This window comes from Petromyzon marinus, unplaced genomic scaffold (assembly GCF_048934315.1).
Source record: "Petromyzon marinus isolate PM22_M1 ecotype Great Lakes invasive population unplaced genomic scaffold, UKy_Petmar_22M1.pri1.0 PM_Scaffold_1, whole genome shotgun sequence".
Lineage (NCBI taxonomy): Eukaryota > Metazoa > Chordata > Hyperoartia > Petromyzontiformes > Petromyzontidae > Petromyzon > Petromyzon marinus.
This window is the reverse complement of record NW_027423057.1, coordinates 1,883,648-2,027,826: the sequence shown is the minus strand read 5'-3', so window position 1 is coordinate 2,027,826 and position 144,179 is coordinate 1,883,648. Positions and strand designations below refer to the sequence as shown.

General features: G+C 45.2%; 1 protein-coding gene across 1 annotated transcript; it reads right to left on the bottom strand.

The window, feature by feature from the left end:
- Positions 1 to 43,925: 43,925 nt before the first annotated feature.
- On the bottom strand, positions 43,926 to 107,706 carry LOC142922536 (fructosamine-3-kinase-like). Its single transcript, XM_076063330.1, has 7 exons — positions 107,698 to 107,706; positions 67,659 to 67,806; positions 55,711 to 55,802; positions 52,481 to 52,603; positions 51,466 to 51,623; positions 47,648 to 50,725; positions 43,926 to 45,329 (listed from the first exon to the last, which is right to left on the bottom strand). Exons 1-6 carry the CDS (start codon positions 107,704 to 107,706, stop codon positions 50,707 to 50,709), a joined length of 549 nt encoding a protein of 182 aa, XP_075919445.1. The 3' UTR covers positions 43,926 to 45,329; positions 47,648 to 50,706.
- Between the last annotated feature and the right edge of the window lie 36,473 nt (positions 107,707 to 144,179).

Below are 144,179 nucleotides of genomic sequence, written 5' to 3'. Positions count from 1 at the left end.
TTCATCCTTTGTGATATCGTAAGACTAATGCCCATTCTGTAACCAGACCCACGATGGGCAAAGGTATGCTGCATTATTGCAGCATCGTTATTAGCCTGGTTAATCTATCTCTGCACACAGTTAGTCCGTACGCGGACGATGGTGGGGGGGCTGTGATCTCTGCTGTAGCAGGAAGTTGGAACGGTGTCGTGCGCATCTCTTTACAGAGCGGAGCCGGCGCTGCCCCCATCCTCCGCGCTTGCCCTGGCCTCTAAATGGATGCTGACGTTTGTGGTGGAAGAGGAGACCCTGGTGGAGGAGCTGGTGGTGCAGGAGGAGGAGGAGACCCTAGTGGAGGAGCTGGTGGTGCAGGAGGAGGAGACCCTTGTGGAGGAGCTGGTGGTGCAGGAGGAGGAGACCCTTGTGGAGGAGCTGGTGGTGCAGGAGGAGGAGGACACCCTGGTGGAGGAGCTGGTGGTGCAGGAGGAGACACTGGTGGAGGAGCTGGTGGTGCAGGAGGGGGAGGAGACCCTGGTGGAGGAGCTGGTGGTGCAGGAGGAGAGTCTGGTGGAGGAGCTGGTGGTGCAGGAGGAGGAGACCTTGATGGAGGAGCTGGTGGTGCAGGACGAAGAGGAGATGGAGGGGGAGACAGAGGAGGTGGAGATGAAGAAGGAGCAGGAGGAGGAGATGGTGGTGCAGGAGATAGTGGTGGAGGAGAAGGAGATGACAAGGAAAGAGGATCAGGCGATGGTGATGCAGGAGGAGAAGAGGAAGCGAGGGGGCCTGGCCCGCATAGGGAGAACCATCCGTTCACTCCTCCGACGCGCGCTGCTGTGTGGTGGCCGGTCCACCACACAGTAGAGGTGGTGGTCATGGATCGTTGTGAACCACGACCACTATCACCACACCCACCACATGCACACTCCACACATACACCCCCCTGTGATACCCACCACCCACCACACACACCCTGCACCCACCAACCCCGTGACACCCACCACACACTACACAAAGGGCTAGGGGTTTAGAGGGTTAGGGGTTTATAAAGTTATGGGTTTAGAGGTTTTGGGGTATTTTGGGGATAAGGGGTTTATATGTTTAGGTATTTCGAGGGTTATAGGGTTTAGGGGTTGAGAGTGTTAGGGGTTTAGGGGATTCTAGAGTTAGGGGTTTAGAGGGTTAGGGTTTTAAGGGTAAAGGGGTTTAAAGGGTTAGGTGTTTAGAGGATTAGGCTATTAGGGGTATAGGGGTTTAAAGAGTTAGGGGTTCAGAGGGTTATGGTTTTAAGGGTAGAGGGGTTAAGAGGGTTAGGATTTAGAGGGTTTTGGGTTTAAAGATTTTGTGTTTAAGGGTTTAGGTTAGGGGTTCAGTAGGTTAGAGGTTTGGGGGTTTATGGGTTAGGATTTTAGAGCGTGATGGGTTTAGACCGTTATGGTTTTAAGGGTAAAGAGGTTTTGAGGGTTGAGTTTTAGAGGGTTACAGTTTAGAAGGTTATGGTTTTAAAGGGTTCTCGGTTTAGAGAATTAGGTGTTTAGAGGGTTTATGGGGTTTGATTGTTAAAGGGTTAGTGGTTTAGAGGGTTAGGAGTTTATAAGGTTATGGGCTTAGGGGTTTAGAGGTTTTGGGGTTGTTAGGGGGTAAGCAGTTTAGAGGTTTGGGGGGTTTTAAGGGTTATGATGTTTAGGGTTTGAGCGTATTAGGGGTTTTGAGGGTTAGGGTTTTAGTGGGTTAAGGGTGTAGAGGGTTAGGGGATTAGAGGGTGAGGGGTTTAGAGGGTTGGGGTTTTCGGGGTATTTGGGTTAGGATTTCAAAGGGTGAGGAGTTTAGACAGATAGGGTTTTAAGGGTGAAGGGGTTGAGGTCTTTATTTGGTAGAGTTTAGAAGGTTATGGGTTTAGAGGGTTAAGGGTTTAGAGTTACTGTCGGTGTTTAGAGGTTTATGGGGTTTATGGGTTTTGATTGCTCGGTGTTTTGGTTTACAAGGTTACGAGTTTGAGAAGGTTATGGGTTTAGAGGTTTCGGTGTTTCGGGGATTAGAGGCTTATAAGGTGAGGGGTTTAAAGGGTTATGGTTTTACAGGTTTATGGGTTTAGACAATTTGGGGTTTAAGGGTTTAGAACAGGGGTGGGCAAATTTTTTGACTCGCGGGCCACAATGGGTTCTAAAATTTGACAGAGGGGCCGGGCCAGGAACAGATGGATGGAGTGTTTGTGTGAACTAATATAAATGTCATGTAAAAATAATAACATGAAAGGATTTGGCCTTTAACAGGTAGCAAAGCATTTATTTGCAAGGCAATTTAACAAATTGCACCAACATGAAAAATACAAAAACATGTCGTAACTCCCGGTCAAAGTGCACCATCTAATGGGGAAATGGGGGCATTACAGGAGAAAGGTAAAATTTAATTTAATAATAATATTTGTACACGTTCGGCGGGCCGGATTAAAAAGCCCAACGGGCCGTACTTTGCCCATGTCTGGTTTAGAAGGTTAAGGGTTTAGACAGTTAAGAGTTTTTGGGGTTTATGGGTTAGGGTTCTAAAGGGTGAGGTGTTTAGATGGTTGGAGTCTTCAGGGTAAAGTCCTTTAGAGAATTTGGTGTTTAGAGGGTTAGAGTTTAGAACGTTTTGAGTTTAGAGGGTTTAGAGAGTTACGTGTTTAGAGGTTTATGGGTTTCGATTGTTAGAGGTTGAATGGTTTAGATGGTTAGGAGTTGAGGAGGTTATAAGGGTATGTGTGTAGGGATTTAGAGGTATAGGGGTTTCAAGGGTTAGGGATTTAGAGTGTTAGGGGTTTAGTGGTTTGAGAGTTGAGGGTTTAACACCTAGACTTTCACAACTAATATTGGGTTAGTCTCCAATACTAAATGGCACTTTTTGTTGATGTGACAAATTTTCCTAATTGGCTGTGTCGGGTGGTGGCTGGTTTAACGACACATTTATAGTTACACAAGCTAACCCCCAAAAAACATTTATGGGTTTAGAGGGTTAGGGGTTTAGTGGGTTATGTGTTTAGAGGGTTAGCATTTTAGGGGTATAGGTGTTTTAAGGGTTAGGCATCTAGAGGGTTAGTTCTTTAGAGGGTTGGGGTTTAAATGTGTTGGGATTAGATTAGGGATTTAGGGTTTTAGAACGTTAGGGTTTTGAGGGTTAGGGTTTTAGAAGTTGAGGATTTAGAAGGTTGTGAGTTCAGAGGGTTAGGGGTCTAGAGGGTTAGTTCATTAGAGGGTTGTGGTTTAGATTGGTTGGTATTTTGAATATTAGGGATTTAGGGTTTTAGAAGGATAGAGTTTCAAGGTTTAGAGGGTTAGGGATTCAGAGGGTTGAGGGTTTGGTTTTTAATGGCTTTGAAGGTTAGGGTTAAAAGACTAAGGGGTTTGGAGAGTGAGGGGTTTTTGGAGGGTTAGGGTTAAGGGTAAAGGGTTTGAGAGGATTAGCGGTTTAGATGGTTATGGGTTTAAATGGTTAGGGATTTAGATAGTTACGGGGTTTAGAGGTTTAGAGGGTTTTATTTGTTCGAGGTTTAGTGGTTAAGGTCTCTGTGCGAGTCCAACAGGTTTATTTTAGTCTATGGTAAGATAAAAACAGTTCAGTTTAATTTGTATATATTTAAACAATTTGTTTACCTTTCCTGTCGTGTTTTTGTATTGTATTTTTGTTATGTTCTGACCCGCCCGATTGGACGTCTGTGAAAACAGATCGTTATAGCTCATCAGATTCATCCAGTATAAATAAATATTCAGATTAAAATTCTATTGACCTCTGTGCGAATCTATGGATTTCTGTGTGAGTTTTTGGGTCTCTTGAGTGTATGGATCTCTGTGTGAGGCTATTGGTCTCTGTGCATGTCAAAATGACTCTGTGTGAGTCTATGGGGTTGCCGTGTGAGTCTGAGTGTCTGTAGGAATGTGTGGGTCTCTGTTGGAGTCTATGGGTTTCTGGGTATGGTTGTTTGTGCGAGTTTTACATGCACAAATGGAACTTAAAAAGGCCATTGAGGGTTGCAGAATCCAAGTTGAATATTAAGTTCCCCGCAGTGCAAGCCAGCTCCCTAGTCGTGTCATCAAACAGCCCCTGTAATTCTTTATAATAATAGAAGACTTACTCCAAGAAATCCACACTGAGTCACAGTAGGGTCCTGAATTGGGGTTTTATTTTATAATCTTTGGTTTTATTCTGTTAAGACACGTAGGTAAAAAATAAATTAAAATTAAATAAAAAAATTAAACACGACGTTTCGAAGGCAACACAAGCTTCCGTCTTCAGGTGGAAACAGTCACAGCAAAAAATCGCTGCACCAAGTGGCGAGGCTCTGCAAACCTCTGGCTTAAATAAAGGTTAAGGGAGGGGGGGGGGAGGAGCCATGTAGGGGGACCTTGGTGGGGTGCGGGGCTGAGTTAATCCGTCTTTTGTTGTGTAGAGGGTGCGGGGGATGGGTCACTGTGTGTGTGCAATAGAAACGGAAAAAAATAGAAAAATTTAAGATCGGCAAGAATGTGCTGTCAGGGGGAAGTAGAAAAAAGGGAAATTGAAAGTTCAGAAGGAATATGCTTGGTACACCACTACTTGAAATTGCTGTTAGAAATTAGTTGACGTTTGGTATGATTTTAAACGTCCTTCCAGTGGTTGCTTAATTTGAAACTATCCTCTCGGTTGAAGGTATGCCTGTATTTGTATATCTGAATGGCTTGGTGAACACATCTCTGGTGATAACCTAGAGGTTTACAGAGAACCTTGGTATCGGAGAAGACAATCTCATGATCACCCATAGCGTTGTAACAATGATCTGCCACAGCAGATGAATTCGTTCTGCCGTGTTTCAGATCCGATTTGTGCTCGCGAATTCGGTCAGAGATATGTCGTTTCGCCTCCCCGATATAGCAATCACCGCAGGTACAACTCGATTTGTAAACTCCGGGGTACTGTAAGTCAGGGATGACATCCTTTACACATGGGATCAGATCACGAATTTTGTGTACTGTATTGAACCCGACTTGGATCTTGTGTTTGTTTAGAATTTTGGAAATCTTTTTGTAACGCCTGCTATGTATGGTAGTGTGATGGTTTTGATCAGAGTATCAAGTGGTTGTTTCTGTGTGGTAGGAGAAACAGCTTGGCGGATGGTACGGTCAGAGTATCCGTTCCTCTTGAGGGCCAGCCGTACCAATTTTAATTCACTGGTCAAGTGGTGTTGGTCCGAGATGCAATGAGCCCTATGGTGTAACGTTTTGATGAGAGCATTCTTTTGAGCCGGGTGGTGGTGGTGGGAATCCGGTTTCAAGTAGGAATCTGTGTGGGTGGGCTTTCTGTAAACAGAATGTCCCAACGAGCCATCAAACCTCCTCTCAAACAGAACATCCAAGAATGGCAGTTTGCCATTTTTCTCTACTTCCATGGTGAATTTGATGGAAGGGTGTCTGGAATTGATGTGGTCCAGGAAAAGGTTCAAAGCTGGGAGGCCATGTTGCCAATGACGAAAGTGTCATCCACATATCTCTTCCACAGGGAAGGACTGAGGGTGGATGTCTGGATGGCGTCCGATTCAAATTTCTCCATGAAAACATTGGCTATCACTTGTGACAAGGGGGAACCCATGGGAGTACCCTGATTTTGCTTGTATAAGGTACCATTCCAAGTAAAGTAGGTGTTGGTGAGGCAGTGCCTAACCAACGTGGGTACCTCGGGGTTTAGTCCGTGTTGGACCAGATCCACAATTATTTTAATGGTGTCAGGTATTGGGACCTTGATGAACAGAGAAACCACATCAAAGCTGACGAGGATATCGTCAGGGGCCAGTGCAATGTCTTTGACCATAGAGACCAATTGGGATGAGTTAAGTACTGCTGAGGAGGTCTTGCCAGTAAAAGGAAGCAGAGTATCTGACAGAAAACGGGCCAGTTTGTGGGTAGGGGAGTTGATCGTGGACACGATGGGTCGTAGTGGGGTACCTTCTTTATGGATCTTGGGAAGACCATAGAATCTAGGAGGTCTCGCAGCGGAGGGTTCTAGGGAGGGAATTTTGGCTGATTCAATTAGGGAGGTCGAATTTGTGATGATCTTGTTGGTTTTAATCGTTAGGCTGTTAGTAGGGACATTTTTAATTTTTGAATAACTCCCATCATTGAGTAGGTCCTGAATTTTATTGTTGTATGAGTCTTCATCCATAATTACAGTGGCATTGCCCTTATCGGCTGAGAGGATGACTATATCATCTCTCTCTTTTAATTTAGCGAGTTCAGAGCGTTCATGTTTGCTGATGTTGCTAACGGGTTTCTTAGCACTCTTAAGAATAGTGGCTATTTAAGCTCTCGTGACGTCTGCTTGGATGTGTCCTATACCTTTGAGAGCTACATCGACCTGACAAATGATATCATCTATTGGTATATATTTTGGGGTGACAGCAAAATTTAGCCCTTTAGCCAATACAGTTTTCAGATTGTCCGAAATCGGGGTGCAACTCTAATTGATAACAATTTTGTTCACGTCTAGTTTTGTGATCTGTGGAACTGGGTTTTTCTTTGATAGGTGGTTGAATTTAGCAATTAGGTTAGCCTTGCATTTGACTGATAGTGAATCAGCAGAAGAAACAGTCATATTATCAAAGTGGTTCCAATCATAAAGTGTTATTTTTTGTGTTAGCATTAAATGAGATTGTAGGAAAGTCCTGTCTAAACTACCGAGTTCAAATCAGAGTAACCTAATCCATTGGTTCTATTCGGTAACATCACGTAGGTAAAAAATAAAAAAACAAAAATCACGACGCTTCGGCCACAACACAAGCGGCCTTCATCAGGTGAAGGAACCAGGCTGTCTCGAGGACAGCGCTGGAGTGAAACACAGCCACGCTCAGACCCCGACCTTTAAGCTGTGTGCGAGGAAACAAGGTGCCTTGACAAAGGAAGTAGCATAAAAATTAGCATTTGATTGGCCGACTTAGCATGATGAACGGTGTAGAGGTGGTGTACATGCGGGTGCACATGCCGGTTGGCGCGGGGGGGGGGGAGGGGGAGTTTACCTATTGATGGTGTGAAAAGGGAATTTTTAAGAGCTGCGAAAGTTGGGGTACCACTACTTAAAAAATATTCTATACCATTGAAAATTTGTTTAATGTTTGGTTCGATTTAGAACATCTTTCCAATGGTTGCTTAATTTGAAACCATCTTCTCGGTTGAAATTGTGTCTGTGTTTGTAGATCTGAATTGCCTCGTGAACAAATCTCTGATAAAAACCCGTGGGTTTGCAAAGAACTTTGGTATCGGAGAAAATTATATCGTGATCACCCAGAGCGTTGTAACAGTGATCAGCTACGGCAGAATAATTCGTTCTGCCGTGTTTCAAATCTGATTTGTGCTCGCGAATTCGGCCAGAGACATGTCGCTTTGTCTCCCCGATATAGCAATCACCGCAGGTACAACTCAATTTGTAAACCCCGGGGTACTGTAAGTCAGGAATGACATCAGATCACGAATTTTGTGTACTGTATTGAACTGGACCTAGATCTTGTGTTTGTTTAGAATATTGGAAGTCTTTTTAGTAACGCCTGCTATATATGGTAGTGTGATGGTTTTGACCGGAGTATCAAGTGGTTGTTTCTGTATGGAGGGAGAAACAGCTTGGCGGATGGTACGGTCAGAGAATCCATTCCTTTTGAGGGCCAGGTGTACATGTTTTAATTCACTGGTCAGGTGATGTTGGTCCGAAGTGCAATGAACCCTATGGTATAAAGTTATGATGAGAGAATTCTTTTGGGCTGGGTGGTGGTGGGAATCAGGTTTCAAGTAGGAATCTGTGTGGGTGCGTTTCCTGTAGACAGAATGCCCCAATGAGCCATCAGGTCTCCTCTCAAACAGAACATCTAAGAATGGTAGCTTGCCATCTTTCTCCACTTCCATGGTGAATTTGATGGCGGGATGTCTGGAATTTATGTAGTGTAGAAAAAGGTTCAGAGGTGGGAGGCCATGTGGCCAAATGACGAAAGTGTCATCCACATATCTCTTCCACAGGGAAGGTCTGAGGGTGGAAGTCTGGATGGCGTCTGATTCAAATTTCTCCATGAAAATATTGGCTATCACTGGTGACAAGGGGGATCGCATGGGGGTACCCTCATATCTTTTGTAGAAGGAGCCATTCCAAGTAAAGTAGGTATTGTTGAGGCAGTGCCTAACCGGTACAGGTGTATCGGCGTCTAGTCCATGTTGGACCAAATTTTCAATTGTTTCAATGGTATCAGGTACTGGGACCTTGGTGAACAAAGAGACCACATCGAAGCTGACAAGAATATCATCAGGGGACAGTACAACGTCTTTGACCATAGAGACCAATTGGGCTGAGTTAAGTACTGCTGAGGCGGTCTTGCCAGTGAAAGGCAGCAAGGTATCTGACAGAAAACGGGCTAGTCTATAGGTAGGGGAGTTGATCGTGGATACGATGGGTCGTAGTGGGGTGCCTTCTTTATGAATCTTGGAAAGACCATAGAATCTAGGAATTTTTGCAGCAGAAGGATTTAGGGAGGGACGTTTAGTTGGGTCGATTAGGGAGGTCGAACTTGTGATGATCTTGTTGGTTTTCATCGCTAGGCTATTGGTAGGGTCATTTTTAATTTTTGAGTAACTTCCATCGTTGAGCAGATTCTGGATTTTGTTGTTGTATGAATCTTTATCCATAATAACAGTAGCGTTGCCTTTATCGGCTGAGAGGATGACTATATCACTTCTGTTTTTTTTTAATTCGCGAGTTCAGAGCGTTCATTTTTGCTGATGTTACTAATGGGTTTCTTAGCATTCTTAAGAATAGTGGCTATTTCAGCTCTCGCAACGTCTGCTTGGATGTGTCCCACGCCTTTGAAGGCTACATCGACCTGAGAGATGATATCATCTACTGGTATGTTTTTTGGGGTGACAGCAAAATTCAGTCCCCTAGCCAGTACTTTTTCAGATTGTCCGAAATCGGGGTGCTACTCTGATTAATGACGATTTTGTTGATGTCGAGTTTTGTTATATGTGGAACTGGGTTCTTCTTTGATAGGTGGTTGAATTTGGAAATCAGGTTAGCTTTACATTTGACTGACAGTGAATCAGCAGAAGAAGCAGTCATGTTGTCTATGTGATTCCAATCAGAAGGTGACATTTTTTGTGTTAACATTAAATGAGCTTGTAGGAGAGTCCTGTCTAAAGTATCGAGTTCAAATCGGAGTAGCCTTATCCTCTCTGAGATTAAAGATAGGCTGGCCTTAAACAGAATCTGTTTAGAATTCGGAGAAGATACAGCAGAAGAAATGAGTGTGAAAGCGATAGGTATTACCTTGTGATTGCGGCATCTTTTGAGGAAGGTCAGCGTCTCGATGAGCTGTGACTTCTTGTCCCGTAGTCTGTTAAAAGCTCTAACAGATAGGTGAAAGCCCTCCCCGTAGAGGTTATCAATTCTAGATTTAAAGCTTTCGTGACTGCAAGGATCCATACTCTTTGGTTCTATTCGGTAAAGTCACGTAGGTAAATAATAAAACAACAAAAATCACGACGTTTCGGCCACAACACAAGCGGCCTTCATCAGGTGAAGGAACCAGGCTGTCTCGAAGACAGCGCTGGAGTGAAACACAGCCACGCTCAGACCGCGACCTTTAAGCTGTGTGCGAGGAAACAAGGTGCCTTGACAAAGGAATTAGCATAAAAAATAGCATTTGATTGGCCGACTTAGCATGATGAACGGTGTAGAGGTGGTGTACATGCCTGTGCACATGCCGGTTGGTGCGGATTGGAATCACGTAGACAACATGACTGCTTCTTCTGCTGATTCACTGTCAGTCAAATGTAAAGCTAACCTGATTTCTAAATTCAACCACCTATCAAAGAAGAACCCAGTTCCACATATAACAAAACTAGACGTCAACAAAATCGTCATTAATCAGAGTAGCACCCCAATTTCGGATAATCTGGAAACAGTACTGGCTAGAAGACTGAATTTTGCTGTCACCTCAAAACACATACCAGTAGATGATATCATCTCTCAGGTCAATGTAGCCTTCAAAGGCGTAGGACACATCCAAGCAGACGTTGCGAGAGCTGAAATAGCCACTTTTCTTAAGAATGCTAAGAAACCCATTAGTAACATCAGCAAAACTGAATGTCATGAACTTGCGAATTTAAAAAACAGAAGTGATATAGTCATCCTCTCAGCCTATAAAGGCAACGCTACTGTAATTATGGATAAAGATTCATACAACAACAAAATTCAGAATCTGCTCAACGATGGAAGTTACTCAAAAATAAAAAATGACCCTACCAATAGCCTAGCGATGAAAACCAACAAGATCATCACAAGTTCGACTTCCCTAATCGACCCAACTAAACGTCCCTCCCTAAAACCTTCTACTGCAAGAACTCCTAGATTCTATGGTCTTCCCAAGATTCATAAAGAAGGCACCACACTACGACCCATCGTATCCACGATCAACTGCCCTACCTATAGACTAGCCCATTTTCTGTCAGATACCTTGCTGCCTTTCACTGGCAAGACCGCCTCAGCAGTACTTAACTCAGCCCAATTGGTCTCTATGGTCAAAGACGTTGTACTGTCCCCTGATGACATTCTTGTCAGCTTCGATGTGGTCTCTTTGTTCACCAAGGTCCCAGTACCTGATACCATTGAAATAATTGAAAATTTGGTCCAACATGGACTAGACCCCGATACACCTGCACTGGTTAGGCACTGCCTCACCAATACCTACTTTACTTGGAATGGCTCCTTCTACAAACAAAATAAGGGTACCCCCATGGGATCCCCCTTGTCACCAGTGATAGCCAATATTTTCATGGAGAAATTTGAATCAGATGCCATCCAGACTTCCACCCTCAGACCTTCCCTTTGGAAGAGATATGTGGATGACACTTTCGTCATTTGGCCACATGGCCTCCCAGCTCTGAACCTTTTCCTACACCACATCAATTCCAGACATCCCGTCATCAAATTCACCATGGAAGTGGAGAAAGATGGCAAGCTACCATTCTTAGATGTTCTGTTTGAGAGGAGACCTGATGGCTCATTGGGGCATTTTGTCTACAGGAAACCCACCCACACAGATTCCTACTTGAAACCTGATTCCCACCACCACCCAGCCCAAAAGAATTATCTCAACAAAACTTTATACCATAGGGTTCATTGCATTTCGGACCAACACCACCTGACCAGTGAATGAAAAACATGAACAACTGGCCCTCAAAAGGAATGGATACCCTGACCGTACCATCCGCCAAGCTGTTTCTCCCTCCATACAGAAACAACCACTTGATACTCCGGTCAAAACCATCACATTACCATATATAGCAGGCGTTACAAAAAGATTTCCAAAATTCTAAACAAACACAAGATCCAGGTCCGGTTCAATGCAGTAGACAAAATTCGTGATCTGATCACATCCATGAAGGATGTCATTCCTGACTTACAGTACCCCGGGGTTTACAAATTGAGTTGTACCTGCGGTGATTGCTATATCGGGGAGACAAAGCGACATGTCTCTGGCCGAATTCGCGAGCACAAATCAGATTTGAAACACGGCAGAACGAATTCTTCTGCCGTAGCTGATCACTGTTACAACGCTGTGATTGATCATGATATAATTTTCTCCGATACCAAGGTTCTTTGCAAACCCACGGGTTTTTATCAGAGATTTGTTCACGAGGCAATTCAGATCTACAAACACAGACACAATTTCAACCGAGAAGATGGTTTCAAATTAAGCAACCATTGGAAAGATGTTCTAAATCGAACCAAACATTAAACTAATTTTCAATGGTACAGTATATTTTTCAAGTAGTGGTACCCCAAACTTTCGCAGCTCTTAAAAATTCCCTTTTCACACCATCAATAGGTAAACTCCCCCTCCCCCCCCGCGCCAACCGGCATGTGCACCCGCATGTACACCGTTCATCATGCTAAGTCGGCCAATCAAATGCTATTTTTATGCTAATTCCTTTGTCAAGGCATCTTGTTTCCTCGCACACAGCTTAAATGTCGCGGTCTGAGCGTGGCTGTGTTTCACTCCAGCGCTGTCCTCGAGACAACCTGGTTCCTTCACCTGATGAAGGCCGCTTGTGTTGTGTCCGAAACGTCGTGATTTTTGCTGTTTTATTTTTTACCTACGTGACTTTACCGAATAGAACCAAAGAGTATGGATCCTTGCAGTCACGAAAGCTTTAAATCTAGAATTAACCTAATCCTCTCTGAGATTAATGATAGACTTGCCTTAAATAGAATCTGTTTAGAGTTCGGTGAAGATACAGCTGCAGATGTGAGAGTGAAAGTGATGGGTATTACCTTCTGGTCGCGGCATTTTTTGAGGAAGGTCAGCGTCTCGATGAGCTGTGACTTCTTGTCTCGTTGTCTGTTAAAAGCTCTGACAGATAGGTGAAAATCTTCCCCGTAGAAGTTGTTAATTCTAGATTTGAAGCTTTCGTGACTGCAAGAATTCATACTCTTTGGTTTTATTCGGTTAAGTCACGTAGGTAAAAAACAAATTAAAATTAAATAAAAGAAAAAATTAAAACGACGTTTCGGAGGCAACACAAGCTTCCGTCTTCAGGTGGAAACAGTCACAGCAAAAAATTGCTGCACCAAGTGGCGAGGCTCTGGGAACCTCTGGCTTAAATACAGGTTAAGGGAGGGGGGGGGGGAGCCATGTAGGGGGACCTTGGTGGGGTGAGGGGCTGAGTTAATCCGTCTTTTGCTGTGTAGAGGGTGAGGGGGTGGGTCACTGTGTGTGTGCAATAGAAAAGGAACAATAGAAAAAATTAAAGATCGGCAAGAATGTGCTGTAAGGTGCGGAGTAGAAAACCGTGGAAATAGAACAGCTTAAATGCAGGTTAAGGGGCGGGGGAGGAGCCATGTAGGGGGACCTTGGTGGGGTGCGGGGCTGAGTTAATCCGTCTTTTGTTGTGTAGAGGGTGCGTGGGATGGGTCACTGTGTGTGTGCAATAGAAACGGAAAAAATATATAAAAATTAAAGATCGGAAAGAAAGTGATGTAAGGGGGAAGTATAAAAAAGGGAAATAGAAAGTTCGGAAGGAATATGCTTGGTATACCACTACTTGAAATTGCTGTTAGAAATTAGTTGACTTTTGGTATGATTTAAAACGTCCTTCCAGTGGTTGCTTAATTTTAAACCATCCTCTCGGTTGAAGCTATAATGAATGATGAGTGCTTACACAAGTGGGTGAAACCAGAGCACCTGGAGAAAACCCACGCATACGAGGGGGCAGCACTTTAAACCGTACAGGCAAAGATGGCGATTATCCCAATTTCTGTACCGTCTTCTCCTGGCCAGCCAGCCAGGAGAAGGCACCTCGACGCCCACGGGAAGGGGGTTTCACAACATTCACTGTGTGGTCCACTAACCTTTGCTGCCTTCCACTGCTGGATTACAGGCTTGCAACACGACCGCCTGGTGAATAATAGTAATTATTTAAAGTTTATTAGCGCGCACAAGAACGACTCAGAGGCATGAGGAACCACACACGTGCAGGAAGGAAGCCACGTGGTGAGCCAGTACCAACGATTGTCCAAGCTCTGCAGTCCTCTATGGAGGCATTATGCGCCAATTAATTACAAGTGTTTATACACGTGGGGGAAACCGGAGTACCCATAGAAAACCCATGCGTGCGAGGGTGAAACACTCTATCCCTGTACAGATATACAACAAGGTGAAGATGGTGATTAGTCCACTTGCTCTACTGCGTTCTCCTGGCGAGTCAGGTTATAGCACCTTGACGCCCACGGGAAGGGGATTTGACAATATCATTGTGCGGTGATTCGCCAACCCTCGCTACCTTCCACAGTGCTGGATTAGAGACGTGCGCTACCAACACCAGGCGAATGATAACAATAATAACTTTCTACTTATGACTTGATAACAACAGGCGAATGAGAACAACAGGCGAATGAGAACAGACGAATGGTAAGAACAGGCGAATGATACCAATAATATTATTTCCACTTACAACTTGATAACAATATTTATTTCTTCTTTTAACGAAATAATCACAATTTTTTCTCCTTATAACGTGATTACAACAATAATAACAACTATTTCTACTTTTAAATTGATAACAGGCAAATGATAAAGACGGGCACGACATCTACGTCTCTATATAAGGAACAAAACAGGGTGAACGCCTCCACAAATCTGGCAGTCGCCTGCTGAAGCTAGTTGTAATTACTGGCGAAACGTCGTACTCAGATTGTAAATGTTGTGGCTTGACTCTCCAACACACCGGTGTGCTGTACTAGTTACAAATTGGAATGTTCTGTTTACGTGACAACCCTTACTAGTTGGCTGTGTCGGGTGGTGGTGGGTTTTAACGACACATTTATAGATTTACGCGATCTAACCCCCAAAGAAACCTCTTATGGATGATATTGGTCATGAAAGTCTACGTGTTAAACAAACCCGAAGGAATCAGAGAAAAATCGACGCAACCACGGGAGAAGATGCAAACTCCAAATATACAGGCTCAGGGTTGGGATTGATGACTTCCTGTATACTGGGCGAGGTAGTTAACATCTCAACACCGTAGTGACCCATTTTCTGACTCAACCACCCACTCACACACTAACTCACCCACTCAACCTCCCACACTAAATTACCCACCCACCAGTCACCCAACCATTTATCCAAACACCCACTCACTCAACCACCCACATATTCACCTACTCACCACTCACATATTAACCTATCCACTCACACAATGACTCACTCACTCAAACACCCACAAACCCACCCACCCAACCACCCAGGAACCCACTCACTCACTCAATAAACAAAAACTACAAGTTAGTTATATAGATCTTTTTCAGCAGCGACGTGGCCACAAATGATGGCTCAACCAAGTGGGTTAGCACATATAAATGTATAGCAGCTAATTTCCTATAGAGGCATGTTTGTAAATGTGGAGGGAAAACCCAGAGAACCCAGAGAAAAATGCCCACGACCACAGGGAGAACATGCAAACTCCAAATATACAGCCATCAGGGTTGGGGTCAAACCTATGAATTCCAATATACCAGTTTAACACGTCAGCTTTCGCGACCAATATCATCCATAAGAGGGGTTTTATTTTATTTCTTACAATGTCCAATATACCAAGCGAGGGAGTTAACATCTCGCCACTGTGGCGCCTCATTATCTAACTCACCACCCAGTCAACTACTAAAGCCACCCACACACTTACTCACAAACTCACTCACAAATCCAGTCACCCTGCCACCCACTCAGCCGCCAACCCACTCGCTCATGGACACAGCCAGCCACTCAAAAACTTACCTGTGCACCCACCTACACACCCACTCATTAACTCTACGACCCACCCACCAACCGACTCACTCAATCACTGACCCACTCACTCAAGACTCCACTCACCCACCCACTCACCTATTCACTCCCCCACTCACAAACCCACCCATCCACCCACCCACTCTCTAACTCACACACTCACACGCCCGCTCACCCAGCCACTTACCTACTCACCCACCTACCCAACCACCCATGATTCAATCACACACCTACCCACTCAATAAACTAAAACTGAACTATTTTTCATCGTACTAGCTAAGGCCCACAGAGATATATAGATCTTTTTCAAAAGCGACCTTGTTACAAATGACAGGAAAAAAGTGGTTTATCACATATAAAGTGAGGGAAAAAAGTATTTGATCCCCTGCTGATTTTGTACGTTTGCCCACTGACAAAAAAAATGATCAGTCTATAATTTTAATGGTAGGTTTATTTGAACAGTGAGAGACAGAATAACAACAGTGGGTGGCATGGTGAGTGGGTGCGTGTGTGAATGGCTCGGTGGTTGAGTTTGTGGGTGGTTGAGTAAGTGGCTGGTTGAGTTAGTGAGTGGTTAAGTTAGTGGGTAGGTGTTTGAGTGGGTGAGAGAGTCCAAGAGCGAAGCGCCATGGTGACGAGATACTATCTTGCCTGGTATCCAGGAGCTTCTAGGTTCAATCCCTACCTTGTTGCGTCTCTATTTCCCTAAACATTTAGAAACATGCATTTAGAGGAGTTGTCTGCTATAAATGTATCCGTGATACGCCAAATTGTTGAGCTATCATTTGTGGTGAAGGTTTTTTTGAAAACGAGCTATATAGCTCAGTGTGCCTTACCTGGTAAAATAAACATAATTTAGATTTAGTTTAGTGTGTAGGTGAGTGGGAGGTGGGTGAGTGAGTGCATAAGTGGATAGGTGAGTGAGTCGGTGTGTGAGTGAAATAGTGGGTTAGAGATATAGTAGTGGGTGGCTTGCTGAGTGGGTGAGTGGATCGGTGGTTGAGTTAGTGGGTGGTCGAGTTAGTGGGTGGTTGAGTTAGTGGGTGGTTTAATTAATAGGTGATTTAGCTTGTGAGTGGTTGAATTATTGGGTGGTTCACTGATGGGTGAGTGGGTGAATAATTCCGTGGTAATGGGTAAGCAGATGAGTGGGCGGGTGGTTGGGTGAGTGGGTGGGTTAGAAATTGAGTGGGTTGCATGGTAAGTGGATGTGTAAGTGGGTGGGTAAGTAGGTGAGTGGCTGAGGGAGTGGGCAGCTGGTTGAGTGAGTGAGTGGGTTAGAAATTGAGTGGGTGGGTTATAAATTGAGTGGGTGGCAGGGTCAGTTAATGTGTAAGTACTGGGTGAGAAGGTGAGCAGCTCATTGAGTAAGTGAGTGCATGGGTGAGTAGGTGAGTGGATGGATGAGGGAGTGAATGGGTGGGTGGGTGAAGCAGGGCCCATATATCTACTGAGAATTTCATCATCGCCTGCGGCTGGGGTTGGCATCGTCCCCCACTCCTCCTGATGTCGAGGGTAAATGGGCGAGGTTTAGGACTGTGACTCATGCAGCTGCAATGGCTGCTTTTGGGTACGCGGTCCAGACCTCCCCAGAGACCCTGGTTGACAGAGGAGGCGTTCAAGATGGTTGAGAAAAAGCGACAGGCCCACTGTCATTGGCTACAGAATCCCACGTCAGAGAATGAGGAGGCTTACCGCAGCCTTCGCTCGGAGGTTCGGAGAGCCGTGAGGCGCTGCAAGGATGGGTGGTGGTCGCGGGTTGCTGAGGAGATGGAGTCTGCCTCAGTGGCCCACGATCACAAATCTCTATTTAACTCCATCAAAAAAGTAACCTGCAGCGCCACACCTATTACCATCATTAGGGGAAAAAACGGTGATCCAATCTCTGACCCCCCGGTGAAACAGGTTTGCAGATCTGCTGAGCATTTCTGTGAGGTCCTGGGGGAGGGAAAATCCCTCAGCCAGGAAAAAATCGTGGCACAAAGTGAGGATGACTCTGCTGAGGCTGCGGTGCCTCAAATATTGGAAGAAGTCACCGCCTGTGAGTGGCTGGCTGAAGTGCCATCTGTTGAGGAAGTACTGAAGGCAATCCGGAGTCTGAGACCAGGAAAGGCAGCGGGCAAAGATGATCTCCCAAGCGAAATGCTGAGGGAGGGTGGCGTTGGTGCACAGACTGCCCTATATGACATCATAACAACAGTCAGGACCACTTGACAGGTTACGCAGGATTGGAAGGATGCCCTGGTGGTCCCCCTCTTTAAGAAGGGAGACCGCACAGACTGTAACAACTACAGGGGCATCTCACTCCTCAGTGTGCCGGGAAAGGTCCTGGCAAGGATTATTCAACATCGCCTTTCCAGGCACGCTGAGGAGAGGCTTGCGGAGCCCCAATGCGGTTTCAGGAAAGGGCGGTCCTGCACAGATGCCATATTTTCTGTCCGTCTGCTACAGCAGAGGTGTAGGGAATTCCAGCAAGACCTACATCTCTGCTTTATTGACCTGGTCAAGGCCTATGATACCATCAGTAGGCCTGGGCTCTGGTTTGTTCTTCGTGCTTTTGGAGTACCTGACCCTTTGCTCACGATCATTAAGGACCTTCATGAGGGTGAGCGGGCCCGGGTAAAACTACGTGGCCGGGAGTCCGAGCCATTCCCTGTATACCTTGGGGTACGACAGGGATGTCCTCTAGCTCCCACATTATTTAACATCTATTTTGACCACGTAGTTCGTGAAGCTTTCAATAGCTGTACCGGGGGAATCTCCATATGGTACAGATATAATGGGAGGCTGATCGATGCCCGGGTGCGGTCAAGGAATGGCTCCCTATTGCTCAACCATGTTATGTATCTTCTTTGGTTCTTTCGGTAAAGTCACGTAGAATGATAATAAAATAATAATTTGATAAAATAAAATAACACAATAATATTCTCACGACGTTTCGGCCACAACACAAGCGGCCTTCATCAGGTGAAGGGGGCGAGACTGTCTGGTAGGACAGCGCTGGAGTGAAAGAGCCACGTTCAGATACGGCCTTTAAGCTGTGTGAGAGGAACTAAGCACCCTCAAATTTCAGCACCACGGATAGCTACGGGCCCCGTTCAGACGGACGAGTTCGTCCATGGTCGGAACAGAGGAGGGGGAGAGAGACAGCTGCGAGGCCCTAGTATGCTCCATGTTGTAAAACTATACCATTAACCGTGGTGTGAGAGGTATTAAGAGGCAATGCTGGCGAAAGAGCTGCGGTCTGAAGGTCATCGTAAAAATACAATTAATTAAGAACAGAAATGATTTAAAACATCTTTCCAGTGGTTACTAAGCCTGAATCCATCTTCTCGGTTGAAATTGTCTCTGTGCTTGTATATGTGAATGGCCTCATGAACGAATCTCTCATGGTAGTCGGTTGGTTTGCAAAGAACCTCCGTCTTGGAGAAGTCAATGTCATGTGAGCCCACTGAATTATAACAGTGATCTGCCACGGCAGAAGAGTGCGTCCTACCCTTTTTGGATGTCTTAATTAAAAGAAGACATGATGGTTCAATGAGCCACTCTGTCTACAGGAAAGCTACCCATACAGATGCTTACTTGAAACCGGATTCCCACCACCATCCATCCCAGAAGAACTCCCTCATCAAGACTCTATACCATAGAGCCCAATGCATTTCCGACCAGGAACACATTACCAGTGAACTCAAGCACGTACACCAGGCTCTCAGGGCTAATGGCTACTCCGACTACACAATCCGCAAAGCCATCACTCCAGTCATGAAGAAGGATCCTCTTGTGGAGCCACTCAAAACCATCACCTTACCCTACATTGCAGGGGTCACTAAAAAGATCTCCAAAATCCTGAACAAACACAAGATCCAGGTCCGATTCAACACAGTACATAAAATCCGTGATTTTGTTCCATCTGTAAAAGATGCTGTTCCAGACATACAGTACCCGGGCGTTTACAAACTAAAGTGCCTCTGTGGTAGTAGCTACATTGGAGAAACCAAAAGACATATCTCAGACCGCATGCGCGAACACAAAGCAGACTTGAAACACGGTAGGACGAACTCCTCTGCCGTGGCAGATCACTGTTATAATTCAGTGGGCTCACATGACATTGACTTCTCCAAGACAGAGGTTCTTTGCAAACCAACCGGCTACCATGAGAGATTCGTTCATGAGGCCATTCACATATACAAGCACAGAGACAATTTCAACCGCGAAGATGGATTCAGGCTTAGTAACCACTGGAAAGATGTTTTAAATCATTTCTGTTCTTAATTAATTGTATTTTTACGATGACCTTCAGACCGCAGCTCTTTCGCCAGCATTGCCTCTTAATACCTCTCACACCACGGTTAACGGTATAGTTTTACAACATGGAGCTTACTAGGGCCTCGCAGCTGTTTCTCTCCCCCTCCTCTGTTCCGACCATGGACGAACTCGTCCGTCTGAACGGGGCCCGTAGCTCTCCGTGGTGCTGAAATTTGAGGGCGCTTTGTTCCTCTCACACAGCTTAAAGGCCGTATCTGAACGTGGCTCTTTCACTCCAGCGCTGTCCTACCAGACAGTCTCGCCCCCTTCACCTGATGAAGGCCGCTTGTGTTGTGGCCGAAACGTCGTGAGAATATTATTGTGTTATTTTATTTTATCAATTTATTATTTTATTATCATTCTACGTGACTTTACCGAAAGAACCAAAGAAGATGAATCATTGCAGTCACGAAAGCTTTAAATCGTCATGTTATGTATGCCGATGATTTGGTAATAGCTGCTCATTCAGAGGAGGAGTTGGAGATGCTGCTGCTGAGACTGGAGCGTGCTACTAATAGATGGGGCCTTACCATCAGCAACACCAAAACGAAGCACCTGCCTGGGTATTTTGTACCATCGGACACTCCACCCCCACAACTCCCAATCGGTGATGGGGCAGTTGTGGAGAGAGTAGAGAGTTTCCCATACCTGGGTAGTGTGCTTATGACCGGCTCCAGTTTAACAGCAGAGGTCTCACTCTGAATAAGTCGAGTGGCAATATCTTTTCATCGGTTGCGTAACGTTGTGTGGAAGCTGCCTGGTCTGTCGCGCCACACGAAGCTTCGGGTCTTCTCGGTCACGGTCATTTCCTCACTTCTCTATGCTTGCGAAACGTGGACCCCCCTAATGGAACATCTTCGCCGGTTAGAAACATTTAGACAGGCCTGCCTACGATCCATCCTGGGTTTAACCAGACTGGATTGTGTGAGGAGCTCACAAATCCTTGAAAGATCTGGGCAAGGTCCCATCGGTGAGCTCCTCCGGCGGGCAAGGCTGCGATGGCTGGGTCATGTAACCCGCATGCCCAGCCACCGCATGCCGAAACAGCTTTTGTTCGGCCGGATCGAGGGGGCTAAACGGGCGCGGCACGGGCTAGAGAAGAGATGGAGTGATGTGGTACAGGAGGACGTGGAGCTGAGTGGAGTTGCCGATGACTGGTACCAGCAGTGTCAAAATCGGCCTCTGTGGAGGAGGCTCATGAAGGACGCTACTGGGCATTTGGAGGTAGTCGCCCTCCAACAACAATGGAGGGCAGAGGAGCGACGCTCACAACAACGAGGGGAGCGCCGGGTGGCTAGGGCACAGCAGGTTGGCACAATAGGGGGCACAGGTGGTGCATCAGCCAGTCATCTCAGTCATCTCAGTCAGTCAACCCGTGGCGCCTGGGTCTGCCCCGTTACCTCCTGCCAGCGGGCGTTCGACACTTCACGTGGCCTCAAGGTGCACATGGCCTGGCACAAGCGTCGTGGTGACGTCACCGCCACTTAGTGGCGAATGGCGGTTGTTGTTATATATCTACTGTAATCACCCAGGAATGTATGTCCTTAACGTTCGTGACGTCACTCCACATCGACCAGCCCCCCTCATTAATATTCATGAGAAGGTGACGTCCTCCAAATGGACACACCCCCACCCCTCATTCATAATCATAAGCGGGTGACGTCACTCAAGATGCAGTACTCCCCCCCTCACTAATAATCATGAACAAGTGACGTCACTCCACATCGAACAGCCGCCCTCAATAATCATGAACAGGTTACGTCCTCCACATGGAACCCCCCCCCCCCATCTCAGTAACATCTGGCAGTTCACCAGTTCAAGCGAGCCTGACTGCTGATGAGACACTGAGAGACGAAGCCTGTTTCAGGGTGCTGCTTGTGTTGAGTTAATGTTGATGATGAGATGCACTCTTAGAAGCGTGTGCGGCTGAGTAGCACCACTCGCATTGTGTGCGTGGAGAAGTGGCGATGTGGAGGCTGTACAGCTCGGATATCTTGTTCCTTGAGCTGCAGCAGCAGCAGCAGCTGTAGTTATGCATTTGTCCACTAGAGAGCATCACGTGCCTTGTGGAGAACCTGCAGTGCCCCTACATCCTGTAGCCCTAACCCTATAGCCCTGACCCTATAGCCCTGACCCTATAGCCCTGACCCTATAGCCCTGACCCTATAGCCCTGACCCTATAGCCCTGACCCTATAGCCCTGACCCTATAGCCCTGACCCTAACCTAATGCTTTTGGTGTCCTTCCCCGGCACCTCCGATTAGCACGGTTGGCTATATACGGTGCGAAAGAAATTCAGCCTTCAATAGCTGCCCCCAGACATGAGTGATCATTTGTGGTCAAGTGGCTTCTGAAAAATAAGCTAATACCTCATTGGACTTTACCTGATAATATTTTTAAAAATTGCTTAGTTTATTCTTTGTTTAGTGATTTGTTTACTTTTCCTATACGTTGCACTCCGATCGTTTTTTTGTATTGTTTGTTGCTGTAACGTACAAAGCCGTCCCTACTGGACATCTCTGAAAAAAGCTTTATAGCTCATCGGATTCCTCCAGTATGATTACATATTCAGATTTTGATTCTTATATACATATCTGGGGCAGCTCGTGTTGGTAGTGAGCCCCGATGAAGGCCAGCAAGGCGCTCGAAGGGGACGGAATGGTCAGAACAGTGTCTGGTCCTCAGACTCACCAGAGACACTCACCAGGGACAGACTCACCACATATCGACACACTCACTCACCCACCCACTAATCCACTCACTCAATCTCCCACCCACCCACTCACCCTCACCCACCCATCCACCCACCTACTCACCCATCCACTCTGACTCACCCACCCACCCACTCTCACTCACCCACTCACTCACTCATACACACACTCACCAACTCACCCAATCACTCAATCATTCAAATACCACTTACCCACGTACTTATTCACCCACTCACTCAATTACCCACTCACCCACCCACTCAACTACTCACCCACCCACTCACCCACTCACTCGCCCACCCACTCACCCACCCACCCATTCAACCACCCACTCACCCAGCCACCCACTCACTCACTCACTCACCCGCTCACTCACTCACCCACCTACTAACTCACCCACCCGCTCTCCCACCCACCCACGCACCCACTTGCCCACCAGCTAACTCACCCACTCACTCAATCACCTCCCCACTCACCCACCACTCATTCACCCACTAATTTACCCACTCACACATCCAACCACTCCATTACCCTCTCACACACAGACTCACGAACTCACCCATTCACCCAATCACTCATTCAAAAATCCACTCACCCCTATACTCATTCACCCACTCGCTCAATTACCCACTGACCCACCCAAGCACCAAATCATGTATCCAGCTCCCCATTCATTTAATTAGCCACTCAACCACTGATTCATTCAAACTAACTCACTGACCCACCCACTCACTCATCCACCCACCTAATCATTCACCAACTCAACCATCCACTTACTCATTAACACATTCACACATCCACCAATTTACACACTAACCCACTCATTCAATTACCCATCCACCCATTCAACCACCAACCATCCACTCACCCAGGCACCAACTGATCCAATTACCCATCCACTCACCCACATATCCACACACCGATGCACTCATTCATCCACCACCTACCCACCCACTTACTCAATTTCCCACTCACCCAAGCAGTAATGTGATGGTTTATAATGTGCAGTCAATGGCAACCGCGCTGAGACCATTAATTCACCAGACTTGAGAACCTGCTTTAATCGTAGGTGAATGCCTGGATTCAACCCCATTTTAGTGCTCTGACCTCTGAGCCACTGGACCATTTCTAAACAATCAACACCCCCCCCCCCCCATGTTAAATACATAAGCAGCCTGTTTAGTAAGAAGCATTATTGAAATACTTTGCCAAGACAATTGGTATTGTGGAGCAGTCCTGCAATTGCTTTCTCATGCCTCTGCTGCCAAGAATAATTTACACAATAGAGACCTCTAGAAAGGCGTTTGAACGATATTTTGGTCTATTCTTCCATACTCGTCAGATGATTTTGAAGAGGAAGGAGTACCCACACTTTTACCCACCACACGCAACTTGCCACTCGATTTTGGTGTACCCAGTTGTACTGTTTGGCGGACAGAGGCAGGGGAACTTCAGATACTCGACCATTTGTTTCAACTGCTGTGCCAGAAGGTGGAACCAGCAATCTCTCCATTGCCAGTGAAGTTTACGAGCCATTGCATCACAGCAGCCCCCTCCAGTATGCAATGCTAAACGAGGGTCTCTCTCTCTGCGTGCACATCAGGGTAATATTGAATGAGGTGGTATGGACGTCTCGCTGCTTCGTGATGGATGTGATGGCAGTGGGAAAGTGGAGCAATGGAACAGCGGGGCATTAGGGCAGAGTGGCATCAAAGCAGTGGGGCAGCGGAGCAGAGGGGCAGTGAGGCAATGGGGCAGTGGGCAGAGGGGCAGCAGGACAGCGGAAGCAGCTTGGCAGAGGGGCAGTGGGGCAGTGAAGGGGTGGATGTGTCAGACGAATCGCCTGATGATCTTTTCCCACCACTGCTTGTACACGTTCTGAAGAAGGGCCATTGCCTGAAACTTCTCTCATGACATAGTTGTCATTGTACCGCCGCACACACAGCCGGGACACTGCACACGAGCCAAGGCACATTGAACCAACCCAGGCAGCGCTCACAAGCAATGCAAAGTTACATTGTTTCCTCATAGGTTTATGTCATAAAGTTTATAATAAAAACAACAATGATAATTATTACATAATGCATTGGATTGATGCTAACTCTTAACAGAGTTAGTCTGTTGGCAGCAGTCAGTGTCCAGTACAGTCCTGGCATCTGCTGCTCAGTTTCCTTCCCCGGCTGCGGTCCCAGTGGCACCTCCATCACCCCAACTGTGCGGTCGACCGGCCGCAACCAAACAGCATCATGCTGCGGAAGAGCGCACGGATCGCGTTCGCCACACGAGCCAGGCCCTTTCGTTCCTGCACTACCACCGCCTCCTGCCACTCTGTCTCCTCCTCTGTCTCCTCCTCTGTCTCCTTCCCCGTCGCCTCCTCTGTCTCCTCCGTCTTCTCTTTCTCCGTCTTTTCGACCTCCTGCATCACCATCTCTTCCATCACCACCACCACCATCACCACCACCACCATCTTCTCCTTTTCCTCCTCCACAGCCATCTTCTCCTCCATCTCCTTGTCGTCCTCTTCGTCCTCCACCGCTATCTCCTCATTTGTCTTCTCCAACTCCCTCTCCACCTTCTCCATTTCCTCTTTCACCTCCTCCTTCACTTCCTCTTTCATCTTCTTCTCCACAACCTCTCTCTTCTCTTCAACGGCCTGCGAGGATTGCTGCGCTGACTCCGCTCTGTGAAGAGACGCGCATGACACCGTTCAACCTTCCTGCTATGGCAGACATCGCAGTCGTCTCCTTACAATCTGTAGGTGGACTGTGTGGCGGATTAATTCGAATTTAATAACCACACAAAACATCACAATCAGTGAGTACGCTTGGCATTGCAGCTGTCATTCTCTCAATGCAAGGCTAGCACGAAGAAAGGTGCTGCTGAATCTAACACAGACTGCTGTACTTTCACAGTAGCGGCTGGCATTGCTGTGTAAATCCAATCGAATTACTTGCAGTGACATTTGTATATGTGTACTATAATTGATCCCTGGCACACAATGGCATACTCATTTCCAATGACATCAGGGGAGATTTTTAACGTGTGCTATGAAGGAGAGAGTGTGCGTGTCTTTGTGGTTTACGCAGCAGCAGTAATACCCAGGGCAGGACGCCAGAGCTGAACTGTAAGCAGTGAGTGATGAACCCGCTATCGCTGGCCCGCTTCACCCATGCACGATTGTGGAAAAATATCTATGGTGATTCGTGGTCGACTAAGTTGCCCCCTTTGACTTTGATGGCATCTCAGAGCACTTTACACGTGATGAGCCACTCACATCTTGCATTTCTCGTCTCAATGCATTTGAAAGGGGGCACCCCCCTCCTCCCAATGGCAGCTATCCTTGTGCAGTAAAAATACACTTGGTAGTTGGCCAGGAAACGGGCATTAGTCTGGCAACAATATAGTGGATGTAGGGTTACATGGTGAATATATTACCGCATTGTTACGTGGTCTCACCCAGAAAGCAATTATGGAGAACATTTCTATCGCCGAATGTACATGTGGGGTTTGCATTGTCTGTGTGTTTGTGCGGGTGGCAGAGCTGGAACATCTTTGCCTCATAACTAGAGGGATCTGGGTTCGATTCCCAACTGGGCCACTTTCTCTGTGTGGAGTTTGTTCTCTCCCCCTGTTCTGGGTGGGCTCTGCAGCTTTCTCCCCATAACTGAACCCACATAAGCAATGCAAATCACTCAATTAGGATCGCAAACAACAGTCATTTTGTTCCCGATTACTAACAAAACTTGGCAGGACCCTGCTGAAAAAAGGTCTTGAGACTCACTGATGCTTATCCTGCGTAAAGAATAATAATAAATACACACAGGACACACGCAGAGTTGCTTACCCTGGCTCAGCGGCTCCTTCTCTAAAGACATCTTCTCCAATGTGCAGTGTGATTGGGCCCTGCACAGGAGTGGTAGTGGTGGTTGCAGCGGTAGCGGAGGAGGTGGCAGCGGTGCTGGCGGCGGTGCTGGTGGTGGTGCTGGTGGTGGTGCTGGTGGTGGTGCTGGTGCTGGCGGTGGTGCTGGTGATGGTGCTGGCGGTGGTGCTGGTGGTGGTGCTGGTGGTGGTGCTGGTGGTGGTGCTGGTGGTGGTGCTGGTGGCCGTGGTCCGGAGGCAGTGGTGCTTCAATTTTGTGAAGCGCTTCTCCTCCTCGAGAGGCTTCACCTCGCCGAGGTTATTCACCTCCCGAATGCTCCTCTGGTTCTTGGGGCGCCTACACTTGAGCTGCTTCTATTCGTGCATATGCGCAACGATAAGCACAGGAACATTCAAACATGCACACACATGCACAAAATAATACCCACACGCACGCAAACATGCATTTCCACCCATACACAAATGCATACTCACACACCTATGCATGGACGCAAACATGTATATTGACTCATGAAAATATGCTGAGCACACACATACATATACACAATCACCCGATGTTAAAACAAACCTTTACCAATCAGTACTTTTGAACACAGCATTAATGTAGCCCTAACCACTAAATCACCTAAACCCTGCAAACTAATGATACATGTTACACCCTCATATATTCCCACAGACACCTATCGACCCCACAGACCTCATGAACCCCATTGAGGCCTTGATCAACTGCGATAATTTAATGGCGATTGTTATTAACATTCATCACGGGCAATAGGTGCCACAGGATGTTCCATTGTAAGGATCTAGCTGCCCATAATCTGGAAAAATCTAACAGCAGCGCTCATCGTGGGCAACTGGAATAGCACCTTCCAATGAGCTCACAGACAGAGGTCGCGTCACTGCCTGAAAAAAAGGCCAATTGATGTGCATGCACGAGTGGGATATGGCGTGACATGGTGGCAAGATGGGGTGATGTCGGGAGATGATGTGGTGGTATTTAGATGTGATGTGTTGGAATGTTATGGAGAGATCGTGTCATGTGATGGTGTAGACACATGGTGAGGTTCTGTGATGGGTTATTGACTGGATGGTGGGGTGGTATGATGGGAAAGGTGGTGTGGAGAGATGGTTTGGTGATGTGATGTGTAGTCATGTTGTAGTTTTATCGTGTGGTGGCATCGTGTGCTATAGTGTACAGATGGTGTCCTTGACCCTCACCGACCACATACACACCTTTTGGTCGCAATTCTTGTCACCTTGGTTCGGGAAAGGGTCAACTCTGTCCATAATGTCCCCCCACGTGGTCGTTTGGAGCTGCGACGTCCGGACTACGGAGCACAGACATTTCATTCAAAGGATGAGTGATGGGTTAGAGAACGAAACACATGGAGATTTCACAGAACTCATTCTGAGATCCCTCTAGTTACCTCTTATCACACTACAGGCCCTGCTATTGAGAAATATTCATCACATGGCATTAACACTTTACATGTCATATTTTTGTGAGCATGTTGAGATCATTCATTCCATAAACTTGAGACCCTAGTTTAATTATAGGTTGCTGAAACCCAGAGCTTAATAAACGTTCTCTGCCATGCTGGATCAGTGTCTAATCCCTTACCCACCAAGCCAGTTCTGCTGAATGCCATTATTATGGAGTTCTCCTCTGCATTTCCTAGTAATTTGTGAAAAGTAAGTTTATAGCTCATCAGAATTCTCCAGAATATATAAATATTCTGATTCTAACAAACTATTTTATGTAGGTATATGTAACTTACTCTCATAGTGCTCCAAGATATCAGCCCACTTAAGTTGTCTGTCCATGTTGTAGGTGTCGTGTCTGTTTGATGGTGGTGGCCTGGAGGGGTTAGAACAAGGATCAAATTTATCAACTCAATTAATCACTCATCCTCTCAATTATTACCATTTTCCACTCACAGTACCAGTTCACTCACTCTTGTGCATGTTGATTTACAAGCCCCTTCATTTACTTGCTTACTGCCAACTCACTCACTTGTGCACCCGCTCACTCACTCATTCACTCACCCACTCACACATGTTTATTCCAATCCACTATTCCATTGAACATAATCGTCAGACTTAACCATGTTCATGTAGAACCCATTTGTATTAATCCACTGGTTGATAAAGGCCTCTTAATGCCTCATGGATGATGAGGGTTATGTAACCATACTTAAAAACGCTGGTCACTGTGGGTTGGTGAAGGTCGGGGAGACTGCAAAAGAAAATATATTTCTGCACTGCCCTCCAATGCTCACAATGGCTATTACACCATTTATAGCACGTGGTGGCCACCCAATGCTAGGACATCCAATCACTCCCCAAGCTAGACCCTGCTTAGCTTCTGAGACCTGATGAAATCAGGAACATAACAGGTAATCTATTCAGAGGTCAACCAATCGAATTACCTGAGCAATATCCCTCGCCCAAACATCAAAATACTATTACTCAAGCATAACCCGAACACCTGATAGGCAACCCTAACCCCTCATACCGAACACTAACCCTTAATACACAAACCCTAACACACAACCGTAACTCTAACTCCTAAACCGTAACTGTATCACACCTACCCCTTTGGCAAACTCCAACCTCTAATTATAACTGTGAACTCTAACCCTTCACTCTATCCCCAAACACTAAAACTCAGCCTGTAGCCCATAACCACAACTTTTCACCCCTAATTATTAACAACGATCCCTGATCATTTTTAAAACGCCCGTGTCGGGCTCACTTTTCAGATGTGATGAAGACCAGGCTCACAACTGACGAGATTAACTTTACTTTTATCACCGGTTGTGCATCTTTTAAAAACTAGAATGCGAAATTATCGCGTCCAGTTGCACATTATTTAATTGTAAATGCATTTACATAATTTTGCTTTACAAACAATGTTTTCCATCAATTAAATAATTGTTGAATAACAAGACAAAATGCAGGAGTATCTGCATTATTATGAAAAAACTATTGTAACATTTACAATATTATAGAAATAAGAGAGAAAATAATAAATTGTGTCAAGCAGACGATCATACACTGCAACACGTAAATTAACAATTGGGAATTGTTTAATGATTAATGTTCACCTCTTTTGCATGCCGTTTCTATTTGAAACTAATTTTTACATCAATAATCAGTCACAAAAAACGACAATGTCAGAAATATCCACATCAATATTATTTCTACCGTCAAGAATCCAAGAATCACAATATCCACGACATTGCAGTTTGATTTTCTGATAACATATGCTAAAATTGTATATTCAAAAGTATTTGTTACAACACGTTACCTTAAGCTAAGCTAAACCCCCAAACCCCTCATGCTCATGTAGTGAGTGAGACTCCCACACCCTTGAAAGCCTCAATAATAAACCCCATTAACACGCAAACAATCCTTAAACCACCCCTTTCAGGCTCACCGGTTAAATGATGTGCAGGCTTACAACTGCTGAGATTCATTTCAGTTTCATCAACAATAGTGGAGGCTTTAATAACCACGAGGCTAAATAATCTCACGCTTATTTTAGCTGAGACAAGAAACACAGCGACCAATAAACACAGCTCTTCCAATATGAATGACACGTGGTGCATGACGTCATAGATATCATGATGTCAAAGGTACCACCCACATGACTGTGACATCCCTAACTGGAGACAACTACGTCATCAGCCAGGATCTGACCTGAACAGCAGACCCCTTCCTAATGTTAAATGTAATGTAACTCAGATTATTTCGGGCACAATTGTCCCAGTAATAAGAAAATGATGATTGTGTACATTTTATTCGTAATCTAGATGACTTAAACAGGCTCGTTTTCAACGTTTTGAATGGTTACACGGTTACGGTCTAAACAATGTTAGAAACAGCAATATATGAAGTGATATTCCAAGTTACGAATCTAATTGTCTTAATTTGATGGCAGACAATCCAATTACCACAATATTTCGGTTTAAAGCTTTCGTGACTGCAATGATTCATCTTCTTTGGTTCTTTCGGTAAAGTCACGTAGAATGATAATAAAATAATAAATTGATAAAATAAAATAACACAATAATATTCTCACGACGTTTCGGCCACAACACAAGCGGCCTTCATCACCTGATGAAGGCCGTGACTTTACCGAAAGAACCAAAGAAGATACCACAATATTATGAATATTTGAGTCTAGTTTGAGGTGACAATGTAAAATTATATTTTTAAAATGGCATCTTATGAAAAAAACTATTGTAACATTTACAATATTATAGAAATAAAAGAGAAAATCATAAATTGTGTCAAGCAGATGATCATACACTGCAATACAAATTAACAATTGGGAATTGTTTAATGATTAATGTTCACCTTTTGCATGCCGTTTCTATTTGAAACTAATTTTTACATCAATAATCAGTCACATAAAACGACAATGTCAGAAATATCCACATCAATAATATTTCTACCGTCAAGAATCCAAGAATCACAATATCCACGACATTGCAGTTTGATTTTCTGATAACGTATGCTAAAATTGTATATTCAAAAGTATTTGTTACAACACGTTACCTTAAGCTAAGCTAAACCCCCAAACCCCTCATGCTCATGTAGTGAGTGAGACCCCCACACCCTTGAAAGCTTCAATAATAAACCCGATTAACACGCAAACAATCCTTAAACCACCCCTTTCAGTTTGATTTTATAATAACATTTGCTAAAATTATATATTTAAACGTATTTGTTACAACACGTTACCATAAGCTGAGCGAAACCCCCAAACCCCTCATGCTCATGTAGTGAGTGAGACCCCCACACCCTTGAAAGCCTCTCGGTCACGGTCATTTCCTCACTTCTCTACGCTTGCGAAACGTGGACCCCCCTAATGGAACATCTTCGCCGGTTAGAAACATTTAGACAGGCCTGCCTACGATCCATCCTGGGTTTCACCAGACTGTATTGTGTGAGGAGCTCACAAATCCTTGAAAGATCTGGGCAAGGTCTCAACGGTGAGCTCCTCCGGCGGGCAAGGCTGCGATGGCTGGGTCATGTAGCCCGCATGCCCAGCCACCGCATGCCGAAACAGCTTTTGTTCGGCCGGATCGAGGGGGCTAAACGGGCGCGGCTCGGGCTAGAGAAGAGATGGAGTGATGTGGTACAGGAGGACGTGGAGCTGAGTGGAGTTGCCGATGACTGGTACCAGCAGTGTCAAAATCGGCCTCTGTGGAGGAGGCTCATGAAGGACGCTACTGGGCATTTGGAGGTAGTCGCCCTCCAACAACAATGGAGGGCAGAGGAGCGACGCTCACAACAACGAGCGGAGCGCCGGGTGGCTAGGGCACAGCAGGTTGGCACAATAGGGGGCACAGGTGGTGCATCAGCCAGTCATCTCAGTCATCTCAGTCAGTCGACCCGTGGCACCTGGGTCTGCCCCGTGACCTCCTGCCAGCGGGCGTTCGACACTTCACGTGGCCTCAAGGTGCACATGGCCTGGCACAAGCGTCGTGGTGACGTCACCGCCACTTAGTGGCGAATGGCGGTTGTTGTTATATATCTACTGTAATCACCCAGGAATGTATGTCCTTAACGTTCGTGACGTCACTCCACATCGACCAGCCCCCCTCATTAATATTCATGAGAAGGTGACGTCCTCCAAATGGACACACCCCCACCCCTCATTCATAATCATAAGCGGGTGACGTCACTCAAGATGCAGTACTCCCCCCCTCACTAATAATCATGAACAAGTGACGTCACTCCACATCGAACAGCCGCCCTCAATAATCATGAACAGGTTACGTCCTCCACATGGAACCCCCCCCCCCATCTCAGTAACATCTGGCAGTTCACCAGTTCAAGCGAGCCTGACTGCTGATGAGACACTGAGAGACGAAGCCTGTTTCAGGGTGCTGCTTGTGTTGAGTTAATGTTGATGATGAGATGCACTCTTAGAAGCTTGTGCGGCTGAGTAGCACCACTCGCATTGTGTGCGTGGAGAAGTGGCGATGTGGAGGCTGTACAGCTCGGATATCTTGTTCCTTGAGCTGCAGCAGCAGCTGTAGTTATGCGTTTGTCCACTAGAGGGCAGCACGTGCCTTGTGGAGAACCTGCAGTGCCCCTACATCCTGTAGCCCTAACCCTATAGCCCTGACCCTATAGCCCTGACCCTATAGCCCTGACCCTATAGCCCTGACCCTATAGCCCTGACCCTATAGCCCTGACCCTATAGCCCTGACCCTATAGCCCTGACCCTAACCTAATACTTTTGGTGTCCTTCCCCGGCACCTCCGATTAGCACGGTTGGCTATGTACGGTGCGAAAGAAATTCAGCCTTCAATAGCTGCCCCCAGACATGAGTTATCATTTGTGGTCAAGTGGCTTCTGAAAAATAAGCTAATACCTCATTGGACTTTACCTGATAATATTTTAAAAAATTGCTTAGTTTATTCTTTTTTTAGTGATTTGTTTACTTTTCCTATACCTTGCACTCCGATCGTTTTTTTTTTTGTATTGTTTGTTGCTGTAACATACAAAGCCGTCCCTACTGGACATCTCTGAAAAAAGCTTTATAGCTCATCGGATTCCTCCAGTATGATTACATATTCAGATTTTGATTCTTATATACATATCTGGGGCAGCTCCTGTTGGTAGTGAGCCCCGATGAAGGCCAGCAAGGCGCTCGAAGGGGACGGAATGGTCAGAACAGTGTCTGGTCCTCAGACTCACCAGAGACACTCACCAGGGACAGACTCACCACATATCGACACACTCACTCACCCACCCACTCATCCACTCACTCAATCTCCCACCCACCCACTCACCCTCACCCACCCATCCACCCACCTACTCACCCATCCACTCTGACTCACCCACCCACCCACTCTCACTCACCCACACACTCACCCACCCACCCATTCAACCACCCACTCACCCAGCCACCCACTCACTCACTCACTCACCCGCTCACTCACTCACCCACCTACTAACTCACCCACCCGCTCTCCCACCCACCCACGCACCCACTTGCCCACCAGCTAACTCACCCACTCACTCAATCACCTCCCCACTCACCCACCACTCATTCACCCACTAATTTACCCATTCACACATCCAACCACTCCATTACCCTCTCACACACAGACTCACGAACTCACCCATTCACCCAATCACTCATTCAAAAATCCACTCACCCCTATACTCATTCACCCACTCGCTCAATTACCCACTGACCCACCCAAGCACCAAATCATGTATCCAGCTCCCCATTCATTTAATTAGCCACTCAACCACTGATTCATTCAAACTAACTCACTGACCCACCCACTCACTCATCCACCCACCTAATAATTCACCAACTCAACCATCCACTTACTCATTAACACATTCACACATCCACCAATTTACACACTAACCCACTCATTCAATTACCCATCCACCCATTCAACCACCAACCATCCACTCACCCAGGCACCAACTGATCCAATTACCCATCCACTCACCCACATATCCACACACCGATGCACTCATTCATCCACCACCTACCCACCCACTTACTCAATTTCCCACTCACCCAAGCAGTAATGTGATGGTTTATAATGTGCAGTTAATGGCAACCGCGCTGAGACCATTAATTCACCAGACTTGAGAACCTGCTTTAATCGTAGGTGAATTCCTGGATTCAACCCCATTTTAGTGCTCTGACCTCTGAGCCACTGGACCATCTCTAGACAATCAACACCCCCCCCCCCATGTTAAATACATAAGCAGCCTGTTTAGTAAGAAGCATTATTGGAATACTTTACCAAGACAATTGGTATTGTGGAGCAGTCCTGCAATTGCTTTCTCATGCCTCTGCTGGCAAGAAGAATTTACACAATAGAGACCTCTAGAAAGGCGTTTGAACGATATTTTGGTCTATTCTTCCATACTCGTCAGATGATTTTGAAGAGGAAGGAGTACCCACACTGTTACCCACCACACGCAACTTGCCACTCGATTTTGGTGTACCCAGTTGTACTGTTTGGCGGACAGAGGCAGGGGAACTTCAGATACTCGACCATTTGTTTCAACTGCTGTGCCAGAAGGTGGAACCAGCAATCTCTCTATTGCCAGTGAAGTTTACGAGCCATTGCATCACAGCAGCCCCCTCCAGTATGCAATGCTAAACGAGGGTCTCTCTCTCTGCGTGCACATCAGGGTAATATTGAATGAGGTGGTATGGACGTCTCGCTGCTTCGTGATGGATGTGATGGCAGTGGGAAAGTGGAGCAATGGAACAGCGGGGCATTAGGGCAGAGTGGCATCAAAGCAGTGGGGCAGCGGAGCAGAGGGGCAGTGAGGCAATGGGGCAGTGGGCAGAGGGGCAGCAGGACAGCGGAAGCAGCTTGGCAGAGGGGCAGTGGGGCAGTGAAGGGGTGGATGTGTCAGACGAATCGCCTGATGATCTTTTCCCACCACTGCTTGTACACGTTCTGAAGAAGGGCCATTGCCTGAAACTTCTCTCATGACATAGTTGTCATTGTACCGCCGCACACACAGCCGGGACACTGCACACGAGCCAAGGCACATTGAACCAACCCAGGCAGCGCTCACAAGCAATGCAAAGTTACATTGTTTCCTCATAGGTTTATGTCATAAAGTTTATAATAAAAACAACAATGATAATTATTACATAATGCATTGGATTGATGCTAACTCTTAACAGAGTTAGTCTGTTGGCAGCAGTCAGTGTCCAGTACAGTCCTGGCATCTGCTGCTCAGTTTCCTTCCCCGGCTGCGGTCCCAGTGGCACCTCCATCACCCCAACTGTGCGGTCGACCGGCCGCAACCAAACAGCATCATGCTGCGGAAGAGCGCACGGATCGCGTTCGCCACACGAGCCAGGCCCTTTCGTTCCTGCACTACCACCGCCTCCTGCCACTCTGTCTCCTCCTCTGTCTCCTCCTCTGTCTCCTTCCCCGTCGCCTCCTCTGTCTCCTCCGTCTTCTCTTTCTCCGTCTTTTCGACCTCCTGCATCACCATCTCTTCCACCACCACCACCACCACCATCTTCTCCTTTTCCTCCTCCACAGCCATCTTCTCCTCCATCTCCTTGTCGTCCTCTTCGTCCTCCACCGCTATCTCCTCATTTGTCTTCTCCAACTCCCTCTCCACCTTCTTCATTTCCTCTTTCACCTCCTCCTTCACTTCCTCTTTCATCTTCTTCTCCACAACCTCTCTCTTCTCTTCAACGGCCTGCGAGGATTGCTGCGCTGACTCCGCTCTGTGAAGAGACGCGCATGACACCGTTCAACCTTCTTGCTATGGCAGACATCGCAGTCGTCTCCTTACAATCTGTAGGTGGACTGTGTGGCGGATTAATTCGAATTTAATAACCACAGAAAACATCACAATCAGTGAGTACGCTTGGCATTGCAGCTGTCATTCTCTCAATGCAAGGCTAGCACGAAGAAAGGTGCTGCTGAATCTAACACAGACTGCTGTAGTTTCACAGTAGTGGCTGGAATTGCTGTGTAAATCCAATGGAATAACTTGCAGTGACATTTGTATATGTGTACTATAATTGATCCCTGGCACACAATGGCATACTCATTTCCAATGACATCAGGGGAGATTTTTAACGTGTGCTATGAAGGAGAGGGTGTGCGTGTCTTTGTGGTTTACGCAGCAGCACTAATACCCAGGGCAGGACGCCAGAGCTGAACTGTAAGCAGTGAGTGATGAACCCGCTATCGCTGGCCCGCTTCACCCATGCACGATTGTGGAAAAATATCTATGGTGATTCGTGGTCGACTAAGTTGCCCCCTTTGACTTTGATGGCATCTCAGAGCGCTTTACACGTGATGAGCCACTCACATCTTGCATTTCTCGTCTCAATGCATTTGAAAGGGGGCACCCCCCTCCTCCCAATGGCAGCTATCCTTGTGCAGTAAAAATACACTTGGTAGTTGGCCAGGAAACGGGCATTAGTCTGGCAACAATATAGTGGATGTAGGGTTACATGGTGAATATATTACCGAATTGTTACGTGGTCTCACCCAGAAAGCAATTATGGAGAACATTTCTATCGCCGAATGTACATGTGGGGTTTGCATTGTCTGTGTGTTTGTGCGGGTGGCAGAGCTGGAACATCTTTGCCTCATAACTAGAGGGATCTAGGTTCGATTCCCAACTGGGCCACTTTCTCTGTGTGGAGTTTGTTCTCTCCCCCTGTTCTGGGTGGGCTCTGCAGCTTTCTCCCCATAACTGAACCCACATAAGCAATGCAAATCACTCAATTAGGATCGCAAACAACAGTCATTTTGTTCCCAATTACTAACAAAACTTGGCAGGACCCTGCTGAAAAAAGGTCTTGAGACTCACTGATGCTTATCCTGCGTAAACAATCATAATAAATACACACAGGACACACGCAGAGTTGCTTACCCTGGCTCAGCGGCTCCTTCTCTAAAGACATCTTCTCCAATGTGCAGTGTGATTGGGCCCTGTACAGGAGTGGTAGTGGTGGTTGTAGCGGTAGCGGAGGAGGTGGCGGTGGTGCTGGTGGTGGTGCTGGTGGTGGTGTTGGTGGTGGTGCTGGCGGTGGTGCTGGTGGTGGTGGTGCTGGCGGTGGTTCTGGTGGTGGTGCTGGTGGTGGTGCTGGTGGTGGTGCTGGTGGCCTTGGTCCGGAGGCAGTGGTGCTTCAATTTGGTGAAGCGCTTCTCCTCCTCGAGAGGCTTCACCTCGCCGAGGTTATTCACCTCCCGAATGCTCCTCTGGTTCTTGGGGCGCCTACACTTGAGCTGCTTCTATTCGTGCATATGCACAACGATAAGCACAGGAACATTCAAACATGCACACACATGCACAAAATAATACCCACACGCACGCAAACATGCATTTCCACCCATACACAAATGCATACTCACACACCTATGCATGGAGGCAAACATGTATATTGACTCATCCAAATATGCTGAGCACACACATACATATACACAATCACCCGATGTTAAAACAAAACTTTACCAATCAGTACTTTGGACACAACATTAATGTATCCCTAACCACTAATTCGCCTAAACCCTACAAACTAATGATACATGTTACACCCTCATATATTCCCACAGACACCTATCGACCCCACAGACCTCATGAACCCCATTGAGGCCTTGATCAACTGCGATAATTTAATGGCGATTGTTATTAACATTCATCACGGGCAATAGGTGCCACAGAATGTTCCATTGAAAGGATCTAGCTGCCCATAATCTGGAAAAATCTAACAGCAGCGCTCATCGTGGGCAACTGGAATAGCACCTTCCAATGAGCTCACAGACAGAGGTCGCGTCACTGCCTTAAAAAAAGGCCAATTTATGTGCATGCACGAGTGGGATATGGCGTGACATGGTGGCAAGATGGGGTGATGTCGGGAGATGATGTGGTGGTATTTAGATGTGATGTGTTGGAATGTTATGGAGAGATCGTGTCGTGTGATGGTGTAGACACATGGTGAGGTTCTGTGATGGGTTATTGACTGGATGATGGGGTGGTATGATGGGAAAGGTGGTGTGGAGAGATGGTTTGGTGATGTGATGTGTAGTCATGTTGTAGTTTTATCGTGTGGTGGCATGGTGTGCTTTCGTGTACAGACGGTGTCCTTGACCCTCACCGACCACATACACACCTTTTGGTCGCAATTCTTGTCACCTTGGTTCGGGAAAGGGTCAACTCTGTCCATAATGTCCCCCCACGTGGTCGTTTGGAGCTGCGACTTCCGGACTACGGAGCACAGACATTTCATTCAAAGGATGAGTGATGGGTTAGAGAATGAAGCACATGGAGATTTCACAGAACTCATTCTGAGATCCCTCTAGTTACCTCTTATCACACTACAGGCCCTGCTATTGAGAAATATTCATCACATGGCATTAACACTTTACATGTCATATTTTTGTGAGCATGTTGAGATCATTCATTCCATAAACTTGAGACCCTAGTTTAATTATAGGTTGCTGAAACCCAGAGCTTAATAAACGTTCTCTGCCATGCTGGATCAGTGTCTAATCCCTTACCCACCAAGCCAGTTCTGCTGAATGCCATTATTATGGAGTTCTCCTCTGCATTTCCTAGTAATTTGTGAAAAGTAAGTTTATAGCTCATCAGAATTCTCCAGAATATATAAATATTCTGATTCTAACAAACTATTTTATGTAGGTATATGTAACTTACTCTCATAGTGCTCCAAGATATCAGCCCACTTAAGTTGTCTGTCCATGTTGTAGGTGTTGTGTCTGTTTGATGGTGGTGGCCTGGAGGGGTTAGAACAAGGATCAAATTTATCAACTCAATTAATCACTCATCCTCTCAATAATTACCATTTTCCACTCACAGTACCAGTTCACTCACTCTTGTGCATGTTGATTTACAAGCCCCTTCATTTACTTGCTTACCACCAACTCACTCACTTGTGCACCCGCTCACTCACTCATTCACTCACCCACTCACACATGTTTATTCCAATCCACTATTCCATTGAACATAATCGTCAGACTTAACCCTGTTCATGTAGAACCCATTTGTATTAATCCACTGGTTGATAAACGCCTCTCAATGCCTCATGGATGATGAGGGTTATGTAACCATACTTAAAAACGCTGGTCAGTGTGGGTTGGTGAAGGTCGGGGAGACTGCAAAAGAAAATATATTTCTGCACTGCCCTCCAATGCTCACAATGGCTATTACACCATTTATAGCACGTGGTGGCCACCCAATGCTAGGACATCCAATCACTCCCCAAGCTAGACCCTGCTTAGCTTCTGAGACCTGATGAAATTAGGAACATAACGGGTAATCTAATCAGAGGTCAACCAATCGAATTACCTGAGCAATATCCCTCGCCCAAACATCAAAATACTATTACTCAAGCATAACCCGAACACCTGATAGGCAACCCTAACCCGTCATACCGAACACTAACCCTTAATACACAAACCCTAATACACAACCGTAACTCTAAGTTCTAAACCGTAACTGTATCACACTTTTGATTTAAAGCTTTCGTGACTGCAGTAATTCATATTCTTAGTTTTTTCGGTAAAGTCACGTTGAAGGGAAACAACTAAATAACAAAATATATATAAAACAATAAAAAATTCTCACGACGTTTCGACCATAACTGATGATGACCGTTTGAGTTATGGTCGAAACGTCGTGAGAATTTTTTATTGTTTTATATATATTTTGTTATTTAGTTGTTTCCCTTCAACGTGACTTTACCGAAAAAACTAAGAATATGTATCACACTTGCCCGTATGGCAAACTCCAACCTCTAATTATAACTGTGAACTCTAACCCTTAACTCTATCCCCAAACACTAAAACTCAGCCTGTAGCCCATAACCACAACTTTTCACCCCTAATTATTAACAACGATCCCTGATCATTTTTCAAACGCCCGTGTCGGGCTCACTTTTCAGATGTGATGAAGACCAGGCTCACAACTGACGAGATTAACTTTACTTTTATCACCGGTTGTGCATCTTTTAAAAACTAGAATGCGAAATAATCGCGTCCAGTTGCACATTATTTAATTGTAAATGCATTTACATAATTTTGCTTTACAAACAATGTTTTCCATCAATTAAATAATTGTTGAATAACAAGACAAAATGCAGGAGTATCTGCATTATTATGAAAAAACTATTGTAACATTTACAATATTATAGAAATAAGAGAGAAAATAATAAATTGTGTCAAGCAGACGATCATACACTGCAACACGTAAATTAACAATTGGGAATTGTTTAATGATGAATGTTCACCTCTTTTGCATGCCGTTTCTATTTGAAACTAATTCTCACAACAATGTAAGAAATATCTACATCAATATTAATTCTACCGTCAAGAATCCAAAAATCACAATATCCACGACATTGTAGTTTGATTTTATAATAACATTTGCTAAAATTATATATTTAAACGTATTTGTTACAGCACGTTACCATAAGCTGAGCTAAACCCCCAAACCCCTCATGCTCATGTAGTGAGTGAGACCCCCACACCCTTGAAAGCCTCAATGAAAACCCCATTAACACGCAAACAATCCTTAAACCACCCCTTTCAGGCTCACCGGTTAAATGAAGTGCAGGCTGACAACTGCTGAGATTAATTTCAGTTTCATCAACAATAGTGGAGGCTTTAATAACCACGAGGCAAAATAATCTCACGCTTATTTTAGCTGAGACAAGAAACACAGCGACCAATTAACACAGCTCTTCCAATATGAATGACACGTGGTGCATGACGTCATAGATATCATGATGTCAAAGGTACCACCCACATGACTGTGACATCACAGACTGGAGACAACTACGTCATCAGCCAGGATCTGACCTGAACAGCAGACCCCTTCGCAATGTTAAATGTAATGTAACTCAGATTATTTCGGGCACAATTGTCCCAGTAATAAGAAAATGATGATTGTGTACATTTTATTCGTAATCTAGATGACTTAAACAGGCTCGTTATCAACGTTTTGAAAGGTTACACGGTTACGGTCTCAACAATGTTAGAAACAGCAATATATGAAGTGATATTCCAAGTTACGAATCTAATTGTCTTAATTTGATGGCAGACAATCCAATTACCACAATATTATGAATATTTGAGTCTAGTTTGAGGTGACAATGTAAAATTATATTTTTAAAATGGCATCTTATGAAAAAAAACTATTGTAACATTTACAATATTATAGAAATAAAAGAGAAAATCATAAATTGTGTCAAGCAGATGATCATACACTGCAACACAAATTAACAATTGGGAATTGTTTAATGATTAATGTTCACCTTTTTTGCATGCCGTTTCTATTTGAAACTAATTTTTACATCAATAATCAGTCACATAAAACGACAATGTCAGAAATATCCACATCAATATTAATTCTACCGTCAAGAATCCAAGAATGACAATATCCACGACATTGCAGTTTGATTTTCTGATAACATATGCTAAAATTGTATATTCAAAAGTATTTGTTACAACACGTTACCTTAAGCTAAGCTAAACCCCCAAACCCCTCATGCTCATGTAGTGAGTGAGACCCCCACACCCTTGAAAGCTTCAATAATAAACCCGATTAACACGCAAACAATCCTTAAACCACCCCTTTCAGTTTGATTTTCTAATAACATTTGCTAAAATTATATATTTAAACGTATTTGTTACAACACGTTACCATAAGCTGAGCGAAACCCCCAAACCCCTCATGCTCATGTAGTGAGTGAGACCCCCACACCCTTGAAAGCCTCAATAATAAACCCCATTAACACGCAAACAATCCTTAAACCACCCCTTTCAGGCTCACCGGTTAAATGATGTGCAGGCTGACAACTGCTGAGATTAATTTCAGTTTCATCAACAGTAGTGGAGGCTTTAATAACCACGAGGCTAAATAATATCACGCTTATTTTAGCTGAGACAAGAAACACAGCCACCAATAAACGCAGTTCTTCCAATATGAATGACACGTGGTGCATGACGTCATAGACATCATGATGTCAAAGGTACCTCCCACATGACTGTGACATCACAGACTGGATTCATCTACGTCATCAGCCAAGATCTGAATGTAATGCAACTCCTATTATTTAGGGCACAATTGTCCCAGAAATAAGAAAACGATGATGGTGAAAATTGTATTCATATTCTAGATGACATAAACAAGCTAGTTAGCAAAAGTTTAAATGGATACACGCTTGCGGTCTAAACAAAATATCAGGGAATATGCGAAGCAACGAATCTAATTGTAAATTGGTGGCAGAAAATCAAATTATCACAATATCATAACCATTGTAGCCTAGTTTGTGGTGAAAATCAAATTATCACAATATCATAACCATTATAGCCTAGTTTGTGGTGAAAATCAAATTATCACAATATCATAACCATTGTAGCCTTGTTTGTGATGAAAATCTAATTATCACAATATCATAAGCATTGTAGCCTTGTTTGTGGTGAAAATCAAATTATCACAATATCATAACCATTTTAGCCTAGTTTGTGGTGAAAATCTAATTATCACTATCATAACCATTGTAGCCTAGTTTGTGGTGAAAATCTAATTATCACTATCATAACCATTGTAGCCTAGTTTGTGGTGAAAATTTAATTATCACAATATCATAACCATTGTAGCCTAGTTTGTGGTGAAAATCTAATTATCACAATATCATAACCATTGTAGCCTTGTTTGTGGTGAAAATCAAATTATCACATCATAACCATTGTAGCCTAGTTTGTGGTGAAAATCTAATTATCACAATATCATAACCATTGTAGCCTTGTTTGTGGTGAAAAGCTAACATTTTTTTCATTTCATTTTTATAGCACTACTGTAAAATGTACAATAATATAGAAATAAACGTGAGATCCTCAGAAATTGAGTCGAGCAGACAATCATACACTACAACACATAAATCAACAGTTGCGAATTGTTTCATAATTAACTGAAACCTTCTTTGCATGCCGTTTAAATTTGAACCTATTTTTTACATCAATAATCAGTGGCATAAAACGAGAATATAAGAAATATTCGCAATAATATTAATTCTACCGTCAATAATCCAAACATCACAATATCCACGACGTTGGAATTCGATTTTTTAAAAATAAAATATGCCAAAAAATAACCCGTACCCATGACCCAAGCCGAAACCTACAACCCCTCACTCTTATGTACTGAGAGAGGCCTCCACTTCTTTGAAACCCTCAGCAACAGACCTCATAAACATCCATGAAATCATATTCTTTGGGTCTTTCGGTAGTCACGTAGATAAGTTGAGAGAAAATAATTTTTAAAAATAACAAAAAACTACGACGTTTCGATCATCATCAGGAGAAAAGAGGAAAGCTGCTGAGGCAAAACAGTCTGTGACAATTCTGTAAGCAGCCAGGGCCTTAAATGAAGGGCAGACCCCTCCCCAATGTTGAATGAAATGCAACTCGTATTATTTCGGAAATCAGAAAACGATGACTGTGGACATTTAATTCATATTCTAGCTGTGAGTGGGGACCGGTGGCGCAGCGGTGAGCGCACTGTGAGAATGTGGAGATTGGTGGCGTAGTGGTTTGCACATTGTGAGGGGGGAGTGGTGGCACCGCGGTGAGCACACCGAGTGATTGGGGAGCTGTGGGCAGTGGTTAGCTATAAATGCTCCGATACGTGTGGCATTGCCTTTGCACTGTTCCCCTTTTGGCGATCTCTGATCTGACACTGGTGGTGAGACTAGGTCATAAAGGTCATAAAGAAGGCTGTCTCTGGTGTAGGCCAATCAGTTTCAAAGACAATTCAAATATTATCAGAGCATGTTTGTTTGCATATTGACCACAAGTCACGTGTGTGGTTAATGCAGTAACTTGATTCCTTGCAACAGGTTTCTAATTGGTTGTTTGAACATTTTAACACCACTTCCTGCTTTACTGCCAGAAAGGATAAAACCTTTTATTATTTTTCACACTTTGATTCTGGAAAAAGGTCCCATGATACAGCTTGTTTGGCTGGATGGGGCTAAATGGATGTGTCATAGGCTAGAAGAGAGATGGAATTATGCGGTTCAGAAGGATGTGGATGGAGCTAATTGGACTTTCTGATGACTTGTACCAACAGTGTCAAAATCGGCCTCTGTGGAGGTTTTCATATAAAGTCTTATAACTTTTTTCACAAGATCCCTAATCTCAAGCAAAAGCCACCCAGACACGAACATGTGACACATTGCAATGTTTATTCACCCGATCGCTACTAAGCATGCATCAATTTTCAATTGCAGTCGACAGACACGTTATGGTTTGATGTGGAAAATAGACTGTTGCAGAGTGTGAATACGATCTTCAAAAAATATATATTTTTGAAAGCAGCTTACAGTCTTTTACATGATGAAGGATCATTGCCATTTATCATCCCAACGAGTAAACCATCTTAACCAATCAAATGTCTAAATTTTTGGAATACCATGAAACACTATTAAAGTGTTCATTTTTGTACATATTTTCATGAAATGTTTCCAATAGATGTTTATATAGTTTTCTTACACACGTCATGTAGTTCACTATGATAATAATGGTCTTGATATCACGCCATTTACACAGGGGCGTCTCAGATAAGGGGCGTCTCAGATAAGTGCCATGCATCACGTTTCATGAGGTTTTCTAAATAAAAATTTTGCAGGCTCCTTGTGCAAACCAGTCTTGTTTTCATGTCGTTAGTAAAGCAAAACTCACAAACTCATGGACTGTGTTGACCGGGGGAGGTGAAGGTAATCACCAATAACCTTGCCATGGACACTCAAAGGCAATGAAGAACGTTCTCCCTGTGGAACTCATCATCCCTTCTGGATGCCCCGATCATTGCAGTGGTCCCCTAGAAGGCCAATAGACCCCCTCTGAGTACCCCTACTGCTCAACATCCATGGCAATTAATGTATGGGAGATGCGAGTTGATGACCCAGGTCAAAATATAACAAGAATATAAATGTATCATACGTAGTTTGGACAACACTCACTTTGCTAGCATGTATAATCAGGTTGGGCCAAATATTTAGACAGTGCATTCATTGTCCATTGTGTCAGTTTTGAAAGAATTAAGCAACATTGAAAAATAGCAAGCTCTGTCTTCATCTCCTGCCAATGCCAACATCATGCTCATGTTTGCTTTGCCAGGCCCGTTGACATGTGTGGCAAGCCCAAAAGATAAAAACGCTATTGACAACGCATGTAAAAAAAATACTTTTCTGATTTGACCCAAAATCTGTGTTCACTTGGAATTTTTTTTTGCATTATGGTGCAGTTAAAATATAGCATTCAGCTCATTAAATTAACCTTTTAACATTAACTTTAAATCAGTTTTAGAAAAATATATTTATTGCCTTAATTAATTATTTTGATGTTTAGTTCCCATAATATTTATATCCCTGATCTATAGTATTCTGCTTGTGCAGAAATGTATAAGAGACTACTGCATGTTCTGGTGAATCCAGTCCATGAACTTGGCGACTGTGCGCTAGACACCTGGCTGGTATGCCCGTGCACAGCCAACACCCCAGCTGGTGATTCCAGAAAGCAACCAGCGGCCGTTTGAGTCCTGGCAAAGAAAGGGCCCCCCAGAGTATCCCTGCAACAGACACACACGACACCAATGTTAGAAGTTTACTGACTGACAAGGAGGCATGATGGAGCGATGATTACAATGATCCAGTATAGGAAATGGCATGTCATGATACCAAAGAGGGCATATCAGAAGGCCCAATAAGTAGGTTTAAATGTTCAGTGCAAAGAGCAGTAGAACTGAGAGGGAGGCTTGAAATGTTGTGGGACTGGGATCCTGAATGAGGACTTTGTAATGGAAGGCCCATTCAGGACATGGCATTAAAACTCCACTCTCCTCTTGCTTAAAACAAACACCTACAAAATCACCCGAAGACAAATTGGAAATATATTTTAATTACATGCTGCGTCAAATCTCACAAAGGGTGATTAATGCACTCAGCAGTGACTTATCTGTGTGCTCCAGTTTCCTTCCACATATATACACACTCACTAATTGGCTGGCAACATCTGAACATATATAGAAATGCAGGGCAATTGTTGGTGCAGGCTCACCTCCCTTGCAATATTCCAGCTTGGTCTTTGGCTCCTCAGAAATTCTGAGATGCAATAATCATGAACGACGCTATATAAAATGAATCGCTAGATATTTTTTAAATAGCATAGCAAATGTGCTAAATTATCAGTGACAATTTGCTTGATTCGGAAAAGCCACATAGATCAGAAGGCTGGGAATGCGTTCACGTCGTGCTGAACAGGGAGCTGTGCGAGTGACTCGAAGCATGGCTGCCCTTGTGGCGCCCAGCTGATGCCCGCATCGCTCGTGCCACTCTCCTGGACCACCGAGTCATGGAACTACCCGCGGGACCCTGAGTCAATGCGACTCGTGTCGTTGAGGGAGTGGCCGCAGGGCAAGTGAATGTCGGGTGCCCACAACTTAATCGGCATTATTTTCTATTGGCAAGCTTTAGGCAACCCTGTGATGAATTTGTATGTTTGTCTAGAGGATACATTCATCATAGTAACAGGACCTTTCTACCAAAATCTGTTCTTAATTATCATGGTAACTCAACACGTTCGTCAATAACAATGACCTTAAAATTAAATAAAAATGAAAAAATGTAGACTTTTGGGCAATGGCCCTTTTTCATTGTACAAATGGGAGAAGGACCATGGCCCGAAACGTTGCATATAATGTTGTGTCTATTGAGGCCACAACATTACTGACTAATGTGTTGAGTTTTTTAGTTAATTGTTCTTGGGCACCACTGCCAACGCAGCAGCAGCATTGCCAAATAATAATGTATCATCCGGTTAACTTATTAGCACTCCATACTGCTCAGTCTGGGTCAGCAAAGCATTGAACCAGTTCAGATTTTGCTTTCCACTGATACTAGCCATGACTGGTTATCAAACTCATGTGGCTGGCTTCCACAGCAGGGCACGCTGAACAACACTGCCATTGCCGTGAATATTGCATGTTTATATTATTCTTATAACATATGATACTTGTTTCGTACCACGTGTGTTGATTTTCGATTTAAAGCTTTCGTGACTGCAGGGATTCATCTTCTTGGTTTTTTCGGTAAAGTCAAGTAGAAGGGAAATAATAAAATAATAAAATAAAAACTATTAAATAAAATTATCACGACGTTTCGGCCACAACACAAGCAGCCGTCCTCAGGTGAAGAAACAGAGCTGTCGGAAAGACAGCGCTCCAATGAACACTGCTAAGCTTGGCAGCGTATTTTAAGCTGGGTGGGAGGAGCGGAGCACCTTGACAAAGGAGTTTACATATCAACAGAACGATTTAGCATTGAAGTAGCTATGCTAATGTGATATATTAGCAGGATGTTAAAGTCAGAAATTAGCATGTAAATGGGAGATTAACATAATGTTAATGTGAGGAATTAGCATGTAACTGGTCATGGAAGTGGCTATGTTAAAGTCAGAGTTTACATATCAACAAAATAATTTAGCATATATATAAATAAATAGTGCATATTTAGTGTATCATTGAGTGCATGTTTACGTGCTCTAACCCAAAAATCTCGATTATGGACTCAAAAAACCGCTGGGAGACTTCTCACTCAGACCCGTAGCAAGACAATATCGCCCCAATATTCAAATTGTTCAAATATCCCCCGAACGAGTCCAGGATCAATTTAAAGATCATACTCGGCATTCTGAAGGTTCTCCGTGGTCTGACAATGATCACGTTGCCATGTTTACGCTTCTTACAAATATTTTTGCCCCGTTGAATCGATCACCAAACCCAAGTGACGGTAATGTTACGGTAAAAAAAATCTCAGTGGGTGACCTCTGGGCAGAGCATGACCTTGCAAACAGACGACCAATCGAGTGAAATAAACATGGGAAACGCACCTCGATGAACAGGCTGACTTCCCTGTGTGTTCGGACAAACTCATTCATCACAGGCAAAACGAACATGTCCCGAATGCCCAGGTCCTTCAGGAACTGCATCTGGAGGTGTTGGCACACCAATTGCATCACCTAGCAAAAGAGGAAAACAGCAGGAACGACGTGAATACATCATCGCCATACAGCAGTCTACGCCCGTCAATTTCTCACAGCGGTAGTAAGGTCCTTAGGTGTCTGGGAGCACAAGGCAGGTGCAGGTGGGTGAGTCATAATTTCCCTCCCTTACGCCAAAACTTATTTCAGGCAGTGCAAGAGATAATGACACAGGTGAATTGTCACACAAGCCAATTAGAAAGCTGCCATGCTGTTAATGGTTAGTAAACTGAACTCACAGACCAGAGGTCGCTAAATGGGCACACCACAGCTGATCGGCAAGTCGTGTGTGATGCAGCAAAGTGTGGCTTTCAGCCGGCTCTTCCAACACATCTGGTCAACGTGGAAAAGTAGAATATGGGACCTTCCTGGTGTGGACTAATCAGTTTCAAAGAATGTTCACCACAAGTACGTGTGGTTAATGCAGACAGGATTCCTTGAATGAGGATTCTGTTTGGTGTTTTAACATCTTGACACCTGTTGTATTGCCAGAAAGGGTAAAACCTATTGTTATATGGAAAAGTAGACCAAATACTCGTAAAGAGTTTGCTCTCATGAAGGTCTTTTCACCAGCGGTGGTGTGACCAAGCAATTGCAGAGCTGCACTTTTATATAAGTCAGGTCAGAGCCAGATACACATTGGAGGATAAACATCCCACGGTGGCTGGGCAATTGTTGTGCAATAATGTCAGGTCAAACTTACTTAGGATATTTACAGGTGCGTTTTATTCATGCCGTATATATTAATGCACACATTGTGTAGTAGTATTATTAAACTCACCTTTAATGACGATGACCATAAACATGATTAAGAGTGTGACTATTAATGAATGTGCGACTGTACGATGTGGACGTAGCGGAGGGGCCCCCACGGTGAGCGGTGACGCAACGCGCGCAGTGGCCCGCGTCACGTGGTTGACACCTCACGTGCACAGAGCGAGGCAGGCAGAGCCAGAGGGGGGCGGCGTTGCCTAGGCGACGTTGGCGTCCTCGCGGTCTACTCCACGGTCAAGCTGCGTGTCACTTGGTGACCCCCCCACCGCCTCTTACTGCGCAGTCAGAATTGGGTTACAAACAACTTGAGGGGACGCCGCCGCGTTACCGTCTCGTCTCGCTCAACCGCGCAGCTCAAGAAAGTAGTTCGGCGTCGACCGCTCACAAGTCGCCTTATGGCGGTGCGCGTTCCCTAAATGAAGGCAACCGCGTTATAGCGTGAACACGCGGGACAGACCCAGTTGTCGTGTGCGGGTCAACTCCCTGAGATAAACTTGCTGCCGACTTCATGCGTTGTATACGCCCAGTGCTCAGCCAATTGTTGTGAGTGTCGCTCCTCTGCCCTCTGTTGTTAATGGAGGGAGACTGCACCCAACTGCCAAGTATCATCCTTCGCGAGCCTCTTCAAAACGCTCATCTTGACACCGCTGCAAGCAGACATCGGCCTTGACCTCACCCCACAACAGTGCAAGTTTAACTGCTCAACATTAAAACACAACGATGGGGTCGCTTGCACCAATCGCACAACATCACAGCATTGACTCTCAACTGTTACTTGTGTAGAGGGGGTCACATGTGTCACCATAATTGTCCTAATCGTGCTGCGAAATATTTTCCTTGCCATATTACCTGTGACAAACAGAATGAGTACAACTGGTAAGTTAAATAAAACCAGAGGTGGGCAACCTGTACTTTAAAATATTATTCATAGCAGGCAATTTGAATACGACTTATAGAAACACCGATGCAGCTATACACAGGCCAGATTGTCTGGATATTCGGTTGACACTAATAGGGTTTATTTGCCAGTATTGTAGATTATTAGAATTACATTTGTTTGGGCGTCAGGGTGGTGCAGTGGTCACGCCCGTGCATGGCATCTTCTGAAGGAGTGCCTGGTTTCGCTTTCCTAATTCTGGTCCCTTTCTCTGCATGGGTTTACTCCCATAGCAAAACAACAACAAAAACATACACTGTAACTGGTACTAGCCAAACATCTGGGATTGTTTTTGTTATACTGCATTGCCCAAAATGGCATTTGGTGATAAAAAAATTTGGCAGGAATTGATGCACTAATGCAATTTGAACTCTTACATATTTTTATTTCATGACTTGCTTAGCGTTCATATTCTTGGTAAAGTCACGTAAATAAAGTCACGTAAATAGAAAACAAGAAATCAAATTCAAATTAAATAATTAAATACATAAAACAAATAAAAAATAAATTGAAAATAATAAAAGCAAAAAACCCAGGACGTTTCAATCGCAACACAAGCGGTCTTTATTTTATTGTTTTTTGTTTTCTATTTACGTGACTTTACCGAAAGAACCAAGAATATGAATTCCTGCAGTCACGAAAGTTTTAAGTCAAAATTTGCTTCGCGTTCCTTTACTTTGCCCTCCTATCTGTTTGTACTGTTGTTTGTTGTTGTAACTTTCTGACTCGCCCCGACTGGACATCTGTGAAAAAAAGAGCTTCATAGCTCATCAGATTCGTCCAGCCTAATTAAAGATTCTGATTCGGACATTAACTGACCCAGTTTTCGCGTGGAGATCACGGCCAGGATGTGGAACAAAGGGACCCCCGGTCACACTCACGTGGAATGCCTAGGGCATTGCACAGCATTTAAATGGACTAGTTTTGTGAGATTGAGTGGTGGCTTAGGGAAGGCCTTTATTCAACAATGTATATCATGGCCGATAATAATTTTTATAGTCATACACCATAGCCCACGATTTCCTGCACCGTTCATTCACTTGAGGAGACTGCGCTGGTGGAGATGGATGACCCTCGGTATCCTGTCCCAAAGTGATTCCAGTGGTTCAGGTAGTGGAAGAGTTGCTAGAGCTTCTGGCTCTTGCCGAAGCCTTGTGACTTTGGGATGAGAGCGTGGTAGGATGAGTGAAGCGTGGAGCTAAAGCTCCTGGAACATCCTGTACCCAAACAACACCAAACATTCAAAATCTTACAATGCTGCTGTTCCAGTATGAACAACATAACAATGAACAACATTTTCACAAATTCAACGTAATGCAGGAAATTGAGTGGCTCGAGGTTAATTTCAATGTCAGAGCACCGAGCCAATGCCATTGAGGTCCTCCGTTCAAAATTCAGTGAGCCATCTATCAACAAACGTTCCTGCGAATTGAGGGCAGGAATGCTGTGGTCTCAACTTAGTCACCAATGGCTGCACAGTAAACATCATGTCAAATGTGTTTTTGTTCACTGAAGCATATCCCAGCTCTGAGGGTTTGAATTCCATTTGACGTGTAATGAATTATCTTCAGCTTGGATTTCTGGTAAAGCACATCAGTGGCAACTTGTCTTCCTTGTTCGACAAACTGTGCTTCTGGAACATTCAAGCATCCTCAAGTGCCGTGGATAAGTAAGAGTTTTATCGTTCCACTAGTGTTTTGTGCACCGTATCAGCTTTAACAGGATTTGCCAAAAAAGCCTTAGCAAGGAAGGATGAGTCTTTGTAAGTTAGCAAATAGAGAGGGTGGAGACCTAAGCATGTAGACATCTCAACCACAACTCTACCTGGTCTCTGTTATTTATTTAATGAGCCAGCCCTTGCCACACTGAGGTTATACGAATGAACCTTGCATGCCATAGACAGGGCAGTGAACGGCAGTTGCTGCAATTGTTTTGGTTGTTTGTAGTTTTTTCTTACCCAGCGATGGCAAGCTCGTACTCCGAGTGCCTATAGAAGGAGGCTGGGTCAAAGATGACGGGCCCTTCATTAATCCCTGCAGCGTTCCCAGTCCATAGGTCACCGTGGAGCAGTGCCGGAACCACCTCTACGTCCCGGAAAAATTCCCCCAACCGAAGCTGCACACCACGCAAAAAACAACACCACTTTATTCATGATAACGTTTTTTTAGAGTTAGATCGCATAAATTTACATGCGTCGTACACCCACTCCAATTGCCATTAGGCAATTGCCAGAAGCCAGAACGCTTCTGGCAATTGCTTGATGATGCTGGGTGTAATCACCAGCGAAAGGTCGTACTCGTTTGAAAATGTTCTGCGTTTCCTCTCTAACACACCAGAGTGCCGAGCAATAACATAAATGGCACGTTCTGTTCATGTCAGAAACATTACTAATGGGCTGTGTTGGGTGGATGTGGGTGTACGACGCATTTACACTTACGCTATCTAAGCCAAAAAAAACTTTATCATGAATAATATTGGTCGCGAAAGCCTGCGTGTGAAACACCACTTTACCTTTAAAGTCACCTCGAAAACCCACTGCGATCAAATGGGTTTCCCATATGGCTGTGCACATGATGAGCTACACTGCTGCATGTATTAACTCTTTCCTGCTCCGAGATGACTGCAAGTTGCGGGGTGCATCCCGTTCACCGCTGAATCTCGTGTACGTCATCGGAACGTAATAGGAAGTAAATATTAAATAACTTTATCGGTACCGAGGATCCCACAAGGCCGTGCGGGAAGGTGTGTAGCACAGTTTGGTACCAGCTATAATAGAGTGCTGTCCTGTCGCTACGGTGCTCTGCGGCGAGTACAATGTCTTTAAAAACAACGGTGCTATGCCTCTCTAAAAAAAATTACCGCTGAACCACTTGCGCGTTCCGAGATTCGGTGGTGAACGAGACCCATCCTGAAATGAGCAGTCGTCTCGGAACAGGAAAGGGTTAAGGGCGAGAGTGAAACGGCTTACGAACCTGAAGCCGAGACCAGAGCTCGCGGGTTTCCCGTTCACCGTAGTCCTTCTCTATCATGTCCAGCTGAAGCTGCAGTCGCTGCCGTGAGAAGAACGTCACCCAGTCCTCCTGCCACTCATTCAGCTGGTGGCATAAATATAGTTTTATTACAGACATTTAAAAACATAAGCAAATAATACCTACTTTATTTGGCCAATCCTTGACCTAAAACAGTGATATTCACTCATTTTCGGAGGCGGGCCACTTTCGCGAATAAGACATTATCAGTGAAAGAGCCATCTCACATTTGAAACCATTGGGGGGTTTGACAGCATGATGGGGTGTTTTCACTTGTGTGTATTGTCGGGGACTGCACGTCAGGGGTCGCAGTAAAAAGGACACCAGGGACTGCCACCGGCCCGCGGGCCTTGCAATGAAGAACACGGTCACCCAGAAACGTTGAATTTTATGTACAAATGGCTGGGTAATTCTTAAGACATAATTCGACACTCATGTTATGTACCGATTATCATGCTGTAGTCTTTGAACATCTCATTCTAGCCACCAATTGATATCCTCATAAAAAATTACAACAGCATTGATCCTAACGATAGGTTCTGCGCTTAATTCCCGCACCTCCGTTTAGCACGGTTGGCTATGTACGGTGGAAAGGAAGTGCAACATACATTCATACAAGTCTGTCAAACCCGGCTGAGTGTAATTGGTAATTAGCGAAAACATAACTGATTACGTGAACACTGGTTATGCAAGATCGATCTCTGAGGGAACTTGAGTGACATCTGGTGATGTCAGTTGTAACTGTGTGCCCTGTTATCAAAGGTACAACTCTGTGCAATTGAAGAAAATATATGCATTTTTTCATCAAATATACTGTTTTATAAATTTGTGTACTTATGCAAGAAAAAATGTACGTCAATCTAGTTCTTAAAATGTAACCTTAAACCAATGTTACCATCATCAGTGGTTAATAGACTATTACACAAAGGACTCTCATATTTCTACGATGTAATACTAATTAGACTGACATCTGAACAACAGCTGATTTTACCGCTCCATGATAAAACTAATTTAATCAAGTAAACATTATTGCCACTCCTATAAAACTTTGGTCACCCAGGCTGTCCTTCAACAAAAGGGTATATTAAATCTATAATATGCTTTTTTCTGGGTTAGATCGCATAAAAATAAATGAGCCGTTAAACCTACCACCACCTAACAGCCAATTTGTAAGGTTGTCACGTAAACGGAACATGCCAATCCGCTACTAGTACAGCAAACCGAAGTGTTGGAGAGAAAATCCACAACATTTACAATCTGAGTATGACGTTTCGCCAGTATTTACAACTATCATCATTAGGTGGACAGCCAAATTCGTAGAGAAATCCTCCTGTTTCATTCCTTGGAGGGATAGATGTGATGACGTCACTTGTGAGCCCTTCACGAATTGGAATGTTCTGTTTATGTGACAAACCTTACGAATTGGCTGTGTCGGTGGCGGGTATAACGACAAATTTATATTTCAACGATCCAACCCAAAAAAAACGATATTATGGATATTGGCCGCGAAAGCCTACGTGTTAAACGGGTATATTAAAATTTAAATGGGCTACAACCAGTTTCATGACTTTAAAGCGGAGATCACATGTGGGATGTAACCACAGCATATAGCCGTATGAAACCCACATACTCTACATCCTCCTGCCCAGGGTCCATACCTGTTGGGAGAAATTCAAGACTGAAATTTGTATCAAAATCTGTAAAGCACATGAGAACCTTAATTTAGCAGTCTCAAACTGACTGGGACCCCTGTCGTGACGGAGCAGCTGAACATTGCACAAAATCATCAACGCATATACCAAGGGTGACCAACTTTCCTGACCCTACCAGCAGCATACCATAATCTTTAGATGGCCACGGGAGCCACAAGAGATAAAGATTAGCCATACAGAAGTTGACTCGTGTTGACTGGCTGTGGAATTTTGAGTTTAGAAATCTCAGTGCCCTGGGAGTACTCATGGCCTGCCTCCGATACCAGATTGTTCTCACTTCATATAAAGTTAAATTGAAGAGTTACAAATTAGCAGCGCCTCTGCAGAGCCACACTTGAACTGCCCAGGAGCCACATGCAGATGCCGAGCGATGGTCTGGCCAACCATGGTATTTTCTGTACATTATAGACTTGTAAATCTAGCGTATATAAAAAAATTAGCTGGAAACATTTATTTTAGCATTTACTCTATTGCCCTTTAATGAATGAATAGCAAAACTACATGAACTCTCTCCTAAAGCCTTCTTTTGGCTAGCAGACCTTGACATTTATCTCCTGAACATATTGCGATTATATTCTTGGTTCTTTCGGCAAAGTCACGTAGAAGGGAAATAATACAAATAAAACATAATATAATAAAATTCTCACGACATTTCGGCCACAACGCAAGCAGCCGTCCTCAGGTGAAGAAACAGAGCTGTCGGAAAGACAGCGTCTTAATGAACACTGCCCAGTGTGCACTGCCCAGTGTTCATTAAGACGCTGTCTTTCCGACAGCTCTGTTTCTTCATCTGAGGACGTCTGCTTGCGTTGTGGTCGAAACTTCGTGAAAATTTTATTATATAATGTTTTATTTGTATTATTTTATTATTTCCCTTCCACGTGACTTTACCGAAAGAACCAAGCATATGAATCCCTGCAGTCACGAAAGCTTTAAATCGAAAAATATTGCGATTAGCAAAAATATAAAGGGACGCAATGTTGAATGCTCTAAGTCTCCTTTGCAGAAGAGTTTGCCCTGATGGACTTAAATACAGATACTTTTAATAGCCATAATTCATATATTACCCAACATAATTCATATTCTGAAAAGTACATTGCACACACATGAACAATACAGTTCCCTTCATCACAAAGATGGCTAAAACAAAGAGATGAATGTGATTAGGTGTGGAAAAGCATGACTGCTGGCTGGCTAGTTGTGTTCATGTATGAAATAATGACAGCATGTGTCTATCTCATTCACTAGCTCAATCGCTTGATTTTTACGATTAATAAACAGCTGTATGAAATGTGTGTTTGTTTACACACAAATCGCCTGTTTACACATATTCATTAGATCCGATTAGCATGCCTACTCTCAGTGCGAAGGAATGTCAACATAATACATAGTTGACATGATGCTAGGGTTGGATTGGTGGGCCTAGTTTTCCACATGTTTTACATTTTCATGATTCAATACCGATAGTTTTCTCTTCCTTGTGAAGCCTCTCTCCAATCTTCCTGTTGTGAAGGTGCATTTCAGCCAGATGCTGCCCCAACAAGCCTGAGCCCCTGTCAGAGTGTACAACACAATAGACATGTCAAAGAAAACATTAACTTTATCATGTCAACAAACCCCAAGTAATAATTCATATGCAAACTAAACTACATCATATTTGTCCAGGTGGTCTGTGGCCGAGAACCTCGCTTGAAAATACGAATATATCAGTTCACATTCTGGTTTGGGTGACTCAAAACAATATTCTTCTGGGGTTTATACAATGAGTGTTACTTCCTGGGAAGTCAATCCTATGTAGACTATAAATGAAACCATTTTTTATTTTACCAGAGCTATTTTTCAGAACCGACCTGGCCACAAATGATAGCCTAACGAAGTGGCTTATCACATGGAAATTTATAGCAGCCAAATGCTCAAAATACTCATGTTTCTAAATGTGCAGGGAAAAACTGGAGAAACTGGAGAAAAACCTGCACGACCACGGGGAAAACATGCAAACTTCAAATATACAGCAGGCGTCAAGGTCGGGATCGAACCTACGAAGTTCAATATACCAGGCGAGGTAGTTAACATCTCCTAGCCACCATGGCGCCCCATTCTCTGACTTATCCACCCACCCACCCACTCGTAAAGCCACCCACCCACTGACTCACCCTGCCACGTACTGAATCTCTAAACCAACAACTCAACCACCCACCCACGCACTCACCCTGCCACATACTAAATTTCTAAACCAACAACTCAACCACCCACCCACTCATCCAACCTCTCACTTACTAAACCAGCCACTCACCAACCCACCGACCCACTCATCCACCTATTCACTTAAAATAGTTCAACTACAATTGAATTATTTAAAAATCACCAGGGAAGGCCCACTGAGCTATACAGATCCTTGTCGGAAACGACGTGGCAAACAAATGATAGCTCAAAGAAGTGGCTTATCACGTGGACATTTATAGCAGCCAAAGCCTCTAAATGTATATTTCTAAATATGCATGAAAAACTCGGAGGTCCCAGAGAAAAATCCATGCAACCACAGGGAGAACATGCAAACTCCAAATATACAGGCGTCACGATCGGGATCGAACCCACGATGTCCTATACAAATGGCGAGGGAGTTAACATTCCGCTACCCTGGCGCTCCACTCTGACTCAGCCTCCCACCCACCCACTCAAACACCCAGCCAAGCACTCATGAACCCAATCACCCTGGCACCCACTCAATCGCGAAACCCACTCACTCATCAACACACCCAGCCACTCACTTAACCACTTACCTACGAACCCACCTGCATACCCCCCACTCACTACCTCAACGACCCACTCACTCAACACTCCACTAACCCACCCACTCACCTATTCATGCCCCAAATCACACACTGACCCATCCACCCACTTAATCTATAACTCATGCACTCACTCACCCACCTGCTCACCAGCCACTTATCTACTCACCCACCCACTCATCCTGCCACCTTCTCAACCTCTAACCCACCCACGCACCGAACTACCCACCTACCCAATCACCCATCCAATAAACTACAACTAAACTATTTTGTATTTTACCAGGTAAGCCCCACAGAGCTATATAAAACATTTTAGAAGTGATCTGGTTACAACTGATACGTGAACGAAGTGGCTGATCACGCTGACATTTAGTGCAGCCAAATCTTCTAAACAAATCTTGACTCTAAATGCGGAGGGATAAATCTGGAGGACCCGGAGAAAAAACCAGAAGGCCACAGGCAAAACATTAAACCTCATAATATACAGGCAGCAGGGTCAGAATCGAATACACGATTTCCTGTATACTCAGTGAGGTAGTTAATCTCTCACCATAGTGGCACCCCTCTCTCTGACCCACTCACCCAATTACACACTAACTCACCCACTCAACCTCCCACATTAACTTACCCACCCACCAGTCACTCCCCCATTCACCCAACCACCCCCTCACTCACCCAACCACGCACCAACTCACCTACCCACTAACTCACCCACCCATCTTCTCCCGCACTCAGCCAGCCACCCGCTCAATCACGTGCCGACTAACTTACTCACACACTCACCGACCAATACACCCATTCACCCACTCACTTACCCACCCACAATCTCACTACCCAAGCCAACCACCCAGCCCCTCACTCACCCACTTATTCAATCACCCACTACCCCACACACTCACCCAACCACTTGCTCACTTACCCATATGCTAACCCAACCACTCACTCACCGACTCACCCACCCACTAACTCATCAAAATTAATTATCAACCACTCACCCAGCCACCCACGCAATCTCATACCCACTAACTCACTCACCTACCCATTTATGCACTCACGCACCCACAAACCAACCCACCTACCCATCTCTTCACTCACTCACCCACCCACACAGTCAATCACTCACCTACATACCTACCCACTAATACTCACCCACTCATCCAACAACGAACTCACCAACCCACCCGCCGAATCACTCACTCAGGTACTAACCCACTCAACTTCTAACCCACACGCTAACCACCTAACCACCTACCCACACACTCACTCACTCACCCACACACTCACTCACTCATCCACCCACCCAAACATCCACTCACCCACCCACTAATTCACTCACTCCCTCATCCATCCACTCACCTACTCGCCCATCCACTCACTTACTCAATGAGCCACTCACCTTCTCACCCAGTACTTACACATCAACTGACCCTGCCACCCACTCAATTTCTAACCCACCCACTCACCCAACCAGCTGCCCACTCCCTCAGCCACTCACCTACTTACCCACCCCGCTTACACATCCACTTACCCTGCAATCCACTCAATTTCTAATCCCCCACTCACCCAACCACCCGCCCACTCATCTACTCACCCATTACCACGGAATTATTCACCCACCCATCAGTAAACCACCCAATAATCCAACCACTCACAAACTAAATCACCTATTAATTAAACCACCCACTACCTCAACCACCCACTAACTTAACCACCGAGCCACTCACCCACTCAGCAAGCCACCCACTACTATATATCTAACCCAATATCTCACTCACCCACCGCCCACTCACCTACACACGTATGCACTCACTCACACACCGCTCACTCACCTACACACTAAATTATGTTTATTTTACCAGGTGAGGCCCAATGAGCTACATAGCTCGTTTTCAAAACAACCTTCACCACAAATAAACCGACCATTAAAATTATATTTCGATTTAAAGCTTTCGTGACTGCAATGATTCATCTTCTTTGGTTCTTTCGGTAAAGTCACGTAGAATGATAATAAAATAATAAATTGATATTATTGATATTATTGTGTTATTTTATTTTATCAATTTATTATTTTATTATCATTCTACGTGACTTTACCGAAAGAACCAAAGAACATTAAAATTATAGACTGATCATTTCTTTGTCAGTGGGCAAACGTACAAAATCAGCAGAGGATCAAATACTTTTTTTCCCTCACTGTACATTGCGGGGGTCACAAAAATATCTCCAAAATCCTGAATGAACACAAGATCCAGGTCCGATTCAACACAGTACAAAAAAAATCCGTGATCTGGTTATATCTGTAAAGGATGTGGTTCCAGACATACAGTACCCGGGCGTTTACAAACTAAAGTGCAACTGTGGTAGCAGCTACATTGGAGAAACCATACGACATATATCGGACCCCATCCGCGAACATAAAGCAGACTTGAAACACGGTAGGAGGAACTCCTCTGCCGTGGCAGATCACTGTTATAATTCAGTGGGCTAACATGACATTGACTTTTCCAAGACGGAGGTTCTTTGCAAGCCAACCGGCTACAATGAGAGATTCGTTCATGAGGCCATCCACATATACAAGCACAGAGACAATTTCAACCTAGAAAATGGATTCTGGCTTAGTAACCATTGGAAAGATGTTTTAAACCATTTCGGTTCTTAATTGATTGTATTTTATGGTGATTTTCAGACCGCAGCCCTTTCACTGGCACTGCCTCTTAATACTTCTCACACCACGGTCAATGGTATGGTTTACAACATGTAGTATAATAATCAATAGTATAACATTGTAATGTTTAACATAACTCATAAGGCAATATATAGCATCGTAATTGCATAATGAATATACATCAGTGTGGTATATAGTTGGGTTCATAGAATAAGACATAGTGTAATATCACAAGTCTAATAGTTTATAATCTAAAGTATAGGGTAGTGTAAAGTAACGCATTGTATAATTCAAAAGTGGAATCTGTCTATGATATGATGTTATACCATGTAGTTTAGATTGGAAGGTATAATATTGTATTATATAGTAGTCCAGTTTACAGCATAGTCGTAAGGCAACTCAGGACACAACAGCGCACCTTGGCTGTTGCACTTGCCCCTTTTCTTGTTTCCTCTCTGCCTGTGTTCCCAGCCCCCTCCCTCCTCCTCTCCGGAGGTGATGCTGGTAACATGCAAATTCATATTTTAACTCCGCCCACACAGCTTAATAGACGCGGTCCTTGCATGTCAGCGTTCATTCAAGCTCTGTCTTCCGGACAGACCTGTCTCTTCACTTGAAGAAGGCCACTTGTGTTGTGGCCAAAACGTCGTGAGAATTTTATTGTCTTATTTTATTTTATTATTTTATTCCCATTCTACGTGACTTTACCGAAAGCACCAAGAAGATGAATCCTTGCAGTCATGAAAGCTTTAAACCGAAATTCACTTTTTATTTCACCAGGCAAGGCCCATTGAGCTATATAGATCCTTTTCAGAACAGACCTGGCTACAAATGATAGATATACGAGTGGCTTATCACAGATACATTTATTGCAGCCAAATCCTCTAAACGCATGTTGCTTCTAAATGCAGAGGGAAAACCCTGAGGATCTAGAACAAAATCCAGGCGACCACGGGTGAGAACTTACAAACTCCAAATATACAGGCGACAGGGTCGGGATCGAATCCACCACCTCCTGTATACTAGGCAAAATAGTGAACATCTCACCACCTTGGCGCCTCACTCTCTGACTCAACCATCCACTCACTTACACGCTAACTTACCCACTCAACTTCCAATGTTAAATTACCCACCCAGCCATCACTCACCCATTCACTCACTCACCCAACCCGTCACTCAACCCTCCGCTCACCCACCCACTCACTCATTAACTTGCCCACCTATCTTCTCAACCACTCACCCAGCATCCCACTCAATCTCATACCAAACTAATCTACACACACCCACACACCCACTCACTGACCCACTCACTTATGCACTCGCCCAACCACCCACTTACTCCCTCATGGACTCACCAACCCACCCACCCATCTCCTCACTCACACACCCACCCCATCAATCACCCACCCACTAACTAACACCCACACACTCACCTACTCACCCACTCACCGACCCAGCACTCACTCACCGAGCCACTCAATCGCTAACCCACCCACTCACCCACCTACCTGCCCACTCACTCACCCAGTCACTAACGCACTCACTCAATGTATAGCCCACCCACTACCCACCTAACCTCCTTCCCACACACTCATTCACCCAACCACATACCCACCCACACTCACCCATACACTCACCTACTCGCCCAGCTGCTCAATTATTTACCGAGCCACTCACCTAATTACCCAGCCACTCACCTACTCACTCACCCTGCCACCCACTCCATTTCTTTCCCACACACTCACCCAACCACCTCCCACTCCCTCAGCCACTCACCGACTCATCAAATCACCCACTACCCAAATAACTAATCATCCACCCACCCATCACTCAACCAAACAATAATAAAGCCACCCAATAATTAAACTACTCATTAACTCAACCACCCACTAACTCAACCAGGTTTATTTTACCAGGTAAGGCCCACTGAGCTATAAATATTGTTTTCAGAAGCACCATCGCCAAAAATTATAGCTCAAAAAAGTGGCTTATCATGTATACATTTATAGCAACCAACTCCTCTAAATACATGTTTCTAAATGTGGAGGGAAATATACAGGCATTAGGGTCAGGATCGAACCCACAACCTTCTGTATACGAGGCGAGGTAGTTAACATATCGCCACTGTGGCCCCCCACTATATGACTCTCCCACCCACTAACCCACACAGTCACCCACTCACTTAAACACCCACCGTCACATGCATCCAGGCACTGACTCACCCAGCCACTCAGTACCCATAAAACCACCCAGGCACTCACCCATGCACTTGCCCACTCACCCACCCACCCAATTATCCACACACTAAACTAAATTTTAAATATTTTTTTTTATTTTACCAGGTCAGGCCCACAGCAAAATAGATATTTTTCAGAAGCCACGTGACCACAAATAACAGTTCAATGAAGTGGCTTTTCACGTAGAAGCTAAATTATATAAATGCATGTGTCTAAATGCAGCAGGACAACCCGGAGAACTCTGATTAAATGTCACGCGACCACAGGAACAACATGCACACTCCAAATTTCCAGGCGTCAGGGTCGGGATTGAACTCACAACCTCCTGCATAAAATACGAGGAAGTTAACATCTCGCCACAATGGCACTCCACTATCTGACGTAGCCACCCACTCACCCACCCACTCATAACAAACCCACTCAACCCTGACAACTACTCAATCTCTAACCCACCAACCCAAGCACACAACAACCCACCTACCCATTCACCAACCCAGCCAATAAACTAAACTAATTTTATTTTACCAGGTAAGGGTCACAGAGCTATATACTGTACATCGCTTTCAGTAGTGACCTGGTTACAAATGATAGGCCAACGAAGTGGCTTATCACGCGGACATTTATTGCAGCCAAATCCTATAAATGCATGTTGATTTTATATGCAGAGGGAAAACCCGGAGGACATGGAGAAAAATCCATGCGACCAAGGGGAGAACGTGCAAACTCCAAATATACAGGCAGAAGGGTCGAGATCGAAACCACAACCTCCTGTTTTCCAGGTGAAGTGGTTCGCATCTCACCACAATGGCGCTCCATTCTCCGACTCTCCCATCCATGAACCCACACACCCACCCACTCAAATACCCACCCATTAACTCAACAACACATGAACTCAACCACCTACTAACTCAACCAGCCACTTACTCAACCAGCTTACTCAACCACCCACAAACTCAACCACCGAGCCACTCACACACTCACCAAGCCACTCTCTCAATCTCTAACTCACGCTCATGCATCCAGCTACTCACCCATCCACTCATCCACCCACCCACACACCAACCCACTCACCCACGCACCCAGCCAATCATAAAAAAAACACTGAACTAAAACGAGTTTTTTTCCAGGTAAGGCCCACAGCTATATAAATCTTTATCAGAAGCAATCTGCCCACAAATAACAGCTCAATGAAGTGGCTTTTCACGTAGAACGTTATAGCAGCCAAGTTCTATAAATGCATGTTTCTAAATACGGAGGGGCAACCCGGAGAAAATTCCAACCGACCATGGGGAGAAGATACAAACTCCAAATGTATACAGGCTTTAGGGTTGGGGGGAACCTACGAACTCCAATATACCAGGCGAGGGAGTTAACATCTCGCCACTGTGGCGCCTCATTATCTGACTCACCCACCAACTCAACTACTAAAGCCACCCACACACTCACTCACCCACTCACAAACCCACTCACTCACTAACCCACTGACTCATCAACACACCAAGCCACTCACTCAAGAACTTACCTATGCACCCACCTACACACCCACTCACTCTAAATATACAGACGTCAGGGTCGGGATCGAACCCATGACCTCGTTTATAAAAGACGAGGCAGTTAACATCTCGCCACTATGGCACTCCACTCTCCGACTCAGCCACCTACTCACCCACCCACTCACAAAACCACCCACTGGATCTCAAACACACTCACTCACTCACCAATTTACCCACCCACTCACCCTGACACCCACTCAATCTCCAACTGACCCACCCACGCACTCAAAATCCCACCTACCCACTCAACCATCCAATAAACTGAAACTAAACAAAAACATTTTATTTTACCAGGTAAGGTCCACAGAGGTATATCAAGTGACCTGGTTACAAATAATAGGTCGACGAAGTGGCTTATCATGTAAACATTTATTGCATTCAAATCCTTTAAACGCATGTTGATTTGAAATGCGGAGGGAAAACCCGGCTAACTTAATGCACACAATGGACCAGAAGGACAAGCGCAAAGGGTTCACATAATGCGCATGCATAATGTATGTTGACTCATTAATCTCTCCCCCCCTCCCCACTTTGCATCAAGAGCGCCAAAGTGTGGTCACCACATCTATGCCTCTTTATAAGGAACGAAACAGACTAACTTCTCCACAAATCTGGCAGTCGCCTGATGAAGCTAGTTGTAATTACTGGCGAAAAGTTGTACTCAGATTGTAAATGTTGTGGCTTGACTCTCCAACACACCGGTGTGCTGTACTAGTTACAAATTGGAATGTTCTGATTACGTGACAACCCTTACTAGTTGGCTGTGTCGGGTGGTGGTGGGTTTTTTAACGACACATTTATATATTTACGCGATCTAACCCAAAAAAAACCCTCTATTATGGATATTGGTCGCGAAAGCCTACGTGTAAAACAAACCCCAAGGAATCAAAAAAATCGACGCGACCACGGAAGAAGATGAAAACTCCAAATATACAGGCTTCAGGGTCGGGATCGAATTGATTACATCCTGTATTCTGGGCGAGGGAGTTAACATCTCGCCACTGCGGCGCCTCATTATCTGACTCACCCACCCGCTCAACTACTAAAGCCACCCACACACTCACTCACCCACTCACAAACCCACTCACCCTGCCACCCACCCACTCATACAAATCGGGCATCAATACCGTTGCTTTGTATGATCTGTGAAACGCAGAAAATTGCAGATAAAATCGGACATTTTGAGCTTACTGCCGGATCGATTGAGAGGAATCAATACAATTAGTCTCGATTCACGATCAACAAAGACAATATATAGGAAAATCTCTGATCGGTGATTTTGATTGCATCATATTGCAGCGCCCCTTTGATGATGTTATAAAGCACTTGCCCCAACAGTCTGTTAAAGGCTACACGGGGGATCTTTGTGTGCGAGTAGCTCACAGATGCTTGAGAGATCTGGACACTGTCCGATCATCAGTGAGCTCCTCCGGCAGGCGAGGCTGAGTTGGCTGTTGTCTGTGCATTAAGAGGTGTTAAATATCCCACGCAGAGGAGTCTGCTTACAGGACAGTTAAAAGGTTCTTCACGTACCGTGTCCCGTGTCACCTGAACGTTAAATGGGGCCCCAGTAATTCAGTGTCCACCGCTGATCATCTTTCACCATCACCACTCGTCCATGAAGGCCAATGCGACGAGGCCATAGATAGACGGCGTGTTATAACGGAGGAGGGGGGGACCAGGAGAAACGTTGTACTACGTGACATCACAACACCCTGCACACAACCGTAGTGGCAGATTAGGGTGCGCATCATTCACGAATATGTGGTTTAAGTGGTTGAGAGTAGATTTTGGTGTAAACTGATCACGATGCTTTGCGTGGCCTGCATTTAAAATGTAATGTGTGGGTGCGTGAGCAGATATGAGTGGGTGAGTGCGTCAGTAAGCCAGTAGGTGAGTATGTGGGTGGATGGAGGGGGATGGGCGGGCACGCCATGGGCTGGAGTGGAGGTGGACTGATGCGTTATGGGAGGATGTGGAGCTGAGTGGGCTTTGCCGACGACTGGTACCAGCGGTGTCGGGATCGGCCTCTGCGGGAGAGGCTCGTGAAGGACGCTTCTACTGGGCAGTTGGAGACAGTCGCCCTCCACCAACGGAGGAGTGACGCTCACAACAACGAGCGGAACACCGGATGATAAATATGCAGCAATTTGGCACAGTACGGGGTACAGGTGGTGCATCTGCCAGTCATCTCAGTCAGCCAACCCATGGCACCTGGGTCTGTTCCAGGATCTCTGGTCAGCAAGCCTTCGACACGTCACGTGGCTTCAAAGTGCACCTGGCCTGGCACAGGCGCCGTGGTGACGTCACTGTCACTTATTGGCGAATGGCGACGGTCGATAACGCGGCGGTGGTTGTGAGAAATGCCATTTTGGGGGGGGGGGGGGGGCGCCAAACCTGACCAGCTGTAAACCTCACGTCGCCTCGCAGCCACACAGTGGCAACAGGGAGTTCTGGATGGGTGCAAGGGGCTGGTAATCCCCCTCCACCTTCAACTAAATAACCACACACGCGAGCCCTTGGGTCTCTCTGTGAGTCGATGGATCTGTGTGTGGTGAGTCTATGGGTCTCTGTGAGAGTCCGTGGGTCTCTGTGTGGTGAGTTTATGTGTCTCTGTTTTATGAGTCTATAGGGCTCTGTGCGAGTCTGTTTGATTCGGTGGTTCTCTGTGTGATGAGTCTATGCGTTTTTGTATGACTCTATGGGTCTCTATGTGGTGAGTCTATGGGTCTGTTTGGTGAGTCTATGGGTCTCTCTCTGAGTCTATGGGTCTCTGTGGGGTGAGTCTCTGCGTCTTTGTGGGGTGAGTCTATGCGTCTCTGTCTGATGTGTCTATGGGTCTCTGTGGTGAGTCTATGGGTCTCTGTGGTGAGTCTATGGGTCTCTGTGTGAGTATGGGTACGATTGAGTCTATGGGTATCTGTCTGGTGAGTCTATGTCTCTGTTTGGTGAGTCTATGTCTCTGTTTGGTGAGTCTATGTCTCTGTTTGGTGAGTCTATAGGGCTCTGTGCGAGTCTGTGGATCTGTCTGAGTCTGTGGTTCTCTGTCTGATGACTCTATGGGTCTCTGTGGTGAGTCTATGGTTCTCTGTGCAAGTCTGAGGGTATGTGCGTGGTGAGTGTATAGGTCTATGTGTGATGACTCTATGGGTCTCTATGTGATGGATATCTGTGGTGCACATATCCTGGCACAAGCGCCGTGGTGTCGTCACCACCACTAAGTGGAGAATGCTCCTACCCCTGCTCCTGCTTGTTCTTGTGCTCGGGAAGGAGAGAGAAAACTAGACTAAGGTCCACTGAGCTAAACATCTCTTTTTCAGAAGCGACTTGGCACCAATGATAGCTCAACGAAGTGGCTCATCATCACAGTCACTAAAGTTTTAAGTCAAAACTTTAAACGAATGTTTCTAAATGTGGAGGGAAAAACCGGAGGACCCGGAGAAAAAGTCCACACGACCACGGGGAGAGACAGAGACACGCAAACTCCAAATATACAGCAGGCATCAGGGTCGGGGTCGAACCCACAACCTCCTGTACACCAGGCGAGGTAGTTAGGGGGGAAAGCAGAGACAGCGAGAGGGAGGAGAATTAGTCAAACTCACACTCAGTATTACTAACTAACCATGATACACTCACCATGATACTCACCATCATACTCACGCATTCACCATCATACTCACACACAAGCCCACACACATCAACAGTCACCATTCACCACTACGTGGCGGTGATGTCCCCACAATAACTCAGGTGCCAAGGTTTGACGGCTGTGCCAGGCTAAGTGCAGGAGGAGGCCACGGGCCAGACTCAGGTGCCATGGGTTGACTGCTCTGCCTGGCTAGGTACAAGAGGAGGGCTAGACCCTGGTGCTATGGGTTAACTCGTGTGCCACCACCTGCACAACCACCACAATAACAACCACACAACAATAACCACGACCAACAACTGTAACCACAACTATAATTTAACCACAACTATAATTCCCATCAGCCACACGGCCCTCTGGGAGTGCCTCTCAACAGCAGCAGCAGGGCCGAGCTCTGCTTGAAGCAGCGCCGTGAACTCAGCAGAACGTGACGGCTGTGGGCCAGGCGCCTCCTCCTTTGTCTCCCCCCACCGCCGCCGCCGCCACTGCTGATGTGAACACACCGCGCGAGGTTCTCACCTTCAGGCTGAGTCGACGTAGAGGAGGCCCAGCGAGCCGCCGCTTCAGAAGCTTTCGCGAGCCACTGACGGTGGCCGTGAGCGGGAATCCAAATCAGCCGCTCGCCACCCACAATCCACAGCGCGCGCCGCCTCCACTCGGCCCCGGCCTAAGCGGAAGTAGCAGCGGGGGAGGGGGGCGGGGCATGGGGGGTGAGGGGGCGGGTCACGAGGGGGGGCATGGGGGAGCAAGGGGGGGTGAGGGGGAGCATAGAGGGGGTTCGTTAGGTGGAGAAAAAGGGGGGGCATGGGGGGTTGTGAGGGGGCATGGGGGGTTGTGAGGGGGCATGGGGGGTTGTGAGGGGGCATGGGGGGTTGCGAATGTGGAGGGGCGGGGGGGGAAGGGGGGTCACGAGGAGGGGCAGGGGGGGCAGGGGGGTAGCGAGGGGGAGGGAAATGGCGGACCATGGGGCGTGGTCGCGAGGGGGGGCAGGGGGGGAGGAGCTCAGGTGTGAGGGGGAGGAGCTCATGGCTCTGACGTCACGGGGGCGTGGTTACCTTGGACCACCCCCGCGTCTCGCGCCACGTGCTTCCGACTGGCAGTTTGGCCGTTAGAGAGACGCGGACCGACCCCAGAGCAGGAGTGGAACCGGGCTGTGGGTGAGTGGTGGCGGTGGTGGTGTGAGTCTCTCTGTGCGAGTCTGTGTGTGTGTGTGAGGCTTTCTATATGAGTCTGTGTGTGTGTGACTCTCTGTGTGTGTGTGAGTCTATCTGTGTGAGTCTGTGTGTGTGTGAGTCTCTCTGTGTGAGTCTGTGTGTGAGACTCTGTGTGTGTGACTCTCTGTATGTGTGTGAGTCTCTGTGTGAGTCTGTGTGTGTGTGAGACTCTCTGTGTGTGTGACTCTCGGTGTGAGTCTCTGTGTGTGTGACTCTCTGTGTGACTCTCTGTATGTGTGAGTCTGTGTGTGTGTGTGACTCTCTGTATGTGTGAGTCTCTGTGTGTGTGTGTGAGTCTCTGTGTCTGTGTGTGTGTGAGTCTCTGTGTGTGTGTGAGTCTCTGTGTGAGTCTCTGTGTGTGTGTGTGAGTCTCTGTGTGAGTCTGTATGTGTGTGTGAGAGTCTGTGTGAGTCTCTGTGTGTGTGAGTCTGTATGTGTGCGAGTCTCTGTGTGAGTCTGTGTGTGTGTGGAACGGTCGTAGAGCTGACAGCGCGCCGCGCTATGAACCCGGCGACCCCGAGTTGGATTCCCTCTAAAGGCCAACAGCAGTAACGATTATCTGAACCGGTGCTGGGCCTCCCCTAGATCGACTCAACCTCGAATGAGTACCTGGTGTGGTGTGTAAAGATCGTCACTGGGGAGACAAAGGCGGCCGGGCGTGGTGCTGGCAATCCAACCCCCTCGTGTGTCGTGCCGGCCTTCATACGTACTGCTGGCTAACAGCACTTGCCCCTACAGCCTGTTAAGTCTCTACGGGGATCTTTGTCTTTGGTGTCCCATACTGGCAGGGGGAGGAGTGGTGGTGTTAATGTTGGTGGTATTAGTGGTGGGGGTGCTCGTGATGGTGGTGGTGTTAGTTGTGTTAGTGATGGTGGTGTTAGTGATTGTGGTTGTTAGTAGTGGTGATAGTGGTGGTGTTACTGGTGTTAGTGATGGTGGTGTTGGTGTTGGTGGTATTAGTGATGGTGGTGTAAGTGAGGTGATTGGATGCCATGGTGGTCCCCATCTTTAAGAAGGGAGACCGCACAGACTGTAACAACTACAGGGGCATCTCACTCCTCAGTGTGCTGAGAAAGGTCCTGGCAAGGATTATTCAACACTGCCTTACCAGGCATGCTGAGGAGAGGCTTGCGGAGCCCCAATGTGGTTTCAGGAAAGGGTGGTCCTGCACAGATGCCATATTTTCTGTCCGTTTGCTAAAGCAGAGGTGTAGGGAATTCCAACAAGACCTACATCTCTGCTTTATTGACCTGGTAAAGGCCTATGACACCATCAGTAGGCCTGGGCTCTGGGTTCTTCGTGCTTTCGGAGTCCCTGACCCGCTGCTCACGATCTTTAAGGACCTTCATTATGGTGAGCGGACCCGGGTAAAACTACATTGCCGGGAGTCGGAGCCATTCCCTGTTCACCTTGGGGTGCGACAGGGATGTCCTCTGGCTCCAACATTATTTAACATCTATTTCGACCACGTAGTTCATGCGGCCTTCAGTAGCTGTACCGGAGGAATTTCCATCTGGTACAGATACAGTGGGAGGCTGATCAATGCCCGGATGCCGTCAAGGGATGGCTCCCTATTGGTCAACCACGTTATGTATGCCGATGACGTGATAATTGCGGCTCACTCAGAGGAGGAGTTGGAGGCGCTGCTGCTAAAACTGGAGTGTGCCACTAAGAGGTGGGGCCTTACCATCAGCCCCACCAAAACGAAGCGCCTGCCTGAGTATTTTGTACCATCGGGCACTCCACCTCCACAACTCCCAATCGGTAAATGGGGCAGTTGTGGAGAGAGTGGAAAGTTTCCCATACCTGGGCAGTGTGCTCATGACCATCTCCGGTTTAACAGCAGAGGTCTCACTCCGAATCAGTCGAGCGGCATTATCTTTTCAGCAGTTGCGTAACGCTGTGTGGAAGCTACCTGGTCTGTCGCTCCACACGAAGCTTCGGGTCTTCTCAGCCACAGTCATTCCCTCCCTTCCCTACGCTTGTGAAACGTGGACCCCCCTAATGGAACATCTTTGCCGGTTAGAAACGTTGAGGCTGGCCTGCCTCTGATCAATCCTGGGTTTAACCAGGCTGGATTGTGTGAGGAACTCACAAATCCTCGAAAGATCTGGACAAAGCCTCATCAGTGAGCTCCTCCGGCAGGCAAGGCTGCGTTGGCTGGGCCATGTAGCCCGCATGCCCAATCACCGCATGCCCAAGCAGCTTTTATTTGGCCGGATCGAGGGGGCTGAAGGGACGCAGCACGGGCTAGAGAAGAGATAGAATGATGTGGTACAGCAGGATGTGGAGCTGAGTGGACTTGCCGATAACTGGTACCAGCTGTGTCAAGATCGGCCTCTGTGGAAGAGGCTCGTGAAGGACGCTACTGGGCAGTTGGAGGCAGTCGCCCTCCAACAACAACGGAGAGCGCAGGAACGACGCTCACAACAACGAGCAGAGCGCCGGATGGCTAAAGCACAGCAAGTTGGCACAGTAAGGGGCACAGGTGGTGCATCAGCCAGTCATCTCACTCAGTCGACCTGTGGCACCTGGGTCTGCCCCGTGACCTCCTGCCAGCGGGCGGGCGTTCGACACTTCACGTGGCCTCAAGGTGCACATGGCCTGGCACAAGCATCGTGGTGACATCACCGCCACTTAGTGGCGAATGGCGATTGTTGTTGTTGGTGTTAGTGATGGTGGAATTTTTGTTGCTGGTGTTAGTCGTGGTGGTGTTAGTGATGGTGGTATTATTGGTGCTGGTAGTGGTGTTCGTGGTGGTCTTAGTGGTGGTGTTAGTGTTGGTGGTATTATTGGTGGTGGTGTTAGTAGTGGTGTTAGTGATGGTGTTAGTGGGGTAGTGTAGCAGTTAGCGCGCTGCGCTAAGAACCTGGCGACCTGGGTTTGATTCCCGCTCACAGTCAACATTGGTGACGATTATCTGAACTGGTCCTGGGCCTCACCCTAGATTGACTCAGCCTTAAATGAGTATCTGGTGCGAGGTGCAAACATTGCCACTGGGGAGACAAAGGCGGCCGGGCGTGGTGTTGGCTACCCACCCCCTCGTGTGCCGTGGCGGCCTTCATAGGTGCTCGCGGACAGCACTTACCCCAACAGTCTGGTAAGGCTATACGGGGGATCTTTGTTCATGGCGTTAATTGTGGTGTTAGTAGTGGTGTTCGTAGTAGTGGTGTTCGTAGTGGTGGTGTTCGTAGTGGTGGTGTTCGTAGTGGTGGTGTTGGTGGTGTTAGGAGTAGTGTTAGTAGTGGTGTCCGAACAGAGGAGCAACGCTCACGACAACAACCTTTGAGCCGGGCATCTAAAATGCAGCAAGTTGGCACAGTCATCTCAGTCAGACAACTCATGGCACCTGGGTCTGACCTGTGACCGCCTGTCAGTGAGCCTTCGGCACTTCACGTGGTCTCAAAGTGCACCTGGCCTGGCACAGGCGCCGTGGTCACATCACCGCTACTTAGTGGCGAATGGCAGTTGTTGTTTTTTGTATTTTTCGTATTGTGTGACTGGTGAGGATGTGAGTCCGTGTTGATGAGAGTCCGCATTGTGACGTGACGTGGGTTTAGACGTGGGTGTGTCATGCCCCTTCAACTCTGCGTGTCCCTTGCCTCTGTCTGCCGCTCTCCACGCAGAGACCCGGACCGCGCGAGAGACACCGTGAGCTCTGAGCACCCTCGTCTGCAAGTTGCTACCATGGAGGTACATGTGGCTCCTCGACTCGTGTGGTGAAGTATGGGTGGACGTGTGTTCTCCCCTCTGCGTGTGCCTACCTGTCACCTGTATACCTGGGTGTGCTTCTCCTTGCCCGCCTAAGTGTGTGCGGGTCTATCAGAGTGTCTCTCCGAGATCCTGTTGGTGTACGTGCCCGTCTACGCGTGAGCATCTACAGCGCTGTTATCTATCCACTGATGGATGAACGCCTCCCTCCCTGAGACCCTACTACCCCTCACATCCTGTGATGAGTCCACACGTCTTTCATTGTAAATCCAAGCATGGCAACTGATATTGGCCAAATATCCCAACGCTGAGAACTGGCAACATCTCGGCAGGACCCTCCTGAATGTGGAGCCCAGGATGTCAGAGATGCTGGCTCAGTGCTCGCCCACTGCACTTGCTCCAACATCTTAATCAAGCCCATGTGGTGGACCTTTGTTTTTGTGTGTGTAGATCAGCCGAGCTGGAGAGGCTCGGAGTAACGGCGAGTCTTGCACCACGTGGAGTGCGCTGTCCTCAGCGCGCACCGGCTCCATCCGCAGCAAATCGCCACAAGGTAAGAATAGAAATGAGTGACGTCAAGATGGCCACGCTGAATGGTGGGACATCACGACGGTCATGTTTCAAGGGGGACGTCACAGTGACCATGATGCATGGGGGACTTCATGGTGGCCATGTTGCATGGGTGATGTACCGTTCGAATTTTGCCGTTCTCTGGTCTAACACCGACGAGACAAGGTCATAAAGAAGGCTGTCTCTGGTGCGGGCCAGTCAGTTTCAAAGACAATGCCCATATATTATCGGAGCATGTTTGTTTGCATATTTTTCAACAAGTACGTGTGGTAAATGCAGACTTGATGCCTTGCAAAAGGTATCTATTTGGTGTTTGAACATATTAACACCTGTTTTTGTGCCAGAAAGGGTAAAAGCTATTCTTATTTCATAAAATCCTTCTTGGCATACCTGTGTTATATTTATCTAATTCGTTAACCCCGTTTTCAAACCCAAGCAACCTAAGATGTCCTCAGAGCTGCATATAGCTGGACATCGAACAAAGATTATCACTGCATGGCACGCTTTCAGATGTGCTTCTGCAGTCATCTGGAATGCTCTTCCGACATTAGGCAGCCACTGGAGCGATGCACTTTTAAATCAATAATTTTTGCGAACTTGTTAGTTTGTTGCCTTTCCCCCTCACTTCTGATTAGCAGGGCTGCCGAAGCACGGTTTAACATACGGACATAACTGGTATTGGCCAAAACATCCAAATCCCCTGCAAATTCCTCAAATTGGGATCACACAGCAGACGTAATGGCAGCAGCGTCGCCCCCATTCTCTGTAAAGCATCTGCAGGAACCTCCTGAAAAGGAATCTTGAGACTTTTTGAGGCAGTGCTGCTTAAATGAAAGATCACCGACAGCTGTTGTTATTCTCTTGCCTGCAGCAATCCTGGCTCTCTTTGGCCCACAAATGACCCACCGGGAGAAGCTGGAGCTTGTCGCCATACAGGAAGTATGGTACTTTGCGCTCCGTAACAGATCCCGGGGACACAACAACGATGGATACGACGACCACGAACATCATTACATTCCGGTGAGACTCGCCACAAAGCCCCCGCCGTGGGGGCGGTCACAGGGCGCAGCGGTCGCGGGGTTCGTGGCTTCTTGTCATTGCAATTTAAGCAGCAACCAACCAGAGAAAGCACACGTGCACTCTCCCACACACTTCACAATCAGAAGTTTATTTCCCAAGTTAAGCCCATTGAGCTAAAGAGCTTTTTTTAGGGTGACTCGGCCAGCAGACATCAGAGCATTCCACAATTACAGATTTAAGAAAACCAAATACTTAATAAAAGCAATTATTTCGTAAAATAATGCTCACATGTTGTGATTTTCAAAATATAGTCAGTCTAAATTTGTGTAATTTTGTGCAGGTCCACCATGAGCACCTTCACTACCGCTATGAGGTGCTGAAGAAGATTGGGGATGGAGCTCAAGGCCAGGTGATCCGGTGCCTTGACCACAAGATGAACACCCTGGTGGCAGTGAAGATCTTGAGATCACCATTGAGGTAAGAATTCAGAGTGGTGTCGTCACAAGGACGACGTTGTTGTTACGTCAAGTGCTGTGGGCGGCCGTGTGATGAGGTGGTGACAAGTCGTGCCTCACGTAGAGGGTCCCCGGTTCGACTCCTGACTCGGGTGTCCTCCTGTGTGGAGTTTGTATGTTCTCCCCCTGTTCTGGATCAGTTCACTCTTACATTACATTAAGTCTTCATTTAACCCGGTAGATGCATTCCTGAAAAGTGCCGCATTAAGGGAAAGCACATTAAGCAAACATAATATCCCCATATATAATGTAACGATAAAGTTTTGCAAGATAAAATACACGCACACAGTGATGTAAAGAGATCAATAACGGAGGGCATGCTGTCACGTCACGTGATCATTCCGCATTCCGCCTACTGTGTCATACCGCTCAGCTTTGCAATTTTATAGCGGGCACATTCCACGTTATAATGGGCGCTTTCCTGCATTAGAACAGAAGCATTCCGGATTATAATGGGTGCGGTCCGTGTTATAACGGGAGCCTTCCATGTTATCATGGGCACGTTCCACGCTATAAAAGGCGTGTTCCACGCTGTAATGGGGTTGTCCCATGTCATAACGGGCGTGTTCCGTGTTATAACGTGTGCGTTCTGCGTTATAGCAGCTACATCATGGGACCTCCTTTGCCAATACCAAAATATACTCCCAAAGAAGGTCCATGATGTAGCCGTTCACCCTGAGCTCTCATTACTCTGATAACGCTTGTCTTTGTGCTGTACGCCTTTTGGCGTCCTCTGGTCTAACATCGTTTTTGAGACGAGGCTCAAAAGAAAGCTGTCTCTGGTGTGGACCAATCAGTTTCAAAGACAATGCATATATTATCAGAGTATGTTTTTGTTTGCATTCTGACCACAAGTATTATGGTTAATGCAGACATGATTCCTTGTAAAAGGTTTCAGTTTGGTGTTTTAACATCTTAACACCTGTTTTGTTGCCAGAAAAAAATGGAAAATCTATTCTGATATTTTGGTACTGGCAAAGGAGGTCCCATGATATTCCACGTTATAATGCCTTGCTCTGTGAGAGCCACATTCAGTCACGACTCAGCTGTGGCTCAGTCTCTAAAACTCAGGCTCAGCTCTAGCTCAGCCGTGGTTTGGCTCAGGCTTGAGCCGCTCAGCTGCTGTTAAAGATACATGAGTGGCTCAGCCGTGGCTTGGCTCGGCTTCTGGGAATCCTGAGTGTGGCTGGGGCCATGCTCGGAGTCGGCTCAATTCACACATTAGGGAATCACTACGTTCAGGCAACACCCCAAACCCCCTTCTATCCCTTGCTTATTTGATCCTCTTCCCGATCCTTTCTGGAACCTTCCATGAGCGCGCTATCGGAACTCACAATGCCATTACACTTGGGGAACGCATATTTATTTATTTAATTCGGAATAGAATTTGTTTCTGGTCATTCCTTTAGCAAGTCTAAGTCATGATTCATTTGTGGATTTTCTCTGCACAGCTCCAAGGATGATAAATTTCAGAGAAAGGAGCTCCAGATGGCTCTGGAACTTCAGGGCGAGGGCAGTGATGAGGAGTACAACGTTATCAAAGTCCTGAACCATTTTGACTTCAGAGGACACCACTGCATTGTCCTGGAGCTGTTGAAGTACGTACCATGTGTTCCCACCGCCCCCCCACCCCCCATAGCGTGGTTAACTACATTAGCTAAACTAAAACTTTTATTTAACAGGTAAAGCCCACTGCCCTATCAGTTATTTTTCACAAGCGGCCTGGTTACAAATTATAGCTAAAAAAAGTGGCTTATGTGGAAATGTATAGCAGCCAAATACTCTAAACACAAGTTTCTAAATGTGGAGGGACAAACCAGAGAACCCGGAGAAAAATCCACGTGACCAGGGGTAGAACATGCAAACTCAAAATATACATGCGTCACGGTCGGGATCAAAGCCCCGATCTCTTCCACACCAGGGGAGGGTGGTAACGTCACACCACCGGGGCTAGATGTTACTTTTGGGATTCCTGTGCCACCCACGCATTGCGGTACTGTGGAGCTGTCATGTGTCCCGGGTGCACGAGGCCACTCCTCTTTTCTCAATCAGCCCTGCCCACTTTTATATAGCCACGCCTCCACTCGATCAGCAGGTTGGCTGCAGCGCAGTGGTGACGCTTGTGCCCCTCGGTGAAAATCCCTGAGTTCGATTCTCAACTCGGACGCCTTTCTGCGTGGAGTTTGTATCTCCTAATGGATAATTCCACCACCCGGAAACAGAGCCAATGAAAGCAAGTGGACAGATGTGCTAACTGATTTGGTTCATCAGCAAACCGATGACCTAAACCCACACTGAGCTATGAATCATATTAGTCGTGAATGTGCAAATATAATATTAATATTGTCGTTATCAGAATCCACGCAGTATTGCAGGGTATGACACTGACGCTGCTTCGTTGTTGTCATTGTTGTTGCTGCTGCTGCCTCTTTCACAGGGAGAGCCTCTATGATGTGATTACGGAAGCGGGGTTCCGGAAATTGCACATGGGGATGGTGAAAACTTACACCAGGGGCATCCTCAAGTTCCTTTGCCACACCAAGGCCAGGAGCATCATCCATGCGGACATCAAGCCAGTGAGTGGACACAGCATTCAGCGTGACTTTGTTCCGGAGTTGTGTCATTATTGGAGACTCGGTCCATAGAGAAAACTAACCACGTTGGTCACAGGGTCGATTTGTTAGCTCTGTCCGTCTATCTGGAAGGAAGCAGGGTCACGTTACCTCTGGTGATGATCTGGTATGAATTAAACTGTCGTGTAGAGTCGTGTCGCTGTTGGGGGACTCACCACAGATAAAACTAGCAATGTAGATCACAGCGTTGCCCCAAACTTTGGGAAACACAAACCGGAGCTGAAAAGAATGATTTTCAAAACGTGCCAAACACGCGTTTGAACTGACAGCTGCCCGTTGTCAGCTTCCATGCTGTGAATGGAAAACTTCCCAAGACAAACGCGCGGTGGAAGGCGTCACGAAATCCATGCGCCCTCGAGCGTGGTTTTTGGTCCGTAACTCGTTATCGGGCAGCTGAGCAACTAGGATAAGTTGTCTATAGAGCCTCGACTAACATCGCTCATCTTGACGCATTTGAAAGGGGCACCCCCAGTGGCAGCTGTCAGAAAACAGCGAATGTTGCACTGGACTCAAGGTTGATGACGGCGCTACGCCTCACCTAGTTCCCCTGTTTAGCTTGTACCGTGGTACGTGATTGATCCTCTGCTGGCTGAATGCTATCGGCGTAACCTCCGAGTGTGAATTCCTTCTGCCTTTCTTCCTTTAGGAAAATGTTCTACTCAAGGATCCCGTAACCGGCACCGTCAGGGTCACGGACTTTGGCACCAGCTTTTTTGTGAAAAGGCAACGTGAGTAACCTCACCTGGGTGTGAGTTTCTGCCTGTGGGTGTGTCTGTGTTCCAGTGTGTGTGTGTGTGCAAGTCTCTTAGTGTCTGTACATGTGACAGTGTGTGATAACGATGCTGTTCATGACACAGTGAGTATACACACACACCTACATATATATTTGTTGTTGTTGTGCAGCTCTGCATGTGGGTGGGACCCTGCAATACCTCTCTCCGGAGGTATTGCTGGGCTACAGATTAACGTGTGCAGTGGACATGTGGGCACTGGGCTGCACAGTGGCGAAGTTGGCGACCGGCAGGAATTTATTCCAGTCGGACAGCTGCGACGACCACCTCCCGTGCTGCATGGAGGTATTTCCAACTGGGCGTTCACCCGCTCGTGATTCCCCCCTCCTTTCTTGAAGTTGTAGGCTATGGGGGGGAGCCAGGAGAGGGGGGGCGATTGGCTACTTGGTGATCTGGCGAATGGCAGCCATCGTATGTTTTATGTGTGTACACGTGTGTGTCTTGTACGTGTGGGGGGAGCAGTGGTGTAGCGGTTAGCGTGCTCAGCTACAAACCTGCTAATGCGAGTTTGATTCCAATTCACGGCCAACATCAGTGAGGATTATCTGAACCGGTACTGGGCATCCCCTAGTACAAATCAGCCTCAAATGAGTACCTGGTGCCGTGTGTACCTGCTTCAATATGGCCAACCATCCCCTCTCTGTGTGTGCCACAGTCCTAGCCCTCAACAGGTGCCGCTACTGTTGCTGCTGCTGTTTCTACTCACTACTAAAAACACTTGCCCCTACAGTCTGCTGCGGCTACATGGGTGACTTTTGCCTTTATCTCAACCATGTGCAGATCCTCGGGTTGCCTCCAAAATGCATGATGGATGCAGCTCCTGACGGAATGCACTACTTTGGTGAGTTGAAGGGTGGGGCGAGCATCCGACCGGATTCAGTGTTAGGGTGTGGCCTGGAGCTGTTGTAGTTTTTTTGGGGGGGTGGCCATGGGGGGGGGGGTCTCTTTGTATTTTCAATTCCTTGGGTGAGTGGGTGGGTAAATAGGGGCGTGGGCGAGTGGGTAGGTGGGCAAAGTGGTGGTTGGTGACTGTGTGTTTCTCCTGCTGTGCATGTCTCCTGCAGATCGTTTGGGCATGATGTTCTGCCCAGTCAAGAGAAGGGTGCCAGGGAGCTTGTCACTTCAGAGGGCACTCAGAAGCCACGACCCGGAGTTTGTTGACTTTGTCAGCTCCTGCCTGCGGTAAGAATCATCCCCCACTCCCTCCCCCCTCCCCATGAGGATTTCCCCCACCAAGGTGATCAACGATCGCTCTCCACCGATAACCAGGAAGATGTGGAGCTGAGTTAACCTGCCGATGACCAGTACCACCGGTGTTAAGATCGCCCTCTTTGGAGGTCCGTTAAAGATGCTCCTCGGCAGTGTGAGGCTCAGGGCATTTTTAGAGTACTGCGTATTGAAGGATTGACGCTGCTACCAAGACTACCGCTGCTGCCGTGCATTCCTGGACCTCGTGGGAGAAGGGAAGGAACGTCAATCCTCTCACCACGCCTCTCTCACCATGTGCGCTGCGTGTGACCCCCGTGCGTCTCTCAACAGATGGGATCCGGATTGTCGTATGACGCCAGCGCAGGCGCTGGGTCACAGCTGGCTCCGGACCGTGGCCACCAGCACCACCAGCAACGCCACCGCCACCACCATTGCTGCTCCTGGCAGGGTACAGTGTTTTGGAGCTGCTGAGCGACGGTAAGCCACGAGCTGCTTGTCCAATGTTCAAGGCAGTCCATAGGGAGGTGTGGGGCCTGGGGCAAGTCACAATTAAATCGGAAGTATTAGCAACAATACAGGGGTTTTTTCGGTTAGATCGCATAGATATACATGTGTTGTTAAACTCACCACCACCCAACACAGCCAATTAGTAAGGTGTATCATGTAAACAAAATGTGCCAATTAGTTACTAGATCAGCACACCAGTGTTGGAAAGTAAACCCACCACATTTACTATTCGATTTCGACATTTTGCCGGGGATTGCAACCAGCCTCATAAGGTGACGGCCAGAATTGTGGAGAAATACTCCTGTTTCGGTCGTAAATAGTGATAAATGTGAATGTGATGTCATCATTTGTGAGCCAATCTGGTGCGAAAGCCTACGTGTTAAAAAGACATTTGACGTCTGACACCGTGACATCGAAGCACAGGGCCGCCAAAAGCACGGTGCCTGGGGCGGTTTCCCCAGTACACCGTACCCGGGGGACGGCTCTGCTCCTGTTAATGTATTTATATTTATTACTACTACCCTTATTTAGCCAGCATGAGCCTCACTCAGTCTCAAGACTCTTTTTCAGTAGAGTCCTGCCAAGTTGTTTGCAGTACAGAACAAATTTGCTTTTGCTACTGCTGCTATGCGATCCCGATTGAATGATTTGGAGGTTCAATTTCTAACACTGGCGAGGATGTCCATCCAACACTGGTTGCGTGGCGTGTGTCAGGGTTCAGTTACGTGGAGGAAAATGCCAAACCCAAAGGAATGAAAGTTACATTTTAATGTACAATTTTATTGAGGGACTGTGTGTTGTCTTGGAGGGGTCTGGGGCTGTTTTTGTTGATGTTTTGCTGCCTTGCCCAAGTTTACATTTAGTGTTGAAAATCTGGCAGAATTTTATGTACTTTGTGCTTATGTGCTCAATTTTTTGTGACTTGCTTACATTTTTACACGTTGCACTCCTTTTGTTTGTTGTTGTAACTTGCTGACCGTGTGCCTCGACTGCATATCTGTGAAAGAAGAGCTTCATAGCTTATCGGATTCCTCTTCATCCAGTCTAAATAATGTATTCTGATTTTGGAAACCAATGCAGGACAAAACGGGGGGGGGGGGGGAGGGGGTAGAACACACTCCACATTCCACACGGAGAAAGTGGCCCAAGTATGGGAATCAAACCCAGGTCCCTCTTTGAATGAGTTCCAGCCCTGCCGCCTGCAAACGAACACATGTACAGTTCAAACCCCACGTATACATTCGGTTATATACGGATGTATTTTTATAATTGGTTCCTGGGTGAGGACAAATAATGAGACAGCCATATCTTTGCCATGTAGCCTTCATCCTTTGTGATATCGTAAGACTAATGCCCATTCTGTAACCAGACCCACGATGGGCAAAGGTATGCTGCATTATTGCAGCATCGTTATTAGCCTGGTTAATCTATCTCTGCACACAGTTAGTCCGTACGCGGACGATGGTGGGGGGGCTGTGATCTCTGCTGTAGCAGGAAGTTGGAACGGTGTCGTGCGCATCTCTTTACAGAGCGGAGCCGGCGCTGCCCCCATCCTCCGCGCTTGCCCTGGCCTCTAAATGGATGCTGACGTTTGTGGTGGAAGAGGAGACCCTGGTGGAGGAGCTGGTGGTGCAGGAGGAGGAGGAGACCCTAGTGGAGGAGCTGGTGGTGCAGGAGGAGGAGACCCTTGTGGAGGAGCTGGTGGTGCAGGAGGAGGAGACCCTTGTGGAGGAGCTGGTGGTGCAGGAGGAGGAGGACACCCTGGTGGAGGAGCTGGTGGTGCAGGAGGAGACACTGGTGGAGGAGCTGGTGGTGCAGGAGGGGGAGGAGACCCTGGTGGAGGAGCTGGTGGTGCAGGAGGAGAGTCTGGTGGAGGAGCTGGTGGTGCAGGAGGAGGAGACCTTGATGGAGGAGCTGGTGGTGCAGGACGAAGAGGAGATGGAGGGGGAGACAGAGGAGGTGGAGATGAAGAAGGAGCAGGAGGAGGAGATGGTGGTGCAGGAGATATTGGTGGAGGAGAAGGAGATGACAAGGAAAGAGGATCAGGCGATGGTGATGCAGGAGGAGAAGAGGAAGCGAGGGGGCCTGGCCCGCATAGGGAGAACCATCCGTTCACTCCTCCGACGCGCGCTGCTGTGTGGTGGCCGGTCCACCACACAGTAGAGGTGGTGGTCATGGATCGTTGTGAACCACGACCACTATCACCACACCCACCACATGCACACTCCACACATACACCCCCCTGTGATACCCACCACCCACCACACACACCCTGCACCCACCAACCCCGTGACACCCACCACACACTACACAAAGGGCTAGGGGTTTAGAGGGTTAGGGGTTTATAAAGTTATGGGTTTAGAGGTTTTGGGGTATTTTGGGGATAAGGGGTTTATATGTTTAGGTATTTCGAGGGTTATAGGGTTTAGGGGTTGAGAGTGTTAGGGGTTTAGGGGATTCTAGAGTTAGGGGTTTAGAGGGTTAGGGTTTTAAGGGTAAAGGGGTTTAAAGGGTTAGGTGTTTAGAGGATTAGGCTATTAGGGGTATAGGGGTTTAAAGAGTTAGGGGTTCAGAGGGTTATGGTTTTAAGGGTAGAGGGGTTAAGAGGGTTAGGATTTAGAGGGTTTTGGGTTTAAAGATTTTGTGTTTAAGGGTTTAGGTTAGGGGTTCAGTAGGTTAGAGGTTTGGGGGTTTATGGGTTAGGATTTTAGAGCGTGATGGGTTTAGACCGTTATGGTTTTAAGGGTAAAGAGGTTTTGAGGGTTGAGTTTTAGAGGGTTACAGTTTAGAAGGTTATGGTTTTAAAGAGTTCTCGGTTTAGAGAATTAGGTGTTTAGAGGGTTTATGGGGTTTGATTGTTAAAGGGTTAGTGGTTTAGAGGGTTAGGAGTTTATAAGGTTATGGGCTTAGGGGTTTAGAGGTTTTGGGGTTGTTAGGGGGTAAGCAGTTTAGAGGTTTGGGGGGTTTTAAGGGTTATGATGTTTAGGGTTTGAGCGTATTAGGGGTTTTGAGGGTTAGGGTTTTAGTGGGTTAAGGGTGTAGAGGGTTAGGGGATTAGAGGGTGAGGGGTTTAGAGGGTTGGGGTTTTCGGGGTATTTGGGTTAGGATTTCAAAGGGTGAGGAGTTTAGACAGATAGGGTTTTAAGGGTGAAGGGGTTGAGGTCTTTATTTGGTAGAGTTTAGAAGGTTATGGGTTTAGAGGGTTAAGGGTTTAGAGTTACTGTCGGTGTTTAGAGGTTTATGGGTTTTGATTGCTCGGTGTTTTGGTTTACAAGGTTACGAGTTTGAGAAGGTTATGGGTTTAGAGGTTTCGGTGTTTCGGGGATTAGAGGCTTATAAGGTGAGGGGTTTAAAGGGTTATGGTTTTACAGGTTTATGGGTTTAGACAATTTGGGGTTTAAGGGTTTAGAACAGGGGTGGGCAAATTTTTTGACTCGCGGGCCACAATGGGTTCTAAAATTTGACAGAGGGGCCGGGCCAGGAACAGATGGATGGAGTGTTTGTGTGAACTAATATAAATGTCATGTAAAAATAATAACATGAAAGGATTTGGCCTTTAACAGGTAGCAAAGCATTTATTTGCAAGGCAATTTAACAAATTGCACCAACATGAAAAATACAAAAACATGTCGTAACTCCCGGTCAAAGTGCACCATCTAATGGGGAAATGGGGGCATTACAGGAGAAAGGTAAAATTTAATTTAATAATAATATTTGTACACGTTCGGCGGGCCGGATTAAAAAGCCCAACGGGCCGTACTTTGCCCATGTCTGGTTTAGAAGGTTAAGGGTTTAGACAGTTAAGAGTTTTTGGGGTTTATGGGTTAGGGTTCTAAAGGGTGAGGTGTTTAGATGGTTGGAGTCTTCAGGGTAAAGTCCTTTAGAGAATTTGGTGTTTAGAGGGTTAGAGTTTAGAACGTTTTGAGTTTAGAGGGTTTAGAGAGTTACGTGTTTAGAGGTTTATTGGTTTCGATTGTTAGAGGTTGAATGGTTTAGATGGTTAGGAGTTGAGGAGGTTATAAGGGTATGTGTTTAGGGATTTAGAGGTATAGGGGTTTCAAGGGTTAGGGATTTAGAGTGTTAGGGGTTTAGTGGTTTGAGAGTTGAGGGTTTAACACCTAGACTTTCACAACTAATATTGGGTTAGTCTCCAATACTAAATGGCACTTTTTGTTGATGTGACAAATTTTCCTAATTGGCTGTGTCGGGTGGTGGCTGGTTTAACGACACATTTATAGTTACACAAGCTAACCCCCAAAAAACATTTATGGGTTTAGAGGGTTAGGGGTTTAGTGGGTTATGTGTTTAGAGGGTTAGCATTTTAGGGGTATAGGTGTTTTAAGGGTTAGGCATCTAGAGGGTTAGTTCTTTAGAGGGTTGGGGTTTAAATGTGTTGGGATTAGATTAGGGATTTAGGGTTTTAGAACGTTAGGGTTTTGAGGGTTAGGGTTTTAGAAGTTGAGGATTTAGAAGGTTGTGAGTTCAGAGGGTTAGGGGTCTAGAGGGTTAGTTCATTAGAGGGTTGTGGTTTAGATTGGTTGGTATTTTGAATATTAGGGATTTAGGGTTTTAGAAGGATAGAGTTTCAAGGTTTAGAGGGTTAGGGATTCAGAGGGTTGAGGGTTTGGTTTTTAATGGCTTTGAAGGTTAGGGTTAAAAGACTAAGGGGTTTGGAGAGTGAGGGGTTTTTGGAGGGTTAGGGTTAAGGGTAAAGGGTTTGAGAGGATTAGCGGTTTAGATGGTTATGGGTTTAAATGGTTAGGGATTTAGATAGTTACGGGGTTTAGAGGTTTAGAGGGTTTTATTTGTTCGAGGTTTAGTGGTTAAGGTCTCTGTGCGAGTCCAACAGGTTTATTTTAGTCTATGGTAAGATAAAAACAGTTCAGTTTAATTTGTATATATTTAAACAATTTGTTTACCTTTCCTGTCGTGTTTTTGTATTGTATTTTTGTTATGTTCTGACCCGCCCGATTGGACGTCTGTGAAAACAGATCGTTATAGCTCATCAGATTCATCCAGTATAAATAAATATTCAGATTAAAATTCTATTGACCTCTGTGCGAATCTATGGATTTCTGTGTGAGTTTTTGGGTCTCTTGAGTGTATGGATCTCTGTGTGAGGCTATTGGTCTCTGTGCATGTCAAAATGACTCTGTGTGAGTCTATGGGGTTGCCGTGTGAGTCTGAGTGTCTGTAGGAATGTGTGGGTCTCTGTTGGAGTCTATGGGTTTCTGGGTATGGTTGTTTGTGCGAGTTTTACATGCACAAATGGAACTTAAAAAGGCCATTGAGGGTTGCAGAATCCAAGTTGAATATTAAGTTCCCCGCAGTGCAAGCCAGCTCCCTAGTCGTGTCATCAAACAGCCCCTGTAATTCTTTATAATAATAAAAGACTTACTCCAAGAAATCCACACTGAGTCACAGTAGGGTCCTGAATTGGGGTTTTATTTTATAATCTTTGGTTTTATTCTGTTAAGACACGTAGGTAAAAAATAAATTAAAATTAAATAAAAAAATTAAACACGACGTTTCGAAGGCAACACAAGCTTCCGTCTTCAGGTGGAAACAGTCACAGCAAAAAATCGCTGCACCAAGTGGCGAGGCTCTGGAAACCTCTGGCTTAAATAAAGGTTAAGGGAGGGGGGGGGGAGGAGCCATGTAGGGGGACCTTGGTGGGGTGAGGGGCTGAGTTAATCCGTATTTTGTTGTGTAGAGGGTGTGGGGGGTGGGTCACTGTGTGTGTGCAATAGAAACGGAAAAATTAAAGATCGGCAAGAATGTGCTGTAAGATGCGGAGTAGAAAACCGTGGAAATAGAAAAGCTTAAATGCAGGTTAAGGGGGGGGGCGGGTGGGAGGAGCCATGTAGGGGGACCTTGGTGGGGTGCGGGGCTGAGTTAATCCGTCTTTTGTTGTGTAGAGGGTGCGGGGGATGGGTCACTGTGTGTGTGCAATAGAAACGGAAAAAAATAGAAAAATTTAAGATCGGCAAGAATGTGCTGTCAGGGGGAAGTAGAAAAAAGGGAAATTGAAAGTTCAGAAGGAATATGCTTGGTACACCACTACTTGAAATTGCTGTTAGAAATTAGTTGACGTTTGGTATGATTTTAAACGTCCTTCCAGTGGTTGCTTAATTTGAAACTATCCTCTCGGTTGAAGGTATGCCTGTATTTGTATATCTGAATGGCTTGGTGAACACATCTCTGGTGATAACCTAGAGGTTTACAGAGAACCTTGGTATCGGAGAAGACAATCTCATGATCACCCATAGCGTTGTAACAATGATCTGCCACAGCAGATGAATTCGTTCTGCCGTGTTTCAGATCCGATTTGTGCTCGCGAATTCGGTCAGAGATATGTCGTTTCGCCTCCCCGATATAGCAATCACCGCAGGTACAACTCGATTTGTAAACTCCGGGGTACTGTAAGTCAGGGATGACATCCTTTACAGATGGGATCAGATCACGAATTTTGTGTACTGTATTGAACCCGACTTGGATCTTTTGTTTGTTTAGAATTTTGGAAATCTTTTTGTAACGCCTGCTATGTATGGTAGTGTGATGGTTTTGATCAGAGTATCAAGTGGTTGTTTCTGTGTGGTAGGAGAAACAGCTTGGCGGATGGTACGGTCAGAGTATCCGTTCCTCTTGAGGGCCAGCCGTACCAATTTTAATTCACTGGTCAAGTGGTGTTGGTCCGAGATGCAATGAGCCCTATGGTGTAACGTTTTGATGAGAGCATTCTTTTGAGCCGGGTGGTGGTGGTGGTGGGAATCCGGTTTCAAGTAGGAATCTGTGTGGGTGGGCTTTCTGTAAACAGAATGTCCCAACGAGCCATCAAACCTCCTCTCAAACAGAACATCCAAGAATGGCAGTTTGCCATTTTTCTCTACTTCCATGGTGAATTTGATGGAAGGGTGTCTGGAATTGATGTGGTCCAGGAAAAGGTTCAAAGCTGGGAGGCCATGTTGCCAAATGACGAAAGTGTCATCCACATATCTCTTCCACAGGGAAGGACTGAGGGTGGATGTCTGGATGGCGTCCGATTCAAATTTCTCCATGAAAACATTGGCTATCACTTGTGACAAGGGGGAACCCATGGGAGTACCCTCATTTTGCTTGTATAAGGTACCATTCCAAGTAAAGTAGGTGTTGGTGAGGCAGTGCCTAACCAACGTGGGTACCTCGGGGTTTACTCCGTGTTGGACCAGATCCACAATTATTTTAATGGTGTCAGGTATTGGGACCTTGATGAACAGAGAAACCACATCAAAGCTGACGAGGATATCGTCAGGGGCCAGTGCAATGTCTTTGACCATAGAGACCAATTGGGATGAGTTAAGTACTGCTGAGGAGGTCTTGCCAGTAAAAGGAAGCAGAGTATCTGACAGAAAACGGGCCAGTTTGTGGGTAGGGGAGTTGATCGTGGACACGATGGGTCGTAGTGGGGTACCTTCTTTATGGATCTTGGGAAGACCATAGAATCTAGGAGGTCTCGCAGCGGAGGGTTTTAGGGAGGGAATTTTGGTTGATTCAATTAGGGAGGTCGAATTTGTGATGATCTTGTTGGTTTTAATCGTTAGGCTGTTAGTAGGGACATTTTTTATTTTTGAATAACTCCCATCATTGAGTAGGTCCTGAATTTTATTGTTGTATGAGTCTTCATCCATATTTACAGTGGCATTGCCCTTATCGGCTGAGAGGATGACTATATCATCTCTCTCTTTTAATTTAGCGAGTTCAGAGCGTTCATGGTTGCTGATGTTGCTAACGGGTTTCTTAGCACTCTTAAGAATAGTGGCTATTTCAGCTCTCGAGACGTCTGCTTGGATGTGTCCTATACCTTTGAGAGCTACATCGACCTGACAAATGATATCATCTATTGGTATATATTTTGGGGTGACAGCAAAATTTAGCCCTTTAGCCAATACAGTTTTCAGATTGTCCGAAATCGGGGTGCAACTCTAATTGATAACAATTTTGTTCACGTCTAGTTTTGTGATCTGTGGAACTGGGTTTTTCTTTGATAGGTGGTTGAATTTAGCAATTAGGTTAGCCTTGCATTTGACTGATAGTGAATCAGCAGAAGAAACAGTCATATTATCAAAGTGGTTCCAATCATAAAGTGTTATTTTTTGTGTTAGCATTAAATGAGATTGTAGGAAAGTCCTGTCTAAACTACCGAGTTCAAATCAGAGTAACCTAATCCATTGGTTCTATTCGGTAACATCACGTAGGTAAAAAATAAAACAACAAAAATCACGACGTTTCGGCCACAACACAAGCGGCCTTCATCAGGTGAAGGAACCAGGCTGTCTCGAGGACAGCGCTGGAGTGAAACACAGCCACGCTCAGACCCCGACCTTTAAGCTGTGTGCGAGGAAACAAGGTGCCTTGACAAAGGAAGTAGCATAAAAATTAGCATTTGATTGGCCGACTTAGCATGATGAACGGTGTAGAGGTGGTGTACATGCGGGTGCACATGCCGGTTGGTGCGGGGGGGGGGGGAGGGGGAGTTTACCTATTGATGGTGTGAAAAGGGAATTTTTAAGAGCTGCGAAAGTTGGGGTACCACTACTTAAAAAATATTCTATACCATTGAAAATTTGTTTAATGTTTGGTTCGATTTAGAACATCTTTCCAATGGTTGCTTAATTTGAAACCATCTTCTCGGTTGAAATTGTGTCTGTGTTTGTAGATCTGAATTGCCTCGTGAACAAATCTCTGATAAAAACCCGTGGGTTTGCAAATAACTTTGGTATCGGAGAAAATTATATCGTGATCACCCAGAGCGTTGTAACAGTGATCAGCTACGGCAGAATAATTCGTTCTGCCGTGTTTCAAATCTGATTTGTGCTCGCGAATTCGGCCAGAGACATGTCGCTTTGTCTCCCCGATATAGCAATCACCGCAGGTACAACTCAATTTGTAAACCCCGGGGTACTGTAAGTCAGGAATGACATCAGATCACGAATTTTGTGTACTGTATTGAACCGGACCTAGATCTTGTGTTTGTTTAGAATATTGGAAATCTTTTTAGTAACGCCTGCTATATATGGTAGTGTGATGGTTTTGACCGGAGTATCAAGTGGTTGTTTCTGTATGGAGGGAGAAACAGCTTGGCGGATGGTACGGTCAGAGAATCCATTCCTTTTGAGGGCCAGGTGTACATGTTTTAATTCACTGGTCAGGTGATGTTGGTCCGAAGTGCAATGAACCCTATGGTATAAAGTTATGATGAGATAATTCTTTTGGGCTGGGTGGTGGTGGGAATCAGGTTTCAAGTAGGAATCTGTGTGGGTGCGTTTCCTGTAGACAGAATGCCCCAATGAGCCATCAGGTCTCCTCTCAAACAGAACATCTAAGAATGGTAGCTTGCCATCTTTCTCCACTTCCATGGTGAATTTGATGGCGGGATGTCTGGAATTTATGTGGTGTAGAAAAAGGTTCAGAGGTGGGAGGCCATGTGGCCAAATTACGAAAGTGTCATCCACATATCTCTTCCACAGGGAAGGTCTGAGGGTGGAAGTCTGGATGGCGTCTGATTCAAATTTCTCCATGAAAATATTGGCTATCACTGGTGACAAGGGGGATCGCATGGGGGTACCCTCATATCTTTTGTAGAAGGAGCCATTCCAAGTAAAGTAGGTATTGTTGAGGCAGTGCCTAACCGGTACAGGTGTATCGGCGTCTAGTCCATGTTGGACCAAATTTTCAATTGTTTCAATGGTATCAGGTACTGGGACCTTGGTGAACAAAGAGACCACATCGAAGCTGACAAGGATATCGTCAGGGGACAGTACAACGTCTTTGACCATAGAGACCAATTGGGCTGAGTTAAGTACTGCTGAGGCGGTCTTGCCAGTGAAAGGCAGCAAGGTATCTGACAGAAAACGGGCTAGTCTATAGGTAGGGGAGTTGATCGTGGATACGATGGGTCGTAGTGGGGTGCCTTCTTTATCAATCTTGGAAAGACCATAGAATCTAGGAGTTTTTGCAGCAGAAGGATTTAGGGAGGGACGTTTAGTTGGGTCGATTAGGGAGGTCGAACTTGTGATGATCTTGTTGGTTTTCATCGCTAGGCTATTGGTAGGGTCATTTTTAATTTTTGAGTAACTTCCATCGTTGAGCAGATTCTGGATGTTGTTGTTGTATGAATCTTTATCCATAATAACAGTAGCGTTGCCTTTATCGGCTGAGAGGATGACTATATCACTTCTGTTTTTTTTAATTCGCGAGTTCAGAGCGTTCATTTTTGCTGATGTTACTAATGGGTTTTTTAGCATTCTTAAGAATAGTGGCTATTTCAGCTCTCGCAACGTCTGCTTGGATGTGTCCCACGCCTTTGAAGGCTACATCGACCTGAGAGATGATATCATCTACTGGTATGTTTTTTGGGGTGACAGCAAAATTCAGTCCCCTAGCCAGTACTTTTTCAGATTGTCCGAAATCGGGGTGCTACTCTGATTAATGACGATTTTGTTGATGTCGAGTTTTGTTATATGTGGAACTGGGTTCTTCTTTGATAGGTGGTTGAATTTGGAAATCAGGTTAGCTTTACATTTGACTGACAGTGAATCAGCAGAAGAAGCAGTCATGTTGTCTATGTGATTCCAATCAGAAGGTGACATTTTTTGTGTTAACATTAAATGAGCTTGTAGGAGAGTCCTGTCTAAAGTATCGAGTTCAAATCGGAGTAGCCTTATCCTCTCTGAGATTAAAGATAGGCTGGCCTTAAACAGAATCTGTTTAGAATTCGGAGAAGATACAGCAGAAGAAATGAGTGTGAAAGCGATAGGTATTACCTTGTGATTGCGGCATCTTTTGAGGAAGGTCAGCGTCTCGATGAGCTGTGACTTCTTGTCCCGTAGTCTGTTAAAAGCTCTAACAGATAGGTGAAAGCCCTCCCCGTAGAGGTTATCAATTCTAGATTTAAAGCTTTCGTGACTGCAAGGATCCATACTCTTTGGTTCTATTCGGTAAAGTCACGTAGGTAAATAATAAAACAACAAAAATCACGACGTTTCGGCCACAACACAAGCGGCCTTCATCAGGTGAAGGAACCAGGCTGTCTCGAAGACAGCGCTGGAGTGAAACACAGCCACGCTCAGAACGTGACCTTTAAGCTGTGTGCGAGGAAACAAGGTGCCTTGACAAAGGAATTAGCATAAAAAATAGCATTTGATTGGCCGACTTAGCATGATGAACGGTGTAGAGGTGGTGTACATGCCTGTGCACATGCCGGTTGGTGCGGATTGGAATCACGTAGACAACATGACTGCTTCTTCTGCTGATTCACTGTCAGTCAAATGTAAAGCTAACCTGATTTCTAAATTCAACCACCTATCAAAGAAGAACCCAGTTCCACATATAACAAAACTAGACATCAACAAAATCGTCATTAATCAGAGTAGCACCCCAATTTCGGATAATCTGGAAACAGTACTGGCTAGAAGACTGAATTTTGCTGTCACCTCAAAACACATACCAGTAGATGATATGATCTCTCAGGTCGATGTAGCCCTCAAAGGCGTAGGACACATCCAAGCAGACGTTGCGAGAGCTGAAATAGCCACTTTTCTTAAGAATGCTAAGAAACCCATTAGTAACATCAGCAAAACTGAATGTCATGAACTTGCGAATTTAAAAAAACAGAAGTGATATAGTCATCCTCTCAGCCTATAAAGGCAACACTACTGTAATTATGGATAAAGATTCATACAACAACAAAATTCAGAATCTGCTCAACGATGGAAGTTACTCAAAAATAAAAAAAATGACCCTACCAATAGCCTAGCGATGAAAACCAACAAGATCATCACAAGTTCGACCTCCCTAATCGACCCAACTAAACGTCCCTCCCTAAAACCTTCTACTGCAAGAACTCCTAGATTCTATGGTCTTCCCAAGATTCATAAAGAAGGCACCCCACTACGACCCATCGTATCCACGATCAACTGCCCTACCTATAGACTAGCCCATTTTCTGTCAGATACCTTGCTGCCTTTCACTGGCAAGACCGCCTCAGCAGTACTTAACTCAGCCCAATTGGTCTCTATGGTCAAAGACGTTGTACTGTCCCCTGATGATATTCTTGTCAGCTTCGATGTGGTCTCTTTGTTCACCAAGGTCCCAGTACCTGATACCATTGAAATAATTGAAAATTTGGTCCAACATGGACTAGACCCCGATACACCTGCACTGGTTAGGCACTGCCTCACCAATACCTACTTTACTTGGAATGGCTCCTTCTACAAACAAAATAAGGGTACCCCCATGGGATCCCCCTTGTCACCAGTGATAGCCAATATTTTCATGGAGAAATTTGAATCAGATGCCATCCAGACTTCCATCCTCAGACCTTCCCTTTGGAAGAGATATGTGGATGACACTTTCGTCATTTGGCCACATGGCCTCCCAGCTCTGAACCTTTTCCTACACCACATCAATTCCAGACATCCCGCCATCAAATTCACCATGGAAGTGGAGAAAGATGGCAAGCTACCATTCTTAGATGTTCTGTTTGAGAGGAGACCTGATGGCTCATTGGGGCATTTTGTCTACAGGAAACCCACCCACACAGATTCCTACTTGAAACCTGATTCCCACCACCACCCAGCCCAAAAGAATTATCTCAACAAAACTTTATACCATAGGGTTCATTGCATTTCGGACCAACACCACCTGACCAGTGAATGAAAAACATGTACAACTGGCCCTCAAAAGGAATGGATACCCTGACCGTACCATCCGCCAAGCTGTTTCTCCCTCCATACAGAAACAACCACTTGATACTCCGGTCAAAACCATCACATTACCATATATAGCAGGCGTTACAAAAAGATTTCCAAAATTCTAAACAAACACAAGATCCAGGTCCGGTTCAATGCAGTAGACAAAATTCGTGATCTGATCACATCCATGAAGGATGTCATTCCTGACTTACAGTACCCCGGGGTTTACAAATTGAGTTGTACCTGCGGTGATTGCTATATCGGGGAGACAAAGCGACATGTCTCTGGCCGAATTCGCGAGCACAAATCAGATTTGAAACACGGCAGAACGAATTCTTCTGCCGTAGCTGATCACTGTTACAACGCTGTGATTGATCATGATATAATTTTATCCGATACCAAGGTTCTTTGCAAACCCACGGGTTTTTATCAGAGATTTGTTCACGAGGCAATTCAGATCTACAAACACAGACACAATTTCAACCGAGAAGATGGTTTCAAATTAAGCAACCATTGGAAAGATGTTCTAAATCGAACCAAACATTAAACTAATTTTCAATGGTACAGTATATTTTTCAAGTAGTGGTACCCCAAACTTTCGCAGCTCTTAAAAATTCTCTTTTCACACCATCAATAGGTAAACTCCCCCTCCCCCCCCCGCGCCAACCGGCATGTGCACCCGCATGTACACCGTTCATCATGCTAAGTCGGCCAATCAAATGCTATTTTTATGCTAATTCCTTTGTCAAGGCATCTTGTTTCCTCGCACACAGCTTAAAGGTCGCGGTCTGAGCGTGGCTGTGTTTCACTCCTGCGCTGTCCTCGAGACAGCCTGGTTCCTTCACCTGATGAAGGCCGCTTGTGTTGTGGCCGAAACGTCGTGATTTTTGCTGTTTTATTTTTTACCTACGTGACTTTACCAAATAGAACCAAAGAGTATGGATCCTTGCAGTCACGAAAGCTTTAAATCTAGAATTAACCTAATCCTCTCTGAGATTAATGATAGACTTGCCTTAAATAGAATCTGTTTAGAGTTCGGTGAAGATACAGCTGCAGATGTGAGAGTGAAAGTGATGGGTATTACCTTCTGGTCGCGGCATTTTTTGAGGAAGGTCAGCGTCTCGATGAGCTGTGACTTCTTGTCTCGTCTGTTAAAAGCTCTGACAGATAGGTGAAAATCTTCCCCGTAGAAGTTGTTAATTCTAGATTTGAAGCTTTCGTGACTGCAAGAATTCATACTCTTTGGTTTTATTCGGTTAAGTCACGTAGGTAAAAAACAAATTAAAATTAAATAAAAGAAAAAATTAAAACGACGTTTCGGAGGCAACACAAGCTTCCGTCTTCAGGTGGAAACAGTCACAGCAAAAAATTGCTGCACCAAGTGGCGAGGCTCTGGGAACCTCTGGCTTAAATACAGGTTAAGGGAGGGGGGGGGGGGGAGCCATGTAGGGGGACCTTGGTGGGGTGAGGGGCTGAGTTAATCCGTCTTTTGCTGTGTAGAGGGTGAGGGGGTGGGTCACTGTGTGTGTGCAATAGAAAAGGAACAATAGAAAAAATTAAAGATCGGCAAGAATGTGCTGCAAGGTGCAGAGTAGAAAACCGTGGAAATAGAACAGCTTAAATGCAGGTTAAGGGGGGGGGGGGGAGGAGCCATGTAGGGGGACCTTGGTGGGGTGCGGGGCTGAGTTAATCCGTCTTTTGTTGTGTAGAGGGTGCGTGGGATGGGTCACTGTGTGTGTGCAATAGAAACGGAAAAAATATATAAAAATTAAAGATCGGCAAGAAAGTGATGTAAGGGGGAAGTATAAAAAAGGGAAATAGAAAGTTCGGAAGGAATATGCTTGGTATACCACTACTTGAAATTACTGTTAGAAATTAGTTGACGTTTGGTATGATTTAAAACGTCCTTCCAGTGGTTGCTTAATTTTAAACCATCCTCTCGGTTGAAGCTATAATGAATGATGAGTGCTTACACAAGTGGGTGAAACCAGAGCACCTGGAGAAAACCCACGCATACGAGGGGGCAGCACTTTAAATCGTACAGGCAAAGATGGCGATTATCCCAATTTCTGTACCGTCTTCTCCTGGCCAGCCAGCCAGGAGAAGGCACCTCGACGCCCACGGGAAGGGGGTTTCACAACATTCACTGTGTGGTCCACTAACCCTTGCTGCCTTCCACTGCTGGATTACAGGCTTGCAACACGACCGCCTGGTGAATAATAGTAATTATTTAAAGTTTATTAGCGCGCACAAGAACGACTCAGAGGCATGAGGAACCACACACGTGCAGGAAGGAAGCCACGTGGTGAGCCAGTACCAACGATTGTCCAAGCTCTGCAGTACTCTATGGAGGCATTATGCGCCAATTAATTACGAGTGTTTATACACGTGGGGGAAACCGGAGTACCCATAGAAAACCCATGCGTGCGAGGGTGAAACACTCTATCCCTGTACAGATATACAACAAGGTGAAGATGGTGATTAGTCCACTTGCTCTACTGCGTTCTCCTGGCGAGTCAGGTTATAGCACCTTGACGCCCACGGGAAGGGGATTTGACAACATCATTGTGCGGTGATTCGCCAACCCTCGCTACCTTCCACAGTGCTGGATTAGAGACGTGCGCTACCAACACCAGGCAAATGATAACAATAATAACTTTCTACTTATAACTTGATAACAACAGGCGAATGAGAACAACAGGCGAATGAGAACAGACGAATGGTAAGAACAGGCGAATGATACCAATAATTATTATTTCCACTTACAACTTGATAACAATATTTATTTCTTCTTTTAACGAAATAATCACACTTTTTTCTCCTTATAACGTGATTACAACAATAATAACAACTATTTCTACTTTTAAATTGATAACAGGCAAATGATAAAGACGGGCACGACATCTACGTCTCTATATAAGGAACGAAACAGGGTGAACGCCTCCACAAATCTGGCAGTCGCGTGCTGAAGCTAGTTGTAATTACTGGCGAAACGTCGTACTCAGATTGTAAATGTTGTGGCTTGACTCTCCAACACACCGGTGTGCTGTACTAGTTACAAATTGGAATGTTTTGTTTACGTGACAACCCTTACTAGTTGGTTGTGTCGGGTGGTGGTGGGTTTTAACGACACATTTATAGATTTACGCGATCTAACCCCCAAAGAAACCTATTATGGATGATATTGGTCATGAAAGTCTACGTGTTAAACAAACCCGAAGGAATCAGAGAAAAATCGACGCAACCACGGGAGAAGATGCAAACTCCAAATATACAGGCTCAGGGTTGGGATTGATGACTTCCTGTATACTGGGCGAGGTAGTTAACATCTCAACACCGTAGTGACCCATTTTCTGACTCAACCACCCACTCACACACTAACTCACCCACTCAACCTCCCACACTAAATTACCCACCCACCAGTCACCCAACCATTTATCCAAACACCCACTCACTCAACCACCCACACATTCACCTACTCACCACTCACATATTAACTTATCCACTCACACAATGACCCACTCACTCAAACACCCACAAACCCACCCACCCAACCACCCAGGAACCCACTCACTCACTCAATAAACAAAAACTACAAGTTAGTTATATAGATCTTTTTCAGCAGCGACGTGGCCACAAATGATGGCTCAACCAAGTGGGTTAGCACATATAAATGTATAGCAGCTAATTTCCTATAAAGGCATGTTTGTAAATGTGGAGGGAAAACCCAGAGAACCCAGAGAAAAATGCCCACGACCACAGGGAGAACATGCAAACTCCAAATAAACAGCCATCAGGGTTGGGGTCAAACCTATTAATTCCAATATACCAGTTTAACACGTCAGCTTTCGCGACCAATATCATCCATAAGAGGGGTTTAATTTTATTTCTTACAATGTCCAATATACCAAGCGAGGGAGTTAACATCTCGCCACTGTGGCGCCTCATTATCTGACTCACCACCCAGTCAACTACTAAAGCCACCCACACACTTACTCACAAACTCACTCACAAATCCAGTCACCCTGCCACCCACTCAGCCGCCAACCCACTCGCTCATGGACACAGCCAGCCACTCAAAAACTTACCTGTGCACCCACCTACACACCCACTCATTAACTCTACGACCCACCCACCAACCGACTCACTCAATCACTGACCCACTCACTCAAGACTCCACTCACCCACCCACTCACCTATTCACTCCCCCACTTACAAACCCACCCATCCACCCACCCACTCTCTAACTCACACACTCACACGCCCGCTCACCCAGCCACTTACCTACTCACCCACCTACCCAACCACCCATGATTCAATCACACACCTACCCACTCAATAAACTAAAACTGAACTATTTTTCATCGTACTAGCTAAGGCCCACAGAGATATATAGATCTTTTTCAAAAGCGACCTTGTTACAAATGACAGGAAAAAAGTGGTTTATCACATATACAGTGAGAGAAAAAAGTATTTGATCCCCTGCTGATTTTGTACGTTTGCCCACTGACAAAAAAAATGATCAGTCTATAATTTTAATGGTAGGTTTATTTGAACAGTGAGAGACAGAATAACAACAGTGGGTGGCATGGTGAGTGGGTGCGTGTGTGAATGGCTCGGTGGTTGAGTTTGTGGGTGGTTGAGTAAGTGGCTGGTTGAGTTAGTGAGTTGTTAAGTTAGTGGGTAGGTGTTTGAGTGGGTGAGAGAGTCCAAGAGCGAAGCGCCATGGTGACGAGATACTATCTTGCCTGGTATCCAGGAGCTTCTAGGTTCAATCCCTACCTTGTTGCGTCTCTATTTCCCTAAACATTTAGAAACATGCATTTAGAGGAGTTGTCTGCTATAAATGTATCCGTGATACGCCAAATTGTTGAGCTATCATTTGTGGTGAAGGTTTTTTTGAAAACGAGCTATATAGCTCAGTGTGCCTTACCTGGTAAAATAAACATAATTTAGATTTAGTTTAGTGTGTAGGTGAGTGGGAGGTGGGTGAGTGAGTGCATAAGTGGATAGGTGAGTGAGTCGGTGTGTGAGTGAAATAGTGGGTTAGAGATATAGTAGTGGGTGGCTTGCTGAGTGGGTGAGTGGATCGGTGGTTGAGTTAGTGGGTGGTCGAGTTAGTGGGTGGTTGAGTTAGTGGGTGGTTTAATTAATAGGTGATTTAGCTTGTGAGTGGTTGAATTATTGGGTGGTTCACTGATGGGTGAGTGGGTGAATAATTCCGTGGTAATGGGTAAGCAGATGAGTGGGCGGGTGGTTGGGTGAGTGGGTGGGTTAGAAATTGAGTGGGTTGCATGGTAAGTGGATGTGTAAGTGGGTGGGTAAGTAGGTGAGTGGCTGAGGGAGTGGGCAACTGGTTGAGTGAGTGAGTGGGTTAGAAATTGAGTGGGTGGGTTAGAAATTGAGTGGGTGGCAGGGTCAGTTAATGTGTAAGTACTGGGTGAGAAGGTGAGCGGCTCATTGAGTAAGTGAGTGCATGGGTGAGTAGGTGAGTGGATGGCTGAGGGAGTGAATGGGTGGGTGGGTGAAGCAGGGCCCATATATCTACTGAGAATTTCATCATCGCCTGCGGCTGGGGTTGGCATCGTCCCCCACTCCTCCTGATGTCGAGGGTAAATGGGCGAGGTTTAGGACTGTGACTCATGCAGCTGCAATGGCTGCTTTTGGGTACGCGGTCCAGACCTCCCCAGAGACCCTGGTTGACAGAGGAGGCGTTCAAGATGGTTGAGAAAAAGCGACAGGCCCACTGTCATTGGCTACAGAATCCCACGTCAGAGAATGAGGAGGCTTACCGCAGCCTTCGCTCGGAGGTTCGGAGAGCCGTGAGGCGCTGCAAGGATGGGTGGTGGTCGCGGGTTGCTGAGGAGATGGAGTCTGCCTCAGTGGCCCACGATCACAAATCTCTATTTAACTCCATCAAAAAAGTAACCTGCAGCGCCACACCTATTGCCATCATTAGGGGAAAAAACGGTGATCCAATCTCTGACCCCCCGGTGAAACAGGTTTGCAGATCTGCTGAGCATTTCTGTGAGGTCCTGGGGGAAGGAAAATCCCTCAGCCAGGAAAAAATCGTGGCACAAAGTGAGGATGACTCTGCTGAGGCTGCGGTGCCTCAAATATTGGAAGAAGTCACCGCCTGTGAGTGGCTGGCTGAAGTGCCATCTGTTGAGGAAGTACTGAAGGCAATCCGGAGTCTGAGACCAGGAAAGGCAGCGGGCAAAGATGATCTCCCAAGCGAAATGCTGAGGGAAGGTGGCGTTGGTGCACAGACTGCCCTATATGACATCATAACAACAGTCAGGACCACTTGACAGGTTACGCAGGATTGGAAGGATGCCCTGGTGGTCCCCCTCTTTAAGAAGGGAGACCGCACAGACTGTAACAACTACAGGGGCATCTCACTCCTCAGTGTGCCGGGAAAGGTCCTGGCAAGGATTATTCAACATCGCCTTTCCAGGCACGCTGAGGAGAGGCTTGCGGAGCCCCAATGCGGTTTCAGGAAAGGGCGGTCCTGCACAGATGCCATATTTTCTGTCCGTCTGCTACAGCAGAGGTGTAGGGAATTCCAGCAAGACCTACATCTCTGCTTTATTGACCTGATCAAGGCCTATGATACCATCAGTAGGCCTGGGCTCTGGTTTGTTCTTCGTGCTTTTGGAGTACCTGACCCTTTGCTCACGATCATTAAGGACCTTCATGAGGGTGAGCGGGCCCGGGTAAAACTACGTGGCCGGGAGTCCGAGCCATTCCCTGTATACCTTGGGGTACGACAGGGATGTCCTCTAGCTCCCACATTATTTAACATCTATTTTGACCACGTAGTTCGTGAAGCCTTCAATAGCTGTACCGGGAGAATCTCCATATGGTACAGATATAATGGGAGGCTGATCGATGCCCGGGTGCGGTCAAGGGATGGCTCCCTATTGCTCAACCATGTTATGTATCTTCTTTGGTTCTTTCGGTAAAGTCACGTAGAATGATAATAAAATAATAAATTGATAAAATAAAATAACACAATAATATTCTCACGACGTTTCGGCCACAACACAAGCGGCCTTCATCAGGTGAAGGGGGCGAGACTGTCTGGTAGGACAGCGCTGGAGTGAAAGAGCCACGTTCAGATACGGCCTTTAAGCTGTGTGAGAGGAACTAAGCACCCTCAAATTTCAGCACCACGGATAGCTACGGGCCCCGTTCAGACGGACGAGTTCGTCCATGGTCGGAACAGAGGAGGGGGAGAGAGACAGCTGCGAGGCCCTAGTATGCTCCATGTTGTAAAACTATACCATTAACCGTGGTGTGAGAGGTATTAAGAGGCAATGCTGGCGAAAGAGCTGCGGTCTGAAGGTCATCGTAAAAATACAATTAATTAAGAACAGAAATGATTTAAAACATCTTTCCAGTGGTTACTAAGCCTGAATCCATCTTCTCGGTTGAAATTGTCTCTGTGCTTGTATATGTGAATGGCCTCATGAACGAATCTCTCATGGTAGCCGGTTGGTTTGCAAAGAACCTCCGTCTTGGAGAAGTCAATGTCATGTGAGCCCACTGAATTATAACAGTGATCTGCCACGGCAGAAGAGTGCGTCCTACCCTTTTTGGATGTCTTAATTAAAAGAAGACATGATGGTTCAATGAGCCACTCTGTCTACAGGAAAGCTACCCATACAGATGCTTACTTGAAACCGGATTCCCACCACCATCCATCCCAGAAGAACTCCCTCATCAAGACTCTATACCATAGAGCCCAATGCATTTCCGACCAGGAACACATTACCAGTGAACTCAAGCACGTACACCAGGCTCTCGGGGCTAATGGCTACTCCGACTACACAATCCGCAAAGCCATCACTCCAGTCATGAAGAAGGATCCTCTTGTGGAGCCACTCAAAACCATCACCTTACCCTACATTGCAGGGGTCACTAAAAAGATCTCCAAAATCCTGAACAAACACAAGATCCAGGTCCGATTCAACACAGCACATAAAATCCGTGATTTTGTTCCATCTGTAAAAGATGCTGTTCCAGACATACAGTACCCGGGCGTTTACAAACTAAAGTGCCTCTGTGGTAGTAGCTACATTGGAGAAACCAAAAGACATATCTCAGACCGCATGCGCGAACACAAAGCAGACTTGAAACACGGTAGGACGAACTCCTCTGCCGTGGCAGATCACTGTTATAATTCAGTGGGCTCACATGACATTGACTTCTCCAAGACGGAGGTTCTTTGCAAACCAACCGGCTACCATGAGAGATTCGTTCATGAGGCCATTCACATATACAAGCACAGAGACAATTTCAACTGCGAAGATGGATTCAGGCTTAGTAACCACTGGAAAGATGTTTTAAATCATTTCTGTTCTTAATTAATTGTATTTTTACGATGACCTTCAGACCGCAGCTCTTTCGCCAGCATTGCCTCTTAATACCTCTCACACCACGGTTAATGGTATAGTTTTACAACATGGAGCATACTAGGGCCTCGCAGCTGTTTCTCTCCCCCTCCTCTGTTCCGACCATGGACGAACTCGTCCGTCTGAACGGGGCCCGTAGCTATCCGTGGTGCTGAAATTTGAGGGCGCTTTGTTCCTCTCACACAGCTTAAAGGCCGTATCTGAACGTGGCTCTTTCACTCCAGCGCTGTCCTACCAGACAGTCTCGCCCCCTTCACCTGATGAAGGCCGCTTGTGTTGTGGCCGAAACGTCGTGAGAATATTATTGTGTTATTTTATCAATTTATTATTTTATTATCATTCTACGTGACTTTACCGAAAGAACCAAAGAAGATGAATCATTGCGAAAGCTTTAAATCGTCATGTTATGTATGCCGATGATTTGGTAATAGCTGCTCATTCAGAGGAGGAGTTGGAGATGCTGCTGCTGAGACTGGAGCGTGCTACTAATAGATGGGGCCTTACCATCAGCAACACCAAAACTAAGCACCTGCCTGGGTATTTTGTACCATCGGACACTCCACCCCCACAACTCTCAATCGGTGATGGGGCAGTTGTGGAGAGAGTAGAGAGTTTCCCATACCTGGGTAGTGTGCTTATGACCGGCTCCAGTTTAACAGCAGAGGTCTCACTCTGAATAAGTCGAGTGGCAATATCTTTTCATCGGTTGCGTAATGTTGTGTGGAAGCTGCCTGGTCTGTCGCGCCACACGAAGCTTCGGGTCTTCTCGGTCACGGTCATTTCCTCACTTCTCTACGCTTGCGAAACGTGGACCCCCCTAATGGAACATCTTCGCCGGTTAGAAACATTTAGACAGGCCTGCCTACGATCCATCCTGGGTTTAACCAGACTGGATTGTGTGAGGAACTCACAAATCCTTGAAAGATCTGGGCAAGGTCCCATCGATGAGCTCCTCCGGCAGGCAAGGCTGCGATGGCTGGGTCATGTAGCCCGCATGCCCAGCCACCGCATGCCGAAACAGCTTTTGTTCGGCCGGATCGAGGGGGCTAAACGGGCGCGGCACGGGCTAGAGAAGAGATGGAGTGATGTGGTACAGGAGGACGTGGAGCTGAGTGGAGTTGCCGATGACTGGTACCAGCAGTGTCAAAATCGGCCTCTGTGGAGGAGGCTCATGAAGGACGCTACTGGGCATTTGGAGGTAGTCGCCCTCCAACAACAATGGAGGGCAGAGGAGCGACGCTCACAACAACGAGGGGAGCGCCGGGTGGCTAGGGCACAGCAGGTTGGCACAATAGGGGGCACAGGTGGTGCATCAGCCAGTCATCTCAGTCATCTCAGTCAGTCAACCCGTGGCACCTGGGTCTGCCCCGTGACCTCCTGCCAGCGGGCGTTCGACACTTCACGTGGCCTCAAGGTGCACATGGCCTGGCACAAGCGTCGTGGTGACGTCACCGCCACTTAGTGGCGAATGGCGGTTGTTGTTATATATCTACTGTAATCACCCAGGAATGTATGTCCTTAACGTTCGTGACGTCACTCCACATCGACCAGCCCCCCTCATTAATATTCATGAGAAGGTGACGTCCTCCAAATGGACACACCCCCACGCCTCATTCATAATCATAAGCGGGTGACGTCACTCAAGATGCAGTACTCCCCCCCTCACTAATAATCATGAACAAGTGACGTCACTCCACATCGAACAGCCGCCCTCAATAATCATGAACAGGTTACGTCCTCCACATGGAACCCCCCCCCCCATCTCAGTAACATCTGGCAGTTCACCAGTTCAAGCGAGCCTGACTGCTGATGAGACACTGAGAGACGAAGCCTGTTTCAGGGTGCTGCTTGTGTTGAGTTAATGTTGATGATGAGATGCACTCTTAGAAGCTTGTGCGGCTGAGTAGCACCACTCGCATTGTGTGCGTGGAGAAGTGGCGATGTGGAGGCTGTACAACTCGGATATCTTGTTCCTTGAGCTGCAGCAGCAGCAGCTGTAGTTATGCGTTTGTCCACTAGAGGGCATCACGTGCCTTGTGGAGAACCTGCAGTGCCCCTACATCCTGTAGCCCTAACCCTATAGCCCTGACCCTATAGCCCTGACCCTATAACCCTGACCCTATAGCCCTGACCCTATAGCCCTGACCCTATAGCCCTGACCCTATAGCCCTGACCCTAACCTAATACTTTTGGTGTCCTTCCCCGGCACCTCCGATTAGCACGGTTGGCTATGTACGGTGCGAAAGAAATTCAGCCTTCAATAGCTGCCCCCAGACATGAGTTATCATTTGTGGTCAATTGGCTTCTGAAAAATAAGCTAATACCTCATTGGACTTTACCTGATAATATTTTAAAAAATTGCTTAGTTTATTCTTTTTTTAGTGATTTGTTTACTTTTCCTATACCTTGCACTCCGATCTTTTTTTTTGTATTGTTTGTTGCTGTAACGTACAAAGCCGTCCCTACTGGACATCTCTGAAAAAAGCTTTATAGCTCATCGGATTCCTCCAGTATGATTACATATTCAGATTTTGATTCTCATATACATATCTGGGGCAGCTCGTGTTGGTAGTGAGCCCCGATGAAGGCCAGCAAGGCGCTCGAAGGGGACGGAATGGTCAGAACAGTGTCTGGTCCTCAGACTCACCAGAGACACTCACCAGGGACAGACTCACCACATATCGACACACTCACTCACCCACCCACTCATCCACTCACTCAATCTCCCACCCACCCACTCACCCTCACCCACCCATCCACCCACCTACTCACCCATCCACTCTGACTCACCCACCCACCCACTCTCACTCACCCACCCACTCACTCACTCATACACACACTCACCAACTCACCCAATCACTCAATCATTCAAATACCACTTACCCACGTACTTATTCACCCACTCACTCAATTACCCACTCACCCACCCACTCAACTACTCACCCACCCACTCACCCACTCACTCACCCACCCACTCACCCACCCACCCATTCAACCACCCACTCACCCAGCCACCCACTCACTCACTCACCCGCTCACTCACTCACCCACCTACTAACTAACCCACCCGCTCTCCCACCCACCCACGCACCCACTTGCCCACCAGCTAACTCACCCACTCACTCAATCATCTCCCCACTCACCCACCACTCATTCACCCACTAATTTACTCACTCACACATCCAACCACTCCATTACCCTCTCACACACAGACTCACGAACTCACCCATTCACCCAATCACTCATTCAAAAATCCACTCACCCCTATACTCATTCACCCACTCGCTCAATTACCCACTGACCCACCCAAGCACCAAATCATGTATCCAGTTCCCCATTCATTTAATTAGCCACTCAACCACTGATTCATTCAAACTAACTCACTGACCCACCCACTCACTCATCCACCCACCTAATCATTCACCAACTCAACCATCCACTTACTCATTAACACATTCACACATCCACCAATTTACACACTAACCCACTCATTAAATTACCCATCCACCCATTCAACCACCAACCATCCACTCACCCAGGCACCAACTAATCCAATTACCCATCCACTCACCCACATATCCACACACCGATGCACTCATTCATCCACCACCTACCCACCCACTTACTCAATTTCCCACTCACCCAAGCAGTAATGTGATGGTTTATAATGTGCAGTCAATGGCAACCGCGCTGAGACCATTAATTCACCAGACTTGAGAACCTGCTTTAATCGTAGGTGAATGCCTGGATTCAACCCCATTTTAGTGCTCTGACCTCTGAGCCACTGGACCATCTCTAAACAATCAACACCCCCCCCCCCATGTTAAATATATAAGCAGCCTGTTTAGTAAGAAGCATTATTGGAATACTTTGCCAAGACAATTGGTATTGTGGAGCAGTCCTGCAATTGCTTTCTCATGCCTCTGCTGGCAAGAAGAATGTACACAATAGAGACCTCTAGAAAGGCGTTTGAACGATATTTTGGTCTATTCTTCCATACTCGTCAGATGATTTTGAAGAGGAAGGAGTACCCACACTTTTACCTACCACACGCAACTTGCCACTCGATTATGGTGTACCCAGTTGTACTGTTTGGCGGACAGAGGCAGGGGAACTTCAGATACTCGACCATTTGTTTCAACTGCTGTGCCAGAAGGTGGAACCAGCAATCTCTCTATTGCCAGTGAAGTTTACGAGCCATTGCATCACAGCAGCCCCCTCCAGTATGCAATGCTAAACGAGGGTCTCTCTCTCTGCGTGCACATCAGGGTAATATTTAATGAGGTGGTATGGACGTCTCGCTGCTTCGTGATGGATGTGATGGCAGTGGGAAAGTGGAGCAATGGAACAGCGGGGCATTAGGGCAGAGTGGCACCAAAGCAGTGGGGCAGCGGAGCAGAGGGGCAGTGAGGCAATGGGGCAGTGGGCAGAGGGGCAGCAGGACAGCGGAAGCAGCTTGGCAGAGGGGCAGTGGGACAGTGAAGGGGTGGATGTATCAGACGAATCGCCTGATGATCTTTTCCCACCACTGCTTGTACACGTTCTGAAGAAGGGCCATTGCCTGAAACTTCTCTCATGACATAGTTGTCATTGTACCGCCGCTCACACAGCCGGGACACTGCACACGAGCCAAGGCACATTGAACCAACCCAGGCAGCGCTCACAAGCAATGCAAAGTTACATTGTTTCCTCATAGGTTTATGTCATAAAGTTTATAATAAAAACAACAATGATAATTATTACATAATGCATTGGATTGATGCTAACTCTTAACAGAGTTAGTCTGTTGGCAGCAATCAGTGTCCAGTACAGTCCTGGAATCTGCTGCTCAGTTTCCTTCCCCGGCTGCGGTCCCAGTGGCACCTCCATCACCCCAACTGTGCGGTCGACCGGCCGCAACCAAACAGCATCATGCTGCGGAAGAGCGCATGGATCGCGTTCGCCACACGAGCCAGGCCCTTTCGTTCCTGCACTACCACCGCCTCCTGCCACTCTGTCTCCTCCTCTGTCTCCTCCTCTGTCTCCTTCCCCGTCGCCTCCTTTGTCTCCTCCGTCTTCTCTTTCTCCGTCTTTTCGACCTCCTGCATCACCATCTCTTCCTCCACCACCATCTTCTCCTTTTCCTCCTCCACAGCCATCTTCTCCTCCATCTCCTTGTCGTCCTCTTCGTCCTCCACCGCTATCTCCTCATTTGTCTTCTCCAACTCCCTCTCCACCTTCTCCATTTCCTCTTTCACCTCCTCCTTCACTTCCTCTTTCATCTTCTTCTCCACAACCTCTCTCTTCTCTTCAACGGCCTGCGAGGATTGCTGCGCTGACTCCGCTCTGTGAATAGACGCGCATGACACCGTTCAACCTTCCTGCTATGGCAGACAACGCAGTCGTCTCCTTACAATCTGTAGGTGGACTGTGTGGCGGACTAATTCGAATTTAATAACCACACAAAACATCACAATCAGTGAGTACGCTTGGCATTGCAGCTGTCATTCTCTCAATGCAAGGCTAGCACGAAGAAAGGTGCTGCTGAATCTAACACAGACTGCTGTAGTTTCACAGTAGTGGCTGGAATTGCTGTGTAAATCCAATGGAATAACTTGCAGTGACATTTGTATATGTGTACTATAATTGATCCCTGGCACACAATGGCATACTCATTTCTAATGACATCAGGGGAGATTTTTAACGTGTGCTATGAAGGAGAGGGTGTGCGTGTCTTTGTGGTTTACGCAGCAGCACTAATACCCAGGGCAGGACGCCAGAGCTGAACTGTAAGCAGTGAGTGATGAACCCGCTATCGCTGGCCCGTTTCACCCATGCACGATTGTGGAAAAATATCTATGGTGATTCGTGGTCGACTAAGTTGCCCCCTTTGACTTTGATGGCATCTCAGAGCGCTTTACACGTGATGAGCCACTCACATCTTGCATTTCTCGTCTCAATGCATTTGAAAGGGGGCACCCCCCTCCTCCCAATGGCAGCTATCCTTGTGCAGTAAAAATACACTTGGTAGTTGGCCAGGAAACGGGCATTAGTCTGGCAACAATATAGTGGATGTAGGGTTACATGGTGAATATATTACCGCATTGTTACGTGGTCTCACCCAGAAAGCAATTATGGAGAACATTTCTATCGCCGAATGTACATGTGGGGTTTGCATTGTCTGTGTGTTTGTGCGGGTGGCAGAGCTGGAACATCTTTGCATCATAACTAGAGGGATCTGGGTTCGATTCCCAACTGGGCCACTTTCTCTGTGTGGAGTTTGTTCTCTCCCCCTGTTCTGGGTGGGCTCTGCTTTCTCCCCATAACTGAACCCACATAAGCAATGCAAATCACTCAAATAGGATCGCAAACAACAGTCATTTTGTTCCCGATTACTAACAAAACTTGGCAGGACCCTGCTGAAAAAAGGTCTTGAGACTCACTGATGCTTATCCTGCGTAAACAATCATAATAAATACACACAGGACACACGCAGAGTTGCTTACCCTGGCTCAGCGGCTCCTTCTCTAAAGACATCTTCTCCAATGTGCAGTGTGATTGGGCCCTGCACAGGAGTGGTAGTGGTGGTTGTAGCGGTAGCGGAGGAGGTGGCGGCGGTGCTGGCGGCGGTGCTGGCGGTGGTGCTGGTGGTGGTGCTGGTGGTGGTGCTGGTGGTGGTGCTGGTGGTGGTGCTGGTGGTGGTGCTGGCAGTGGTGCTGGTGGTGGTGCTGGTGGTGGTGCTGGTGGTGGTGCTGGTGGTGGTGCTAGCGGTGGTGCTGGTGGCCGTGGTCTGGAGGCAGTGGTGCTTCAATTTGGTGAAGCGCTTCTCCTCCTCGAGAGGCTTCACCTCGCCGAGGTTATTCACCTCCCGAATGCTCCTCTGGTTCTTGGGGCGCCTACACTTGAGCTGCTTCTATTCGTGCATATGCGCAACGATTAGCACAGGAACATTCAAACATGCACACACATGCACAAAATAATACCCACACGCACGCAAACATGCATTTCCACCCATACACAAATGCATACTCACACACCTATGCATGGACGCAAACATGTATATTGACTCATCCAAATTTGCTGAGCACACACATACATATACACAATCACCCGATGTTAAAACAAACCTTTACCAATCAGTACTTTTGAACACAGCATTAATGTAGCCCTAACCACTAATTCACCTAAACCCTACAAACTAATGATACATGTTACACCCTCATATATTCCCACAGACACCTATCGACCCCACAGACCTCACGAACCCCATTGAGACCTTGATCAACTGCGATAATTTAATGGCGATTGTTATTAACATTCATCACGGGCAATAGGTGCCACAGAATGTTCCATTGTAAGGATCTAGCTGCCCATAATCTGGAAAAATCTAACAGCAGCGCTCATCGTGGGCAACTGGAATAGCACCTTCCAATGAGCTCACAGACAGAGGTCGCGTCACTGCCTGAAAAAAAGGCCAATTTATGTGCATGCACGAGTGGGATATGGCGTGACATGGTGGCAAGATGGGGTGATGTCGGGAGATGATGTGGTGGTATTTAGATGTGATGTGTTGGAATGTTATGGAGAGATCGTGTCATGTGATGGTGTAGACACATGGTGAGGTTCTGTGATGGGTTATTGACTGGATGGTGGGGTGGTATGATGGGAAAGGTGGTGTGGAGAGATGGTTTGGTGATGTGATGTGTAGTCATGTTGTAGTTTTATCGTGTGGTGGCATGGTGTGCTATCGTGTACAGACGGTGTCCTTGACCCTCACCGACCACATACACACCTTTTGGTCGCCATTCTTGTCACCTTGGTTCGGGAAAGGGTCAACTCTGTCCATAATGTCCCCCACGTGGTCGTTTGGAGCTGCGACTTCCGGACTACGGAGCACAGACATTTCATTCAAAGGATGAGTGATGGGTTAGAGAACGAAGCACATGGAGATTTCACAGAACTCATTCTGAGATCCCTCTAGTTACCTCTTATCACACTACAGGCCCTGCTATTGAGAAATATTCATCACATGGCATTAACACTTTACATGTCATATTTTTGTGAGCATGTTGAGATCATTCATTCCATAAACTTGAGACCCTAGTTTAATTATAGGTTGCTGAAACCCAGAGCTTAATAACGTTCTCTGCCATGCTGGATCAGTGTCTAATCCCTTACCCACCAAGCCAGTTCTGCTGAATGCCATTATTATGGAGATCTCCTCTGCATTTCCTAGTAATTTGTGAAAAGTAAGTTTATAGCTCATCAGAATTCTCCAGAATATATAAATATTCTGATTCTAACAAACTATTTTATGTAGGTATATGTAACTTACTCTCATAGCGCTCCAAGATATCAGCCCACTTAAGTTGTCTGTCCATGTTGTAGGTGTTGTGTCTGTTTGATGGTGGTGGCCTGGAGGGGTTAGAACAGGGGTCGGGAACCTTTTTGACTAAGAGAGCCATGAAAGCAAAAAATTTGGAAATTTATTTCAGTGAGAGCCATATAATATATTTAAAAAGTGAATTCAACTAAATGTCAGTATAATAAGCCTCTGAATTTATTCTTTTAAATAATGTTGTTATAACACTCACCATTAATGCGACTTCTGGTGCTGCATGGATTTGCTGATGTCTTTGTAGTCGGGTTGGTACTTGGTGAGGTTAAGCTTCATGCAAGCGTTGAGGCTTTCATCCGTTAAACGTGATCGTAGGTTGGACTTGATGTTTTTAAGATGTGAGAATGACTGCTCACATGCATACGTAGATCCAAACATGGTCAATACAGCAATACTCACACGCTGCAGTGTGTGGTATGTGACAGGAAGCGCGTTCCAAGTTTTGAGAATCAGCTGGTCTTCGGGTTGGAGTTTTTTCATTTCTGTCCACATGTGCTTGCTCGCCAACTCCGCTTTCTGTCGTGTGATTCTTTCCAAATCTTCATTCAGTGACTTGAACTTATTCACCCACATGTCTGAGGCCTTCAGGTCAGCCACTTCTGCTTCAAAATCTCTGACGGAGACACCAGGGATGTAATTCAGGTCGGCTGTGTTCAGTGAACACTCGTTTGGATGGGTGATGAACTTAAAAAGACGAGTGTGCTCACGAAATTCTCCAAAGCGTGCTTTGAAGGACTGTAGGAGACTGGATGTGCAGCCAGCTAGCTGGTGGAGATCAAGGTTTTGAATGGGCTCACTTGCTGTGCATGCATCTTTAAATTGGCTCAGTTTTTCAAAATGTAGTAAACGACCTGTTTCAAGATCCGTGATGAAAAGCTCCAGCTTGTTTTCAAAAGCAAATACAGCTTGTTGAAGGGATAACACTGTATTTCCAATGCCTTGCATTTTCACGTTGAGCTGGTTCAGATGTTCAGTCAGATCTACGAGATAGTAAAACTTGAGGAGCCACTCGGTGTCGGCTAGCTCAGGATGCCCGACGCCTTTCATTTCAAGGAAAGTCCGGATTTCGTTCAGGCAAGCCGCAAAACGGCTAAGCACCTTCCCTCTTGACAACCAACGCACATTGCTGTGCAAAAGCAGACCAGGATAGTTATTTACAACTTCATCCAGCAGTGTTTTAAACTGGCGATCATTTAAGGCTCGGGCAACAATAAAGTTGATCACACGAATGACCAGCGACATCACTTCGCCAAACTGCCTGTCACACATCTGAGCACAAAGTGCCTCCTGGTGTATAATGCAATGGAAACTTAGGATGGGTCTATTTTCATGTTCACGGAGAAGCGCCACAAATGCTTTGTTTTTCCCCACCATACACGGAGCACCATCAGTACACACTGAGAGAAGTTTATCCATAGGTAGACTTTTTTCTTGAGCAAACTCCATGAAAGACTTGAATAAATCCTCACCTCTTGTGGACCCTTTTAATGGCAGAACAGCAAGACTTTCTTCGCGCAGTGTGTCACCAACAGCATATCTTGCAATCACGCTGAACTGCGACAAATGGCTCACGTCTGTTGACTCATCCAAAGCCAGAGAAAAGAACGGCGCTGCATTTATGTCCTTCACTTGCGTTTCCTCCACTTTGTTTGCCATCACGATGGTACGATCATGAACAGTTCTTGCCGACAGAGGCATGTCTTGTATCCGTTTGATTATCTTGTCTTTAAATTTTGATTTAAAGATTTCGTGACTGCAGTAATTCATAATATATATATCTTGTCTTTGTTCGGAAGATCATCAAAAAGTTCATTGGCTACATCCAGCATGAACGTTTTAGCATACTCGCCATCTGTGAATGGTTTTCCGTTCCTCACTATTGCTAAAGAACCAGCAAAGCTAGCCAAATTATAGTCACCTTGCCGGGTCCATACGCGGAGTTGCTGCTGGCTAGCTTGCACCCTGCTCAGCTCTTGGCACGCTTTCTTTCTGCTGTCTACCGCAGGGTATTTTGATGCAAAGGTAGCGTGGCGCGTGTCGAAGTGCCGCTTTACATTCGACCAGTTTAACACGTAGGCTTTCGCGACCAATATTATTCATAATAAAGGTTTTTGGGTTAGATCGCGTTTATTTATAAATGTGTCGTAACCCTCCACCACCCGACACGGCCAATCAGCAAAAAAAAAAGTGTCACGTTGACAAAAGACAAATAATTCACTACTTCAGCCCACCGGTGTGTTGAAGAGTTAATCCACATTTACAGTTTGAGTACGACGTTTCGCTGGTAAATACTTCCAGCATCATCGGGCAATTCGCCAGAATGGTAAAGCCCTCGCTTGCTCCCGGTTTTATATAGAGCAGCAGGGTGACGTCATCACTTAACTCATCAGGTGCAGTGATTAGAGGCGGAGGGGGGGGTAATGTAATTATATAATCGATTAGTAATCAGTCATTGGTTATGATTAGTAATGAGTTGTAGATTAGTAATTCTTTAAATCAAAATGTAATGTGTATTATTTAATAATACGCTTCCAGGCCGCACTAAGCCGGTAGCTGTCAGAGCGATTAAAGTTATTCTTGTTCCTCTCAATTTCAATGGATTCTCTAATTAGTCTTTGCCAGTAATAATTAGTTTTACACACCACTGCAACATTGTCAAAATCAATTGAGTGTCCTTGTTGACAAGCATGTTCTGCCACTGCCGACAGTTGTGTTTGAGATAATTTAATATTTCTCTGATGTTCTTTTAGTCTTACGCTGATGTTACGTCCCGTCTGCCCAATGTAGCAGCTGCCACATGAACAATTAATCCGATATACACCTTCTGTTGATAGTTTAGGTAATGCGTCTTTAGTGCAAGATACTAGTTTTTGAATTTTGTGTACTGTACCAAATCTTACTGTAATGTTTTGCTTTTGCAAAACGCGGGCTAATTTGTCAGTTACTCCTGAGATATATGGAATTTTTATTGTTTTAACAATCTGGTCGCTTTCAGTAGTATTGCTTTGCGATCGTGATTTGGCATTCAGTGCTCTGTTAATTTGAGCATTATTGTAGCCATTCTGTCGTAGTGCGTCTTTAACGTGTTTAATCTCTCTCACTAGACTCTCACCATCTGACACCGTTTTCGCCCGATGTACGAGCGTCTTGATAAGAGAGGATTTTTGAGCTGGATGATGATGTGATTCTGCATTCAGATAGGCATCAGTGTGCGTTTGCTTTCTGTAAACGCTGTGTGTTATTTTACCGTTTAGGCCATGTCCAAGCAAAATATCTAGGAATGGGAGTGTGTTATTCACCTCCATTTCCATGGTGAACTGGATGGCCGGGTTTTGTGCATTGAGATGATTTAGAAAATCATTAAGTGTATCTTTACCATGTGGCCAGACAACCAAAGTGTCATCCACATACCTAAACCAAAAGGATGGTTTTAATGTGCTCGAGGCAAGTGCTCTTATTTCAAAGTTTTCCATGTACAAATTTGCTATAGCAGGGGATAAAGGAGAACCCATTGCTGCTCCTTCCTTTTGTTTAAAGAAATCCCCTCTCCATAAGAAGTAAGTGTTATTTAAACAATGGCCAGCAAGTTTCGGAATATCTTTTTGTAAACCGGTATTCTTTACTAGTGTATCAAGTAATTTAAGCGATTCGTCCACTGGAACCTTAGTGAATAGAGAAATAACATCAAAACTTACCAGAATATCATCAGGAGTAAGTTTAATATCTTTAATCACATTCACAAGATGTTCTGAATTTTTTATGAATGAAGATGTCTTACCGATGTAGGGCTGTATTTGTTTGGTTATATATTTTGCTAATTGATATGTGGCAGAGCCAATTGTACTGACTATGGGTCGTAATGGGATGCCGATTTTATGAATCTTTGGTAGCCCATAGAGTCTAGGTGGTTTTGAGGCCCTTGGCTTAATTAGGTATTGCTCATTTTTAGGGATTAATGAATTTGCAATTATTGCAGTGGTCTTACGTTCTAAAGTATTAGTTGGATCTCGTTTAATTTTAATGTAGGTACTTTCCTCTAGTAAATTTCTAATTTTATTATCATAATCGGCTCGTGACATCACTACAGTAGTGCGGCCTTTATCAGCTGCTAGGATTTGGATATCCTTATTTACACGCAGCTCTCTTAAGGCTTTTGCCTCGTTAGAGCTAATATTTACTTTTGGAACTTTGCTATTCTCAATTATTTTAGCAACCTCATGTCTAGTCATCTCTGCCTCATTATGTGGAAGGAGTCTAACTGCTGATTCTACCTCAGCAATTATCTCATCCACTGGAATTGTGCTTGGGGTAACGGCAAAGTTAAGGCCTTTAGAAAGGATAGAGACCATGTCACCGGTTAATACAGTGTTGGTCAAGTTCAGTACAGTTTTGTTTTTACATTTTTGGTTTTCAGTAGGGATTTGTTTATTTTGTAGTCTAGAAAATTTATTAATTTGGTTAGTTTTTGTTAGTTTAAACACATTATCAGCCGATTGTTGTGTTATGTTATCGATTATATTCCAATAATGCATAGATACACTATTGCTTATATCTAAGTGTAACTGCTTTAGCGATTCTGAAATGTAAGATAATTCACTCCTATTGTGCTGTATTCTCTCTATTAATAATAATTCGCTAGCTTTGTGTAGTATCCAGTTCACCATGGAAATGGAGGTGAATAACACACTCCCATTCCTAGATATTTTGCTTGGACATGGCCTAAACGGTAAAATAACACACAGCGTTTACAGAAAGCAAACGCACACTGATGCCTATCTGAATGCAGAATCACATCATCATCCAGCTCAAAAATCCTCTCTTATCAAGACGCTCGTACATCGGGCGAAAACGGTGTCAGATGGTGAGAGTCTAGTGAGAGAGATTAAACACGTTAAAGACGCACTACGACAGAATGGCTACAATAATGCTCAAATTAACAGAGCACTGAATGCCAAATCACGATCGCAAAGCAATACTACTGAAAGCGACCAGATTGTTAAAACAATAAAAATTCCATATATCTCAGGAGTAACTGACAAATTAGCCCGCGTTTTGCAAAAGCAAAACATTACAGTAAGATTTGGTACAGTACACAAAATTCAAAAACTAGTATCTTGCACTAAGACGCATTACCTAAACTATCAACAGAAGGTGTATATCGGATTAATTGTTCATGTGGCAGCTGCTACATTGGGCAGACGGGACGTAACATCAGCGTAAGACTAAAAGAACATCAGAGAAATATTAAATTATCTCAAACACAACTGTCGGCAGTGGCAGAACATGCTTGTCAACAAGGACACTCAATTGATTTTGACAATGTTGCAGTGGTGTGTAAAACTAATTATTACTGGCAAAGACTAATTAGAGAATCCATTGAAATTGAGAGGAACAAGAATAACTTTAATCGCTCTGACAGCTACCGGCTTAGTGCGGCCTGGAAGCGTATTATTAAATAATACACATTACATTTTGATTTAAAGAATTACTAATCTACAACTCATTACTAATCATAACCAATGACTGATTACTAATCGATTATATAATTACATTACCCCCCCCCTCCGCCTCTAATCACTGCACCTGATGAGTTAAGTGATGACGTCACCCTGCTGCTCTATATAAAACCGGGAGCAAGCGAGGGCTTTACCATTCTGGCGAATTGCCCGATGATGCTGGAAGTATTTACCAGCGAAACGTCGTACTCAAACTGTAAATGTGGATTAACTCTTCAACACACCGGTGGGCTGAAGTAGTGAAGTATTTGTCTTTTGTCAACGTGACACTATTTTTTTGCTGATTGGCCGTGTCGGGTGGTGGAGGGTTACGACACATTTATAAATAAACGCGATCTAACCCAAAAACCTTTATTATGAATTACATTCGACCGTTTCAACGATGTAATTTTGTCATTGCAAATTAGACACACCGCAGAACCCGCTCTCTCCACAAAGGCGAATTCTTCGGTCCATTCGTCCTGAAATGTACGATACTCGTCGTCTTTTTTTCTTTTCGCCATCTTCTTCGTCGAAGGGTTAGCTTTGAGCTAATGACCGAGCAGACGCAGTCTCAGACTGATTCAAAAGGGGGCGTTTACCTGTTTTACCCAGCAACGGCAAACGTAGGCCAGTATCATCCAATTAAAATAATGGACAATTGCTCCTGCAGCCCTGAACAGGACATGCGCAGTGAAAAATCGATGGATGGATTCAAACAAGTGAGAATATTTTGTTTTATCTGCGAGCCATATGCAATCATCAAAAGAGCCACATCTGGCTCGCGAGCCATAGGTTCCCGACCCCTGGGTTAGAACAAGGATCAAATTTATCAACTCAATTAATCACTCATCCTCTCAATTATTACCATTTTCCACTCACAGTACCAGTTCACTCACTCTTGTGCATGTTGATTTACAAGCCCCTTCATTTACTTGCTTACTGCCAACTCACTCACTTGTGCACCCGCTCACTCACTCATTCACTCACCCACTCACACATGTTTATTCCAATCCACTATTCCATTGAACATAATCGTCAGACTTAACCATGTTCATGTAGAACCCATTTGTATTAATCCACTGGTTGATAAAGGCCTCTCAATGCCTCATGGATGATGAGGGTTATGTAACCATACTTAAAAACGCTGGTCAGTGTGGGTTGGTGAAGGTCGGGGAGACTGCAAAAGAAAATATATTTCTGCACTGCCCTCCAATGCTCACAATGGCTATTACACCATTTATAGCACGTGGTGGCCACCCAATGCTAGGACATCCAATCACTCCCCAAGCTAGACCCTGCTTAGCTTCTGAGACCTGATGAAATCAGGAACATAACGGGTAATCTATTCAGAGGTCAACCAATCGAATTACCTGAGTAATATCCCTCGCCCAAACATCAAAATACTATTACTCAAGCATAACCCGAACACCTGATAGGCAACCCTAACCCGTCATACCGAACACTAACCCTTAATACACAAACCCTAATACACAACCGTAACTCTAAGTTCTAAACCGTAACTGTATCACACTTGCCCGTATGGCAAACTCCAACCTCTAATTATAACTGTGAACTCTAACCCTTCACTCTATCCCCAAACACTAAAACTCAGCCTGTAGCCCATAACCACAACTTTTCACCCCTAATTATTAACAACGATCCCTGATCATTTTTAAAACGCCCGTGTCGGGCTCACTTTTCAGATGTGATGAAGACCAGGCTCACAACTGACGAGATTAACTTTACTTTTATCACCGGTTGTGCATCTTTTAAAAACTAGAATGCGAAATAATCGCGTCCAGTTGCACATTATTTAATTGTAAATGCATTTACATAATTTTGCTTTACAAACAATGTTTTCCATCAATTAAATAATTGTTGAATAACAAGACAAAATGCAGGAGTATCTGCATTATTATGAAAAAACTATTGTAACATTTACAATATTATAGAAATAAAAGAGAAAATAATAAATTGTGTCAAGCAGACGATCATACACTGTAACACGTAAATTAACAATTGGGAATTGTTTAATGATTAATGTTCACCTCTTTTGCATGCCGTTTCTATTTGAAACTAATTCTCACAACAATGTAAGAAATATCTACATCAATATTAATTCTACCGTCAAGAATCCAAAAATCACAATATCCACGACATTGTAGTTTGATTTTATAATAACATTTGTTAAAATTATATATTTAAACGTATATGTTACAACACGTTACCATAAGCTGAGCTAAACCCCCAAACCCCTCATGCTCATGTAGTGAGTGAGACCCCCACACCCTTGAAAGCCTCAATGAAAACCCCATTAACACGCAAACAATCCTTAAACCACCCCTTTCAGGCTCACCGGTTAAATGATGTGCAGGCTGACAACTGCTGAGAATAATTTCAGTTTCATCAACAGTAGTGGAGGCTTTAATAACCACGAGGCTAAATAATCTCACGTTTATTTTAGCTTAGACAAGAAACACAGCGACCAATAAACACAGCTATTCAATATGAATGACACGTGGTGCATGACGTCATAGATATCATGATGTCAAAGGTACCACCCACATGACTGTGACATCACAGACTGGAGACAACTACGTCATCAGCCAGGATCTGACCTGAACAGCAGACCCCTTCCTAATGTTAAATGTAATGTAACTCAGATTATTTCGGGCACAATTGTCCCAGTAATAAGAAAATGATGATTGTGTACATTTTATTCGTAATCTAGATGACTTAAGCAGGCTCGTTATCAACGTTTTGAATGGTTACACGGTTACGGTCTAAACAATGTTAGAAACAGCAATATATGAAGTGATATTCCAAGTTACGAATCTAATTGTCTTAATTTGATGGCAGACAATCCAATTACCACAATATTATGAATATTTGAGTCTAGTTTGAGGTGACAATGTAAAATTATATTTTTAAAATGGCATCTTATGAAAAAAACTATTGTAACATTTACAATATTATAGAAATAAAAGAGAAAATCATAAATTGTGTCAAGCAGATGATCATACACTGCATTACAAATTAACAATTGGGCATTGTTTAATGATTAATGTTCACCTTTTGCATGCCGTTTCTATTTGAAACTAATTTTTACATCAATAATCAGTCACATAAAACGACGATGTCAGAAATATCCACATCAATATTAATTCTACCGTCAAGAATCCAAGAATCACAATATCCACGACATTGCAGTTTGATTTTCTGATAACATATGCTAAAATTGTATATTCAAAAGTATTTGTTACAACACGTTACCTTAAGCTAAGCTAAACCCCCAAACCCCTCATGCTCATGTAGTGAGTGAGACCCCCACACCCTTGAAAGCTTCAATAATAAACCCGATTAACACGCAAACAATCCTTAAACCAGCCCTTTCAGTTTGATTTTCTAATAACATTTGCTAAAATTATATATTTAAACGTATTTGTTACAACACGTTACCATAAGCTGAGCGAAACCCCCAAACCCCTCATGCTCATGTAGTGAGTGAGACTCCCACACCCTTGAAAGCCTCAATAATAAACCCCATTAACACGCAAACAATCCTTAAACCACCCCTTTCAGGCTCACCGGTTAAATGATGTGCAGGCTGACAACTGCTGAGATTAATTTCAGTTTCATCAACAGTAGTGGAGGCTTTAATAACCACGAGGCTAAATAATCTCACGTTTATTTTAGCTGAGACAAGAAACACAGCGACCAATAAACACAGCTCTTCCAATATGAATGACACGTGGTACATGACGTCATAGACATAATGATGTCAAAGGTACCACCCACATGACTGTGACACAGACTGGAGACAACTATGTCATCAGCCAGGATCTGACCTGAACAGCAGACCCCTTCCTAATGTTAAATGTAATGTAACTCAGATTATTTCGGGCACAATTGTCCCAGTAATAAGAAAATGATGATTGTGTACATTTTATTTGTAATCTAGATGACTTAAACAGGCTCGTTATCAACGTTTTGAATGGTTACACGGTTACGGTCTAAACAATGTTAGAAACAGCATAATATGAAGTGATATTCCAAGTTACGAATCTAATTGTTTTAATTTGATGGCAGACAATCCAATTACCACAATATTATGAATATTTGAGTCTAGTTTGAGGTGACAATGTAAAATTATATTTTTAAAATGGTACCTTATGAAAAAAACTATTGTAACATTTACAATATTATAGAAATAAAAGAGAAAATCATAAATTGTGTCAAGCAGATGATCATACACTGCTACACAAATTAACAATTGGGAATTGTTTAATGATTAATGTTCACCTTTTGCATGCCGTTTCTATTTGAAACTAATTTTTACATCAATAATCAGTCACATAAAACGACAATGTCAGAAATATCCACATCAATATTAATTCTACCGTCAAGAATCCAAGAATCACAATATCCACGACATTGCAGTTTGATTTTCTGATAACATATGCTAAAATTGTATATTCAAAAGTATTTGTTACAACACGTTACCTTAAGCTAAGCTAAACCCCCAAACTCCTCATGCTCATGTAGTGAGTGAGACCCCCACACCCTTGAAAGCTTCAATAATAAACCGGATTAACACGCAAACAATCCTTAAACCACCCCTTTCAGTTTGATTTTCTGATAACATATGCTAAAATTGTATATGTAAGAGTATTTGTTACAACACGTTACCTTAAGCTAAGCTAAACCCCCAAACCCCTCATGCTCATGTAGTGAGTGAGACCCCCACACCCTTGAAAGCTTCAATAATAAACCCCATTAACACGCAAACAATCCTTAAACCACCCCTTTCAGGCTCACCGGTTAAATGATGTGCAGGCTGACAACTGCTGAGATTAATTTCAGTTTCATCAACAGTAGTGGAGGCTTTAATAACCACGAGGCTAAATAATATCACGCATATTTTAGCTGAGACAAGAAACACAGCCACCAATAAACGCAGCTCTTCCAATATGAATGACACGTGGTGCATGACGTCATAGACATCATGATGTCAAAGGTACCACCCACATGACTGTGACATCACAGACTGGAGTCAACTACGTCATCAGCCAGGATCTGAATGTAATGCAACTCCTATTATTTAGGGCACAATTGTCCCAGAAATAAGAAAACGATGATGGTGAAAATTGTATTCATTTTCTAGATGACATAAACAAGCTAGTTAGCAAAAGTTTAAATAGATACACGCTTGCGGTCTAAACAAAATATCAGGGAATATGCGAAGCAACGAATCTAATTGTAATTTGGTGGCAGAAAATCAAATTATCACAATATCATAACCATTGTAGCCTAGTTTGTGGTGAAAATCTAATTATCACAATATCATAACCATTATAGCCTAGTTTGTGGTGAAAATCTAATTATCACAATATCATAACCATTGTAGCATAGTTTGTAGTGAAAATCAAATTATCACAATATCATAACCATTGTAGCCTTGTTTGTGGTGAAAATCTAATTATCACAATATCATAACCATTGTAATATAACCATAACCGTTGTTTCTCTTCAACGTGAATTTACCGAAAAAACTAAGAATATGAATTACTGCAGTCACGAAAGCTTTAAATCAAAATTCATTGTAGCCTAGTTTGTGGTGAAAATCTCACATAATTTTTTTTCATTTTATTTTTATAGCACTACTGTAAAATGTACAATAATATAGAAATAAACGTGAGATCCTCAGAAATTGAGTCGAGCAGACAATCATACACTACAACACATAAATCAACAGTTGCAAATTGTTTCATAATTAACTGTAACCTTCTTTGCATGCCATTTAAATTTGAACCTATTTTTTACATCAATAATCAGTGGCATGAAACTAGAATATAATAAATATTCGCAATAATATTAATTCTACCGTCAATAATCCAAACATCACAATATCCACGACATTGGAATTCCATTTTTTTTAAATAAAATATGCCAAAAAATAACCCGTACCCATGACCCAAGCCGAAACCTACAACCCCTCACTCTTATGTACTGAGAGAGGCCTCCACTTCTTTGAAACCCTCAGCAACAGACCTCATAAATATCCATGAAATCATATTCTTTGGGTCTTTCGGTAGTCACGTAGATAAGTTGAAAGAAAATATTTTTTTAAAATAACAAAAAAACTACGACGTTTTGATCGTCATCAGGAGGAGAAAAGAGGAAAGCTGCTGAGGCAAAACAGTCTGCGACAATTCTGTAAGCAGCCAGGCACTTAAACGAAGGGCAGACCCCTTCCCAATGTTGAATGGAATGCAACTCGTATTATTTCTGGCACAATTATTCCAGAAATCAGAAAACGATGACTGTGGACATTTAATTCATATTCTAGATGCGAGTGGGGACCGGTGGCGCAGTGGTGAGCGCACTGTGTGAGAATGTGGAGATTGGTGGCGTAGTGGTTTGCACATTGTGTGAGGGGGGAGTGGTGGCACCGCGGTTAGCACACCGAGTGAGTGGGGAGCGGTGGGCACGGTGGCTAGCTATAAATGCTCCGATACGTGTGGCATTGCCTTTGTACTGTTCGCCTTTTGGCGATCACTGGTCTGACACTGGTGCTGAGACTGGGTCATAAAGAAGGCAGTCTCTGGTGTAGGCCAATCAGTTTCAAAGACAATGCAAATATTATCAGAGCATGTTTGTTTGCATATTCACCACAAGTACCGTGTGTGGTTAATGCAGACTTGATTCATTGCAACAGGTTTCTAATTGGTTGTTTGAACATTTTAACACCACTTCCTGTTTTACTGCCAGAAACACTGATTCTGGAAAAAGGTCCCATGATACAGCTTGTTTGGCTGGATGGGGCTAAATGGATGTGTCATAGGCTAGAAGAGAGATGGAATGATGTGGTACAGAAGGATGTGGATGGAGCTAATTGGACTTTGATGACTTGTACCAACAGTGTCAAAATCGGCCTCTGTGGAGGAGGTTTTCATATAAAGTCTTATAACTGTTTTCACAAGATCCCTAATCTCAAGCAAAAAGCCACCAGACACGAACATGTGATACATTTCAATGTTTATTTACCCGATTGCTACTAAGCATGCATCAATTTCCAATTGCAGTCGACAGACACATTATGGTTTGATGTGGAAAATAGACTGTTGCAGAGTGTGAATACGATCTTCAAATATATATATTTTTGAGAGCAGCTTACAGTCTTTTACATGATGAAGGATCATTGCCATTTATCATCCCGACCAGTAAACCATCTTAACCAATCAAATATGCTATGATTTTTGGAATACCATGAAACACTATTAAAGTGTTCATTTTTGTACATATTTTCATGAAATGTTTCCAATAGATGTTTATATAGTTTTCTTACACGCGTCATGTAGTTCACTATAATAATGGTTTTGATATCACGCCATTTACACAGGAGCGTCTCAGATAAGGGGCGTCTCAGATAAGTGCCATGCAGCACATTTCATGAGGTTATCTAAATTAAATTTTTTGCAGGCTTCTTGTGCAAACCAGTCTTGTTTTCACGTCGTTAGTAAAGCAAAACTCACAAACTCATGGACTGTGTTGACCGGGGGAGGTGAAGATAATCACCAATAACCTTGCCATGGACATACTCTAAGACAACCTCTGTAAAGGACGTTCTCCCTGTGGAACTCATCATCCCTTCTGGATGCCCCGATCATTGCAGTGGTCCCCTAGAAGGCCAATAGACCCCCTCTGAGTACCCCGACTGCTCAACATCCATGGCAATTAATGTATGGGAGATGCGAGTTGATGACCCAGGTCAAAATAAAACAAGAATATAAATGTATCATACGTAGTTTGGACAACACTCACTTTGCTATCATGTATAATCAGGTTGGGCCAAATATTTAGACAGTGCATTCATTGTCCATTGTGTCAGTTTTGAAAGAATTAAGCAACATTGAAAAATAGCAAGCTCTGTCTTCATCTTCTGCCAATGCCAACATCATGCTCATGTTTGCTTTGCCAGGCCCGTTGACATGTGTGGCAAACCCAAAAGTAAAAAACGCTATTGACAACGCATGTAAAAAAAATACTTTTCTGATTTGACCCAAAATCCGTGTTCACTTGGAAATCATTTTTGCATTATGGTGCAGTTAAAATATAGTATTCAGCTCATTAAATTAACCTTTAAACATTAACTTTAAATCAGTTTTTGAAAAATATATTTATTGCCTTAATTATTTTGATGTATAGTTCCCATAATATTTATATCCCTGGTCTATAGTATTCTGCTTGTGCAGAAATGTGTAAGAGACTACTGCATGTTCTGGTGAATCCAGTCCATGAACTTGGCGACGGTGCGCTAGACACCTGGCTGGTAAGCCCGTGCACAGCCAACGCCCCAGCTGGCGATTCCAGAAAGGAACCAGCGGCCGTTTGAGTCCTGGCAAACAAAGGGCCCCCCAGAGTATCCCTGCAACAGACACACACGACACCAATGTTAGAAGTTTACTGACTGACAAGGAGGCATGATGGAGCGCTGATTACAATGACCCAGTATAGGAAATGGTATGTCATGATACCAAAGGCATATCAGAAGGTCCAATAAGTAGGTTTAAATGTTCAGTGCAAAGAGCAGTAGAACTGAGAGGCAGGCTTGAAATGTTGTGGGACTGGGATCCTGAATGAGGACTTTGTTGTGGAAGGCCCATTCAGGACATGGCATTAAAACTCCGCTCTCCTCTTACTTAAAAACAAACAAATGTCACAAAGGGTGATTAATGCACTCAGCAGTGACTTATCTGTGTGCTCCAGTTTCCTTCCACATATATACACTCCCTAATTGGCTGGCAACATCTGGACATATATAGAAATGCAGGGCAATTGTTGGTGCAGGCTCACCTCCCTTGCAATATTCCAGCTTGGTCTTTGGCTCCTCAGCAATTCTGAGATGCAATTATCATGAACGACGCTATATAAAATGAATCGCTATATATACTTTTAAATAGCTTAGCAAATGTGCTAAATTATCAGTCACAATTTGCTTCATTCGGAAAAGCCACATAGATCAGAAGGCTGGGAATGCGTTCACGTCGTGCTGAACAGGGAGCTGTGCGAGTGACTCGAAGCGTGGCTGCCCCTGTGGCGCCCCAGCTGATGCCCGCATCGCTCGTGCCACTCTCCTGGACCACCGAGTCGTGGAACTACCCGCGGGACCCTGAGTCGATGCGACTCGTGTCATTGAGGGAGTGGCCGCAGGGCAAGTGAATGTCGGGTGCCCACAACTTGATCGGCATTATTTTCTATTGGCAAGCTTTAGGCAACCCTGTGATGAATTTGTATGTTTGTCTATAGGATACATTCATCATAGTAACAGGACTTTTCTTACCAAAATTTGTTCTTAATTATCATGGGAACTCAACACGTTCGTAAATAACAATGACCTTAAAATTAAATAAAAATGGAAAAATGTAGACTTTTGGGCAATGGCCCTTTTTCATTGTACAAATGGGAGACGGACCATTGCCCGAAACGTTGCATATAATGTTGTGTCTATTGAGGCCACAACATTACTGACTAATGTGTTGAGCTTTTTAGTTAATTGTTCTTGGGCACCACTGCCAACGCAGCAACAGCATTGCCAAATAATAATGTATCATCGGGTTAACTTATTAGTACTCCATACTGCTCAGTCTGGGTCAGCGAAGCATTGAACCAGTTCAGATTTTGCTTTCCACTGATACTAGCCATGACTGGTTATCAAACTCATGTGGCTGGCTTCCACAGCAGAGCACGCTGAACAACACTGCCATTGCCGTGAATATTACATGTTTATATTATTATTATAACATACGATACTTGTTTCCTACCACGTGTGTTGATTTCGATTTAAAGCTTTCGTGACTGCAGGGATTAATCTTCTTGGTTTTTTCGGTAAAGTCACGTAAAAGGGAAATAATAAAATAATAATAAAACATAATAAAATAAAATTATCACGACGTTTTGGCCACAACACAAGCGGCCGTCCTCAGGGGAAGAAACAGAGCTGTCGGAAAGACAGCGCTCCAATGAACACTGCTAAGCTTGGCAGCGTATTTTAAGCTGGATGGGAGGAGCAGAGCGCCTTGACAAAGGAGTTTACATATCAACAGAATAATTTTGCATTGAAGTAGCTATGTTAATGTGAGAGATTAGCAGGATGTTAAAGTCAGAAATTAGCATGTAACTGGGAGATTAGCATAATGTTAATGTGACGAATTAGCATGTAACTGGTCACGGAAGTGGCTATGTTAAAGTCAGAGTTTACATATCAACAGAAGAATTTAGTATACATTGAGGGAAAAAAGTATTTGATCCCCTGCTGATTTTGTACGTTTGCCCACTGACAAAGAAATTATCAGTCTATAATTTTAATGGTAGGTTTTTTTGAACAGTGAGAGACAGAATAACAACAACAAAAATCCCGAAAAACGCATGTCAAAAATGTTATAAATTGATTTGCATTTTAAGAGGGAAATAAGTATTTGACCCCCTCTCAATCAGAAAGATTTCTGGCTCCCAGGTGTCTTTTATACAGGTAACGAGCTGAGATTAGGAGCACACTCTTAAAGGGAGTGCTCCTAATCTCAACTTGTTACCTGTATAAAAGACACCTGTCCACAGATGCAATCAATCAATCAGATTCCAAACTCTCCACCATGGCCAAGACCAAAGAGCTCTCCAAGGAAGTCAGGGACAAGATTGTAGACCTACACAAGGCTGGAATGGGCTACAATACCATTGCCAAGCAGCTTGGTGAGAAGGTGACAACAGTTGGTTTGATTATTCGCAAATGGAAGAAACACAAAAGAACTGTAAATCTCCCTCGGCCTGGGGCTCCATGCAAGATCTCACCTCGTGGAGTTGCAATGATCATGAGAACCGTGAGGAATCAGCCCAGAACTACACGGGAGGATCTTGTCAATGATCTCAAGGCAGCTGGGGCCACAGTCACCAAGAAAACAACTGGTAACACACTACGCCGTGAAGGACTGAAATCCTGCAACGCCCGCAAGGTCCCCCTGCTCAAGAAAGCACATATACATGCCCGTCTGAAGTTTGCCAATGAACATCTGAATTATTCAACTCGCCGTGTTTGGAGGAGGAATGCTGCCTATGACCCCAAGAACACTATCCCCACCGTCAAACATGGAGGTGGAAACATAATGCTTTGGGGGTGTTTTTCTGCTAAGGGGACAGGACAACTTCACCGCATCAAAGGGACGATGGACAGAGCCATGTACCGTCAAATCTTGGGTGAGAACCTCCTTCTCTCAGCCAGGGCATTGAAAATGGGTCATGGATGGGTATTCCAGCATGACAATGACCCAAAACACACGGCCAAGGCAACAAAGGGGTGGCTCAAGAAGAAGCCCATTAAGGTCCTGGAGTGGCCTAGCCAGTCTCCAGACCTTAATCCCATAGAAAATCTCTGGAGGGAGCTGAAGGTTCGAGTTGCCAAAAGTCAGCCTCAAAACCTTAATGACTTGGAGAAGATCTGCAAAGTAGAGTGGGACAAAATCCCTCCTGAGATGTGTGCAAATCTGGTGGTCAACTACAAGAAACGTCTGACCTCTGTGATTGCCAACAAAGGTTTTGCCACCAAATACTAAGTCATGTTTTGCAGAGGGGTCAAATACTTTTTTCACTCATTAAAATGCAAATCAATTTATAACATTTTTGACATGCGTTTTTCCGGATTCTGTTGTTGTTATTCTGTCTCTCACTGTTCACATAAACCTACCATTAAAATTCTAGACTGATAATTTCTTTGTCAGTGGGCAAGCGTACAAAATCAGCAGGGGATCAAATACTTTTTTGCCTCACTGTATATATAAATAAATAGTGCATATTTAGTGTATCATTGAGTGTATGTTTACATGCTCTAACCCAAAAATCTCGATTATGGACTCAAAAAACCGCTGGGAGACTTCTCACTCAGACCCGTAGCAAGACGATATCTCCCCAATATTCAAATTGTTCAAATATCCCCCGAACCAGCCCAGGATAAATTTAAAGATCATACTCGGCATTCTGAAGGTCCTCCGTGGCCTGACAATGATCCCGTTGCCATGTTTACGCTTCTTACAAATATTTTTGCCCTGTTGAATCGATCACCAAACCCAAGTGACGGTAATGTTACGGTAAAAAAAACTCAGTGGGTGACCTCTGGGCACAGCATGACCTTGCAAACAGACGACCAATCGAGTTAAATAAACATGGGAAACGCACCTCGATGAACAGGCTGACTTCCCTGTGTGCTCGGACAAACTCGCAGGCAAAACGAACATGTCCCGAATGCCCACGTCCTTCAGGAACTGCATCTGGAGGTGTTGGCACACCAATTGCATCACCTAGCAAAAGAGGAAAACAGCAGGAACGACGTGAATACATCATCGCCATGCAGCAGTCTACGCCCGTCAATTTCTCACAGCGGTAGTAAGGTCCTTAGGTGTCTGGGAGCACAAGGCAGGTGCAGGTGGGTGAGTCATAATTTCCTTCCCTTACGCCGAAACTTATTTCATTCAGGCTGTGCAAGAGATAATGACACAGGTGAATTGTCACAAAAGCCACTTAGAAAGCTGCCATGCTGTTAATGGTTAGTAAACTGAACTCACAGACCAGAGGTCGCTAAATGGGTACACCACAGTTAGCTGATCGGCAAGTCGTGTGTGATGCAGCAAAGTGTGGCTTTCAGCCGGCTCTTCCAACACATCTGGTCAACGTGGAAAAGTAGAATATGGGACCTTCCTGGTGTGGACTAATCAGTTTCAAAGACAATGCATATATTATCAGAGCATGTTTCCATGTTCACCACAAGTACGTGTGGTTAATGCAGACAGGATTCCTTGAATAAGGATTCTGTTTGGTGTTTTAACATCTTGACACCTGTTGTATTGCCAGAAAGGGTAAACCCTATTGTTATATGGAAAAGTAGACCAAATACTCGTAAAGAGTTCGCTCTCATGAAGGTCTTTTCACCAGTGGTGGTGTGACCAAGCAATTGCAGAGCTGCACTTTTATATAAGTCAGGTCAGAGCCAGATACACATTGGAGGATAAACATCCCACGGTGGCTGGGCAATTGTTGTGCAATAATGTCAGGTCAAACTTACTTAGAATATTTACAGGTGCATTTTATTCATGCCGTATATATTAATGCACACATTGTGTAGTGGTATTATTATTAAACTCACCTTTAATGACGATGACCATAAACATGATTAAGAGTGTGACTATTAATGAATGTGCGACTGTACGATGTGGACGTAGCGGAGGGGCCCCCCACGGTGAGCGGTGACGCAACGCGCGCAGTGGCCCGCGTCACGTGGTTGACACCTCACGTGCACAGAGCGAGGCAGGCAGAGCCAGAGGGGGGCGGCGATGCCTAGGTGACGTTGGCGTCCTCGCGGTCTACTCCACGGTAAAGCTGCGTGTCACTTGGTGACCCCCCCACCGCCTCTTACTGGACACCTGTGAGTGAGAGCTTGATAGCGCTTCGGATTTCTCCAGGGTCAAAACAGATTTTGATTCCGAGTACAGTGTGCACAGCACCTGTACGACGGGTCCTCGTTTAACGCAGTAGATGCGTTCCTGAAAAGTGCCGCGCTAAGCGAAAATATTTCCCCCGTAATGAATGTCCACGCGCAGTCAGAATTGGGTTACAAATAACTTGGGGGGACGCCGCCGCGTTACCGTCTCGTCTCGCTCAACCGCGCAGCTCAAGAAAGTAGTTCGGCATCGACCGCTCACAAGTCGCCTTATGGCGGTGCGCGTTCCCTAAATGAAGGCAACCGCGTTATAGCGTGAACACGCGGGACAGACCCAGCTGTCGTGTGCGGGTCAACTCCCTGAGATAAACTTGCTGCCGACTTCATGCGTTGTATACGCCCAGTGCTCAGCCAATTGTTGTGAGCGTCGCTCCTCTGCCCTCTGTTGTTAATGGAGGGAGACTGCACCCAACTGCCAAGTATCATCCTTCGCGAGCCTCTTCAAAACGCTCATCTTGACACCGCTGGAAGCAGCCATCGGCCTTGACCTCACCCCACAACAGTGCAAGTTTAACCGCTCAACATTAAAACACAACGATGGGTCGCTTGCACCAATCGCACAACATCACAGCATTGACTCTCAACTGTTACTTGTGTAGAGGGGGTCACATGTGTCACCATAATTGTCCTAATCGTGCTGCAAAATATTTCCCTTGCCATATTACCTGTGACAAACAGAATAAGTACAACTGGTAAGTTAAATAAAACCAGAGGTGGGCAACCTGTACTTTAAAATATTATTCATAGCAGGCAATTTGAATACGACTTATAGAAACACCGATGCAGCTATACACAGGCCAGATTGTCCGGATATTCGGTTGACACTAATAGGGTTTATTTGCCAGTATTGTAGATTATTTGAATTACATTTGTTTGGGCGTCAGGGTGGTGCAGTGGTCACGCCCGTGCATGGCATCTTCTGAAGAAGTGCCTGGTTTCACTTTACTAATTCTGATCCCTTTCTCTGCAAGGGTTTACTCCCATAGCAAAACAACAACAAACACATACAATGTCACTGGTACTAGCCAAACATGTGGGATTGTTTTTGTTATGCTGCCTTGCCCAAAATGGCATTTGGTGATAAAAAAATTTGGCAGGAATTGATGCACTAATGCCATTTGAACTCTTATATATTTTTATTTCATGACTTGCTTAGCGTTCATATTCTTGGTTCTTTCGGTAAAGTCACGTAAATAGAAAACAAGAAATCAAATTCAAATTTAATTAAAAATTTAAATAAATAAAACAAACAAAAAATAAATTGAAAATAATAAAAGCAAAAAACCCAGGACGTTTCAATCGCAACACAAGCGGTCTTTATTTTATTGTTTTTGTTTGTTGTTTACGTGACTTTACCGAAAGAACCAAGAATATGAATTCCTGCAGTCACGAAAGTTTTAAGTCAAAATTTGCTTCGCGTTCCTTTACTTTGCCCTCCTATCTGTTTGTATTGTTGTTTGTTGTTGTAACTTTCTGACTCGCCCCGACTGGACATCTGTGAAAAAAGAGCTTAATAGCTCATCAGATTCGTCCAGCCTAATTAAAGATTCTGATTGGGACATTAACTGACCCAGTTTTCGCGTGGAGATCACGGCCAGGATGTGGAACAAAGGGACCCCCGGTCACACTCACATGGAATGCCTAGGGCATTGCACAGCATTTAAATGGAGTAGTTTTGTGAGATTGAGTGGTGGCTTAGGGAAGGCCTTTATTCAACAATGTATATCATGGCCGATAATAATTTTTATAGTCATACACCATAGCCCACGATTTCCTGCACCGTTCATTCACTTGAGGAGATTGCGCATGGTGGAGATGGATGACCCTCGGTATCCTGTCCCAAAGTGATTCCAGTGGTTCAGGTAGTGGAAGAGTTGCTAGAGCTTCTGGCTCTTGCCGAAGCCTTGTGACTTTGGGATGAGAGCGTGGTAGGATGAGTGAAGCGTGGTAGGATGAGTGAAGCGTGAAGCTAAAGCTCCTGGAACATCCTGTACCCAAACAACACCAAACATTCAAAATCTTACAATGCTGCTGTTCCAGCACGAACAACATAACAATGAACAACATTTTCACAAATTCAACGTAATGCAGGAAATTGAGTGGCTCGAGGTTAATTTCAATGTCAGAGCACCGAGCCAATGCCATTGAGGTCCTCCGTGCAAAATTCAGTGAGCCATCTATCAACAAACGTTCCCCCAACCGAAGCTGCACACCACGCAAAAAACAACACGACTTTATTCATGATAACGTTTTTTAGAGTTAGATCGCATAAATTTACAAGCGTCGTACACCCACTCCAATTGCCATTAGGCAATTGCCAGAAGTCAGAACGCTTCTGGCAATTGCTTGATGATGCTGGTTGTAATCACCAGCGAAAGGTCGTACTCGTTTGAAAATGTTCTGCGTTTCCTCTCTAACACACCAGAGTGCCGAGCACTAACATAAATGGCACGTTCTGTTCATGTCAGAAACATTACTAATGGGCTGTGTTGGGTGGATGTGGGTGTACGACGCATTTACACTGACACGATCTAAGCCAAAAAAAACTTTATCATGAATAATATTGGTCGCGAAAGCCTGCGTGTGAAACACCACTTTACCTTTAAAGTCACCTCGAAAACCCACTGCGATCAAATGGGTTTCCCATATGGCTGTGCACATGATGAGCTACACTGCTGCATGTATTAACTCTTTCCTGCTCCGAGATGACTGCAAGTTGCGGGGTGCATCCCGTTCACCGCTGAATCTCGTGTACGCCATCGGAACGTAATAGGAAGTAAATATTAAATAACTTTATTAGTACCGAGGATCCCACAAGGCCGTGCGGGAAAGTGTGTAGCACAGTTTGGTACCAGCTATAATAGAGTGCTGTCCTGTCGCTACGGTGCTCTGCGGCGAGTACAATGTCTTTAAAAACAACGGCGCTATGCCTCTCTAAATAAAATTACCGCTGAACCGCTTGCGCGTTCCGAGATTCGGTGGTGAACGAGACCCATTCTGAAATGAGCAGTCGTCTCGGAACGGGAAAGGATTAAGGGCGAGAGTGAAACAGCTTACGAACCTGAAGCCGAGACCAGAGCTCGTGGGTTTCCCGTTCACCGTAGTCCTTCTCTATCATGTCCAGCTGAAGCTGCAGTCGCTGCCGTGAGAAGAACGTCACCCAGTCCTCCTGCCACTCATTCAGCTGGTGGCATTAATATAGTTTTATTACGGACATTTAAAAACATAAGCAAATAATACCTACTTTATTTGGCCAATCCTTGACCTAAAACAGTGATATTCACTCATTTTCGGAGGGGGGCCACTTTCGCGAATAAGACATTATCAGTGAAAGAGCCATCTCACATTTGAAACCATTGGGGGGTTTGACAGCATGATGGGGTGTTTTCACTTGTGTGTATTGTCGGGGACTGCACGTCAGAGGTCGCAGTAAAAAGGACACCAGGGACTGCCACCGGCCCGCGGGCCTTGCAATGAAGAACACGGACTTAAGATGTCACCCAGAAACGTTGAATTTTACGTACAAATGGCTGGGTAATTCTTAAGACATAATTCGACACTCATGTTATGTACCGATTATCATGCTGTAGTCTTTGAACATCTCATTTCAGCCACCAATTGATATCCTCATAAAAAAATACAACAGCATTGATCCTAACGATAGGTTCTGCGCTTAATTCCCGCAACTCCGCTTAGCACGGTTGGCTATGTACGGTGGAAAGGAAGTTCAACATACATTCATACAAGTCTGTCAAACCCGGCTCTGAGTGTAATTGGTAATTAGCGAAAACATAACTAATTATGTGAACACTGGTTATGCAAGATCGATCTCTGAGGGAACTTCAGTGACATCTGGTGATGTCAGTTGTAACTGTGTGCCCTGTTATCAATGGTACAACTGTGTGCAATGGAAGAAAATATATGCATTTTTTAATCAGATATATTGTTTTATAAATTTGTGTACTCATGCAAAATTCGTGATCTGATCCCATCCGTGAAGGATGTCATTCCTGATTTACAGTACCCCGGGGTTTACAAATTGAGTTGTACCTGCGGTTATTGCTACATCGGTGAGACAAAGCGACATGTCTCTGACCGAATTCGCGAGCACAAATCAGATTTGAAACACGGCAAAACGAATTCTTCTGCCGTAGCTGATCACTGTTACAACGCTGTGGGGGATCACGATATAATTTTTTCCGATACCAAGGTTCTTTGCAAACCCACGGGCTTTTATCAGAGATTTGTTCATGAAGCAATTCAGATCTACAAACACAGACACAATTTCAACCGAGAGGATGGTTTCAAATTAAGCAACCATTGGAAAGATGTTCTAAATCGAACTAAACATTAAACTAATTTCAATGGTACAGTATATTTTTCGAGTAGTGGTACCCCAAACTTTCGCAGCTCTTATAAATTCCCATTTTCACACCATCAACGGGTAAAATCCCCCTCCCTCCTTTCCCCCCCCCCCCCTCGCCAAACTGCAAGTCCACCGGCACGTACACCACCTCTTTGCTCGCACACAGGTCCGATGTCTGAGCGTGGTTGTGTTTCGCTAAATTCTCCTGTGTGATGAGTACTAGGTGCCTCGGTGAATGTATATACTCTGACTTTAACATAGCTATTTCTGTGACCAGTTACTAGCTAATCACTAAACTATTTAAATGCTAAATTCTATGCTAATTTCCTTTGTCAAGGGGCACCTCTGCGGATGTGTATACTTTAACTTAGCTATTTCAATGAGCCATTTCAATGCTAATTTATATGCTAATTCCTTTGTCAAAGCCCGTGGTCTTCTTCTTCTTCTCACACAGCTTAAATGTCGTGATCTAAGCGTGGCTACTTCCACTCCAGCGCTGTCCTCCAGACAGGCTCGTCCCTTCACCTGATGAAGGCCGCTTGTGTTGTGGCCGAAACGTCGTGATTATTGTTGTTTTATTATTTACCTACGTGACTTTACCGAACAGAACCAAAGAGTATAAAATGTACGCCAATCTAGTTCTTCTTAAAATGTAACCTTAAACCAATGTTACCATCAGTGGTTAATAGACTATTACACAAAGGACTCTCATATTTCTACGATGTAATACTAATTAGACTGACATCTGAACAACAGCTGATTTCACCGCTCCATGATAAAACTAATTTAATCAAGTAAACATTATTGCCGTTCCTATAAAACGTTGGTCACCTAGGCTGTCCTTCAACAAAAGGGTATATTAAATCTATAATATAGTTTTTCTGGGTTAAATCGCATAAAAATAAATGAGCCGTTAAACCCACCACCACCTAACAGCCAATTAGTAAGGTTGTCACGTAAACGGAACATGCCAATCCGCTACTTGTACAGCAAACCGAAGTGATGGAGAGAAAATCCACAACATTTACAATCTGAGTATGACGTTTCGCCAGTAATTACAACTATCATCATTAGGTGGACAGCCAAATTCGTAGAGAAATCCTCCTGTTTCATTCCTTGGAGGGATAGATGTGATGACGTCACTTGTGAGCCCTTCACGAATTGGAATGTTCTGTTTACGTGACAAACCTTACGAATTGGCTGTGTCGGTGGTGGCGGGTTTAACGACAGATTTATATTTCAACGATCTAACCCAAAAAAAACGATATTATGGATGATATTGGCCGCGAAAGCCTACGTGTTAAACGGGTATATTAAAATTTAAACGGGCTACAACCAGTTTCATGACTTTAAAGCGGAGATCACATGTGGGATGTAACCACAGCATATAGCCGTATGAAACCCACATACTCTACACCTCCTGCCCAGGGTCCATACCTGTTGGGAGAAATTAAAGACTGAAATTTTTATCAAAATCTGTAAAGCACATGAGAACCTTAATTTAGCAGTCTCAAACTGACTGGGACCCCTGTCGTGACGGAGCAGCTGAACATTGCACAAAATCATCAACGCATATACAGATATATACCAAGGGTGACCAACTTTCCTGACCCTACCAGCAGCATACCATAATCTTCAGATGGCCGCGGGAGCCACAAGAGATAAAGATTAGCCATACAGAAGTTGACTCGTGTCGACTGGCTGTGGAATTTTGAGTTTAGAAATCTCAGTGCCCTGGGAGTACTCATGGCCTGCCTCCGATACCAGATTGTTCTCACTTCATATAAAGTTAAATTGAAGAGTTACAAATTAGCAGCACCTCTACAGAGCCACACTTGAACTGCCCAGGAGCCACATGCAGAAGCCGAGCAATGGTCTGGCCAACCATGGTATTTTCTGTACATTATAGACTTGTAAATCTAGCGTATATAAAAAAATAGCTGAAAACATTTATTTGAGCATTTACTCTATTGCCCTTTAATGAATGAATAGCAAAACTACATGAACTCTCTCCTAAAGCCTTCTTTTGGCTAGCAGACCTTTACATTTATCTCCTGAACATATTGCGATTATATTCTTGGTTGTTTCAGCAAAGTCACGTAGAAGGGAAATAATACAAATAAAACATAATATAATAACATTTTCACGACGTTTCGGCCACAACGCAAGCAGACGTCCTCAGATGAAGAAACAGAGCTGTCGGAAAGACAGCGTCTTAATGAACACTGGGCAGTGAACACTGGGCAGTGTTCATTAAGACGCTGTCTTTCCGACAGCTCTGTTTCTTCACCTGAGGACGGCTGCTTGCGTTGTGGCCGAAACGTCGTGAAAATTTTATTATATGTTTTATTTGTATTATTTTATTATTTCCCTTCCACGTGACTTTACCGAAAGAACCAAGAATATGAATCCCTGCAGTCACGAAAGCTTTAAATCGAAAAATAATGCGATTAGCAAAAATATAAAGGGACGCAATGTTGAATGCTCTAAGTCTCCTTTGCAGAAGAGTTTGCCCTGATGGACTTAAATACAGATACTTTTAATAGCCATAATTCATATATTACCCAACATAATTCATATTCTGAAAAGTACATTGCACACACATGAACAATACAGTTCCCTTCATCACAAAGATGGCTAAAACAAAAAGATGAATGTGATTAGGTGTGGAAAATCATGACCGCTGGCTGGTTGGTTGTGTTCATGTATGAAATAATGACAGCATGTGTCTATCTCATTCACTAGCTCAATCACTTGATTTTTACGATTAATAAACAGCTGTATGAAATGTGTTTGTTTACACACACATCGCCTGTTTACACATATTCATTAGATCCGATTAGCATGCCTACTCTCAGTGCGAAGGAATGTCAACATAATACATAGTTGACATGATGCTAGGGTTGGATCGGTGGGCCTAGTTTTCCACATGTTTTACATTTTCATGATTCAATACCGATAGTTTTCTCTTCCTTGTGAAGCCTCTCTCCAATCTTCCTGTTGTGAAGGTGCATTTCAGACAGATGCTGCCCCAACAAGCCTGAGCCCCTGTCAGAGTGTACAACACAATAGACCTGTCAAAGAAAACATTAACTTTATCATGCCAACAAACCCCAAGTAATAATTCATATGCAAACTAAAGTACATCATATTTGTCCAGGTGGTCTGTGGCCGAGAACCTCGCTTGAAAATACGAATATATCAGTTCACATTCTGGTTTGGGTGACTCAAAACAATATTCTTCTGGGGTTTATACAATGAGTGTTACTTCCTGGGAAGTCAATCCTATGTAGACTATAAATGAAACCATTTTTTATTTTACCAGAGCTATTTTTCAGAACCGACCTGGCCACAAATGATAGCCTAACGAAGTGGCTTATCACATGGAAATTTATAGCAGCCAAATGCTCAAAATACTCATGTTTCTAAATGTGCAGGGAAAAACTGGAGAAACTGGAGAAAAACCTGCACGACCACGGGGAAAACATGCAAACTTCAAATATACAGCAGGCGTCAAGGTCGGGATCGAACCTACGAAGTTCAATATACCAGGCGAGGTAGTTAACATCTCCTAGCCACCATGGCGCCCCATTCTCTGACTTATCCACCCACCCACCCACTCGTAAAGCCACCCACCCACTGACTCACCCTGCCACGTACTGAATCTCTAAACCAACAACTCAACCACCCACCCACGCACTCACCCTGCCACATACTAAATTTCTAAACCAACAACTCAACCACCCACCCACTCATCCAACCTCTCACTTACTAAACCAGCCACTCGCCAACCCACCGACCCACTCATCCACCTATTCACTTAAAATAGTTCAACTACAATTGAATTATTTAAAAATCACCAGGGAAGGCCCACTGAGCTATACAGATCCTTGTCGGAAACGACGTGGCAAACAAATGATAGCTCAAAGAAGTGGCTTATCACGTGGACATTTATAGCAGCCAAAGCCTCTAAATGTATATTTCTAAATATGCATGAAAAACTCGGAGGTCCCAGAGAAAAATCCATGCAACCACAGGGAGAACATGCAAACTCCAAATATACAGGCGTCACGATCGGGATCGAACCCACGATGTCCTGACTCAGCCTCCCACCCACCCACTCAAACACCCAGCCAAGCACTCATGAACCCAATCACCCTGGCACCCACTCAATCGCGAAACCCACTCACTCATCAACACACCCAGCCACTCACTTAACCACTTACCTACGAACCCACCTGCATACCCCCCACTCACTACCTCAACGACCCACTCACTCAACACTCCACTAACCCACCCACTCACCTATTCATGCCCCAAATCACACACTGACCCATCCACCCACTTAATCTATAACTCATGCACTCACTCACCCACCTGCTCACCAGCCACTTATCTACTCACCCACCCACTCATCCTGCCACCTTCTCAACCTCTAACCCACCCACGCACCGAACTACCCACCTACCCAATCACCCATCCAATAAACTACAACTAAACTATTTTGTATTTTACCAGGTAAGCCCCACAGAGCTATATAAAACATTTTAGAAGTGATCTGGTTACAACTGATACGTGAACGAAGTGGCTGATCACGCTGACATTTAGTGCAGCCAAATCTTCTAAACAAATCTTGACTCTAAATGCGGAGGGATAAATCTGGAGGACCCGGAGAAAAAACCACGAGGCCACAGGCAAAACATTAAACCTCATAATATACAGGCAGCAGGGTCAGAATCGAATACACGATTTCCTGTATACTCAGTGAGGTAGTTAATCTCTCACCATAGTGGCACCCCTCTCTCTGACCCACTCACCCAATTACACACTAACTCACCCACTCAACCTCCCACATTAACTTACCCACCCACCAGTCACTCCCCCATTCACCCAACCACCCCCTCACTCACCCAACCACGCACCAACTCACCTACCCACTAACTCACCCACCCATCTTCTCCCGCACTCAGCCAGCCACCCGCTCAATCACGTGCCGACTAACTTACTCACACACTCACCGACCAATACACCCATTCACCCACTCACTTACCCACCCACAATCTCACTACCCAAGCCAACCACCCAGCCCCTCACTCACCCACTTATTCAATCACCCACTACCCCACACACTCACCCAACCACTTGCTCACTTACCCATATGCTAACCCAACCACTCACTCACCGACTCACCCACCCACTAACTCATCAAAATTAATTATCAACCACTCACCCAGCCACCCACGCAATCTCATACCCACTAACTCACTCACCTACCCATTTATGCACTCACGCACCCACAAACCAACCCACCTACCCATCTCTTCACTCACTCACCCACCCACACAGTCAATCACTCACCGACTCACCCACCCACTAACTCATCAAAATTAATTATCAACCACTCACCCAGCCACCCACGCAATCTCATACCCACTAACTCACTCACCTACCCATTTATGCACTCACGCACCCACAAACCAACCCACCTACCCATCTCTTCACTCACTCACCCACCCACACAGTCAATCACTCACCTACATACCTACCCACTAATACTCACCCACTCATCCAACAACGAACTCACCAACCCACCCGCCGAATCACTCACTCAGGTACTAACCCACTCAACTTCTAACCCACACACTAACCACCTAACCACCTACCCACACACTCACTCACTCACCCACACACTCACTCACTCATCCACCCACCCAAACATCCACTCACCCACCCACTAATTCACTCACCCACTCACTCCCTCATCCATCCACTCACCTACTCGCCCATCCACTCACTTACTCAATGAGCCACTCACCTTCTCACCCAGTACTTACACATCAACTGACCCTGCCACCCACTCAATTTCTAACCCACCCACTCACCCAACCCGCTGCCCACTCCCTCAGCCACTCACCTACTTACCCACCCCGCTTACACATCCACTTACCCTGCAATCCACTCAATTTCTAATCCCCCACTCACCCAACCACCCGCCCACTCATCTACTCACCCATTACCACGGAATTATTCACCCACCCATCAGTAAACCACCCAATAATCCAACCACTCACAAACTAAATCACCTATTAATTAAACCACCCACTACCTCAACCACCCACTAACTTAACCACCGAGCCACTCACCCACTCAGCAAGCCACCCACTACTATATATCTAACCCAATATCTCACTCACCCACCGCCCACTCACCTACACACGTATGCACTCACTCACACACCGCTCACTCACCTACACACTAAATTATGTTTATTTTACCAGGTGAGGCCCAATGAGCTACATAGCTCGTTTTCAAAACAACCTTCACCACAAATAAACTGACCATTAAAATTATATTTCGATTTAAAGCTTTCGTGACTGCAATGATTCATCTTTTTTGGTTCTTTCGGTAAAGTCACGTAGAATGATAATAAAATAATAAATTGATATTATTGATATTATTGTGTTATTTTATTTTATCAATTTATTATTTTATTATCATTCTACGTGACTTTACCGAAAGAACCAAAGAACATTAAAATTATAGACTGATCATTTCTTTGTCAGTGGGCAAACGTACAAAATCAGCAGAGGATCAAATACTTTTTTTCCCTCACTGTACATTGCGGGGGTCACAAAAATATCTCCAAAATCCTGAATGAACACAAGATCCAGGTCCGATTCAACACAGTACAAAAAAAATCCGTGATCTGGTTATATCTGTAAAGGATGTGGTTCCAGACATACAGTACCCGGGCGTTTACAAACTAAAGTGCAACTGTGGTAGCAGCTACATTGGAGAAACCATACGACATATATCGGACCCCATCCGTGAACATAAAGCAGACTTGAAACACGGTAGGAGGAACTCCTCTGCCGTGGCAGATCACTGTTATAATTCAGTGGGCTAACATGACATTGACTTCTCCAAGACGGAGGTTCTTTGCAAGCCAACCGGCTACCATGAGAGATTCGTTCATGAGGCCATCCACATATACAAGCACAGAGACAATTTCAACCTAGAAGATGGATTCTGGCTTAGTAACCATTGGAAAGATGTTTTAAACCATTTCGGTTCTTAATTGATTGTATTTTATGGTGATTTTCAGACCGCAGCCCTTTCACTGGCACTGCCTCTTAATACTTCTCACACCACGGTCAATGGTATGGTTTACAACATGTAGTATAATAATCAATAGTATAACATTGTAATGTTTAACATAACTCATAAGGCAATATATAGCATCGTAATTGCATAATGAATATACATCAGTGTGGTATATAGTTGGGTTCATAGAATAAGACATAGTGTAATATCACAAGTCTAATAGTTTATAATCTAAAGTATAGGGTAGTGTAAAGTAACGCATTGTATAATTCAAAAGTGGAATCTGTCTATGATATGATGTTATACCATGTAGTTTAGATTGGAAGGTATAAAATTGTATTATATAGTAGTCCAGTTTACAGCATAGTCGTAAGGCAACTCAGGACACAACAGCGCACCTTGGCTGTTGCACTTGCCCCTTTTCTTGTTTCCTCTCTGCCTGTGTTCCCAGCCCCCTCCCTCCTCTCCGGAGGTGATGCTGGTAACATGCAAATTCATATTTTAACTCCGCCCACACAACTTAATAGACGCGGTCCTTGCATGTCAGCGTTCATTCAAGCTCTGTCTTCCGGACAGACCTGTCTCTTCACTTGAAGAAGGCCACTTGTGTTGTGGCCAAAACGTCGTGAGAATTTTATTGTCTTATTTTATTTTATTATTTTATTCCCATTCAACGTGACTTTACCGAAAGCACCAAGAAGATGAATCCTTGCAGTCATGAAAGCTTTAAACCGAAATTTACTTTTTATTTCACCAGGCAAGGCCCATTGAGCTATATAGATCCTTTTCAGAACAGACCTGGCTACAAATGATAGATATACGAGTGGCTTATCACAGATACATTTATTGCAGCCAAATCCTCTAAACGCATGTTGCTTCTAAATGCAGAGGGAAAACCCTGAGGATCTAGAACAAAATCCAGGCGACCACGGGTGAGAACTTACAAACTCCAAATATACAGGCGACAGGGTCGGGATCGAATCCACCACCTCCTGTATACTAGGCAAAATAGTGAACATCTCACCACCTTGGCGCCTCACTCTCTGACTCAACCATCCACTCACTTACACGCTAACTTACCCACTCAACTTCCAATGTTAAATTACCCACCCAGCCATCACTCACCCATTCACTCACTCACCCAACCCATCACTCAACCCTCCGCTCACCCACCCACTCACTCATTAACTTGCCCACCTATCTTCTCAACCACTCACCCAGCATCCCACTCAATCTCATACCAAACTAATCTACACACACCCACACACCCACTCACTGACCCACTCACTTATGCACTCGCCCAACCACCCACTTACTCCCTCATGGACTCACCAACCCACCCACCCATCTCCTCACTCACACACCCACCCCATCAATCACCCACCCACTAACTAACACCCACACACTCACCTACTCACCCACTCACCGACCCAGCACTCACTCACCGAGCCACTCAATCGCTAACCCACCCACTCACCCACCTACCTGCCCACTCACTCACCCAGTCACTAACGCACTCACTCAATGTATAGCCCACCCACTACCCACCTAACCTCCTTCCCACACACTCATTCACCCAACCACATACCCACCCACACTCACCCATACACTCACCTACTCGCCCAGCTGCTCAATTATTTACCGAGCCACTCACCTAATTACCCAGCCACTCACCTACTCACTCACCCTGCCACCCACTCCATTTCTAACCCACACACTCACCCAACCACCTCCCACTCCCTCAGCCACTCACCGACTCATCAAATCACCCACTACCCAAATAACTAATCATCCACCCACCCATCACTCAACCAAACAATAATAAAGCCACCCAATAATTAAACTACCCATTAACTCAACCACCCACTAACTCAACCAGGTTTATTTTACCAGGTAAGGCCCACTGAGCTATAAATATTGTTTTCAGAAGCACCATCGCCAAAAATTATAGCTCAAAAAAGTGGCTTATCATGTATACATTTATAGCAACCAACTCCTCTAAATACATGTTTCTAAATGTGGAGGAAATATACAGGCATTAGGGTCAGGATCGAACCCACAACCTTCTGTATACGAGGTGAGGTAGTTAACATATCGCCACTGTGGCCCCCCACTATATGACTCTCCCACCCACTAACCCACACAGTCACCCACTCACTTAAACACCCACCGTCACATGCATCCAGGCACTGACTCACCCAGCCACTCAGTACCCATAAAACCACCCAGGCACTCACCCATGCACTTGCCCACTCACCCACCCACCCAATTATCCACACACTAAACTAAAATTTTTTTTTTTTACCAGGTCAGGCCCACAGCAAAATAGATATTTTTCAGAAGCCACGTGACCACAAATAACAGTTCAATGAAGTGGCTTTTCACGTAGAAGCTAAATTATATAAATGCATGTGTCTAAATGCAGCAGGACAACCCGGAGAACTCTGATTAAATGTCACGCGACCACAGGAACAACATGCACACTCCAAATTTCCAGGCGTCAGGGTCGGGATTGAACTCACAACCTCCTGCATAAAATACGAGGAAGTTAACATCTCGCCACAATGGCACTCCACTATCTGACGTAGCCACCCACTCACCCACCCACTCATAACAAACCCACTCAACCCTGACAACTACTCAATCTCTAACCCACCAACCCAAGCACACAACAACCCACCTACCCATTCACCAACCCAGCCAATAAACTAAACTAATTTTATTTTACCAGGTAAGGGTCACAGAGCTATATACTGTACATCGCTTTCAGTAGTGACCTGGTTACAAATGATAGGCCAACGAAGTGGCTTATCACGCGGACATTTATTGCAGCCAAATCCTATAAATGCATGTTGATTTTATATGCAGAGGGAAAACCCGGAGGACATGGAGAAAAATCCATGCGACCAAGGGGAGAACGTGCAAACTCCAAATATACAGGCAGAAGGGTCGAGATCGAAACCACAACCTCCTGTTTTCCAGGTGAAGTGGTTCGCATCTCACCACAATGGCGCTCCATTCTCCGACTCTCCCATCCATTAACCCACACACCCACCCACTCAAATACCCACCCATTAACTCAACAACACATGAACTCAACCACCTACTAACTCAACCAGCCACTTACTCAACCAGCTTACTCAACCACCCACAAACTCAACCACCGAGCCACTCACACACTCACCAAGCCACTCTCTCAATCTCTAACTCACACTCATGCATCCAGCTACTCACCCATCCACTCATCCACCCACCCACACACCAACCCACTCACCCACGCACCCAGCCAATCATAAAAAAAACACTGAACTAAAACGAGTTTTTTTCCAGGTAAGGCCCACAGCTATATAAATCTTTATCAGAAGCAATCTGCCCACAAATAACAGCTCAATGAAGTGGCTTTTCACGTAGAACGTTATAGCAGCCAAGTTCTATAAATGCATGTTTCTAAATACGGAGGGACAACCCGGAGAACCCGGAGAAAATTCCAACCGACCATGGGGAGAAGATACAAACTCCAAATGTATACAGGCTTTAGGGTTGGGGGGAACCTACGAACTCCAATATACCAGGCGAGGGAGTTAACATCTCGCCACTGTGGCGCCTCATTATCTGACTCACCCACCAACTCAACTACTAAAGCCACCCACACACTCACTCACCCACTCACAAACCCACTCACTCACTAACCCACTGACTCATCAACACACCAAGCCACTCACTCAAGAACTTACCTATGCACCCACCTACACACCCACTCACTCTAAATATACAGACGTCAGGGTCGGGATCGAACCCATGACCTCGTTTATAAAAGACGAGGCAGTTAACATCTCGCCACCATGGCACTCCACTCTCCGACTCAGCCACCTACTCACCCACCCACTCACAAAACCACCCACTGGATCTCAAACACACTCACTCACTCACCAATTTACCCACCCACTCACCCTGACACCCACTCAATCTCCAACTGACCCACCCACGCACTCAAAATCCCACCTACCCACTCAACCATCCAATAAACTGAAATTAAACAAAAATTTTTTATTTTACCAGGTAAGGTCCACAGAGGTATATCAAGTGACCTGCTTACAAATAATAGGTCGACGAAGTGGCTTATCACGTAAACATTTATTGCATTCAAATCCTTTAAACGCATGTTGATTTGAAATGCGGAGGGAAAACCCGGCTAACTTAATGCACACAATGGACCAGAAGGACAAGCGCAAAGGGTTCACATAATGCGCATGCATAATGTATGTTGACTCATTAATCTCTCCCCCCCTCCCCACTTTGCATCAAGAGCGCCAAAGTGTGGTCACCACATCTATGCCTCTTTATAAGGAACGAAACAGACTAACTTCTCCACAAATCTGGCTGTCGCCTGATGAAGCTAGTTGTAATTACTGGCGAAAAGTTGTACTCAGATTGTAAATGTTGTGGCTTGACTCTCCAACACACCGGTGTGCTGTACTAGTTACAAATTGGAATGTTCTGATTACGTGACAACCCTTACTAGTTGGCTGTGTCGGGTGGTGGTGGGTTTTTTAACGACACATTTATATATTTACGCGATCTAACCCAAAAAAAACCCTCTATTATGGATAATATTGGTCGCGAAAGCCTACGTGTAAAACAAACCCCAAGGAATCAAAAAAATCGACGCGACCACGGAAGAAGATGAAAACTCCAAATATACAGGCTTCAGGGTCGGGATCGAATTGATTACATCCTGTATTCTGGGCGAGGGAGTTAACATCTCGCCACTGCGGCGCCTCATTATCTGACTCACCCACCCGCTCAACTACTAAAGCCACCCACACACTCACTC

Coding starts and splice junctions, on each gene's coding strand:
- LOC142922536 (XM_076063330.1), bottom strand. Junction 55,803..67,658: donor TACGTCGACTCAGCCTGAAG/GTGAGAACCTCG, acceptor ACACTCTGACAG/GGGCTCAGGCTTGTTGGGGC. Junction 52,604..55,710: donor CAAGGAAGAGAAAACTATCG/GTATTGAATCAT, acceptor TTATGCCACCAG/CTGAATGAGTGGCAGGAGGA.